This window comes from Papaver somniferum, chromosome 1 (assembly GCF_003573695.1).
Source record: "Papaver somniferum cultivar HN1 chromosome 1, ASM357369v1, whole genome shotgun sequence".
Lineage (NCBI taxonomy): Eukaryota > Viridiplantae > Streptophyta > Magnoliopsida > Ranunculales > Papaveraceae > Papaver > Papaver somniferum.
The window spans coordinates 122,295,315-122,439,493 of record NC_039358.1 but is presented as its reverse complement, the minus strand read 5'-3'; the positions used below and the strand labels follow the sequence as shown (position 1 = coordinate 122,439,493).

General features: G+C 37.5%; 4 protein-coding genes, 1 non-coding gene and 1 pseudogene across 5 annotated transcripts; all 6 read right to left on the bottom strand.

Annotated features, from left to right (window-relative positions):
* Positions 1 to 43,016: 43,016 nt before the first annotated feature.
* LOC113299016 (RING-H2 finger protein ATL8-like) lies at positions 43,017 to 44,558 on the bottom strand. The gene has a single exon (XM_026547942.1). The coding sequence runs from the start codon at positions 44,100 to 44,102 to the stop codon at positions 43,527 to 43,529; it is 576 nt and encodes a 191-aa protein (XP_026403727.1). The 5' UTR covers positions 44,103 to 44,558; the 3' UTR covers positions 43,017 to 43,526.
* A 1,964-nt stretch (positions 44,559 to 46,522) lies between these two features.
* LOC113332436 (outer envelope pore protein 21, chloroplastic-like) lies at positions 46,523 to 48,850 on the bottom strand. The gene is made up of 5 exons (XM_026578979.1): positions 48,663 to 48,850; positions 48,022 to 48,096; positions 47,740 to 47,892; positions 46,975 to 47,073; positions 46,523 to 46,771 (listed from the first exon to the last, which is right to left on the bottom strand). Exons 1-5 carry the CDS (start codon positions 48,753 to 48,755, stop codon positions 46,688 to 46,690), a joined length of 504 nt encoding a protein of 167 aa, XP_026434764.1. The 5' UTR covers positions 48,756 to 48,850; the 3' UTR covers positions 46,523 to 46,687.
* Positions 48,851 to 60,288: 11,438 nt separating this feature from the next.
* On the bottom strand, positions 60,289 to 64,128 carry LOC113299009 (annotated as a pseudogene).
* A 626-nt stretch (positions 64,129 to 64,754) lies between these two features.
* On the bottom strand, positions 64,755 to 69,560 carry LOC113299003 (MLO-like protein 5). The gene is made up of 15 exons (XM_026547931.1): positions 69,150 to 69,560; positions 68,734 to 68,791; positions 68,073 to 68,593; positions 67,823 to 67,939; positions 67,386 to 67,446; positions 67,174 to 67,262; positions 66,831 to 66,905; positions 66,665 to 66,753; positions 66,494 to 66,543; positions 66,348 to 66,388; positions 66,092 to 66,265; positions 65,848 to 65,883; positions 65,696 to 65,763; positions 65,556 to 65,616; positions 64,755 to 65,427 (listed from the first exon to the last, which is right to left on the bottom strand). Exons 1-15 carry the CDS (start codon positions 69,288 to 69,290, stop codon positions 65,134 to 65,136), a joined length of 1,875 nt encoding a protein of 624 aa, XP_026403716.1. The 5' UTR covers positions 69,291 to 69,560; the 3' UTR covers positions 64,755 to 65,133.
* Positions 69,561 to 70,583: 1,023 nt separating this feature from the next.
* On the bottom strand, positions 70,584 to 74,540 carry LOC113298998 (protein S-acyltransferase 21-like). The gene is made up of 10 exons (XM_026547919.1): positions 74,119 to 74,540; positions 73,692 to 73,805; positions 73,489 to 73,609; positions 72,860 to 73,065; positions 72,653 to 72,721; positions 72,491 to 72,562; positions 72,239 to 72,367; positions 72,044 to 72,124; positions 71,758 to 71,967; positions 70,584 to 71,659 (listed from the first exon to the last, which is right to left on the bottom strand). The coding sequence occupies exons 1-10, from the start codon at positions 74,161 to 74,163 to the stop codon at positions 70,718 to 70,720; spliced, it is 1,989 nt and encodes a 662-aa protein (XP_026403704.1). The 5' UTR covers positions 74,164 to 74,540; the 3' UTR covers positions 70,584 to 70,717.
* A 9,095-nt stretch (positions 74,541 to 83,635) lies between these two features.
* On the bottom strand, positions 83,636 to 83,709 carry TRNAM-CAU. The gene has a single exon. It is a non-coding gene; the product is annotated as a tRNA-Met (tRNA).
* Between the last annotated feature and the right edge of the window lie 60,470 nt (positions 83,710 to 144,179).

Sequence of the window (144,179 nt, the reverse complement as noted above, 5' to 3'; positions counted from 1 at the left end):
AATGTTCAATTTCGTGCATCAACATGAAAGTGTTGCCGCTAAATGTTGGGTCATTGTTTAACTAGCCAACATTTGGTTTTTTCCTTTTTTTGCGTTACACCTGTGGTCCAACCGGCCGGGCCACCCCAACCGACCTAGGTAATTAAATTAAAAATAAAATTAGATAAATATGAAAATATTCATTCCATATATATCATGAGATCATAATTTATTTTAGTTTGTTATGTTCGTTATGTATATTAGATTAAAAAGGAAATTAGATAAACATGAAAATATTCATTCCATATCTCCTTATATTGATAGAATATTCGATATAAATACCAAAGAATAGGTGATTTAAGATAATGATGGAAAACCTAAGAAATTAGGGTTTTCCTTAGAAATATATATAAATTACACCAAGCATAGAAAAAATTAACATAGAGTATTAAGAGGAAAAAATGAGTTCTGCTAAGAGGGACTGTAGAGATGAAACTGAAGAGAGGATCCAAAAATGTCTTCGACTGATGGCTGGTCCTCGTAAATTGAGGATTATCATTATTGTGGACGGAATAACTATTGTTCCTGGTGTTCCTCTCGACGATGTAATTAGTTCTGTTGTCAGTAGTGTTGACAATGATGATGTTCCTATTTATGCTGATGTTATTCCTGGTGTTCCTCTGGACGCTGTAATCAGTAGCGTTGAGGATGTTGATATTCCTGCTTATGCTGATGTTCTTATTGTAAATGATGATGCTCCTGCTTCTATTATTGAAATTATTGATGAAGATCGTCTCGATGTTCCGGATATGGCAGATAATCCAAAAGTTAACAAGCATGATCTTAACAAGCATGTGGAGCCTGATGAAGCAGAAAATGACAAATCTGAGGATGACAAGGCATCCAAGCCTACTGGTTGGAGTGATCAGGTTCACCTCAGCATTGCAAGAAGAATTGTTTGAAAACGGGGGATGGTTCATTTGATTTGTTTTTTTTTTTTTGATGATATGGTTTGATTTATCGATTTCATTTTGTGGACGCTTTGAAAGTTGTTTTCGTTTCTTGTTTCGTTTGCTAATTTTGTCATTTAGAAGAAGGTGATGTTTATGAATTCTTTTATTATTTAGGTATTGGAATCATGAAATAAATCAGATAATTATTTACAAGTTCATAGAGTTTACAGAATGCAATATACTCTTGCAAATTTATTTATTTATGAGGTGTGCATTTTTTTGGAAAAATAAATATAATTAGCTGAAAGAACGGAGGAACTGTATAAAAATACAGTCCCCCCCCCTGTAAACAATAAGAATCAATTTATCACTTTAGGTCTGATCTTATTATCTCCTTGCCAATATTTTTAACAAAAATACGGGTTTGAACAAGTAAAGTGCTATTGAAAGTAAAGTACTGCTATACGACGATGTTAATGATAATGATCTTTGCATGGAATTGGATGAGAATGAGGAACTAGACTAATCTGACAAAGAACCAGACTCATCTAACAAGTTCTTTGCTTTTTAAACAGGGTTTTTGATGACCATTTGTTTTCAGTGGTGGTTTTATTTATTTTTTAAGTACTGCACTAGATGGAGGCTTTTTACGCTGATAGATAGGTTGACATTTATGTGATGAATGATTCACGTTGAACTTTATGTTTTCTGGAAACGATGAACATGAAAATGGATGGGTTTAGTTTATTTATCTTTTTTTTTTTGGTAGAATAGTTTATTTATCTTTATTAGCTTACTGTATGATTAGAATAATACGTTTCCTATATTAGTGCCACTAATAATTCATATGTTTCCTCCCTAAACCAAGAATAATACAGGAGACAACCCAGCTTAAAATTATTAAGGTAAATATTATTCGAAATAGGAAAGTACTTTTTATAGCCTCTTCTCGAGTTGGTTAGAGATAGGAAACCAAATTTCGAAAATTTTGGGAAACAATTTTATCATAACTGTCTATGATATATTCTCTCATAAAATAAGGAAACTAACCATATTGGTTACACATCAAAAATTTGAAAAGAAAAAAAGAAAAACACCACAAATCTTTTGTTTGGCGGGTGATGAAAATGGATTTTACTGGGCGGGATGATTTCAAAAGGAAAATCAATTCCCGCCTGATGGTTTGGTGAAATTTCAAAAAGAAAAAGAAAGATGAGTTCGATCTACTTTTTCAGTTTTTATTACTCGATTCATTCTCTTTATGAAATCATAATTCTACTACTATTGTCTCTAATCTTTACAAGGAACATACCTCTTCAGACTCGATCTTTGTTGTTGGTATTATTTCTACAACCCATTATCGAATGAATATTAAATTGATGTTAGATTTTTTGTTCGATCTCATGGAATCAGATGTTAGATCTTATAGGTTTACTAGTTAAAGCATGATTAGGGTTTTTATTCTATCACTTCTTATAGGTTTACTAGTTAAAGCATGAGTAGGGTTTTTATTCTATTACTATCTCTAGTCTTTACAAGGAATCTACCTCTTTAAACTCGATCTTTGTTGCTAGTAATATTTCTACAACCCATTATCGAATGAATATTAAATTTATGTTAGATTTTTTGTTTGATCTCATGGAATCAGATGTTAGATCTTATAGGTTTACTTGTTAAAGCATGATTAGGGTTTTTATTCGGCTGTATCAAAGAACAAGTTAATGACAATCACGGGTTCTACGATGAGATGTGATTTCATTTTGTTACAACAATAATATTTTAGGCTTAAGTTACATGCATGAACTATTATAAGATTTAGGTAAGGATGTTTCTTTTATGTTACTTAGTGCTTTACTAGTTAGTTAGGTTTTACAAAATAAAAATAAAAATAAAAAACTTAACGATGCTAATTTTTTTCTAGGGTTTTTGCTATTGTTTGGGTTGGATTTTGATTGAGAGTTAATAACTCTACTTTGATCGACGATGTTGTGTCAATCATATTTATATACAAGGCTTCTCAAGATTTAATCATTTGAGTCTCTGTTACTTGGCGAGCCTGTAACGTCTGTATTTTAAGTTGCCACTTTTAATAATACCATGTTGTTGGTTGGCCAATTTGAATATATCTTCAAGATAAAAATGGATAATCATTATCTAGTGCTTTAGTGCTCTTGGCTTTTGTAACAAAAAGTTATATAAGACCGTTTAACCGGTACCTTTCGCTTTGTGGATAACACAATAATCATGAGGAGATTTTATGTGTTGCAGTGATGTTTTAGCCTCAAGTTACATGCATCACTGAGTTCATGTTTGTTTTCGTTTCATATAACAGAAAATAGGTGTAACACATGTTGCCTATCCTGTTAGGTTTAGCTAATATTTTCCAAAATAAGCTCAAATTCCTAACTGAGATGCACGTACCTACACAGCTTTTGTCATGGCAGAAGATGATGATTACGACCAATGGAGGGAATCAGATGTCGAGGGGGATTCTGATGAAGAAACGGTGGATTTAGATGAAAGTCATGATGACATTGTACAATCAGATGACGATGATGGTGGAGATATGCTCCACACTGCTAGATTTGAAGACTTAACAGGTAATGTGCGAAACCTTGTACTTACTTGTTTCTACTTAAACATCACATGGTTTCATATGTTGCATCGGTTATTTCCAGATTCAGAAGATTCTGAAAATGATGATTTGGAGGTGTTAGAAGAAAAAGAATTGGAAAATGCTCTAGAAGCAGAAAAGCAGCCACAACAAGAAGACTCTACAGAAGTGATCATAAAAGAGAGGGGAATGACAAGAATGTTGAAGCTGCATAGAGACTTCTCGATAAAAGATGCCAAAAGAAGGGATATTGAATTTGAATGTTCCGGCCTATTGGTAACCATAAAATTGAATTCAGTAGTTACCTAGGCTATTTGGTCCGTGATATGGTTGGCATAAAATATTTATGTTGGAAGGAAGTCCCTTCAATTACAAAAGAAAATATGTGGGAGAAAATTCTGGTATGCATATGTGGTTACCAATTCGTCGTTTTTGTTGTCTAACTGTGAGTCTGTGATTAACATACATTAGATGTTATTGCAGCTTCATTATGAGGTGCCCCATGAGCTGAAGCGAGTGGTCATGAAGCGTCTACCTGTTCAGCTGCGGGACTTCAGAAGGAAATTGTACAACAATCATGTAAAACCCTTCCTGGAAATGTCGCACAAACTAAGAACTTTCCCCAAAAAGTACGAAACGGTAACGGACCAAGAGAACTGGGACAATTACCTTAATCATATACTAAAATCGGTTATATTTAAGTTATGGAATACACATTGATTTTTCTGATTTTGTGTTTCGTTCTTATTGTCTATCCCAGCATACTAATGAAATTATTTTTATTTCCTCTGCAAAAAAAATTCGGAGAGGGGAAAAAAGACAATATCACAATCCAAGTTCCCACATCGGACGGGACGAGTAGGATACTCGGGATTAAAACTAAAATTAGTAAGTCTGTTGTCTTATTTATTATACACTGCACAGTAAAACCTTCCATATCAGATACTTCTATTTTTTATGTCGTGTTGTGTGTCTCATATATGCAGAAACTTAAAACGGTATAGGGATGTGTCCTCTTACACCAATATGTAATTTTGTCACATTATACGCTTTGGAATAGGTTTTCTGTTTTACACAGTTAATATATGTGCGGATGTAAATCCTTACTTGTTTCTGGTAACTACTAGGTCCAAAGCGGAAATGTTGCCGAAGAAGATCTTGAAGACTGGTGCTTCATGTGGGCAAGAGCACGCGAAAACAAATGCGGAATTGTTCCAAACGAGTTTGTCAGGAAGAAGACATCTGAAGTTGTGAGAAAACAGAAACTTTACAGTCCTCATGTTTTTAACCAAAGTAAGTGCACAGTAATTGCGCAAGGTTTAAATCAGAATTAACACATTATTTGAACAGGAAGAGAAGCGGAAGATGATTCGAGAGGGAACTCTAACGGTTGGTCATAACGAGGATTCCCTAACAGTTGCGATCGGCCCGGATAAGGGTGGACGTGTCAAGGGGGTGGATTTGGAGTGACGACAACCCTTTACCTTCCAAATGGAAGAAAACCAAGACACTCGAAAGAGAACGATGAACTGCGTGAAAAGATGAAAGCTAAGGAGAAATAATTAGAGTCTACTAAAAATGTGTATCAGAGATTGACAGATAACTTGTTATCTCAAGGAGTCGACATTGCGAAAATTGTGGGCAACAGTATCAGCAAGACTGGAGGAGAGGTAAGTGAACCGAGTTTTTATTAGATTGTGTAATTTTTTGAAAAAATTGGCAGACAGTATCTGATTTTTTCAAAAAATGTGTTCAATTACAGTCACAGGATGCAGGACCTATCAACGCCTCCAATCGATCTAAGAATAACATAGGTCCAGAATAAGTTAAGCAACTTCAAAAAAAACATGGGAAATCCGGTCCGCAGAAGTCATCTGAAAGCACCAAAGGATCCGCGAAGCAGGTCTCTCCTTGTACTAAAACGCCGACCGTTTCTACTGAATCCCAGCCGTCTTTAGTATCAAAAAGAAGTCCTCGTCTCCTTCATCCACTGGGGAATCTCAGAATGTGCCATCTGAAAAAGTTACCATTGATGTATGGTTTTCCAACGCGTTTAAATTTTGAATCTTCCATTTACTATCTCTCATGCGCCTTGTGTTTCTGCAGGGCATAGGATGCAAACTTTGGTTTGGAGAAAAGGACAACATTGTTTCCATTGGTAGAGCTTACTCTTCAAAGAAGGTATCTTATAAAATGAATTCAGGAATAACGGGTGAGGTTACATGCTATAGCGTCATGGTTAGTGAAGTATTAAATGAAACCATCAAATTACCCTTTGGCACATCTTCTGGGATAAAAACTTTAAAACATGTTGGTGATGCTGGAATTTGTTGGCCATCAAATCAAACCATCTTTGATCAAAAGGTTGGTTGCTATGCTTGTTTGCTTTATTAACTCATTGGATATGTTTTTACAGGAACCAGTTTTATATATATTTATATATATCTTGTTTGATATAAGAGACAAATATGTTATCAGCTATATGAATCACGGACGTTAGTGTATATTTTAGAGAACCTTATAGAACGAGATATGTGGTTAGCTATTTGATTGTGAGTCAGTTGTGCATTTTGCTTAAATGGTTTCACTGCAAAAACAAGGTACAACTTTCATTTCAATTTTCTGATGCAGGTAAGTCAACCAAAACATTCTGAGGCTGTAAAATCACCGGATCTACTCAACGGAAGCCAATCTTGTATCGTAATATCTGAAAAAGTTCTGAAGGTATGTGTTTTAAACCAGTTACATGATCTTAAGACCATATGAGTCTGAAATATGCTATCAACTACTATATGAATCACGGATGCTAGGGTGTATTTTGTAGAACCTTGTATATTTGTTACCTATTCATCCGTGTCTTCGCATTCACGGTGGAATTTGGCATATTTGTCACCCGAATATGGAATATTACTCTACTGCTGTAGGTAAGTCAACAAAATTCGGGGAAACATACTCTGGATGTGACATCAAAAGATCCACCTAGTCGAAGCCAATCTGAGATCACGACAACTAAAGCAGTTTCTACGGTATCTGTTTTATTTTTACATGCATTTTAAATCTCAATTTGTTTTGAAGTTTTCGCTTGAAGATGTTCATATGCCATATATTTTTGCAGGGTAGAAGGTGCAACCTTTTTGACGAGCTGTCTAAGGAAAACGTCCTTGCTAGAGGTAGAGCTTTTCTGTTAACACGAAAACAACAATTACATGGAAAGGATGGGTTGGAGGTTAATTGCCACAAAATACTGATTTATGAAGTAATAAAACCAAATTTCTGTCTACCCGTACGATTTGATGGTATGGAAACATTAGGGCAAACTTTTGGAAAAGTGATTCCTTGGCCAAAGTATGGTGTTCAGTTTACCGAGCCTGCTAAGAAGGTTAGTTGCTTGGCTTGTTTGATTTGTAAGTCGTCTTGCTGCAGGAAACTCCACAGCATGGAAAACCTCATGAGCAACCAGAACCAGTTTTAGATTCTGAGAAGAAATTGGACAGTGAAAAACTGAATGAAGAGCACCTAGCAGTCAATCCACATTCGGGAAGTCATGCAGCCTCTGAAAAGATTTCTCAGAAGTCTAAAAAGGCGCAGAGAAGGTTATATGTACCAACTGTGCAAAAGGCATTGCAACTTTCAGCTGCGCACCAGAGGAAGACAAGGTTTGGCACGTCGAGAATGTCACAACCTGATCCATTGCATGCAGAGACACCACCATCAAAAAAGTTGAAGAAAAACTTATGATTTTTGGATAAATGCTCATCTAACAAGTTCTTTGCTTTTTTAAACAGGTTTTTTGATGTGTGAACTTTTAATTTACGTATTTTTTAAGTACTGCACTAGATGCATGCTTTTTACGCTAATAGATAGGTTGACATTTATGTGATGAATGATTCACGCTGAATTTTTATGTTTTCTGGAAATGATGAACATGAAAATGGATGGGTTTAGTTCATTTATCTTTAGTAGCTTACTGTATGATTGATTACCAATCCAGATGAACCATGGGCTGTTATTATGAAGGAAAAATATTTTCATGTAGTTAATCCTTTAACTGATATTGTGAACAAACATGGGTCTTGGATTTGGCAAGGCATATGCACAGGTTTGAATATAATTATAAGACACTACATATGGGAGATAGGTGATGGTACTTCTGTGCAAATTTGGAAAGATACTTGGATTCAAAATATGCACAGACCTCCAAATAGTCATTTTAGCTCTTTTAGTATGAAAACTGTGAATCAGCTCATTGACCAAGACTCTAAGTCTTGGAATTCTGATATTTTGAATGCTTTGTTTGATGAAGATACTGTTAAAAGGATTACTGACATAAGAATTCCTATTGCAGGTAAAGATAAGCTGAGATGGGAGCCTTCCAGCAATGGAATGTTTACTATAAAATCTGCTTACAATGCCATCTTGAATGAAAACTTAGCTACTAAGCCAACTAAGAACAACTTAGACATCTGTTGGAAATCCTTTTGGAGATATAAGTGTAGATGGTGGATTTTCAACAAGGGCTAAAATTGTAAACTCATAATTATACGAAGCTCTGATCCAGCAATCAGATGTGAGTATTGAGACACGGGTCTCTCATCGAATTCTCAACGGAGAGTATTTTCTCTCAGAGTACATGTAGATATGTAGTCTCACGACTAGAAAACGGCATATCTCATGAATACTGAACACTTTCAGTGATTATTTCTATATAGTATCACGAGATGGACGGCTCCTAGCCAGCTTGCTCTGCTAGTATAGAGCGATAACGTCTTCAGGAACAAACAACGAGTTTACCCTGACTATATAAAGGATATTACTTACCGACAAGCTCACATCGGGATAATTAATGCTCCTAGACAGCTTGCTCTGCTAGTATAGAGCCACAAAGTTAATTATTCCTAATTACAATTGCTCTTATTCCATGGTAGAATCCACGACTGGTCCCATGGAATGGCAATAACAATTGCTCCTATTCCATGGTCGAATCCACGACTGGTCCCATGGAATGGCAATAACAATTGCTCTCATTCCATGGTAGAATCCACGACTGGTCCCATGGAATGGCAATAACAATTGCTCATATTCCATGGTCGAATCCACGACTGGTCCCATGGAATGGAAATAACAATTGCTCCTATTCCATGGTCGAATCTGCGACTGGTCCCACGGAATGGCAATAAACAATTGTTCTGATTCTATGATCGAATCCACGGCTTGATCTCATAGAATAGCAATAACTATATTATCTCATTACTCCGATTTCATGATCGAATCCACAACTGGTCTCATAAATGGTAATAGATAAATCTTAATTACTCTGATTCTATGGTCGAATCTACGATCCCATGGAATGGTAATGCTCACTTTATTATTCTGAATTCGTAGTCGAATCCTCAGCTAATCCTATGAATTAATAATAAACATCTTATTACTCAGTTTTGTGAATTATTCTCCACTGCATTCCACAATTAGTAATAAATAATCAACAACCGGGCATCTGAGCTACCTCTAAGTAAGCCCCGATTCAAATGGTGAAAGTGTATTCAACGACGATACACTAACAATCACCGCACGAACGAGTATTTCAAAATACAACGAAACGATGAACCTATGCAAAATAGGGAAGAAAATAATAAATAATTAAAAATATTGACCAAGGTGCTGGGAACACGAACACACGACCTACCGACCGTGTCGTGGTCAGTTCCACGCCAGTTTTATATTTTTAATACATTTTTATTATTTTCCATGATTTGATGAAAATTCTCTCATCTGATCAAATCTCCTTCGTCTCGAGAAAGCTCCTCGGTTTCATGGTACTTTTATAAATCCATAACAAATAATATAAAATTAAGGAAAGGAGTGTGGGGCGTGACCATTGGCCAACCAGCCATGCCTTGGTCCCAGCCGGCCCCACACCCCACGGTTCCTTATTATTTTATTATTATTATTATTATTATTATTATTATTATTATTTCTCTAATTTCATGAAAAAACTCCTTGATTTCATGGTATTTTTTGCAAAAATCATCATATAATAATAAAATAAAATTATGAAAACTTGTGGGACCGGGCCACTAGCCGGCCGGCCATGCCCTAGCCGGTCCCACACGCCCTTTGATTTATTATTTATCCTATTTTTCCTTGAATTCATCAAATTCCTTGATTTTATGGTATTTCTCTCAAATTAGGAAAAATTCCCTCAAATCATCAAAACTACCTAAAAATATTAAAAAATTATGAAAAACTCGTGGGACCGGGCCATAGCTGGCCGGCTATGCCTCCATGGTCCCACAAGCCCGTGTTTTTATTATTTTAATATTTTGCTTCCATGAACTCATGAAAACTCCTTCAATTCATGGAAACTCCCTAAATTCATCAAATTTCTCAAAATTCATTAATTTTTCATAAAATCATCAAAATATTATAAAATTAAGGAAAAGGCACCACGGGACCGTGGTCACGACCGACCAACCATGCCTTGACCACGACGGTCCCACGCCTCCTTATTCCTTATTTTATAATTATTTTTCATCATCTCATGGTGTTTTCCTCAGTTTCGTCGAAACCCTAATTTGGCATATTTTCTCGAATGGATGCTCAATTGCACGCCAGAAAATATCAAAATTCTCAGGACTGAGACATGGATGCCTTGGGGACACGAGCACGCTATATTGACCGACCAAGATTGGCTCTTTGGCTCCCGGAAGCCGGTCCCATCAATTTTCACAGTTTTGACCTAATTTGCACAATTGCTCGTATTAGGTCCAAGACTCTTCCAAACACTTTAGATTTTCATGAAGTGATCGTCAGGCGGTCATATGACAACCCAGGGCCGGTTTCATGACTCCATGGTCGGCCCTCGCCTCTTCATAATTAATTAGGTTTTCTCACCTGAGGCTCAGACGAGCATTTTTGAATAAATGATTAAGCCAGCATTTAATCATTCTTCCACCAACAAATTGTCAACTGTTCAGGAGTTCTTCGTATTTGCTCACGTGAGCATATGGACACTGCATGGTTGATCCACGGTCCATGTAGTCGCTCCCTCCTTCATCCCATGGTTAAACTTCTGACGGACCATGAATTGATCATCAATTGATCAAATTAGGGTTTCTGAATCCAAGGATCATCATTCCAGATTCCAACCTTAATAATTTTACGACGGCCTCGTGGTCATTAATTTTATTAATTATGCTCGGTTCAACGACCAGTATTCTAATTAATATTTTTGGTGCGCTGCCAATAATCCATCAGATGAGCAACACATGCTCAGACGATCAAATATTCAACAATTCATCACATGAGCAATATTTTCTCAGATGATAAATATTTTCTCAAACCAAGGAATATTGGTTCAACAATCAATATTCAAAGATCCATCAAATGAGCAATACTTGCTCACTTCATCGTAAGAATTATACCTCTGTCTCATAACATGTTCAATTCACGAGTTTCAGAACATCATGTTCAACTCAGCAACTACATGGACTCATCGTCCCATCAAACCACGAAGTCATCAATTGACTAACATACCACGAGACGTCAATCGTGTCACTTTGAGGGGATATCACTTAGGGTTTTGGTCTGGCGATCTACGGCACGTGTGTTCAAACATACGATGAAATGTGAGCAAGTCGTGCAATCAGTTGAAGGAATTCACGAGGTAGTGGGTGGAAAATCGACCAAGTCTCCACACGTTGAGCAACTGGTTTCAAACACGATCTCCATTTCCCCACTTCTTGATTCCATCAACTGTCACACTTCATGGGATCATGGTGTCTAAAATTCCAGCAATATAAATAAGTCTCTGAATCATGATTGAATCATCAGCATCAACGGTATCATCAATCTCACGTCTCATCGACAACACGAGATCATAAACTCATCAATTGAGTAACTATTCTCAATTGAGCAATTTCAATAATTCAGAGCTTATCATATTCAGAATTCACACACCCACAATATCGATCACCATTGATCTCACACATTTCTCAGCTTTCCTCCTACAGATCAACCCATCCTCTCTTGTGACCGAATTTACTCTGGAACGGTCATTGTCTTGATTTAGGCCGGAGTACTACAGATTGATCTCTCGAATCTAAAGCAACCTATTTGCAGCGGTGCATATGTGTGAGGTTTAACATTTCGATCGGTTCTAGGAGTCTCCTCCGTACGGTCGTCTCCTCAATTCCTTAAAAAACCAGCAAATCGTTTTTCCCCATCCACATATTGGCGACCACAATGGGAGATCATTCTCTCGGTTGCAATCTCACAATTTCACAAGATGGTTGATCTCAGGTAGGGTTCAGTTATGAATCCTAACACAAACCGTGCTAGCACTAGCAACAACAACAATCAGAATATCCCGGAGACAATTCCGACCTCCAACACTGATGGTGGTGACATTACTCCTCCTCACACCGAAGGTCATCCACTGTCCGGACGACACCCTGAATAAGTCAGAGGATATCCACCACCTACCATTGATGATCTTATCAAAGCGCAGGAGACACTTGCAAAGAATCAGACTGACATGGCTGCTACATAGAAGGAGATGTGTAATTATCTCAAAACTCTTACTGACAAGATGTCAGAGAAGACTCAAGATAAGGGAAAGGAGAAGGAGAAATCCTCAGACGATGATCCTGAAGTAATTCCAATCCATACAGTAGAAGACGATGAAGTCCACAAAACTGCTGCAGACAACTCATCGGCGAAGGGATCATCGAATTTCATCACTCGCGAGGATCTGGAGCACCTTTTGGAGAACCGTGGAAAAGACAAAACATCTCATGTCCATCGTCATCAACCTCCTTATCCTGCCGCTACGCAGAGGATTCCACTCCCCAAAGGTTACGTTTCTCCAACTTTCACCTTATCTGATGGAACTGGCAATGCTCGGGAACATGTCTCTCGTTTTCTCGAAGCCCTGGGAGAACATAAACATAATCATGTCGCACCAGGGACTATCAACAATTGGGGAGAAATGGTTAACGCATTCTACAGGAAATACTTCTTCGTGTCAGAACAACTCACCCTCTCCGACCTTGGAAGGATGTTTAAGAGGGTCAGTGAAAATCCCAATGATTATGTGAAAAGGTTCAGAGTCCAAGCCCTGGATTGTCATGACCCAAACGTCATGGAGAAACAACTGGTGGACTTTTGCATCAATGGCATGCTCCCGGTCTACAGGGTCTTGCTGGAAGAGGTCGGCAACCACTGCATCCGCTCTTTTGGAAAGAGCAAAGTCTACAAAGACTGAGGATTCAAAAGACACTCGAGGAAGCAGGTGTTTGATCAACAAGCAGTACGACCTGCAACCTTCAACAAATGTTATCGCGGAAGGGAGTAAGCGAAAAGCAGAACTACAGCACAAGCAGACTTCCTCCACCCCTTCAAAGGCACACAGGAAGGAGAATTCGAAAATCCCTCCTCTGCATACGGAAGATCCAGAAGCACCTGATTTTCCCTGTTCAATGGAAGAAGTTAATGAACTACTCGATGCCTGGATTCAAGATGGTGCAATCAAATTTCCTTATGTCAAGAAGGAACCAACTGAAGAGGCCATGGAAAATCCTCGGTATTTCCGCTTCCATAGATACGTCAGCCATCCCACAAGTGATTGCAAAATTTTGAAGCACATATTCAAAGAAAAGGTCGAATCAGGAGAGCTCAACCTGGGGACTGAGGGAGTGCACAAAAAACCCCTCCCATTCAGAACTTTTACCATCTCTGAACCTCCTGTCAAGGAAGAGGTCCAATCTCTGATCGAACATGTCTACGAGTATCTTTCGAAAGCTCAAAGGAAAGACATGTTTGCTGCACTGAACCACATCGTGTCTGGAAAACGTCTGCTGATCCAAGAAACCACCAGCGAACCTTCAGCCACCGACAAAGAAATGTATGACTGGGGACTGCTCACCATAGTGCACATTAAAGGAAATGAGTTCAAAAGGGCGTTCGTCGATGTTGGTACCGCTGTCAACATCATCCCTTTGAAAACTCTCAGAGCTGCCGGTATTACTCGACAGGAAGCCATCCACGCTCCCATAGCAATTAGGGGCCACGAAGGAATCTCCAGAGACGCATACGGCTTCATCACTCTCAAAGTTACGGAAAGATTGATCTGCACTGAGGCCAAGTTTTTCATAATCTGGGAAGACCCTGGATACGACATGGTCCTTGGAAGAACTTGGATTCATGCCGGAAGGATAACGATGCCTTCAACACATCATGTCATCGAAAAGGATTCCGAGTCGGAAGACGAAGCAGAGGACGCACCACCGTTTGAGCATCTGGAAGAAGTAAAAACTCTGATGGGACTTACGCAGGAACTTGGAGAAAATCCGCACACCATTGTCAGAAGGTTTCGAGCTCAGGCAAGTCTTATTCCTCCTCATGCTCCAATATTACCAACAAATACGCTACTATGGTCCAGGGACTTCTCCCCATGAACAATTTAGTAGTCATCAAAAGCTATGAGTGGGTAACTTCACCTCAGCAATATTACACTCAATGGTTGGGTTCAGAACTTCTTCAAATCGATCACTACATCGAGAGGTTTATTGTTGAAGACCTGGCTAAGCATGATCAACACTATGTTGGATACTCTCTTCCGCGCGAGTGTTTATATGTGCCACAATCGTGGAATTCCGTCAAACAGTGAATTCTGAATCAGCGGAAGATAGTCAAGGCACGATCGACCAAGCCTAACAAGTTTCATGAAGGGGACCTGGTTCTCAAAACAGTTCACCGCGGTCTTCATTATACAAGGAACTCCAATTGGGAAGGACCATTCATGGTCGCTAAGTCCGTGGCCGGAGGATACTACAAATTGATCAACACAGATGGCAGAACCCTACCAGTAATTCACGAAAATTGGCTCAAGGCGTTTATCTGAAATTATTGGACATTTAAGGTATTGGGCGTTTGAAGCATTCATGGCGTTTGGATTTAACATTTAGGATTTTTTTTCATTTGTATTTCAATTCCTCCAAAACATTTGCAATACTTGCAATCAGTATTTGAATTCAGCAATTTATCAAAATTCAGTCCATATTTCGTAAGACAAAATCTCTATCAAATCTACAAGAAAATCCTTAACCATCAGTCAATCAAAAACCATATAAATATCAAAACCCAAGTATAAACCTCACATCTCTCAGAAGTTCAGAAGTTCAAGAGATCAGCAAGAAAAGGCTTTCGCTCATCAGCATCCTTCAAGATTTGCAAAGCCGCCCTCTCCTTGTTCAACTCCTCGATCATCTTGGAAATCTTGTCCTCCTTCTCCTTCACAGCATCATTGGGAAAGGGTATGTTCTTCTCACATACCAGACGCGCTTCCCAGACGCGCTACCATGTAGTTGGCTTCCAAACGGAAGGTAGCCACGATCAACGGCTACCCTTCCTCATGAGATGCAGATCTCAGCCGTACAAATTTACCGCCAACGACTTGTGGCAATCTCTTGGCTACGGTGCCAAAACCCTAATTTGGCCACGCCAAAGCCATGTCGGCCATGCCTCCATGCCGCTGGCTGCCAAACGGAGGGTTGCAACAATCAACGGCTACCCTTCCTTCTGAGATGCAAATCTCAGCCGTACAAGTTCGTCACCGAAACGGCAAGCCTATCAATTTTAACTTGCCAAAAAATAGCAACATGCTACACGTTTTCAACGAAAACACCCGAGACGTCAAAACATGTCACAAACTGGGGGATGCTCATCAGGGTATTGGTCTGGCAGTTTACAGCGAGCGGTGTGCAATACGCCCGTTACAGGAAAGTGTCATAAGAGTGAGGCGGATAGTAAATAGAAGAAGTAATGGTGAAACGTTTCCTTCATTATGGAAACATCAATTCCAGGCGTTACCCGTTACCACTTTTCCACCACTCAACCGCTTCCACTTCTTACGAGGCCAAGGTACGTTTTATTACGACTTGTATAAATAGGTTTCACCTATTTCCACCAAACAACAAGTTTTTGGTCAGGAGAACAATACACATCCAGAAATCATCTGGTAGCTTTCTATTCAACTCGCCAGTTCAACTTTCGGATACAAGTCGCAAAATACCCACACTTCTAGAATCACCTATTCTGGCCTCAACACTTTCTTCGCTTCCCTCCCTAAAACCAACCCTTCTCCTTCACTTTGTGACCGAAGCAAGTCTGGAATGACCATTTCTTGGTTTAGGCCGGATTTGTACAGATTGATCTCTCGAATCAAAGTACTCCCTTGCAGTACATTGTTTAGGGTTTAGACTCGTTTCTCACCCACACACTCGAAATTACCAAAATCAGCAGAAATCGTTTTCACCCACAAACAATTGGCGACCATAGTGGGAGATTAATATCTCGGTTACAATATTAATTTCCAATTCCCGATTTCATTTTTTCAACCCCGATCTCAAGATGGTAGAACTCAGGTCAGGATCAGCAACAAACCCCGAGAACACTGGCATCAAAATTATTCTCGATGTTAACATTTCTCCCAGTGGTGCTAATACGCCATATGTCAACACCAGCAACATGTAGAATGTTCCTTCAGGTGTTACACCTCCAATCACAAGAGCCAGAGCCTCTGCCGTGGAAAATGCTCCTTCAGGTGTTACACCTCCAATCACCAGAGCCAGAGCTGCTGCCGCCGCTCCCAATGTTTCATCAAGTATGACACCTCCAACTGTTACCAAAACTGCAGTTACTCCACCGTCAGGACGAGAAACTGGAGGAGCCAGAGGGAGCCGACCCTACATTACTATTGCTGATTTGATGGAAAGGCAGGAGGTTCTCTCCAGGGCCCAAACATACATGGCCTCAACCCAGAAGGAGGTACTTGCTTTTCTCAAGACACTGACAGAGCGGCTACAACAAGAATCACGCCAGCCAGAGCCAATGAGGAACACATCCAATACCCATGGCGCTAGCACCTCAACATGGCATACTTTTGTAGACGAAGAGACTCTCCCGGGAACTTCAACTGAAAGAAATCAACCTCCCAATTTTGTCACGAGAGAAGATTTGGAACTACTTCTCCGAAACCGAGACAAAAGCGACTTCATGGACATGCATCAGCATCAGCCCCCGTATCCTCCTGAAGTACAAAGAATTCCTCTTCCAAGGGGGTACTCTTCCCCTCAATTCTCTCTATACGACGGTACCGGCAATGCGCGTGAACATGTCTCTCGATTCTTGGAGTCCCTAGGGGAACACGAATATAATCACGTTCTCCATTTGAGGGAATTTTCGAAATCACTTACTGGAAGAGCATACACATGGTACAACAGCATTACTCCAGGCAGCATCTCCAACTGGTCTTACATGGTTGCATCTTTCTACAAGAAATACTTCTTTGTGTTTGAGCAAATTACCTTTTCAGATCTTGGAAGGATGTTTCAACGAAACAACGAACATCTGAATGATTTTGTCAAAAGATTCAGAATTCAAGCGCTCGATTGTCATGACCAAACAACAATTGGTGGACTCCTGTATCAATGGCATGATTCCCATCTACCGCATCTTACTAGAGAATTTGTGATTACAGACATTCTCTAAGCTTCATGAAGCCGCAAAACGGTCAGCCACAACAAAACCCCAAACTCTCCCAGGAAGCGGTGCTGGAAAATACAACTGGGGACTGCTGACCACGGTTCATCTAAGGAACGCCAAGCTCGATAACACATTCATCGACGTGGCTTCTGACTTCAATGCGGGAGTTTTGAAGCAGGAGGCTACCCATTCCCCAACCATGGTCAAAAACTTGGAAGGAGAGGGGATAGACGCGTATGGCTACATAAATCTTGAAATTAAGGTGGGAGACACTCTAACACATGGAAAATTCTACATTGTCAAAGAACTCTCAAGCTACGACATGATTCTGGGGCGCACGTGGGTACACGGTAATAAAGCGAAGTTAGGGGTATCCCCTCTGCCGATGTCGATACCCAAAAGAATTTCCAACAAGCCATCCAACTTTGAAGATTACATGTTTCCATATCAACAACTTACCAATGTAACTCAATTGCTTGGAGAAATCTCGTCGACGTTCATCCGCAGATTCCGAACACAAGTAAGTCTGGTTAAACAACCCTTTCTGCACTCAGTCACCTCTCCTCTCGGCCAAGCATGGGGACTAGGTCCGATTACCAACCCAAGTGTCATTAAGAGATGTGAATGGGATGTTGGTCCTTTCAAGTACTTTGTCAAAAATTTGGAAGCTGTCACAGCCAAACATGACGAGTTCAATCAAGTGGTTGTGCAACGCTCCAACCCATTTCAAATTGGAGATGTAGTAGTCAAGATGACCTTGTTTCAAGTTGGGAACATAACAGTAAAGATGGCCACTAGACCCGGTCCGCCTAAAGAAAAGGAAGACGAGCCATATCCGGTGGCAGATGTTATCTTGGGTGGTTACTTCAAGCTCATCAATACCGACAAATTGGAAGGTGTCACGATTCACTCGCGATGGCTCAAACCCTTCAATACCTAAAACGCTGTGCTACCTTCACCTCCAGCGTTCTCCTTCAACATTTCTTTCAGCATTTTCCTTTTCATGCAATGTTTCTAACTCCTCAAAAATGATTGCACTGCTTGCATTCATGAGTAGAATTTTCAATTCCAATTAAAGAACATCTTTCCTTGAAAATTTTTCCCCTTAAAGGAAAAATACCAAGTAAACCTAAAACTCTCACAGAGTCATTATCCGTCAATTGGAAACCAGATAAATCAAACCACCACAAAAATACCTATTCAAAAATACTCAAGAAGGAAATATGCAAGGAAGACCATCATCAGGCGGAAGAACAAATATCTTCTTCAAGAATATTCGGCTCCAAATCTCAGAAACAGTATGAAGTTTTTATTAATTCATTCAAAGATGTGAAACCATAAAGGCTGAATGACGGAATGTTACTTGACGGAACCCTAACTCCACCATGAAAGCAAGAAAGTAAAAGCAAACTTCTAGAAAGTCAAAAGAGGCTACACGTTAAGAAGAAATAGCAAAAGTGGAAAATTGGTCGTTAACGGCAGACGCCGGGATCAATAGCGCCTTCATCAGAGCTTCTTCAAGCACTCTCCCCAGCACGCTTTCTGACAGCAAACGTTCCATCCAAACGCCGCATCAGCAGCAGCAACCGCAACGTCCCATCCAGAAGCTACCACATCAGCAGCTTCCACTTCCTGTCCGGCGTTTGCTTCAACAGTAGTCCCAGTGTATGTTTTCGTAGATTCTCCAGTTGCTCCGACATACATTGCCTCTGTCTCCTCGTCCGCCTTGACGGCATCCTCAGCGTTTGCATCAACACCCCTGACAGCAGTTTCGGTGTCCACTCCAGAAGTTGTTTCAATTTTGTAAATCGTGTCGACGTCTTCCCCATGAGCCTTTCCAGCTACTTCTTGAGGATGTCCCGGTTCGTCCGCATCAAAGTCAAGGATTACGATACCATCATGGACAGGGTAATTAAACTGGTCCTCACCTAAAAGTTTCATGGACTTAGTCTTCCGCCGCTTCAACCGAGAGGAGAATCGTTCAGCCCTAGCACTGGGTTGTAGAAAAGCTTCGTTGCTCTAAGATCTCCCGACAAGTGATGTGATTTTCAATTGAGTTGTAGTAAAAAGGTTCGTTGAGACTTGTAAAAGCAAAATAATTTAGACTTAAGAATTAAAGAAAACTTAACTCAAAATTTGGTTTCAAGATATTGGGAATAACCAAGACACTAGAATCCACTATTACACATGAATGAATGATGTCAAATATTTCATAACTCTAATTAGCCTTTTAATCCTTTATTTCTTAATTCACAAATAATCAAACATATTCTCAAATATTAATTGTATCCCCTAAGCATAGATTATCTAAACAAAGCATAACATATCTAATTGAATCACAACTAATGAAGAAAATTATGTAAACTTTTAAGAATTCTGCAAAAGCAGCGATTGAGTGAATTATAATTAAATATTAGAGAAAATGAAATAGTTACCCATTATTCATGTGTGAATAGCTTCATCCATTGCCTTGGTTACGCGAGAATTTAGCCTCTCATCATGTTGTTGGAAACACGCTCAAAAATCATTATTATTGCTCAAAGGGTGTTTACAAATGATGAAAATGGAGAAATAATTCAAAACAGGGTTTGTAACAATTATATTTGTTACAAACCAAAAAAACGATACAGAGGATGTGTCACTGTTACTGTTGCTCTAAGACCCACGACTCTGTGTCGCAAACGCTGTAGCAAATAAGTCTGTCTTCCTTGTGTCGTTGTCACTGTAGCATGAACGACAGTGCCTGTTTCAATGTTCTTCGTGTAGCAGCAGCAATGGAGGTTTCTGCAGCTTGATTTTTCGACTCTGTGGTGCTTTATACCTCTCCCAAACTCTCCATCTTCTCCTCTGCTACCCCAAGACGCTATTTATACACAACATGCGATGAAAATATCTTGTAATAACTCGTAATAATTCTCCTTAACTCAACCAGCCTCGGAGATACTTTTATTTCCTTTTTCTTCTTCTTCACGTGTCTGTTACTATAAACTATCCTTATTTGATTTCTACACGTTTCTGCTCCAGTTTGGCACAATCCAAGCACAAGCATTACACGTCTAAATCTTGCGTAATCCCGTGATATTCTCCTGCAAAACTCGTGCTTCTCTGTTTCCTTCTAACTCGAGTTCTAACCAATTTGGGTTCAATCAAATGACTGTACCAGGCCTTTTTAGGCCTAATAAGTAAACCTAATCAATTTCAGCCTTTTAGTCTCTCTAAAACTCGATCAAAAACTCAACCCTAATTCTGCAGGTGAGATGATTTGTTTCCCGCCAAAAACATCGTTCAAATGAGGAAGAAAGGGTTCCCCCTATCCATCTGTGGAGTGTAAATAGCAGCTGTCCAGTTAGGGTGGCCCTTATAAACTGAGGTGCCCCTTATCAAGGCAGGGGAGTCCGAATAACACGTGTCCACCGGGTGTCAAAATCAACTTTCGAGGCGAATTTTCCAAAAATGTTTATTTCCCAAAAATGCCTACAAACACACAAAGCACCATAATAAGGACGAAAACGAGTACTAACAATACGAAACATTGAGGACAAATTAGACACATAAATGCGTCTATCAACAAGCCGGGATTCTTCATCGTGCCTCCACCTTTCCTCCATGTCCACTGAAGCCAAGAGATTCTGAACACACATCCGCATTCTGCATAAATGGGCGAGAGACATGTCTCGTATAAGCTCGTCAGCCTCACGGAACAGAGAATCAATTCTGTCTAATACGTCCTCATGAGAAGAAAATTGGGTTTCGTCGGGTTCAGAATTTCTTTCCGAAGAGGTACGATCATCACTGGAAGATCTCATTATACGCTACAAAAAAAAATTTACCACGTTTGTACCAGCAATCTACATCATGAGGAAGACAAAATGGAACTAGGGGAAGAAACACGATATAATACATGTGGGTAAGATGGACGCGATTTTTATGATGATTTGTATGGGCGAAGGATTCAGGGTCACCTCTTATATTCAGCAGAAAATATTTTACCAGCCGTGAATTAAGGCTTCACACGCGTGATACCAGCTGGATTGGATATTTCTTTATACATAACAATTAGGGTTTGGTGTCCGAGTCATTCTGAATTAGCCCGCGCCATCCTCATATCCCAAGCGCGCGTCTCAAGACAACACCATCGTTTCTGCGCCTAGCCAGCGTCATCTCCGCGCCAAGCCTTCCACGCTCAAGCCAAGCCGCGTACAAGCCAAGTCGTGCCAAGCCAAGCCGCGTCCAAACCGCGCCAAGCCAAGTCGCGCCCAAACCAAGCCAAGTCGCGTCCAAGTCAAGCTAGCACCGGTGCCAACGCCAAGACGAATCTATGCAAATCCGCCAGCACAAGGATTACAGATTTCATATGCCTTCCACTAAAGGTTAGTTGAATTTCCTTGGCGATCTCTTCAGGTATTGCTCTCTCGATTTTACTCTCGCCTGTCACCATCTCATGCTTACCTCGCAACAATGTCACTGTTACGTGCTAAGCAGGGGACTTAATGTTGATGGTGGTTTTAGCTTAGGGTTTAAATTGTAAAACCTTGCATCAGATGTGACGTCACTATGCAAGGAAATGGTGCTGCGAGTACTAACCTCTCCACCGACACATTTATTGAGTCGCTCAATACACTTTTATCCATAACACTCTGTAAATTTTGGCACCTCGCCAATACGAGACTCACTGAGTACTTTCCTGTGCTATGTTCCCCAGCAGAACCCTTAATCGGTATGGCATGATGGATTTATGTTCACTCGCAGCGGAGTAGCATGAACCTCCAAGTACCAAATTTAAGGCCATTGCACGAAATGCTCAGACAGAAAGAACACTGCATTCTGTAAATAAAGATTTTTGTATGGCAGCATACAAAATCCAACTAATTATTATGATAACTCGCAAAGAACTCATAAACCCAACTAATTTGCAAATTAGGGTTTCGCTCCCCGTGCAGTATACTGGACCCCGTTGGTCGAAACCATACTTAAACAAGCTAGGCAACCGAATCCGCCAAAGCGCGCTAAAAGTGCGGTCGCGCCCTATCATGCCGGCCCTCTTTCCGTCGACAAATCAGGTCGCTTCAAGTCCGCCACCGCGCGTTGGAAGTATGGCCACGCCCTAGCATGTTGGCCCCACTTCCCGTCAACCAATCGGGTTGCTCCAAAACTTGCCACGACCTCAAAAAGGTCTCCATACTAAGAGCTTCTCCAATGGAAAGTATGTGAGGGAAAAAGTCTTAATCCACGTAGGATACACAACCATATTCATAAAAAATAATCTTCAACCCATGGATGTGGGGATGAGGTGGAAAAAAAAAGTTAGACATCCTCTAGGTGAACCTCTAGTTTTAGACATTCACTTAGAGGTGTAGATGGGGAAAAATGATTTGCTGGTTTTTAAGGAATTGAGGAGACGACCGTACGGAGGAGACTCCTCGAACCGAGCGAAATGTTAAACCTCACACATATGCACCGCTTCAAAGGGGGTGCTTTAGATTCGAGAGATCAATCTGTAGTACTCCGGCCTAAATCAAGACAATGACCGTTCCAGAGTAAATTCGGTCACAAGAGAGGATGGGTTGATCTGTAGGAGGGAAGCTGAGAAATGTGTGGAATCAATGATAATCAAAGATTATGGGTGTGTGAATTCTAATATGATAAGTTCTGAGTGATTGAAATTGCTCAATTGAGAGTAGTTGCTCAATTGATGAGTTGATGATCTCGTGTTGTCAGTTTGACGTGAGATTGATGATACTGATGATTCCGATGATTCAATCATGATTCAGAGACTTATTTATATTGCTGGAATTTTAGACACCATGACCCCATGAAGTGTGACATTTGATAGAATCAAGGAGTGGGGAAGTGGAGATCGTGTTTGAAACTAGTTGCTCAACGTGTGGAGACTTGGTCGATTTTCCACCCACTACCTCGTGAATTCCTTCAACTAATTGCACGACTTGCTCACATTCCATCATGTGTTTGAACACACAAGTCGTGGACCGCCAGACCAAAACCCTAAGTGATATCCCCCCAAAGTGACACGATTGACGTCTCGTGGTATGTTAGTCAATTGATGACTTCGTGGTTTGATGGGACGATGAGTCCATGTAGTTGCTGAGTTGAAAATGATGTTCTGAAACTCATGAGTTGAACATGTCATGAGACAGAGGTATAGTTCTTACGATGAAGTGAGCAAGTATTGCTCATTCGATAGATCGTTGAATATTGATTGTTGAACCAATATCCCTTGGTTTGAGCAAATATTTATCATCTGAGCAAGTGTTTCTCATGTGATGAATTGTCGAATATTTGATCGTCTGAGCATGTGTTGCTCATCTGATGGATTATTGGCAGCGTATCAAAAATATTAATTAGAATACTGGTCATTGAACCGAGAATAATTAATAAAATTAATGACCATGAGGTCGTTGTAAAATTATTAAGGTTGGAATCTGGAATGATGATCCTTGGATTCAGAAACCCTAATTTGATCAATTGATGATCAATTCATGGTTCGTCAGAATTTCAACCATGGGACGAAGGAGGGAGCGACTACATGAGACCGTGGATCAACCATGTAGTGTCCCTATGCTCACGTGAGAAAATACAAAGAACTCCTGAAGAGTTGACGATTTGTTGGTGAAAGAATGATCAAATGCGATTTAATCATTTATTCGAAAATGCTCGTCTGCGCCTTAGGTGAGAAAACCTAATTAATTATGACGGAGTGAGGGACCGACCATGGGTCATGAAACCGGCCCTGGGTGGTCACGTGACCGCCTGATGATCACTTCATGAAAATCCAAAGTGTTTGGAAGATTCTTGGACCTAATACGTGCAATTGTGCAAATTAGGTCAAAACTGTGAAAATTGATGGGACCGGCTTCTGTAAGCCAAAGATTCAATCTTGATCGGTCAAGATAGCGTGCTCGTGTCCCCAAGACGTCCGCGTGAATATTGGTGTAAAATATAGTATTTATGTGCTTATCAGTTTTCATCTAACGGTGAATATTGAACGCTTTGTTACCAAGCTAACATTGATTGCAAACCCTGATTTGAAAGACTATATAAGGGAGAGCTCTAGCAACTGGGAAACCTAATCCCCATACCTTCTGTGTGATACTAGTTGTGCTAAGCTAGAGTCGATTCTCCTTTAACCTTTGGTTTCTTCTTCTAAACCAGGTTAACGACTTAAAGACTTCATTGGGATTGTGAAGCCAGACCGATACTACTTTCTTGTAGTTGTGTGATCTGATCTTGTTGTTTCTATCGTACGAGTACAATTGTAATAATTGGCTTGAGATTGATATATCCGATAGGCAAGATATAAAAGAAATCACAAATACTTCGTCTCATCGTTTGTGATTCCGCAATATCTTTTTCGCTGCGTCGATTAAGATTATTGTGAGGTGATTGATAATACTAGGTTGTTCATCGGGAATATAAGTCTGGTTTATCAATTGGTTCCTGTTCACCTTGATTTATAAAAATACGGAACAAAACTCGTAGGTATATTCGTGGGAGACGAATTTATCTATTACCGTAGACTTTTCTGTGTGATACAAATTTGTTTATTAACGTCTTCGACTTTGGGCCGTAGAAACTCTTAGTTGTGAGTGAGATCAGCTAAGGGAATCAAGTACGTAGCATCCTGCTGGGATCAGAGACGTAGGAGCATAACTGTACCTTAGATCAGTGTGAGATTGATTGGGGTTCAACTACAGTCCATACCGAAGTTAATTTGGAGTAGGCTAGTGTTTGTAGCGGCTTAATACAGTGTGTGTTTAATCTGGACTAGCTCCCATGGTTTTTCTGTATTTGCGGTTTCCTCGTTAACAAAATTCTGGTGTCTGTGTTATTTATTTTCCGCATTATATTTTGTTATATAATTGAAATATCACAGGTTGTGCGTTGTTCAATCAATTAGAATATCCGACCTTTTGGTTGTTGATTTGAATTGATTGACACTTGGATATTGGTATTTGGTACCATCCAAGTTATTTGATAAAGACTCGCAGATTTCTATTTTGCTTGAGTATATATCAAATCGAGAGATTGAGATATAAACTCTTTGATATACTTTTTATCTAGATTGGGTCTGACTGTCTAGTTGATTCTCTAGAAAGCATACAGATTGCCAAGCGAAATATTGGGTGTGGTTGTTGTACCCCCACTTTTGCACTATCCTCTAACAATCATGTATCTACTTTTCTGTAAAAGGTTAGCCTCATTTTCTTATTAAAAAAAACAATAATACACAATCAGCTAAATTTCCAGAGAGGATATGAAACTAGCCGGGAAGGATGCAATAATACACATGTTCGTGAGTAAAATATTGCACTTCCAAGTATTAAACTAAAAACTGAATAATACACTTTTGACATATAAAGGGTTAAAGTCAAAAGTATCTAACTAATTAAGAAACATTTCTTCTAATCAATCAAGGCAGAAACCTATGTTCCTGATTTTGAGTAACAGTGGTAGTACTACTACTCTTGAGTCCAACTTCCAATTCGACACCGGTTTAATCTGATTTTTCCAGGACTCCACCACACTTTTGACACCTCAGAGTGGGGAAATAAATATCTGACGGCAGGACGGACACGAAGAGTTAGAACCAAGCCACGTTTCGATACCCCCGACATGAAATCCATGCCCACACTGAGGCAGCACTCTAATTTCGTCTTGTTAGAGCACTGCTCGGTCGAACTCGCAAGTGTTGCTATCTCAAGCTTGTTTTTCAAGTTTAGTTTCCAAAACTATAAGTCTTGATTTCATGTCTACTTATAGCTAAGTCTCGGATTAGGATAGAAAGTGTAGTTGAGCATTAGACTTCACGGCGTTCATCGATTGAAGACGAAGAACTACTAAGGGGAGCTTGTGGAACTTCATCAACAAAAGGTATGTGGAGACTTGAACTCATCAATCACTCAAAAGTTTATCTACTATATCTCCTATTTGAGACAAAAGTCATATAGCTATATAGACTTCAATTATGCACATTTGATATTTTGAGTTGAGGTTAACTCGCTTACATATTCTCGAAATATCTGTTGATAAGCTTTCACTTTAACCAAGTTCATCTTATATTCTTGACGAAAGTCAAAAGATGATCATGTGAAAATCGCCTGGTAACATCTTACATGATTTCTATGAGACAGTCATTTGATGTAGACTCGGAATGTTTTGTATTGATCATTCGATCACTTGAAAATTGCCTTGAAGCTAATAGTTTGTGTGAGACAGCTATTGTCGTCTTCCGAGAATGTTTCAATGGTTGAAATGAGAGTTAGAATAATTGTATATAAGCATAGTATGTGTACTTGCATATATATAATCCAAGTCCGAGAACCATAGTATGGATACCCGTATGCGTACTGATTGGTTTAGTAGAGGTCCGAGAACTAAGTACGCATACCGGTACGCTTACTGGCGTGAGGTTCAAGTTCCGGGACGTACTGAGTTTGGTGGTATGCGTACCCGTTCGCATACTGGCGAACCCAAACTTAGTCCGGCCACTAAGGTATGCGTACCCGCTTGCATACTTGAGTGGGTTATTGGTAGGGTTTTTAAGAAAGCCTACAACTACACCTGCAAGTATACAGGGTCGAATGTAGCTAGTGATGGGAAGAAAGGGAAAGTCCTCAAGGACTCGGGGGTGCAATAGTTATTTTTCCTAATTCTCTTTACTAATTCCTAAGCTAAACAGAGCATGAAAGAAATAATAAGTTGTGGATTAAGATGGACAGTGAAATAAGGGGTTTGATTTCACCCTAGTTCATGCTATGCATTCTCTTATTGAAATGTTAAACACAACTATAGTTCTTTCCAAAGTAATAGTTGTCTTTTTAAGGTACAACTAGTCAAAGGCATGTGAATTCAGCATGAAGTTGCAGCTTAAACTAAGTTCAAGTGTTCCTAAACTTGTTTAACATTCTAAGGCTTTTGTCAAAGTATTACACAGCAGGGCTAGGGCAAATGAAACTATCCTAAGAACAAATCATAAGAACAAAACATAACATAACATAAACATGAGCTTAATGTAAATTGTAACAATCACACAATCAAATTCAATACATGTTGGAGTTCTGAACAGCTAATATTAACAATGCATTTGAATTGAGAATCATGGAATTGAAAAGATTGATAAACCCTCAAAGCTAACAGTTCATGGAAATAACAAAACTAAACTATTCTACTGATGCTCTGGTTAATCCAGGCATGACTTCTAACACACACCCATCATCCCTATTTATACAACAATCCAAAATTAGGGTTAACACCCTTTTCCCCAAAACAGTGAAATTAGGGTTTCCTGTTGAGAAATAGGAATCGAAATTACTCACCTAACAGCTCTGATTTCTTCCCAATAGTCTCGACCCATGCTTCCTTATCGTCTTCTGCTCCTTCCCATGCTTCAATTACATCCATCTCATCAACTTATTTCACCAACTCCACGGCTAGGGATTAGAGGTGTGAAAATGGGTGAAATTAGTCATTGAGAGGGATATAGGACGTGATTTAGGGGATGGGTTTAGTTGGTAGGAGCCATGATGGCTTTGGTGGTGGATGTGGTGGTGGCAGACGGAGCAGGTGGTGGTGATGGCGACAGCGTCGCTGTGCAGAGAAGGGAGGAGAAGAAGATGGGTTCGATATTTTTGGAGTAGGGGGTGTTTGGTTGGGTTAATAGATTTGGGTTCTTGGGTGTTGAGAAGGCTCATCAAGTCTTGATGTTTGGATGGTAAAAGGCGTAGGATGAAAATATGAAAGAATGATCCAACGGCTCGATGGAAATGTATATGAAGCGACCTTTGGATCTGGGATACATCAAAACTGACGGTCTGAGATGGAGTTAGGTGCTAAACTGTTAGACAGGAACATCAAAACTCGATGAACTCTGATGGAGCGACCGTTGGATGATGGAATGGATTCAATCTGACGGTGAAGGAGAGAAACGGGTTTGGGTATTGATTTTAGGCTTAGAAAATGGGTTTGGGCTTAAACAATCTTGAGCCCACTTCTTCTTTAAGAACAATTTCTTCCTTTGTGAGCCCATTTTCATCCTTGAGTCTTCCATACCGCATTCTGCACTTCTTTTCCTCTAGAGTTTCCGCCGGATTTCTCCGTGTCTTTGCACTTTTCGCTCCGCAACTCATATAGTCTTTATTTATTACCTAAAAATGCAAAATTAATTAATAAAAATATTTATTCTTGAAAACAAAGAAAATACAGAATACAGGATAAAATGTAGAATTAATGCACAAAAGATGAGTTAAATGCCAAGAAAAATACATAGAAATATGCACTTTTTAGCACTCATCAGTTATGTTCTAAAATCGGTTTGTTCATGAACGAATACATTTATATATAATAAGGAATGCAATCTTTTGCAAACCGTGGCTATAACGTTCATGACTTGATTCGAGTGAATCAAAATCGATTTTGCTTCAATTGTGTCTTGTATACTTCTACGAGAATATAAACAATTAAACAACTCTAAAACTAGTTTCGTTTGAGTCATTTGAACTAGTTATGGTTAAGATGAATAAGGTTGATATGAAAGTGTTCATATGGCTAACTTAGGTTAACTTCGATTAAGATTATTGTGAGGTGATTGAGATTTATAGGCTATTCTTCGGGAATATAAGTCTGGTATATCAATTGGTTCCTGTTCACCTTGATATATCAAAAGGCGGAACAAAACTCATAGGTTTATATGTTGGATACAAATTTATCTATTCAAAAGACTTTTCTGTGTGAGACAGATTGGTTTATCAAGTCTTCGACTTTGGGTCGTAGCAACTCTTAGTTGTGGGTAAGATCAACTAAGGGAATCAAGTGCATAGGGTCCTGCTGGGATTCAGAGTCGTAAGGAGCACAACTGTACCTTAATCAGTGTGAGATTGGTTAGGGCTCAACTACATTCCAGTCCGAAGTTAACTTGGAGTAGGCTAGTGTCTGTAGCGGCTTAATACAGTGTGGTGTTCAAATCTGGACTAGGTCCCGTGGTTTTTCTGCATTTGCGGTATCCTAGTTAACAAAACTTCTGGTGTTTGTGTTATTTCTTTTCTGCATTATATTTGTTTATATAATTGAATATCACAGTTTGTGCGTAAGTTCAATCAATTTTGAATCCAACCTTTGGTTGTTGATTAAATTGAGTGACACTTGGATATTGGTTTTTGATACCGTCCAAGTTATTTCTTACATTCAATCGGGCTCGTAAATTCCTATTTGTTTGATTGCAGATTGAATAGTGAAATTGAGATATAACTCTTTGATACACTTTTCTTAAGATTGAGTCTGACTGTCTAGTTAATTCTCTTGAAAGTATATTGGAGTTAGTCCATACAGATTTCTAAGAGAAATATTGGGTGTGGTTGTTAGACCCCCGCTTTTTCAATTGGTATCAGAGCAGGAAAACACGTTTAAGACCTTATAAGTCTGTGTTTGTAGCGATATGACTCTATGGACAGAAGTGATATCTCTATAAACGTACCACAAGTCTTCGATGGCTCGAATTACCTATGGTGGAAAATTGTTATGCGTGCTTTTCTTCAAGCGCGTGATTGTCAATCATGGTTTTATGTTGTTAATGGTTATTTTCCTCTGGTTGTTATAGTATGCGATGTAACTGTTTCAAAGGATATCGGTGATTATGATGCTGTCGAGATTCTTGCTGCAAAGCAAAATTCTGACGGATTGAACGCAATCATCCATGCCATTACCCCAGATCTTCAGCACCATGTGACTATGTGCACTCGGTCTAAAGATGTTTGGGATATCTTAGAAACCGTATTTGAAGGGAATTCCTGTTAAAAAGAAGCCATGCTTCAAAACCTAAATTCTGATTGGGAAAACCTTTGTATAGCATATGAAGATTCATTTGATGAGTTTAATCGCAAAGTGTCTGAAATTGTTAATGCATCTTTTGCGTTTGGTAAGACTATTACTGAAAAGGACACTGTGATGAAAATTCTCAGATCATTGCCATCTAGATATGATTCTAAGAAACATGCCATCGTTGAAGGAAATAAGCTTGATGCGCTTTCCAGAAATACTCTCGTTGGGAAGTTAAAGATCTTTGATCATGAGCATGTATCCAAATCTGGAAAGAATATTGCTTTCAAAGCACAAAAGAACACTAAATTACTTGATAAAAGTAAAAGTGTTGGCATCTCTGAAGATGATCCTTCTGAGACTGATTCATCAGATGAAGATCTTGACAACTCAGTCTCTTTGATCATAAAACAGTTTAGTGATTTTCTTCTGAAGAGAAGTAAACGGTTCACTAGTAATAAATCTAAGTCATCAGTTAAACCTCATATTCGTGTTCCTCCAAAAAACAGGGATGCTGACGATATTGATGACGAGGATACTCCACAATGCTTCAAGTGTAAAGGTTTTGGTCATTTTGCAAATGAGTGTCCAAATCGTAGAATATACACTGGAAACAAAGGTCTTGCTGCAACTCTTGATGAAATGTTTGATCACTATGATCCTAATAACGAAAAATCAAGTGTTGCACTCCTCTCTGAAAATATTGATTTTGACAATTGTAGCAATACATACATCAATATCGATATTTTTTCGGGATAAACTTCCACCACCTTGGAGGATAAAATGGATTTCTCTTTGTCTACTGGAAATCCTGTTTCTAATTTTTCAGGTTCTACCATCTGTCTAGCAGCCTGCAAAGACATGACGTCTGAACCATCCTCCATATTGACATGTTCTTATTGTACTCTCAAGGGTCATGAACTCTCCAAATGTTTCAAGTAAAAACATAAGATAAGATATGTCAACAAACTTCAACGAAGAGCAAATCGATTAACAAACAAGCTCAAACTTGTTCAGAAGTTCTCTGAGGTATGTAATCTCATCTCTTCCCCGAAGAAGTTAATTTCCAAAGAAAAATTTAGACCACTAGAGAAAAGAATACGGTCTAAACAGTCTGTGAAACAGGGTCCTAAGAATTCCATTCAAGAAGGTTATGGTGGACAAATTATTGTTCACCCCAGCACAACTTAAATGTGTTGGTTATGTATCTTGTCTCATGTGCCTGGTTCAAAAGAGACAATGGTTTGCACACTTCAGGCTGTAGGAAAAGAGAAAAAGAATTTTCCATGTTTTAATTTCTTTTTTTTGGTCTTGTTTTCACCGATTTGGAATTCTTCCATCTTTTCATATCTAATTGATATTGAAAAGGGTTTTCCTGTTTGATTCATAAAAGAGGGTTAATATCAAAAATTTTGCCCTCTCCAGGGTTGTGAGTTGTGTGCACGTAAACTTTTTAATTGTTTAAAGGTTCCGTAACCCTACATTCCTTTTTTCCTTCTCTAGAAACTCTTTTTATCATAAGATTTCTTGTTGAGATTGATTTGTGATTTCCTCCCACAATCTCATACTTGTATGGAGACTCCAAGCATTATGTCTTCTGATGGAAAAGATGTTAATATGATTGTTAAGCCATCAATCATGAAGGAAAAAGATAAATCTCTTTTACCTCAAATTTTGAAAAGAAAAAGAAGGAATGTGAGGAAGCCAAAAGATGTTCCTTCAAATTCTCAGAAGTTTTCTGGTGTTCTTGAAGAGTTGAAGGAAGCAAGAAAGGAGATTCTGCAAATAAAGGCTATGGTTTTTAGAACTATAGAAATTCAGAAGGCCCTGGTTCGGCATCAGTCAAGAAGGTTTGTTGGAATTGACTCCTATCTTCATGAACCTTATGTTCCAATGGATGTTGACGACAAGGAGTTCAGAGACGATAAAGAATTTTTCACAGGTCTCAATGTCTAGGAAACTTCTTATGAGAATTTATTCTTGTGTTTTAAGAAGGATAACTAAGGTTTGGAATATAAATTATTGTGAGTACACATAGCTATTTCCAATGATTTTCATCTTGCAACGTTTTTAGATTTATTTATGTAAATTCTAAAGTTTATTTGGAAGATGATTTTGCAGTATTAATCTTTATGGTTTTATATATTGCAACTTATTACGGGATATGTGCGTTTGCGTCAGAGAACTATGATTGTCCCATATTTGCTCAAAAGTTAAGTCTACCATATGTCTTTATGCAAATATTGATAAAAGATAGAATGAACTTTTGACAACAAAAGTTAAGCCTATTATGTCATTATGCAAATAGTGATGGAAGATAGGATGAACTTTTGTTTACAAATATTAAGTCTGTTACACGTTTCTATGCAAATATTGATGAAAAATAGAATGTATCTTTGAATATTCTGCAGTATTGGTCTTTTCCTGATCCACATCTTTGTGTAAGTACTGTGCGGATCCATAAGTTCTCTTATGTGAGAATTCCAATTAAATTAATCATGGGTTCTCTTGTGGTTAATTTAATTGAGTATTTTGGATACAAATTCATGTTTCATGTGATTTGTTAAAGTACAAAGAAATCCTTCTTTTCTTGTCAAAATAAGGTCGCTCTTGTTGTTCTTTCGGGAATGACATTTTATGGGGGAGAGTTCTTAATTGAACTTGTGTTTAATTGCCAAATCTTTGTGGGGAGTACGGCTGTGGAATATTGTAGGAGTTTTCGTGTATCTTTATAAACTCCTTAATGAATACACTAGTTTCGGCTATGTGAAATCATAGAAACAAAGTTGATATGTTTCTTTTGGTCATGAAGTATCTCTGTGGAAATTTCATTAAGATCCCACTAATTTTCGTACCTTTGCCAATTTATATTGACAAAAAGCGGGAGAATTAATGTGTAGTTCATACTACAAATACATATGGTTTACAGATCATTATGTAAGGGGGAGTGGTTTTCATGTGAGATGAAATATTGACTAAGGGGGAGTGATACATATCACCATAGTATTGTTGTCAAAGTTGTGATACAGTTGGACTTAGATGTTGAGTAATAATACTATGACACTGTATAACAATGATTGAGAGCTACTGTCTTCTCATTGTTATAGTTATGGATCTTCAACAACTATGATGCTGAGTTGAATACATTCAGAATCACCGGACTACTTGGAACTGACGAAGATTTCGAGTAATGTTGAAGAACCAAGGAAATCAAGCATTTGGATTGAGAGCTACAAAGTTTATTTATTTTGTATTCCATATGTATTGATAATTTTGACACTAAAATTGACAAAGGGGGAGATTGTTAGAGCACTGCTCGGTCGAACTCGCAAGCGTTGCTATCTCAAGCTTGTTTGTCAAGTTTAGTTTCCAAAACTATAAGTTTTGATTTCTAGTCTACTTATAGCTAAGTCTCGGATTAGGATAGAAAGTGTAGTTGAGCATTAGACTTCACGGCGTTCATCGATTGAAGACGAAGAACTACTAAGGGGAGCTTGTGGAACTTCATCAACAAAAGGTATGTGGGGATTTGAATTCATCTATCACTCAAAAGTTTATATACTCTATCTCCTATTTGAGATAAAAGTCGTATAGCTATATAGACTTCAATTATGCACATTTGATATTTCGAGCTGAGTTTAACTCGCTTACATATTCTCGAAATATGTGTTGGTAAGCTTTTGATTTAACCAAGTTCATCTTATATTCTTGACGAAAGTCAAAAGATGATCATGTGAAAATCGCTTGGTAACATCTTATATGATTTGTGTGAGACAGTCATTTGATGTAGACTCAGAATATTTCGTATTGATCATTTGATCACTTGAAAATTGCTTTGAAGCTAATAGTTTGTGTGAGACAGCTATTGTCGTCTTCCGAGAATGTTTCAATGGTTGGAATGAGAGTTTAGAACAATTGGATATAAGCACAGTATGCGTACTTGCATATGTATAATCCAAGTCCGGGAACCATGGTATGCATACCCGTATGCGTACTGATTGGTTTAGTAGAGGTCCGGGAACTAAGTACGCATACCGGTACGCGTACTTGCGTGAGGTTCAGATTTCGGGACGTACTAGGTTTGGTGGTATGCGTACCCGTTCGCATACTGGCGAACCCAAACTTAGTTCGTCCACTAAGGTATGCATACCCGTTTTCATACTTGAGTGGGTTATCTTCTAAAATCGGTTTGTTCATGAACTAATACATTTATATATAATAAGGAATGCAATCTTGTGTAAACCGTGGCTATAACGTTCATGACTTGATTCCAGTGAATCAAAATCGATTTTGCTTCAATTGTGTCTTGTATACTTCTATGAGAATATAAATAATTAAACAACTCTAGAACTAGTTTCATTTGAGTCATTTGAACTAGTTATAGTTAAGATGAATAAGGTTGAAATGAAAGTGTTCATATGGCTAACTTCGGTTAATTATTGTTGATCCAACAAAGGTGTACACGTTTATGTACGGTTACTCATATCTAAATTAAGTCACTTTTCATTTGTGTGTAACAAGCGAAGTTCGATCTAACGGTTGAAAGATATTAGCTTGAGTCTAATCAGGTTTTCTTCTGACGGTGAACATTGAATGCTTTGTTACCAAGGTAACACTGATGGAAAACCCTGATTTGAAGACTATATTGAAAAGGCGGGGGGTCTAACAACCACACCCAATATTTCGCTTAGCAATCTGTATGGACAACTCCAATATAATTCCAAGAGAATCAACTAGACAGTCAGACTCAATCAATGGAAATATATCCAAGAGTTTGTATCTCGATTTCTCAATTCAATCTGCAATCAAACAAATAGGAATTTGCGAACCCGATTGAATAAGAGAAATAACTTGGACGGTATCACAAACCAATATCCAAGTGTCAATCAATTCAATAAACAACCCAAAGGTCAGATTCAAGAACTGATTGAACTTAACGCACAATTTGTGATATTTCTATTATATAACAAAATATAATGCGGAAAAGAAATAACACAGACACCAGAAGTTTTGTTAACGAGGAAACTGCAAATGCAGAAAAACCCCGGGACTTAGTCCAGATTTGAACACCATATTGTATTAAGCCGCTACAGACACTAGCATACTCCAAGTTAACTTCAGACTGGAATGAAGTTGAGCCCTAATCAATCTCACACTGATCAAGGTACAGTCGCGTTCCTTATGCCTCTAGAACCACGTCGGATTCTACGCACTTGATTCCCTTAGCTGATCTCACCCACAACTAAGAATTGCTACGACCCAAAGTCGAAGACTTGATAAACCTACCCGCCTCACACATGAAAGTCTATAGAATAGATAAATCTATCTCCTACAGATAAACCTATGAGTTTTCTTCCGTCTTTTGATAAATCAAGGTGAACAGGAACCAATTGATATAACGGACTTATATTCCCGAAGAACAACCTAGAAATATCAATCACCTCACAATAATATGGTAGCGAAACAAGATATTGTGGAATCACAAACGATGAGACGAAGATGTTCGTGGCTACTTTTTATCTTGCCTATCGGAGATTAAATCTCGAGCAAATCTTAGAGAAGATAGTACTCAATCACGATAGAAAACAGCAAGATCATAACACGCAACTACAGAGAAAATAGTTGGGTCTGGCTTCACAATCCCAATGAAGTCTTCAAGTCGTTAACCTACAGAGTTTCGTGAAAAACCTAAGGTTAAAGGAGAATCGACTCTAGTCGCAACTAGTATTACACAGGAGGTGTGGGGATTAGGTTTCTCAGTTGCTAGAGTTCTCCTTTATATAGTCTTCAAAATCAGGGTTTGCAATCGATGCTACCTTGGTAACAAAGCATTAAATATTCACCGTTAGATGAAAACCTGATTAGACTCAAGCTAATATCTTTCAACCGTTAGATCGAACTTAGATTGTTACACACAAATGAAAAGTGACTTCATTTAGATATGAGTAACCGTACCTAAACGTGTGCACCTTGTTGGCTCAACAATAGTTAACCGAAGTTAGCCATATCAACCTTATTCATCTTAACCACAACTAGTTCAAATGACTCAAATGAAACTAGTTATAAAGTTGTTCAATTGTTTATATTCTCATAGAAGTATACAAGACACAATTGAAGCAAAATTTATTTTGATTCACTCGAATCAAGTCATGAATATTATAGCCACAGTTTGCAAAAGATTGCATTCCTTATTATATAAATGTATTAGTTCATGAACAAACCGATTCTACAACTTAATGTTGATACATGGAAATAATTAATCTTAAAAGAGGTGGTCCTTTAGCCTACTAAGGTTCCGCTCAAGTAGAAAGGAACTTGGGGACTAGGCCTAACCCATTAGGATGGGGTAGTTCTAGTCCATCCAAGACCATGTTGGGTTGGATAGGCTTTAGCCCAAGAGGAAAGCCTCTTAGGGTTTTGTATTAACTTAAGGAAAGGGAAATGGTAGTTTAGTAATATACTAATCTTATGAGCACTTATTCATAAGATAATCATTATAAAAGGGGAAAGGGGGCACACTTATTGATATCATTAATCCACCATTATCTCTTCTAAACCTCTCTACATCTTGGGAGTACTTTCTGTGATTAGGGATAGTTCCTCCTTCCCACATTTTACCCCATCAACACTTAACACACTCAAGTATGCAAAAGGGTACGCATACTTAAGTAGTTAAACTTGGACTATGTCCGACCGTATGCGAACGGGTGCGCATACTATCACACATCCAAAACAACAGTTGAATTAGTACGCGTACGGGTACGCATTCAAAAGTTCTCGGACTTCAACTGAGTTCGCCAGTACGCGTACGTGTACGCATACCAAGGCTCTCGGACTTTACCTGACCTTCCCAGTACGCATACAAGTATGCATACTATACCGGTCTTGTATCAACATATATGCAAGTACGCTATTTCAATCATTGGAACTTTCTTAGAGGATGACAATAGTTGTTTTCACTAACTATTAGCATCAAAGCAATTTTTAAGATATTGAAATAATCAATATGAAACATTCTGAGTCTACATCAAATGACTGTATCACACAACTCATGTAAGATGTTACCAGGTAATTTTCATGATCATCTTTTGACTTTCATCAAGAATATAAGATGAAATTGGTTAAAGATAAAGCTTACCAACACATATTTCGAGAAATATGTAAGCGAGTTAAACTCAGCTCGAAATATCAAATGTGTATAATCGAATACTATATAGTAATACGACTTTTGTCTCAAGAAGGGAGATAGAGTATAAATAGACTTTATGAGTGATAGATGAGTTTCAATCTCCACATACCTTTTGTTGATGAAGTTCCACAAGCTCTCCTTAGTAGTTCTTCGTCTTAATCGATGAACGTCGTGAAGTCTAAAGATCAACTACACAATCTATCCTAGTCCGAGACATTACTATAAGTAGACTATAAATCAAGACTTATAGTTTTGATCACTAAACTTGACAAACAATCTTGAGATAACAACGCTTGCGAGTTCGACCGAGCAGTACTCTAATATATATAAAGGAGAAATCTAACAACTGGGAAACCTAATCCCCACACCTCATGTGTGATACTGGTTGTGACTAGAGTCGATTCTCCTTTAACCTTAGGTTTTTCCCAAAACCCTGTAGGTTAACGACTTGAAGACTTCATTGGGATTGTGAAGCCAGACCCAACTATTTTCTCTGTAGTTGCGTGTTCTGATCTTTCCCGTTTCTATCGTATTGAGTACTAAATTCTCTAAGATTTTTTCGAGATTTAATCTCCGATAGGCAAGATAAAATGTAGTCACAAACATCTTCGTCTCATCGTTTGTGATTCCACGATATCTTGTTTCGCTACCATACGATTAAGATTCTTGTGAGGTGATTTATATTTCTAGGTTGTTCTTCGGGAATATAAGTCTGGTATATCAATTGGTTCCTGTTCACCTTGATTTATCAAAAGACGGAAGAAAACTCATAGGTTTATCTGTGGGAGACATATTTATCAATTCAATAGACTTTTCTGTGTGAGACATACTGGTTTATCAAGTCTTCGACTTTGGGTCGTAGCAACTTTTAGTTGTGGGTGAGAGATCAGCTAAGGGAATCAAGTGCGTAGAGTCCCGCTGGGATTCAGAAACGTAAGGAGCGCAACTGTACCTTGATCAGTGTGAGATTGGTTAGGGCTCAACTATATTCCAGTCCGAATTTAACTTGGAGTAGGCTAGTGTCTGTAGCGGCTTAATACAGTGTCGTGTTCAAATATGGACTAGGTCCTGGGGTTTTTCTGCATTTGCGGTTTTCTCGTTAACAAAACTTCTGGTGTTTGTGTTATTTCTTTTCTGCATTATATTTGTTTATATAATTGAAATATCACAGATTGTGCGTAAGTTCAATCAATTGTGAATCCTACCTTTGGTTGTTTATTAAATTAATTGACACTTCGATATTGGTTTTTGATACCGTCCAATTTATTTATTATATTCAATCTGTCTCACAAATTCCTATTTGTTTGATTGCAAATTGAATAGAGAAATTGAGATATAACTCTTTGATACACTTTTCTTAAGATTGAGTCTGACTGTCTAGTTGATTCTCTTTAAAGTATATTGAAGTTAGTTCATACATATTTCTAAGCGAAATATTGGGTGTGGTTGTTAGAGCGCCGCTTTTTCACATCCCCATCAACGAATTCAGTTAAACAGATAGCACAATCGGACTAAATTTCCCATTTAGAACAGACATAAGCGATATAATTACTAGTTATGCCATTCCTGCATCTGAAACCTATGGGAAATTCCTATGGCAATGGTCAAATTGAAATCTTTGTTGAGCCATGTGGATGGCCAAACATGTTTCTCCACTATGAGAAATGAAGTGAGCGGTTGATCATCAAATTTCAGGTCAAAGAACAGTCGCCAGCGTGTGTAGCACAAACTCGGCGTTGGAACCACAACCGCGGGCGTTTGAGGCTTAAACGCGGAGTGCTCTCTACGCATGCTGGAGTTTGAAGCAAAAACGCCAACAGATAGTGTTTTGAAAATTCAAAATTCAATTTTTTAATTTATTGTTGGTGAAATGGCTGAAAAGGCGATCACACTTTTTTGCGATGCAAAACTTGAAGCTGTTGTTTCTAAGGTATATGGGAGTTTTAAAAAGATTGAAAATTATAAGAGGGAAGTGTGCCCGGTTTTGGGAAAAACGCGACGATTTGGACAGAGAGGCTGGCGTGTGATGGAATAACGGGAGGTTGTGAGACACACGCCAACATTTTTGGAACAAACGCCAGCGAGTGTGCCACGGTCGCCCGGCCTTCCATTGCGCGCGCTCCTGTTCTTCCATCTCACTAAACAAACCAATAAATTTGTTGGTTTGTTCATCCGTTTTTCATGTTTATCGAATCCATAATGGGATCAAAATGAATAAATCTTTGTTTTGATGAGTCCATGGAAATTGCTCTAACAGCTCACCAATTTGGTCCACAAAAAGGAATTTAAGCTCTGGAACCCCGCTTTGTGAGTCATCCTCACCTTACTCGCGTTTTCCAATAATGAAGTTTTTACATCGAATAACGCGTTACCGGTTATCAACTTATTAAACACGAGAAACATGTAAAAACAATGGGTTGCTTTTGACATGTACTTTCAATAATAAAATAAAATTAAGAATAACGGTGATTGCTATGCCCACTATATAAAAACCTCAAAATAGAAAATTTCCATCATTCAATAGGCATTTGGGTTAGTTGGTTTCAGTGGATATGGATCCTTTCTAAAGTAGATATCTTGGTAGCAGTCTCAGACTCTCAGGTTTACCAAAATTTTCGTCCCAGTGATTCTCTATGCGCAAGAGGGATCCGGCGAGATGTGAAGCAACAAACACATTCATTACGACTTACGAGCGAGTATCTGCTAGCAATAAATTTTCCACTCAGCAGACATGATAAGAAACTAGTCGGTTAGAGCATCCACAGTGGGCGAGTATAACCAAAAATTTGGGATGAGATCGTAACGCAGTGGGACGGAGTAAAAATTAAATCCCAGCCAAAGATCAAATCCCAGATCATATTTGGTCGCGACCAAATACCAAATCCTAATATAGTCGGGCGTAAATTTAAAGTACGCTTGTTGCTGGGCGGACACCCAACCATCCGCCCGTTCACTTACTCATCAGGCGGGCACCAAACCATCCGCCTTATTCAAAATGAAATTCATCAGGCGGACACCCAATCATCCGTCCGTTCACATTTCGTCAGGCGGACACCAAACCATCCGCCCCATTCAAAATGAAATTCATCAGGCGGACACCCAACCATCCGCCCGTTCACTTACTCATCAGGCGGACACCAAACCATCCGCCCCATTCAAATTTCGGGCGTAAACCAATTTTACGCCCCATTCAAGCGTACACCAAATTTACGCCCGTTTTCGTGCGGTGATTAATTTTACGCGCGACCAAATTTGGTCTTCTCCCCATAACGTCACAGTACAGATTAAACTCATATTTAGTCTTTTTTTTTGGTCTTTGATCTTTGAGTTTAGTCGTACCATTGCAGTCGCTCTTAGGATGCAATAATACACATGTTTGTGAATAAAATATTGCACTGCCAAGTATTAAACTAAAAACAAAATAATACACTTTTTGACCTTTCTCTCTCTAAAGAAAAACCAGTGATAAAAAACCCAACCCTAAACTTGACCGCCGCTCTGCTTAGATCGGCTCCTTAGGAGCAGATCTGGGCATATCAATCAATACCCTTTCCTCCTCCGTCCTTCCTGCTTCTGTTTCTGTAATTTTTCCCAATTTATTTAGTTTTGCTTTTGAGTTGATAGAGTTTTGATTCCAGCGTTTTCAAGATTTAAATTGGTGGATGTTTGTCTGATTTAGAGTAGGTATGATTCTCCTTATGATGAAGAGAAGAGATCAAGGCAAATCATCATTACCAGTTTGAACCTCCATTCAAGTCGCAGCTGCAACAATAGTTCCGACTCCGATAACTCTTATTAGCAGATCGGTTTTTCAATCTTTTTGCAGTTATACTAGGTTTACAGGATTAGTGTTTAGATCTACTTCAACAGCAGCAACAACAGAAGAGACAATATCAGCAGCAACAACATAAGAGACAATATCAGCAGCAACAGAAACAACAAAATCAACAGGAACACCCAGTAAAGCAACACCTCCGATAACAACTCAGACACATATGCAGACCGATTCATTCCACTTCCGACGGATTCATACCGAGCTTGCTACCAAATTTTATTTTAGTTTAGTATTATTAGTATGTTACATTAGCTACTTTGTTAGGAAAAATCTTGAAAAATGGATGGATCATTTGTTGATCCTAACATCTTTGCCTAGTGCAGAGATGTTAAATTGTTTGATGTTGCCTTCAACAACCCAAACATGGTCGTTTAACTTAAATCTGAAAAACCTAGAGAAATGGATGGATCAATTGTTGATCCTAATAGTGCTGCCTAGTGCAGCCATGTTAATCTATTGGGTTTTGTTTATAACAACCAGATATGTCCATTTAACCTTGATTTATGTACCTGTAAGGTTGATTTGGTTGTAATGGTTGGATACCCTGAATTGAGGAGAGACCTAAGTGTCATTGGTGATAGCTTAAGACTATGGTGTGATCTTAGAAACCTATCCTGTAACAATCATGTATCTACTTTTCTGTAAGAGGTTAGCCTCATTTTCTTATATATATAAAAATAAAACACAATCGGTTAAATTTCCAGAGCGGATATGAAACTAGCCGGGAAGGATGCAATAATACACATGTTTGTGAATAAAATATTGCACTGCCAAGTATTAAACTAAAAACGGAATAATATACTTTTGAATCTTTGATATATAAAGGGTTAAAGCCAAAAATATCTAACTAATTAAGAAATATTTCTTCTAATCAATCAAGGCAGAAACCTGTGTTTCTGAGTTTGAGTAACAGTGGTAGTACTACTACTCTTGAGCCCAACTTCCAAGTTAGCACCGGTTTCATCCGATCTTTCCGAGACTCCACCGCACTTTTGACACCTCGGAGTGGGGAAATAAATATCTGACGGCAGGACGGACACGAAGAGTGAGAACCAAGCCACGTGTTGATACACCCGACATGAAATCCATGCCCACACTGAGGCAGAACTCTAATTTCATCCCCATCAAAGAACTCAGTTAAACAGGTTGCACAATCGGCTAAATTTCCCATTTAGAACAGACAAGCGATATAACTACTAGTTGTGCCATTCGTGCATCTGAAACCTATGGGCAATTCCTATGTCAATGGTAAAATTGAAAACTTTGTTGAGCCAGGTGGGATGGCCAAACACGTTTCTCCATTATGGGAAAAGAAGTGGGTGGTTGATCATCAAACGTCAGGTCAAAGAACATGCGCCAGCATATGTAGCACAAACTCGGCGTTGGAACCACAACCGCGGGCGTTTGATGCTTAAACGCGGCGTTCTCTCTACGCACGCTGCCAGACAGTGTTTTGAAAATTCAAAATTCATTTTTTACCTCTATAAATTACCATCATCTTCAAACAATTCACTCACACAAAATTCACTTTTCTTGAATTTTCTCTTCTAAATCTATTTCAATTTTTTAGTTTATTGTTGGTGAAATGGCTGAAAACGTGATCACATATTTTTGCGATGCAAAACTTGAAGCTGTTGTTTCTGATATATGTGGGAATTTTAAAAAGATTGAAAATTGTAAGAGGGAAGTGTGCCCAGTTTCGGGAAAAACTCGGCGCTTTGAACAGAGAGGCTGGCGTGTGATGGAATAACGGGCGGTTGTGAGACACGAGCCAGCATTTTTGGAACAAACGCCATCGAGTCTGCCACGGTCGTCCGGCCTTCCATCGAGCGTACGCCTGTTCTTCCATATCACTCAAAAAACCAATAAATTTGTTGATTTGTTTATCCGTTTTTCAGATTTATCGAATCCATAATGGGATCAAAATGAACAAATCTTGGTTTTGTTAAGTCCATGAGAATTGCTCTAACAGCTCACCAATTTGGTCCACAAAAAGGAATTTAAGCTCTGGAACCCCGCTTTGCGAGTCCTCCTCACCTTACTCGCGTTTTCCAATAATGAAGTTTTTACATCGAATAATGCGTTACCGGTTATCAACTTATTAAACACGAGAAACATGTAAAAACAGTGGGTTACTTTTGACATGTACTTTTAAAAATAAAATTCAAAATTCAAAATAATGGTGATTTCTGTGTCCACTATATAAAAAGCTCAAAATGGAAAATTTCCATCATTCCATAGGCATTTGGGTTAGTTGGTTTCAGTGGATGCAGATCCTTTCTAAAGTAGATATCTTGGTTGCAGTCTCAGGTTCACCATAACTTTTCGTTCCGGTGATTCTCAATCCCCAAGAGGGATCCGACATGATGTGAAGCAACAAACACATTCACTACGAGCGAGTATCTGCAAGCAATAACTTCTTTCACTCAGCAGAGAGGATATGAAACTAGCCGGGAAGGATGCATGTTCGTGAGTAAAATATTGCACTGCCAAGTATTAAACTAAAAACGGAATAATATACTTTTGATATATAAAGGGTTAAAGCCAAAAATATCTAACTACTTAAGAAATATTTCTTCTAATCAATCAAGGCAGAAATCTATGTTCCTGAGTTTGAGTAACAGTTGTAGTACTACTACTCTTGAGTCCAACTTCCAAGTCGGCACCGGTTTCATCCGATCTTGCCGAGACTCCACCGCACTTTTGACACCTCGGAGTAGGGGAAATAAATATCTGACGGCAGGACGGACACGAAGAGTGAGAACCAAGCCACGTGTCGATACAGCCGACATGAAATCCATGCCCACACTGAGGCAGAACTCTAATTTCATCCCCATCAACGAATTCAGTCAAACAGATGGCACAATCAGCTAAATTTCCACTGATAGCACTCCCTGTACTAAAAATGATTTTAGGAAGTTGCTGAATGATCTTCTTTTTCAAGCCTTTGTTAGCAGCTGGGAGTAGCTGAGGAACTAGCGTAGTAGAATGATTCCTCCGTGACCAAGCGCAACGAGCCACAGCGAATAAACCAACTACACAAATCAGGGCACATAGTAGAGCAGCTAGTATGATTACTAAATCAGAATCAGTTGCAAGAGGTTCTGGTGGCGGTGCCGCCGCTGCCACGCCGGAAAGCAATCTTCTTGTTGATGTAGACATTAAGCAAATGAATTAACTCTATTTCTTTCAAATACAGAGATTTTCTTTGAACGTGCAGGAGAAAGAAGGGGTTCTGAGTGAGTTGTAAGGTATCGAAGGAAACTGTAGTTGGAATCGAGAGAAATGGAGAGATGGACGAGGAAGAATTTAGAGAGTGCTCGAGGAATTTGAAGGTATAAATAGTTGATGAGTTTGAGCTTGGATTTCTAAAAGTAGTATGGAAAGTAGAGTGTATTTTACTTTCTTATATAAAGTTTAGACATATTCACACAAACTTTGACGGGTATATTTTGATAAACAACAATCCAAAGAAGAGAAAACGAACAAACTAGATAAGAAGTAACCAGGGTCTGAATTTTGATCATTGGGTTATAGTCAAATCAAAAGGAAATAGTAGTACTGCTGAGAATTTAGGGACCACTCACTCACTACTACTACAACTAGCTACTCCCTGTCCGTACCCTGCTTTAAGGAAAGGAACTAGAATGCTTTTGATAATGTGTTTTTGGTAAATGTGTTCATCGCTAGTTCTCTGGTTAATTATTGCTCCGCAATTTTGGAATTTTACCTTCTCTCTTTAGTATTGCGTAGGAAATTGATAACAATATTCAGATAGGTTTATGTTATGAAATAGAAACCAAAACCAAATAATTGAATATATCCTCAGCGTTAAGGGCATTGATGTTGATATGTAACAGCACAAGCACACTGTCACTGGTAGACAAAGTTGCCACGTTTTGGATCTTCCCAGAATAATCCCCTGCTTCGGTGTAAAGTTTATTACACGAAACTCCAACCCAAGATAAACATGTGATTGTTCGGTGACTAAAAACAGTCCACTAATCATAGTAACATAACAGCTGTTGCAGCGGTATGGCAATTGGCATTCTAATACCGTGGGCACAAAGGTTAAAAAGACTCTTGACTTGGGTAGAGAAATTTTCAGTTTCTCTTTCAGGATGAAAACTACCCCATCAATTGGGAGTAGTACTACTGCTACTACATGTGAGGGTGTTTGGTATGTAGGTCCTCATACTACCGTACATTCTTTAAATTCTTTAAACAGAGTACTGTAGAGAATCAAAACACATTTATAATAGTGTAGGCAGGTTTGACCCTTTTCAATTTCATATTCGAGTTTCTTTTGATTACAACTCTGATTGATAAATATCTAACTTATTTCCCACCATATTATCAGAATCATGAAAAGGCCAAGTTTATATATAAAGTAGACAGATGAGCGTTAAAAAAGTTATAATCAAATAGTAAAAAGGGAAACTGATGAGTGAAACTGCATCTTTTTGTTCGTTTTCTTTCCTTGGAGATATATTCAAAGGTTGGAGAAGTACGTGTCCAGTTTTATTCCTGTACACATTATTAGGGTAAGGGATGTTCTTCTTAAACTTTGACAGGGTTGAGGGTGCTTTTAAGGGTATCTTTAGTCAAAGAAAATGAGAAAGTGATCAAAACGATTTATCTACAACTTGCAAGCCAGATATTATCTCCTTTTTGGAGATAAGAAGTCACCGAACCCCATCCTTAACTTATCCTAACTCGCAATTATACTTTTCGTTTCCAAATGGATAAGGTAGCAGCAACAATAGTTCAAAAACAAGTCAGAACTGCTTCAGAACGTTGCACAATGTTGAGATAATCACAATTTCATCCGAATCCTCAGTATTCCACTATCAATATCCTCATTTTTATCCCTTTTTCTCCGCATGTAGGACTCTTGCTTTACTCTCTGGTACTTAAAATCACAATTCAGTGAATGTGATACAAAACCAAAAATAGAAAAGTTTTTGTATCTAAAAGTATTCCCTTTTGTGTGAGATGCATCAATCTGATCTATATTGGTACACATCTAACATTACCCATAAGACAGTGGGATTGTACATCTAAAATAACCCTCATAGAACATCCATCACTTCTGGGTAAACCCAACTGAGGCCTAAGCAATATACCAAAAGCAATTTGCACAGATTCAAGGTCTTCATCCTAATCCTATGACATAGTTTTCGCACAATCTGGAGAAGTTTCATGCATTTTCACAACTTAACTGAATCCTTGGTAGTATTGGGTGGGCACACCACTAACCTATTACAAACACTTGTCCTTTAGAAGGATGAGGGCACTGTGGTGGGGTTGTTGAAGTTTGACACCATCACATGCACCTCACTTTCTGGCTTTGGTGGGGGAATCCACAACAGAAAAGAGAGATGAACAACTTGGTGGCCACTTAGATGGTGTGTTTGTGTTTTATATCTGAAACAAAAGCCTAAATATGATTGAATCTGTTGAATATGAAATCTGAACTAGAGCTCCAAAATTCCACCATCTGGACCATTGAACCAATAAAGCCGGACATCTATGTTCATCTACACTAGTTCTATTCTCATCAAAAGAAAAAAAATTCAAGATGCAATGTAGAAAAGGAAATTTTAGAAAACTAGATGTACCACAAATCAAATCCAGTAGGAAACCTACATCATGGTAAGGCGGACAAAGAATAATGTAAAAGAAGTTTAGCTTCTATTATTATACTACTAACAGATGATAAATATAGTAAACCTAGTCCTGCCACTTCATAGATCAAATCGAATATTCCATTTGCCGTCAATGTTGGCATTGAGTGTCCAGTTGTTTTCCCTTATCTGAAAGTATGGCACCTGGAATAAAATCATGGCAGGGTTGAATTGAAGTAACCAAAGAAAACATTAAAGAACCAATGCATCAAAATCCGGATTAAGCTTGTGCATTCTATAAAACCGAGAGAGTTCACCCCTTTTGTGTGAAATGATGGTACGAAGTTCAGGCTAAATATTGGATTCCACATAATCATGTTACACACATAAAAGATAATGATATATACCTTTTCAAGCATCTCATAGCCTATTTTGAATCTTACATCTTGGTCCTTTTGAAAATTGAGCACGGCCAAAGTAAATTCAGCCGCTCCTCTTCCCTTTCTCTGTTATTAAAAATATTGAACACGAGGTAGATATGAGAGACAAACCCGATTAGTGTTTCTACAAGGAAATCAAACTTCATGATAGAGTAAACAAGTATGAGAAGTGAACTTTACAATAAAGTGCAAGAGTGCCTGATTCTCCTGTGAAAATTGGCAATAAGGTTTTGTTTAACATACAAGGAAAAGATGCATAGATACTTCCGAGTACCAGAGGCAATATACTTATACAGTTCAAGTCATGAATTTGGAAAACCAACTACAGATGTAGGTAGTTTGTCCTAAAACAGTGCTGGGGTGGCAACCAGGGTATGGTTAGATACAAATGAAACGGCAAATCACTATCACAACTGAGCCCATCTTCCTTTTCTAACTAAAATCTAGAAGTGGGAATTCAGCCACAATCGAATTCAAGACATCAAAGTTCAAACTAATTTACACTTTGAATCACAGCTCTGTAGAAACTGATGCACTACGCCAGTGCATAAACTTATATCAGAACTAAAAGGGAATTATTCAGCTGGTGTCTTTGTTTCGCTATACATCTAGATGAAAAGAATCAAGAATATCATACACACTAGACTGCACGAGTATCATTATCCAATCTCCACACACACAACATTAAAATCCCTTCTCAGCCTATATTGATTCCTGATTAGAAATACAGACCTCTTTAAATTCTTTATCTGCATCACATCTTCCCTTGACGACAAAATTTAGTAACCCACTGGATGTAAGAGGAAACGCCTTCTTTCCACGCACAGTATATCTAAGCTTTTCATGTTGATTATACTGCAGACCTACTCCAAGGCTTGCTGATAGCTAAAGACATTTGATTTTACAAGATAGAATTTTAGACAACTTTGGAATATAAACATTTACTTGAAGTAGATTTTAGACAACATCAATTTGAATCTGTAACTGCAAGCTCAGGGAATACAATGTGTATACCTCAGGGTAAAAATGTCTAATGATTGCACTACAATAAGTAGGACCTCCAACATTTGTATCCAACTCCCCATTAACCTGTCATAAGAAGACAATAGTTCTATTCAGAAAATTTTGCACCTTGGTTAATCTATAGCAACAGTGTGTGAAGGATATCATGTTCAAAGATGATGCCCAAGATAGATTTGTGAAGGTAAATTCTTTTGTTTAAGCACACATATTATCCAATCAATATCAAAGAATCCGAGTTCCATATAATTTCAACTGATACTGTATCCTAAGTTTTATGAATCGAATAAACGAATCATTGGTGTAAACTAATAATAGCACAACATGTTAACTTATAATGCATCTTCGTTATCTCATCATCAATTTAACAACTATGTCTGCCCCAAGCTACATATGGCATAAAGGTAATACAAGCTCAACGACAGAAATTTATGTACAGTGTTTGGTTAGGTAAAATCAACAGAGAAATTCAAAGACGAATATTAACATATTAAGTTCATATCTACAAAGAAACTAATAAACAATAATACAATTATGAGCAAAAAATTAAATGGTTTCCAAGTACAAGTTTAAAGCAATTAGAGTAACTACAACAGAGAACGAGAAAAGAAAACCTAAATGCAAGAGAAAATAACCTGCAAATAAGTTTTGCTGTCAATAGGGAACTTCTCCTTGGCGTGAAATCTCACAGATTTTGAGTCTCCTCCATATCTCAGAGAAGTCTCCATTTTTTCTTTTTTCTTTTGGTCAAGGATTTAAAACCCTAGATAAAGCACGGCGTGACTGCGGAGGGGGCAACTGTCAAGCGGGAAAGAAATAAGAACTAAATTTGATCCTTGCTATCTCTTAGGATTTTGCTGTCTCAAAAGAATTCAAGTTCTGATGAACCCACCTAGAAATTATCCACGTGTCATATGACTAACTTTATCTTATGAACGACGAGATTCCATCTTGGTGAACTAGGGTTATACAAATGTTTGCAATCAGATTGAATTCCAGCGGCGAAGCTATCGGCAGATAAGGCGCAGGTCGTAGACGGTGAGAGATGCTGATAAAGGCTTGTTTTTTTCTCTGCCGTCTGGATCTGACTAGGCCCCTACCAAGTCAGATGTATAGTTTGATTTCAGATTTGATTCGCGACTTGACTTATATCTAACTCGAACCTGTTTGAGTTAGGAAATAAATGTCCCTAGGTCCAAATTAGGAAATATGATATAGGCTATCTATCTTATAAAAATAAATGGTTTTTGTAAAATCGGATGGTTATGAATGAATTTTTTAGTGTGATCCACGACCATCATTTGCTCTCAAAATTCAGAAAGTTGAGAGACAAATCACGGCTAAGAATTAACCCATGTTTAACGTCCCATCCAACCATCCAGAATCACTCATTCATTATTATCTCTCCGTCCGTTATCAAAACCATTAATCCGTCTGTTATCAAAACCATGAATACCAGCACCAACTTAGGGCATCAATCTGCCTGATAATAGAGTGGTTTCCATTAATATTCTCCCCCTCCTACGATTTTCTTCAGTTACGAATCGTACATTGATCTCCTATTCAGTTACGAAATTTCTTTACAAATCATGATATTCACGTTTACAAAAAAATAATTCTTTAAAGACCCAATAATAACTTCAAACGTTACATGCAACAGGATCCTTTCAAAAATGTTCCACCATATAAACCCTGGGCGAGGTGATCATCTTGCACAGTTTCAGTCCCACTCTCTTTCAGCTCTACTAGGTAATGTCCAGTTAGTTTTTAGTCGATTCTTTGGGTTATAGTTTGATTTGCTTTGAGTTTTAATAAGATTATTATTGTTCTGATGTAGGTTTTGATTGTTGGATTCAGAAAATCATCAGAGATCCAAATATCTTAGGTAATTGATTTTTCATTCAATTGATTACTTTGTTCATTCAATTGATTTTTATTTTATTTTTGGTTTCTGGACTTTGTTGATTCCTGTCTAGATTATGAAATCTGTATATGAGTGATTATGAACTTCTCTCTTTCTCACTTGGGTATCTGAAATTAGATTTGATTTGATTGCTACAATTTTTATTATGTGTATATGGGTTTAATTTGAGAATTTTTTATGCATTAAGAGATGGATAATTTTTGTCTTAAAAAAATTCAGGAGAATCAGTTCTTGAAGAAGTTGTTGGGGTTTCTGTGTAATCCATTATCGGGGCCTATGGAAGCCATTGATAATCTATCCATATTGCTCTTTCTAATGAGGGAGTAAGTGTTTCTACTGTTTATTTCTAATGTGGGAGTAAGTATTTCTACTGTTTTTTTGTGTGTTTTGTTTTTATGCTACATGTTTGTTTTGTTCTTATTATACCTAAAGTCATTAGATAGGCATGACAATTATGGAATCATCCTTCTTCATGATATATGATTAACTCAACGGTCAGTTTATCAAAGAAAATTACTCGTTATTTGTTATCACACAATTATTCTTGGACATAAGAAATTAAGCAGTGATCTAGGATATGACCCGTGCTAGGATAACAAACAATTATAATTTTTATAATGAAAGCATTTTAGTCAGTATATACTAGATGTTTTTCCTTTTCTGCAATTTACTAATTTCGGTGTCCAGATATAGTGTAAACACACACACAAATATCGGTTAATTCCTTTTCAGAAATGGATTATTCCATTTGTTTTAGTTATGATGTTAAATTTGTCTTTTTTTTTCTCTCTTACGCATTTACCTACCTTGGTTTCCAGTTATGATGTAACAACAAGGATTCCCGTTGTTTCGGTTTACTAATAAGTGTATGAATTCATTTCTGTAAATTTTAATATCCTAAAGTTTTTCTTGCCCAGTATGTCAGAATCATTAAGGTTTCTTAAATTTTTGACCCATTGTTGGTGGCTGCCTAAGAGTCTGATCTATGACGTTTCTGTTGTTCCCTTCGTTTTCTTTTCTTTTGGTCTTTGAACACATTCTTTTCATTTGGTACCTTGGTCTTTGAAATAGGAAGTGACCCAGTGAAGGTAGATATCAAAATTGGTGCAGGGACTTGGTCTACGAAAACTACTCTTCCTTGAGGAAACAAAATCTTATAAACAGGACAATGGTATTCAAGGTTCTACTGTGATCTCTTCAGGATGCAGTAAGAATTAAGAATGCTTTAGCAGTAGCATTTAGCAACATCTAAATCATCTTCTAGTTTTGTGCAGAAACGCGAATATTTTAAGAAGTACTCCAAATGACTGTACACAGTGGTGTTGAACCAACAACAACCCTTATGTTTACTTGGTTCATATTTGCAGGTTTTTTGTTTAAGTTGATTAATGAGCTTTTTCATGTTTTATCGATGTCACTACTATTGCGGGACCACATTTTATAGCTTTGGGTATTCAATGGTTTTTATACATTTTTCACAGTGATACCCGAGGATATGATCTTTTTAAGTTTTAGTAATTGCAATCGCAATTGCTTATGTATCACTTTTATTATATTTCATACATATATTTCAATGTTTTTTGAAAAGTTTATCTTTGGAATCGTACTTAGGCATGACTCATTTCCAAACCCATGATGGTTTTTGGAGGGCTAATTGTTACGTGGTTATCTATGTTCGTTGATATTGTGACCCAATTATACTTCTTATGCCGGAGTATTTGGCCTATGCCGGACTATATGTCCCAAGAGAAAAATATAGTTAACCCTTCCAGTAAATTGATTATGGGTTAATTATAAGCATAACTAAAACTATAGTGGTAATTTTTCCAAACAAATACTAAAAGTCGAAGGTTAAATAAAATTACTAACCCAGAAGAATTCTTCTGACAATCCCATCATAAACTATGATTCAACAACCAGGAGGGATTGGAATTACTCCCCACGCGTGTGAAAATTCCCAGGGGAGGCTTCAAACAAACCATTTCCGACACCCGGGACGTCCGAGTCAGGAAATATGATATGGGCTATCTATCTTACAAAAAAAAAATGGTTTTTGTAAAATCGGATGGTTGTGGATGAGTTTTTTAGTGCATCCACGGCCATCATTTGCTCTCAAAATTCAGAAAGTTGAGAGACAAATCACGGCTAAGAACTAACCCATGTTTAACGCCCCATCCAACCGTCCAGAATCACTCATTCATTATTATCTCTCCGTCCGCAAAACCATGAATACGAGCACCAACTTAGGGCATCAATCTGCCTGATAATCAAGTGGTTTCCATTAATATTCTCCCCCTCCTATGATTTTCTTCAGTTACGAATCGTACATTGATCTCCTATTCAGTTATAAAATTTCTTTACAAGCCATGATATTCACGTTTACAAAACAAATAATTCTTTAAAGACCTAATAATAACTTCAAACGTTACATGCAACAGGATCCTTTCAAAAATGTTCCACTATATAAACCCTGGGCGAGGTGATCATCTTGCCCAGTTTCAGTCCCACTCTCTTTCAGCTCTACTAGGTAATGTGCGGTTAGTTTTTAGTCGATTCTTTGGGTTATAGTTTGATTTGCTTTGAGTTTTAATAGGATTATTATTGTTCTAATGTAGGTTTTGATTGTTGGATTCAGAAAATCATCAGAGTTCCAAACATCTTAGGTAATTCATTTTTCATTCAATTGATTACTTTGTTCATTCAATTGATTTTTTTTTTTTGGTTTCTGGACTTTGTTGATTCCTGTGTAGATTATGAAATCTGTAAATGAGTGATTATGAACTTTTCTCTTTCTCACTTGGGTATCTGAAATTAGGTTTGATTTGATTGCTACAATTTTTATTCTGTGTATATGAGTTTAATTTGAGAATTTTTTATGCATTAAGAGATAGATAATTTTTGTCTTTAAAATTCAGGAAAATCAGTTCTTGAAGAAGTTGTTGGGGTTTCTGTGTAATCCATTACCGGGGCTTCTGGAAGCCATTGATAATTGATCCCCATTGTTCTTTCTAATGAGGGAGTAAGTGTTTCTACTGTTTATTTCTACTGTGTGAGTAAGTATTTCTAATGTTTTTTTGTGTGTTTTGTTTTTATGCTACCTGTTTGTTTTGTTCTTATTATACCTAAAGTCATTAGATAGGCATGACAATTATGGAATCATCAATATTCATGATATATGATTAACGGTCATTTTATCAAAGAAAATTACTCGTTGTTCCTCTTACGGCTTCCTTTGCACCAAAAGCAAAGGAATCATATTGAAGTATTTAACCCATTTGCTAAAAAGCTCAAGTGATTTTGATTTATTGATAATGATTGTGTTTGTGCATAGGATGAAAAAATCATGGATGCTAATACTAATGATAGTGTCATCCTGAATGTAACTATAGTGGATTATGTTTCGATAAAAACTCACGACTTTAAATTTCATTTTTTCCTGCATAGTAAATTAAAATGATAGTTTTTGTGCACATGTGAGCCGTTTTTTTTGTTGGTATCCCATGAAAGTTTTTGTAATTCTTTTTCATCATGAATTGTAAAGAAACGGTAAAATTATCACTCATTGTTGTCGTCATGAAAGTTACATACCGTTATATACCCATTTCCATTCTCATGCAGGTGGTTATAACATTCACATGCAGGTGGTTATAATGGGTTTACATATTCGATGCAGTCACCCCAAAAGTATTCCAAAGTAAAAACCACAGAAGACCTTCAATCAAGTTCCTCGAATGGATTAAGTGTAGGTACGACTCTTGAGTCTGGATATCAAAAAAGGATAATGGGAAGTGAAGTAACCAGCTTGGATATGTTGCTGATGGATGATAAAGTGAGTTTTCATAATCTTTTGAGTTTTGAGTTTAGGCCCTGTTGGGACATTGGTACAGGATTTGAGTTTAGGCCATGTTGTGCATAAATGATCTTGAGGCTGTAGTATCACTAATCTACAAACCATATATTTGTTTTCCATTGTAGGTTTTTTAGGTGTGGAAGGATCTCTCTAGGAGTATCTTAATGTGATGTGTGTTGCGTGATAATAATAGACTTAATTAATATGCTTTGTTGCTTGACTAGAACCTGCTAATGGGGTCAAGAGTAGAACAATCCATGTAATCATATATAGGAAGTTGAACTAAAATGAGCAGTAATTTTCTTTATGTAAGGTGTTAGGATTTGTGCAGTATGCCGGGCATAGAAAGTCTATCTTTCAAGTCTATTGACGATCAATTGATATACTTTTTTTCTTATGTTTGGTTCTTCTATGTATATATTGCTATAAAGAAGAACTTACTTTTACGATCAATATTGATGGCATTTTTAAGTTACTTTTAACCAACTTTACCACCAATCCCCTTACCAAATGTCTTTGAAACCATAAGTATGTCTGCATAAATTATGGATACAATGATAGATCAGGATGTTTAATGAGATATATGTACGAATGTTACTTAGGTTTGGAATTGAAAATTCAAGTTTCTGCAACACTGATATCTTTTTTAACGAGTTGACTCGAGTATTCTGTTGATAGGCACCGTGACCTACTAGGTGAAAAATTGTTTTTAACTATTTCAACCTTCCTTGGTCGATCAACCTCCACTTTATTTAATTAGCATTTTTTTTTGCATTTGATCAAATATTGTGCTGTATTTGATCTTTGGGTAATTGTACTGGATAAATATCCGTTGGGGCTTTTCTTTTCGCGTAGCCAGAAAAAGATTAACTATACATACTCAAGCATTATCAGGAGTTAACTCAAGAATTTTGTTGGATAAAAATTGATTTGGTCTTTTCTTTTCAGTTGGGTCGTGGATAAATCGCTTCTATATGGTGTATTTTTTTTGGGCATTTACCGTGTATCACTTTTATCTGGTGTTTTTGTGTTGTTATCCAGTGGAAAAAAGTCGTCTGAAAACCTCATTATAGGTTATGATATTGTGCTTTATTTTATTGCAAAATCTAAGTCATAGGGAAGTGGTTTATTGTGAGCTACACTTTGATTGTTGCGCAACTGCCACAACATGATAACGGGAGTATACTTTGAAATTAATAGAGACAAGTCTTCTTTTGGTGCAGATCCAACTCTCTCTTTTAACATATTGATATATGCACATGGTAATGTGCCTCACCCTTTCTCTCAGACTTTTCAAAAATGTTTTGAGAACCATTACGTGATTTGTGAGCATCCACACATTCATTTTTCTCCTAAAAAGAGTTTCCAAAATATATTCACATATATATGTATCCGTTCAACGTCTTTGATTTTCGCGAGAGGATATGCAGGACGTGCAATATAATTTCTATTGTATGTCGAGATTTTATTTTTATTTTTTGTTGGTAAAATAAAACAATAATTCTTTGGTAGAGTTTTAATTTTAAAAATAAAAGCGGCAAGTTGCAAGTAAGAAACATAAGCCAGTCCTTCTAACAAAAATATTGCAGCAAATACTTGAGTTACCAAGTGTTTATGTCTATAATAATACTTCATTAAGACTAATGCTAGATTGTTATTGCATTTGATCTAACATGTTTCCTTGATTGAGCAAAATATATGGATAAGATTGCATTACAGTAGCATTTGATCTAATATTTTTCTTTGTATTTGATACCTATGATTTAGGTATTTACGTTTTTGAATGATAATAGCGAATAAAATGTAATACAACGTTTGGCGGATGGATCGTTAGGTGTTAAATTCAGTTATTTTTGTTTTGGTCATTCAGTTATTTTTGTTTTGGTCACTAAGTTGGCTAGGTGGCTGTATAAAACGAATCTTGAGATAATTGGATGTCATAACAGGAGGTACTGAATAAATATTGATCGTAGCCTATAAACTAGCCACCATCTCCAAGCAGCCGAAAATTGCATTTTCTCACCGCCATACATGTAGTCCCTGAGTAAGTGGTACTCATTTTTGGGGTTTCTTGGTTTCAAAAGACATTTCAGGATGACTTCATTTTGTACCTCGGGAGTGACAAACTGATGGATATTGTACTATGTTTAGTCTTGTAGGAGAAGTGAGTCAAATGACGTCAGAAATTAATTTTGGAGGCAACATCTAGGGCTCAAAAAAGCCCGTATGCCTTTGTTAGTGAACCGATGGTATGTTTGTTAGTCATGATTATTTGGGCTGCAAGAGTAGCTCTTATGGATGTTCACATTGTCCTAAGTGGCAAAAGAAAAACATCTATTGTTAGTGAATCGATTCTCCAATGCATGATCATCAAGCGCAAGAAAAATTAAAAGGACGCATAAAGGTTGTCCATTTTCAAGGTAAAAGCAGGGTCCACCTTATTATTGTATGCAAATTAAAAATTTGCAAATCTACAAAACCATAATAGTTATACGTTCCACATAAAAAATGTAGAATCTCTACACAAGAATTTGTCCACGTGGGTGGAAAATGTGGAAGACCTTTGCGTCTCAATAAATCGAAATCCGGGCCGTTACGGCACGGGCCATATTCTAGTAGTGGAAACATGTTTACATGGACCAGCAACAATCATGGTACAGGTAAAATAAAATCTAGACTTGACAGATCACTAGTGAACAGTGAATGGCTGCTCAATTATCCAGATGCTAAGCTTCTTCATCTGCCTATTAAAGGCTCAGACCATGCCCCTATTTTGTTATCTTTATATAACAAGTCTAGAATCTCATGTAAGTGTCGGAATTTTTTTGAACATTGGTTGAAAAATGATACTTGCTTAAATGAAATCGTCTGCTTGGAAAACTAATCTTACAGGCTCTGCAGCATATCTCTTAACTGACAAGCTTTCTAATACAAGATGTATTCTCTAAAAATGGAGCAAAGCAATATTTGGTCACATTCAAGCTAGAATTACTCAACTTCAAGAAGATCTGGCTCAACTTCAATCTACAGACTTTCATGGTAGTAATACTGAAGAAGTTAATTAAGCAACTTGAGATTGAGATGGACAGTTTTACTGAGATCCAAGCTAGTTCAAATATGCAGAAATCCAAAGATCATTTTTATAATGATATGGATAGGAATTCTAAATACTTCCATATTAGGGTGAATCAAAGAAGAGCTAGAAATAAAATTGATTGATTGCAAGCTTCTGATGGAACTTGGTGCCAAGATAGGAATTCTATGGAAGATGTACTTGTCTCTCATTTCAAGAAGATTAGTTCTACTTCTCACCCAGCAGATCCCTTCAATTTTCTCCAGCATATACCTTCTTGCATTACTGAGCAAGAAAATGATACTCTCATAAATATTCCAAATAATACTGAAATTTATGATACTCTCATGACAATGCAACCTTGGACAAGCCCAGAACATGATGGTTTCCCACTAGGATTTTATCAAAAACACAATGGCAAACAATGAGTAAGGATGTTTGCAATATAGTTAAAGCTTTTTTCAACTCAGGTTATATGTTCAAGAAAATCAACAATACCAGGATTTCTCTCATCCCTAAAGTCAGTGGAGCTTATAAACCAAAAGATTTCAGGACCATAACACTTTGCAACACCATTTACAAATTAATATCCAAGACTATTGCTCTTAGACTCAAGAAACACATGTGGATATCATATCTCCAATGCAGTCAGCATATGTCCCTGGCAGACTCATCTCAGAAAGTATTTGCTTAGTTCAAGAACTTGTGAAAGCTATGAAAAATAAAGGAGGTAGAACTGGCCATTTAGCTCTCAAAATGGACATGTCGAAGGATTTTGGTTTCTGTGAAAAATTCTTCCATCTCATCCATCAATGCATCAGTACAACATCAATTGAGATAATGATTAATGGGCCACCTTCTTCTTCCTTCAAGCCATCAAGGGGAATTAGACAAGGGGATCCCCTTTCCCCTTACTTATTTATCATTGCAATGGAATCTTTTTCAAGACAATTATATCATCTTGAAAATACTAGACAACTTACAGGTATGAAAATTTCAAGATCTGCTCCCAAGATTAATCACCTATTGTTTGCTGATGTCTGCCTTCTGTTTTGTAAGGCTAATCTCTCTCAAACCAACAAGCTACTTCAAGTTATTGAAAATTTTAGTGCTTGCTCTGGCCAACTAATTAATTTTCATAAGTCATCTGTTTATTTCAGCAAAAATACATCCCCTTCATGTGGTCAAATTATCAGTGGAATTCTTCAACTCAGGCAGTTAAGTATTTCAAATGAAAAGTACTTGGGTTTATCTTTCTTCATTGGTAGAAACAAGAAGATCCCTTTCTCTAATTTGATAGATAAAATGGATACAAGAATCTCAAGATGGATTTCTATAAACATCTCTGAAGCAGGAAGATCTGTCATGGTTAGAAATGTTACAAATGCACTTCCATTTCATCATATGATAAGCTTTAAGCTGCCAGATCCAACTATTAATAGTCTAAACTCAACACAACAGAAATTTTGGAGAAAGAAGAAGACTAACAAGGGTAAGCCTGCCATCTCCTGGAAACATGTTGGTAAACCCAAGGAAGAATCTGGGATTTAGAGATCTCAAACTTTTTAATAGAGCTCTTCTTGCAAAATCTGCTTGGAAATTATGCATAGATAATACTTCTGTATGTGCATTATCTCTTAAAGCCAAGTATTTTCCAGACGGGTAATTTTTAATATACAAGATAATCCAAACTCAACTTGGTCTTGGAGGAGTATAAACTCAGATTTTCATAAAGAAATGTAGCTGTTGGAGCATAGGTAGTGGTCATAAAATACAAATATGGAGTTACAGATGGATCCCAGATTTGTTAGTTCCTCCTTCACCTAAATCTAGTGCCACTGACTATCAAAACTATATTTATGTTCATCAACTCTTCTCAGACTCAGGAGGATGAAATTATGATCTCATTTTCTCCCTTTTTGAAACTTCAGTAGCAAGACTTATTCTCAATATCTCTATTCATCCACAACATGAAGACAGGTTGGTTTGGACTCTAGAAAGAAATGGCATCTTTACTGTGAAATCTGCTTACAAAAAGATGTTTGAAGAGAAAAATATTGGTCAGTCAGTTGGTCATAAGATGCAAACAATCTATAAAAAGCTGTGAAAACTTCCTCTTCTACCAAGAATTGCACAATTTCTTTGGAAGTGTGTCAAAGATATCTTGCAAACCAGAGACAAGCTTGTGTATGTTATTCAAAATGGAGACTATGGTTGTCCTTTATGTGCTCAAACTCTGGAAATTTCCTCTCATAGTATACTGCACTGCAGTATTTCTAGAGCAGTCTGGTTTGCTGTTCTTGGAATTCATATTCAGCCAGATGTGAATATTGTAGATTGGTTTTGTAGTTGGTTTGATAAGCTGATAAGTCATCAAGTTCAACAGGAGGAAATCTGCAAGATAGCAATAGTTGCCTGGTGCATTTGGACAACTAGATGTGACACTGTTTTCAAGGGTCTGAAGATTGCAGTTGATGCAATTGTTCACAGATGCAAGATAAAAATAGAGCTCCTTAAGAGAAAACATCCTAGTTTGATTCCCCAAACTCCTAGACAGTGTAGAGTTAATCTGCAATGGTCTCCACCACCAGTGGATACTTATCAAATTAATATTGATGGCTCTTTTCATTATGATCAAAAAATAGGTGGCATTGGTCTGATAATGCGTGATTTTGCAGGTAACCACAGGGGCTCAAAATGCATCTATCTAGTAGCAGCTGGGAGCCCCGAGCAAGTAGAATGCACAGGTCTATGGGAAGCACTAAAGTGGGCGCGTGAGAAGAATCTAGAGAAGGTAGAATTCGATCCGGATTCGCAACTAGTAGCTGATGCAATAAACAAATAAAGATGCAATATAGACCGGAGGATTCGTAATATGCTCTAAGACATTAAAAATATTTTTGTTAATAATAGTTCCTGACATTGTAGATTTGTGCCTAAGGAGAAAAATAAAGTAGCACATATATTGGCAAACTTTGCTGGAGTGTCTTGTATTAGCAGTGTTTGGTTATTATCATCTCGTCTTGTATTAACAGTGTTTGGTTATTATCATCTCCTGACAACATTCAGTACCAACTTCAGGAAGATGCAAAATTTGTAACCTCTGAAATCTAATCAATACATCTCTTTGTTTCAAAAAAAAAAAAAATCCCTAATGGGACCAAGCCACTAACTCTTGAGCTGGTTGAGTTAGATTTCAAAACACAAACATATCGAGTTAGATTTGAGCTGGTTGAGTTAGATTTCAAAACACAAACATATTGAGTTAGATTCAAGTGATTTTATTGAGTTAGATTCAAGTGATTTCAGGTAGATTCGGAGGAGTCGGATCCCAAGAAAAGAAAGAAGGATATCCGATCAAAGATTCATAGGTGTAGTTTATCAAATTTACTTGAAGATCAAAACAAAACAGAATTAGACATAAATTACAATTTCAGCTATTAGTAGATCAAAATACGAGTCGGCATCACCGAAATGGACGAATCATACAAGTGGGTACTGATACCGCCCCGATTCCTGATACAGCCGGCATTAGAGACTGTAATTCATAAAGTTCTTTCTTCTACTGTATTGCACATTTTGCACTCATGTTCTCACATATGATTCATTAGAAAAACGAGTGTTGAAATAAAAAGCACAACAAAAAGAATCTGAACCCAACAACCCAACAGCATAATGAATCTAATAAAATTTTCTTCACTCAGTGAAGAAAATTTTGCAACTCTAATAACTTACACTATCTATTTTAACTATCTAACAGAACTCGTCGATGGTTTCAAGAAGATCATCAACCTCTTGCCTGAGGGAAGTTAGCTTCTGCTGATGTGGAGCAACACGGTTCTCTATATCCCGTCCCCCAGACTTCTTCTCATAACCTTCCACCACAATCGAGTGTTTCAACATCAGTTTCTCTTCCATCTCTTTCTCCTTCCCAACCAAGTCCTCAACCTAAATAAATACATTAGGGAAAATTGCAGGTAATTACAGTAACATTGAAGACAACAAATTTAGGTCAAGGAAATTAGATTAAACCTTAGTCCAAATCTGAGCTGCTTGTGGGGACGACTGCAAGAAAATTAGTAAAGGCTTCATGTCTTTTGATAAATCCTTCAACAGACTGATGGCAAGTTTACGGACTGCTTTGCAAGCTTGAACATCTCCTGTCCTGGAAATATCGCGTAATGATGCGTCCAGCTTATCATGCACTGCTAAACAGCGGTTCATTATGTTCTGGAACTGCTGAATAGTTGCTTGTACCTGAAATGAAAGACGAATAGTGAGTTCGGAGAAATTAAACTCTTAACCACATTTTTTATTATGTACAATATTCATTAGAATTGGTACTTGAAATTTAATACTTACCTCATCCAACTGCAATTTTGCCAAATAAGAAGCAGAAGATTTTGAGATTGAAAAATCAGCATGCATATAAGCGATGCAAGTGATGAAAAGAAAGAGAAATCCACATATCAACATTAACGGCTCCATAAGTAATGATAAGCTGTTGAATCTGTAATACACCTGAACCCAAAGAAATGAAAAGTTTTTCATCAATATAAGAACTGAAGAAAAAAAACATCACAAAAATACACCTCGCCAAAGAAGTGGCATCAGAACTGAAAAAATTTGTGCCAACCATGAGATGCACCCAAAAACAACTCTAAAACAAGAATATAAGAAAATCACACCATGTTAAAGAGGACGCAAGTTAAAGGTGCACCTGAAAATACTGATTATGCTCTGGCACAACATTAGTCTTCTCTAGCAAAACCACAGGGCGCCCGAGAATATCCAGGTTGGAATATTTTACCTGCATTAGGAATTAAATACTGTACCTTTAATAGTGGGAACTTTCAAATCTAATAGTAGCGAACAGAAAAAAGAAGTTCAAACGAAGAAACCAATAACAACAAAAAAAAAGACGAAGAAAAACAGAAAAAATCAAGGAACAAGTTGAGCGGTGTTCACTTCTTCCTGTTGTTTCACTCCAAATGGAACCGAAACAGAAATATCTTTTGACCCTTCAGGCAAAACAACCTGTGTACAGAGTGACACCATTTTAGGAAACAAACAGACTAGACTAGTTTACGACTGATGAACTACATAAATAAGCACTGTGGTATGATGAATTCCTGAGAAATACAACCTGATAGTTTACTAAGCATTCTAACTGTAACTTAAAAAGAACTTAAATGATTCCAAGAGAAAAGCAGCATAGAAGCAAATACACTTGCCTTCATGATAAGATTATCAACCACCAAATCTTCCATTGGACTACCATAAGAAAAATTTAAGAAACGCTTGCCCTCTGACGCAAATAAAAAGTCTTCGAGTGGCAAACCATAGCCAATGGTAAAAGCTGTTCTTCAGCCGCCAAAAATAGGGAACCTAGGTTCAATTTCCAGTACTGTCTGCATATGCAAACCAACTAAAGTGAAAATTACAAACATAAAGAAAAACCTATTCCTCTTTGAAATATATTTCCATATCATGAATTATTCCTCATATCGCAGCTTTCAGCATTTCCACTCATAGTTCACCTTTCTAGAATCCCCCCATACATGTGAGGTTGAGATATTGCCAATTTCATCCCTGTAATAAATTGAATGAGCTCCTCGTGGCAATTTAGCAATAAGGCGCTGAAATGACGATACTCCTCTTACTTGTGGTCTAGCTTGGTAATCAAGTCTGTTGTTGCATCCAAGATGACATGCAAGGGTCAGAATGCCAGAATTAACAACAGGCGTAAAATAATTTAACAAGAATGAAATAAGAACAATAAACCAACCTTGAGAATCCCCCCTTGTTTAGAGCACCTCCATGTGCAACTTTGTAATGCTCTGTCACCTGTACATTACCCCAATGAGAAATTTCTATCTCTCGCACCAGCTCTTGAGCAACAGCAAAGGGTCGATTGTTTTCATAATGAACTACAACAGGGGAGTATGAAAATGGAGGAAGACCCTCATATGGACCATATTTAAGTTCTGATTCCACGAGCTTCGAATTTTCAAGTTTTGTAAATGATTCAACTCTGGAACTAGGCAGTTTAACATTGAGTGATTGGAACTTGACTTTGTAAGGTGAGAGAAAGTAGGCACTATCCTGATATACAACAAGCTGAATATCAGCCTGAGTAATCTCCTCTGGGAATGGCTGCAAAGAATGAGTGTACACAGCGAAGACTTCCAGAGTTAAGCTTTCCCCTTTACTCAAACCCTTAGGCAAAGACACTGAATAAAGCGTCAAAGCTGGAGACATTCCATCAGGGTGGATAACTTGAGCTGGTAAATTGATAGAAGAGCCTTTCGATTTTCCTTTGCCTTCAATTAATGATACTACCATATGTGCCATTTTCTTAACTTGGAAACCAGGAAATGACAATAAAACCTCTGACACCACGTTTGGACCTTCATTCTCTACCTATAAAGAGTGTATTAAAGAAATTTCAGAAATAACATAACAATATATCAACAATCAATTATGCCTGTAAAGCAAGTCCATCAGATTGTACTCGGTTTACCGTGCAAATGTGTAATATGCCTCAACCCTATCGACATTATAGTTAGGTTTTGATAGTAGTTCGTGGTTTGAACCCTAATAACAAGTAGTATCCACAACTTTATTACCTTTTAGTTCTACATATAAATCTAGAATTAGTTTTTACATTTTCATCATGCAAATTTAACCAAATAGCAAGCACAACCCAACCTCAAAATTTTCGCATAATCTGGAAAATTCACATGCAGAAAAGCATCATTCCTACTTAAAAAAAACTCAAAAGAAAAAGAAAAATCACCTTTAGAGACGAACTGATCCGTAGAATCTGTGAAGTCAAATCAATCTGCAAAAGAATCACAACGAAGACCATACAAAAATTTAGCAAGAACTCGAACCAGCTAAACAATTTTCCATTAACAATCTCTTTCATGAAACAAAATCACAAATTATACAACATTGCTTAGATTTGTAAGAAATAAGAAAAAGCTCCTCCTAATTATACTTGGATCAAGCTTAATCAAATAAGATCAGTCAAAATAACTTAAAATCCCAATTTTGTTATCAAAATTAGGTCACTCATACTTACTTTTCGTTCAACTTTCGAGAGGATAAAGTCTGAAACTACGGGTGTTGAGAGAAAAGACATCGCAAGAACAAATACTATAAATCGAAACCCCATTTTTTCCATTCTGTCTGTGGCGTTCGATCCCTAGAACCTCGCAGCCTCTCGGAAGAAGAAAGTGGTGACTGGTGTGGTGAGCGTCACTCTAGCTTATGCAGTGTGCCCATTAATAAAGACGCCTTATCTTTCTTACTTGGGGCGTCCTGGTTCTTCATTGACCGTTGACCGCATTTACCAGATTCCAAAATCTGACACAACTCAGCTTTCATGATGGACAGTGAGCTGCATTATTACCTCCTCTCGCTTGATGAACTTGAATTTGATATCAGGCATACTCTTTCAAGTATTGTAAAATCTCTCATGTAAAGAGAGACTTAAATAAAATTGCAGACTGTGTTGCAAAAAAAGTTAGGAAAGACAAACTCTTACTAGAAGAGTACAAGGCTTGCAGTGCCTAGAACTGCCTAATTAATAAACTCTCCGTGTTATCAAAAAAAAATATCAGGCATACTCTTTGCAGAGACGTTTTAACTTCCAGAATCCTATCTATGACTTTCCAAGGGATCTCTTCTGACATTTCAGCAACGATACTCATGATCGCTTGGCAGTCTCCTTTTATGATACATTTGTAGAACCCCCATCCGCAGTCGCAGTGTATAGACATGATTTTTATCTTACCAATACATCACAACACCATTTTTGTTACACGATCTTACTTTAGCAACAACTTCATTAATATGTTGCAATGCAGGTAAAATACAATAATGATTCAATGAATGAAACAATTTTATGTATTAACAGAATTCTCATCTGGCTAAAAAGGCTCAGTTTCTTGGATACATAAACATTATCCCTACACCAGATTTGCAGCTTCTACTGCTTTTTAAAAGCAATACAAACAACAAATGATCCATCTAAGCGTATCGTATAATTTTTCATTACAAGAGAAGAAAAAAATTGTGCCCTCAACTCAATAATCACAAGGTTGGAGGGTAAACAATGAAACTAAGGTGTACTAGCCATTTCTTTTTGGTATGCCTGTGCAAATGTTCTTCCCCTTGAATCACAGTACAGGATAATGCCAATTACTGCCGCTGGACAGTACAATATCACAACAACTTTAACAACAAACAAAATCATGGTCCGCTTAGTAAGTCAGTTGGACCTCGTTGGGTTATTAACTCTACTTCATGTTGATCGTGATCAACGTTGGCAATAAGAGTAGCTGCTGAAGACGATTGAGGATCTGAAGGTCGTCTAGGAGAATTAGATGGGGATCCACCTGGGCTCCCACCCAGTGTTCTAGTTGGAGTTTTTGGTTTCTTCCCTGTCCCCCCTTCAGCTTTCTTGTGAACTGCATTCTTATGCCACTGCTTCAGTGCTTTCGACGTTTGCTCGTCAAATATTGACTTCTTCATGGTTGACCCCATCTGCAAATATCCCGCCAAATTATTGTTAGCAATCACTTACAAGGTTCAGACCAAAAAATCTTCTTTTTCATTTCTACATATGGTCTTCGCTTTACATTTAAGTTGTATAAGTAGTGTGACAAAAGTACCTGAGTTACGAGGGCATAAAGGGGAAGTGTAATGTAGCTGCACATAAACTGAACTAAAACCCTGCAACATATGAGATGAAACTCAGCCATTTTGATCTTTGCCATAAAGCATCTATCAACTCACTGGATTAAACTCTTACCCCAGAATGACTCTGAGAATTATCAAATTGAAATTTTGATGGAAGCAAGATCTTAACCCGAACTCATACTGCACAAGAATATGCATCTGTTATGTTAATATCGTATGGCAGAAAACCATAAAAAAAGAATAAGGAGAACTGCTATTCATTACCCATATCCACAAGAAATATGTTATCTGGAACGCGTTCTGCAACATAAATAAAAACGATTGTCATTCTTGACAGTTATCCAAGAACAGTTCAGGAGTGGCCACAACCCCCATAATATGAAATAAGACATACGATACCACTCCCATAATACAAAAGGTTACTGGATAGTGCAAGAATTTTAAATAAACTCAAATGATGACTTTGTATATTCAGTCTAACAGTGAAAGAAAAGAAGCATGAATTTACCTGAAACAGGGTGAAATGTATTAGATAAAGAATCAGTGGAGGCCAAGCAAACCAAAAATGCCTGTCACTGACTTGAACAAGAGGAATCCCTTGAACAACTGCATGTCTCTGTTGGATTTCAAGAGCCATTTGTGTTATGATAGCTTGAAGCTTCGTTCCGACAGCCAATATTACCTGTGTGCATTCGTCCATCAGAACTCATGTATACAAAAGAAGCATCCTAACTTCTTTAGTTTGAGATATGAATTTTACTTACAAATAGAGGCGTTACGGATACCCAAAACATTGCCTGCCATCCTGAAATGGAATACAACGGCATAATGAACACAAGCCTTTCATTCTACTTAAATATGATTGCGACTTTTATTTTTACTAGGAACAAGTGCTGAGAAGTTAACTGACCACTAACATTAAGAAGCAAGTAGAGAACCACGGAAGCCCATAACAAAGGACTGCAGAAATCAAAAGGAGGAATAAAAACGTAAGATCGTAAAAACTATGACTAATATAGAACAGTAAAAATTTGACTCTATTGTTTTGGCTTCTGAGAGAATACAAAAAATGGAAATTTACCTGATACCGACAACTACTTTGAAGTCATCTTCTAATGACCTTTTAATATATTTCTGAAAATTGAACTTACTTCCAGGTGCTAAATGAACCTATCAGAGGAAAATAATCAGCATATATAACAACACATATCAAAAATATGATTCCTAGTCTAGTTAGAATAACTCACGGTTACAAATCCATTACGCATGGTATGGTAATCGGCCCTACGGACAGACCGGAAAAATTGCCGCAAGAAAGAACCCTGCAAAAGTGGAACATAATGGAGAAAAATCAAAATTTGAAGGCTGTAGAAGATACAATGAGCACAAAAATTGGTGATTTGCTAAATATGGCTGGATGAAATGAACTATCTATTGTTGGTGTTTCCTTATAGTGCTTACTATTGGAAATACACATGCCATGCTGTCAATCAGGACTCGTGGAAAAACAAGCAATCTTTGAAACATTTTAATTCAACAACAAAAAAAAAACATACACTATGTCTTAGAAAGATTGAGAGATGGTCTTACAACATAGAAGAAGAACCGAGTTCTAGTCCAGAAAGTTGCATGAGATTTCACAAAAGATGTCTCGTGAGTAAGCCTAAATCGTGCAGGATCTGCGTGAATGTTGTCATCAGAAGAAATGTGGTGATGGTAGATGACCAGGAATTCATGTTTGAGAGACTATGTAAACTGCTAATACGAGTATAAGATGAAAAAAATCCCGTGCAACAAAGTACCGTTTGAATCTTCGTAGTCATTGGATGAAATCTCTGACTCCCATTCCTTCCACCCACGAATCTGCATGGCATAGCACCGAGAGTAAACAGCAACCCAATATAAAGTCTGATTTAATAATTAATATAAGCAGGCCAGCTCCGAAAGTACAGCATAGTCTGATTTAATATAACCAGGCTAACTCCAAAAGTACAGCATAGTCTGATTTAATATAAGCAGCCTAGCTCTGAACTGAGCTTTTACAAAGCCATGTCAGCCCCATCATTATCAGGAAACATGAGGTGACCTGAGTAGGTTCCTTCTCCCAATTCGATTTTATGGCAGGTCATTCTTTTGATTGACACTGAAGACTGATCCTACATCTAGATGCTTATATCTGATAAACCAGAAATGCATTTGTTACAAGAAAATGGTGAGGATAGTCTATATTTATACACACCTTAAGTCTTCCAAGCATCATTGTTGATGCACTAAATATGACATGAAAGATGGCCAAAAAGAATATGAAGATGTGTAGCTGATGTAATCCATGTAAGGATATAAGTGGCTCAAAACCCTGTTGACAGAAATCAAGTTAGGAATGGAATGAGGGACAAGATTGTGAGTAAATAAAAATGGACTAGAGAAGACTAGAAAAAGTTTTATTATTTAAAAAATTCAAGGATGGAATTCACAAAACATTTACTTACATCCTTGCATTGAAAATTCTCTGAATCAGCAGACAAAACTCTACGATTATCCCACAAAAGCCTCCGATGATGGTCACCAGGCCCATGTTCTGATTCACCAGCTTCATGGCCACTATCAGTGGTGGGAGGCGAATGTTCACCAGTCTCGTGTTCTGATTCACCAGCTTCATGGCCACTATCAGTGGTGGGAGGCGAATGTTCACCACTCTCATGTTCTGACTCACCAGCTTCATGGCCACTATCAGGCGAATGTTCACCAGTCTCATGTTCTGACTCACCAGCTTCATGGCCACTATCAGGCGAATGTTCACCAGTCCCGTGTTCTAATTCACCATCACCATGGCCACTATCTGGAGAATGAGGCGACAGTGGTGGCACATGACTAGTGTCCACATCATGGTGGTTGCCTCCATAAGCACATGGCAGCATTGTATCTGCAATCCTCAGGGGAACACAGATTTTGGCAATGTAGTTCTGGCCGAAAGTCAAGAGTAAGGAGATAAATCCTAGAACCATCAACTCTGCAAACAAGAAAAGAAACGACCGGTTAGCCATACATAAAAGAATGCATCAGACTAGAAAAACCAATACGAATGGGGAACAATTTTCTTTTTTTTTTGGGTGTGTAGTGCATATGAATAAACACGGGATGCGTTCATACCTCCTTTAACCTTCTCAAGAGCTTCATATAGAGCTAATTTTTTTCTTTCTGTAAACCACTGAAATGGAAGTATCGTATGACAATTAGCTAATAGCAAAGACAGTATTGAAATCAACAAAACGAAACCAAATAAAATTAAAAAGAAAATGACAAATCAAAATTTTCCATGTTAGTCACCTCAAAACTATGATCCATTCAATTAATTATGACCCAAGATGGATAGATGAAATCAAATACAGCTAGAACCCATTTCAAAAATCAATGTGGGCAAACCTAGTTAGAGAAAAATCTATAATTTTACGCCGTGGATAACACGTGATAAAGATGTTCTTACGAGAATCGATCCTAGCTCAAGAATTTCATGCGACATTGCTAAAAGATAAATCCAATTTATTACATGATCTGCAAAATCATACCTCTCCAACACGATGAAGAACCTTTTCAAGTATAATGGATAACACAATAATAACAGCAACAACAATTGCAACTGCCCATGTTGGTGTTTGATCAAGCTCTCTTGAATGTGATGTTGCACCTCTGTTCATTTCTTCTCCCATGATTTACCAATTATATCTGCCACAATACCTTGCGCATATATATGTCCTTCAGATGGGTGAATTTTCAATGCACACATTCAAGAAATCCTGCATAGATTCTGATCAAATAAAAATCTATCAGACAAACAGGGGGAGACAGAGAGGGGGAGAGGAGAGAGATTTTTTTTTTTCTTCCTTCTTTGAATCTCTGAAACTTACAAAACTACGGTGGTGGTAGCGCGAAAGGAGTGCAAAATCAATTTATTTTTATTTTTTGGTCGGTGGCAATTTCCTTTGCCATTTGTTTTCTCGTACATATAGAGAGAAAAAAAAATACCAAAAACTAAACAAATTCATTTTTTATTTAATTACACCTTCTGCCACTCCAAACCAAGTATTTGGGCAACCTGCTCTGTCTTCTATCACCATGTTTTACTGGTAAGTGGTATTAGGACGGTGCTAATAACTTCCTGCCATTGCCATTAATCATATCACGTGAGAAATTCGTGAACCGATCCGAATCTCCGGCATGAGGTTTCACCCATATCACTTGTAGTTCAATGAGCTACCTTGAAAGTTTGTTGGATCAGCGTTTTAAGTGTAGTCCGTACTATTTGTGTCAATGGATTAGTGCGATCCAAAAAAAAAAAGAGATAAAAGGGTGTAGGCCGAAGAATTATAATCAAAGGGGTATGGATAGTTTATTTAGCAATTAGGCCAAGTCCTATGATCTTCTAATCTAGCATATAATCAAAGGTGATAGATATTCCGTCAAAGTTAGCAAGAGTATACAGATTAAGTAGTGTTTGGTTATTATCTCCTCTTAGTTGTATCATTGATCAACTTCAAGAAGATGCAACTATTGTAAACACTGTATTTTAATCAATACATTCTTCTGGTTTAAAAATCAAAATAAGAACACAAGAACTAAAGCTTACATGACTAGATATCTGGACGATTGGGAAGACAAATCCAGGAAGTTCATTTCACATGGAAGTTCTCCAATGGAAGTTTAGTCCAGATAGTATTAATATTGGTCATGTTATTTTATTTTATTTTTTGTCAACTGCATAAACAGTGGATTGCGTTTGGTTGTCAGGAAATGTTATAAATACAGAATTTTGTTTTCCTAGTTTCATTTGAAACTTTAACTGTCCTTTATTCCTCGAATTTGTCCTTACGTTGTTCATTTCCCTAACTGATGCCCAAAAAGGGATAAGGTAGCAGCGGACTCTTAAGTTCTTTTGGAGCTTCTCAATTATGATAACAGAAAAGAAAATAGCAAAAGAAATTCCTGATGATACAGTTAGATTAGTTAAATTTTTGAAGTTTCTTTATATAATGTTAGTAATGCCCAAAAGGGAAATGATGAAACATCCAAGGAAAAGAAACAAAACAACGGAATTGCATACCTAAATGATTGAACCTTTTCATATTCATGAAGACCTTTAAGGCAGTCTAGAAGTTGATAGCTGGTTTGTATGAGAATCAGTGGGAACAAACACAGGAAGCTGACCTCCTCTCTCTGATCTACCTTGCTGTTGATAGTGGCTTGAAGTTGAGCCTCTTTCCAAACCACTGGCCCCTGACAAACCGACACCATGTCTAGGACCCCTCTTTAACCCTTCATTGACAAGAGGACCACCAAAGAATATAGACTGACCCGTGTAAAGTAACTCTGCTCCAGCAACTTGAGAAGCAGAAGAAGTCCCTGTATTTCTAGAAGCTGTTGACATAAATCGTCCAGCTTCTTGATCCCAAAACACTGAGTTTCTCGTGTTCTCTCCAACGCCCACATTGTTTTTCTTAATTGGGTTCATTTCTACAGTTTCACGTGGGATGATATCTGTCCCTCCTTCACTGGCTTTTGCCGACCATGGAGATTGATCAGCCGAAGATTGATACATTGGATTGAACTGTGCTCTATCATGAGGAACTCTTTGTTCCATTGGAGGAGTAAGCATGTTAGTGCGGTGAGGACTGTTAAAACTACTAACGCTATTAGCACAAGTGTCAAGATCCTCTACACTGGCACGACTAGGAGGGTAAGAACTCTTACGAGATATCCCTACAATCCCAGATCCAGCCTCTCTGGTATTAAAACCATGATCCGTGTTGTTCATAGGGCTGCTTCTAACGCTAGCGCTACCACTTGATAAATGACCTGCATCGGATGGGTGATGACGCGAATTTACAGGTCGTAATACAGATGATGATGCCCTAGCTTTTGCAGCTGCTTTTATTGCTTCGTTTGAATCCAACTTTGCTAGCTTCCAGGCACTGATACGAACTGGTTGTCGGGGTAAGCCTTTTTCCTTGTTGGATAACTCAAGATCTGGATCTACTGTTGATGGTACACGTCCAGGTCCCAGATGTGGAATTATTTCGTCCTATCAGGTATGCAGCGGAACGATCAAATATTACCAAGTAGACACAAGCATGATACAGCAAATCTGGACATGCAGAGTGGAGAAATAAAAATTAGTACCTGATGGTCCATGAATATTCTAGGGGGTGTGCACCAAGCACCTTTGTATTGTAAGCCCATCCCAAGAGAGCTTCTTCCACTTATAGCAGTTACTGCTGAGCTGGTTGGTGAAGAGGGTAGACTTTGCTGCTCCATTCCCCCATCAACAGATGGCCCCGGAGGTTCACTTTGTGTCCTCATGGCCACCACATATTCGTAGGTGGTAATTCCCTGTAATAAAGTTCAGGTGGTTATGTATTTGGACACTCCAGTGAATGTGCAAAACACTACAGGTTTTGTAATGTACCTTTCGTATCAAAATCATGTGGAAAAAGAATAGTTCTCCTAAAGGCACAGTAGCCAAAAGAGAAACAGCTGTACATATGGCCTGAAACAAAAGAGATAACTCAGATAAGTGATAAGCCTATTTACAATAAGTACATTGAGGTATCTTGTAAAATGCAAACAATGAAATGCCAAAGCAAGGTCTAGCGGAACATACAACCAAAGATGCCAATATCGGTCGGGAGAAACCAACTCCAAGCCTCTCTTCTATTCGATTTGCTGTACCCTTTTTATCAACAAAACACAGGACCAGGACAGCAATACCAACCCCACATTCAACAGCGAGCTGATACGGAAGAAGAGAGATAAGTAAATATAAAATAATTCAAATTAAGAAAACTTAAAAGCTTGATCAGATTTTGAATAAAGAAAACGAAGGCTATCATCAGCCCAATTAGTGTTGACGTACCCATAGAAGACTGAATGCCATGAGAGACACAAACGTGACGTAGTTTTTCCTCCCCACACAATTGTTTAGCCACTGCATCACATGTGCAGTAAAGATAGAGTAAGTTTACAAGGGACATGTCAAAGATTCAGAGAGTTTGACCATACACTAGTTGGTACATACCCGACAATGATGGTCAAATCCATCAACACATTTATCACAACTTCTGCAATGTTTGCTGAACTTCCGCACCTACAACAAGAGTAAAGTTACCATGGGCAAATATTAGAAACCAGAGTCTTCAAAGACTTACTGAACGCGTTGAAGAATTCACTGTATACACATAGTCAATTTTATTTAGAATGAAAGAACTGCAGTTCCAATAGTTACCTCAGCATTACACAATGTGCAAAATAAGGCATCTTCTTCACCAGCTTGTTGCTGCATATATTCCTCATCGTTGCGGCAGTCTTCTTTCACCATACAGCCGCAAAAGACACCTCCAAGTGTTGAACAGAAACTAGAATCATGCCGAGTTGATCTTTCTCCGTTCTTCAATCCTATCTTGCCAGGCTCTCCAGTTGAAGATGCATTACCTGAATCCCCGAATGTGAAGTTCATTAAATAGTGACAATTGAGCTCATTGAGATAATTTTTAACCGGTATAGGATTATTCATATCATATTTAGACATTAATTGGGACCTAATGTCTTAGTATGACCCTAAACCTGATTCTGGAAGTTAGGTACTTGCACAGCAGCATAGTGCTAGGGATTACTCATAAAAGACAGTAAGCTTTATCCACCTATTGATTGGGACATAAAGTTTGAATAGCTTTCCAAATATTTAGAGAGCAAAAGATGAATGTAACAGTTGGACCATAATCATTTTCCTGTGACAAATATTTCCTACTCAAGTAACTCAAAAGAACATGAATGGTATAACCAGTTACCAGTCGATAGCATGGTTAGCACCATTGTCAGTATACAACACCAATCAGAAAATAAACTGCAGCTAACCTGGCAATTCATTGGTATGCTGTGACCCATATGCTGATCTCTCATCACCCGCAATAAGAATTCCAGGATCAGCAGGGTCAATTGCTGTACATCTAACATAAAGAACAAATACGGAAAGCGCCTGAAAACAAACACATTTGGAACATGAAAAACAATACTAGATAAGTGCAATTGAAAATGCAAAGGGGGATAACTCAACGTACCAAGAAAGAATAAACACCCATTGCCACATATTCATAGATGTCTTTCCCAAGGAATGGAGCAAAAAAAGCAAAGAATGCAACAGATAGCAATGAAAAAACAGTTATGGCCACAACCTGCAATATAGAGATTACGGCATAGTTAGACGTCCAACAGCTCTAGTGAATAGTCCAAGTCTAATCTAACTAATGGATCCAGCAATGCAGAATTTAGAACTTCATACCAATTTAACACATTCAAGGAATTTATCTATTTTTATCTACAAATAGAAACTAAATCATCAAAAACAAACAAAATCCCAAAACCAAAACTAAGACAAAGACAGAAAATCTGTTAAAAACGTGATAAAACCCATCGATTGAGAAAACCCTTCCTTGAATTAGCATAAGAAATAAACCCCATTTCTTCAAAATTGAATCAAGAATGTACCTGAAAAGTATGAGCAGGAAGTTGCCAACCATGGCGTCTAGCCATGACTCTAAAGAAAAATCAGAGTCAAAATGTAGAAATTAACAGCATTCAGAGTTGATGAAAGGCCAAACCAAGAATCGAAATCTAAAAAAGAAAAAGAAAAAAAGAATACTAAAAATGAGGAAAAGGAATGATTTGTTTTATCTTGAGATCGAATAAGATAAAAACCAAAGTTTGAAACCTAGGGAATGTATATCTTTGAGTTCTAGGGTTTGTAAAGTTAAAATCATCGATTTTGGAGCCATGGAAGAAGAAGAAAGAAGAAGAAGGTCTGGTTTGGTTTGGAGTTACTAACATACTACTGCTACTTATTGATAGAATGATAAAAATAAATTAAAGCGTGGTTTTCACTGCAGCGTTTTTATCCAACACACATTGCTTTTCTGTTAGTATTCAATACTTTCTCTCTCTAGTATTTGACTGGTAGTGAATGAAAGTGAAGTAGAACTGTTGCTGCCGGCACAACAATAACAATATTTTGGTGTCTCACAATAATACTTGTTTTCCCAACTTTGCAATGACACGCCTTCTTTTCGAACTTTCGATGCTAAAACAAGACAGAAGAGCAAGGTGATATATTTCGTCTGAAAATTGAGGACCTCGTATCTTGATTCTCTGTATATGGATACCTTCTGTATATATGTGTTGTAGTACGTATATTTTCGGCTGGTATTGATTATATTAGGAAAGATACCAGTTAAAGTTGGTAGGAGATTATTTCAGAGATTTTGCTAGCCAAATTTGTGTTCCAGTATCACATCTATTTAACTCCTCTTGTAAAACCTCGTAACACAGCTTGTGATAACGAGCGTTCCTTTTCACAAACTCATCGTATCATGGCATCTGAACCAGAATTGAAATAATCTAAAGAATTAAAAATTAGAAGTCGATATCTTTTTTATCAGTTTCTGAAAGCTCTGGTGCATAAGAGTCTCATCTTCCAAAGTAGTCTCTGAAACTGTGGAGTGTGCCCAATGAACCAAGACTTGATCATTTGAAGTAGGTAATGAAAGTCTGGACAAAGAGATTCAAGTCCTAACTTTGGCTTAAGTTGAGAGACACGAAAGAACGGATGAATTCCTAGATTCAGGAGGTAGTTGAAGCTTATAAGCCATTGTTCTTATCTTAGCAACCACCTGATATGGGCCAAAAAAATTTGGTGTCAGCTTCAAATTCTTTCTTAACTGCACTGAAGTTTGTCTATAAGGTTGTAATCTCAGATAAACCCAGTCACCTACTTCAAATGATCTTTCAACTCTCTTCTTATCTATTTGCTGCTCAATTTTGTGTTGTGCTTCCTCTAGTGTAGACTTAAGTATGACTCCCATAACTTGTCTCTTTTGTCTATAATCTTCAGCAGCAGGGTTGGTGGTTGTTTGATGAGAAAAAGGGCCAAACTGAGGGGGAGAATAACCATACATAACTTGGAATGGGGTGAGCTGAATGCTTGTGTGGTAATTAGTATTGAACCACCATTCTGCAAGAAATAGCCAGCTGACCCATTTTGTTGGCCTATAGCTAGTCATCATCTAAGATAAGATTCTAAACAAGAGTTTACTTTTTCAGTCTGTCCATCAGACTGGGGATAATAAGTTGTATTCATGTGCAAGGAAGTACCCAATCTGCGGAATAACTCCAGCCAGAAAATACTGGGAAAAATGTTGTCCCTATAAGATATTATGGACTTTGGTAGTCCATGTAGATTGAAAATATGGTTCATGAACATCTTAGCCACATAAGAAGTAGTGAAAGGATTCTAGGAGCTATAAAGTGGTTGAACTTAGTGAATGGTTGCAAAAGGTCACCTTGTAGAGAATTTGTTCCTTTGTACTGTTGACAAATGTCACATTCATGTTCCTTTCATCATGCCCACCCAATAATTTATAACTTAGCAATCTGATAATTGGCTTGAGAACTAGAGTGACCTCCAATAGAACATGAATGGATTGCAGTCATAACTTGGTGTCTGAAGTCACTAGTTAAACCAATGCAGATCTTGTTTTTGTACGTGAGAATGCTTTGAGAATAAGAATAAGGTAGATGGGCTGTAGAGAATACCATCAACTTGGTAATCAAGGAATTTGGTAGTGAATTGTGGTGTAACTCTTAAAAACTTCCTCTAGCCAAACAGGTTGCACTTGATAAATAATTTTGCAGCTAGGTGAAGGTGCCTGAGGAATTCTAGACAAGGCATTAGCAACCTTGTTTTCAGATCCTTTCTTGTAAACCAACTTATAGTCATAACCCAACATCTCAGAAAGCCACTTCTGTTGCAACATAGAGTGAAGTCTTTATTACATAAAAAGCTTAAGGCTTTGATGATCTGTAAAAATAGTGAAGTGGTTATCCAGCAAATATGGTCTCTTCTTGTTAATAATAACTAAAATAATAGCCATTGGTTCTTTTCATAAGTAGATTTAGCTGAAAATCTAAGACCCGTTCCTTTAGTAAAAAGAATGTTATGGGTTTCTTTTCTTGCATAAGCACTGCTCCCATTCCCACATCACAAGCATCAGTTTATAGTTCAAAAGGTTTAGAAAAATCTGGTAAAATTAAGACTGAAGTGGTGGTTTCTGCTACCTTGAGTTGATCAAAAGCAAATTGACCAGCTGAATTCCATCCAAAACAGTTCTTATTGAGCAACTCAATAAGTGATTTGCAAATAACACCATAATTTCGAACAAACATTATATAATACCCAGTTAGACCAAAAAATCCTCTTACTCTTTCAATGAAGATGGAGTGGGCCATTTAAGCATGCATTCAATTTTTGTTGGGTCAACAGTTACTCCATATCCGCTGATAATGTATCCAAGGTACTCAATCTGTGATTGACCAAAAGTACATTTGTTGATCTTAACAAATAGTGTATGTTGTTGCAGAAAAGACAGAGCAATCTCCAAATGTTCAGATGAGAAGTAATGTCAAGGGTGTATATCAAAATATCATCAAAGAAGACTAAGATGGATTTTTTAAGTAGAGCGTAAACACATGAGCCTGAAAAGAAGATGTAGCATTAGTTAGGCCAAAAGGTGTAACTAGGAACTCGTAGTGCCCTTGATGAGTTCTAAAAGCTATGTTGTGAGTGTCTGGAGGATGTACTAGTATTTGGTGGTATCCATCTCTCAAGTCTATCTTTGAAAAAAAAATAGACCCCTTAAGTTCATCAAATAGTTCCTCTACGACATGGGTTGGACATTTGTCTTTGATGGTGATATCATTGAGCTTTCTGTAGTCTACACAAAATCTTCAACTACCATCTTTGTTCTTGACAAGTAATATTGGTGAAGAGAATGGAGAGTGACTTGGTTGGATAACACCAGTTGGTAGCTTTTATTGAACTAACTTCTCCACCACTTCCTTTTGGACATAAGGAATCATGTATGGTCTTTCTTAGGAGGTAATAAAGATGGATTGAGAGCAATGTGGTAATTATGTAATATAGCAGGAGGTATGGAAGTGGGTTCTTGAAATATGGAAACAAAAGTTTTAAGGAGTTTTTGAATGGGTAGTGGTGTTTCATATGGTTTAGGATTTGCAGAGATAAAACATAAATAACCTATTAGTCCATGTTTGTTCTTTTGAAGATATTTTTTGACTCCAGTGTCAGACATCACAGAGAGTTTTTCTGAACCAGATTGACCCTGTAGTACAATGTTGGTTTTAATTATTCATGGTTTATTATGAGTTTGTTGAAATCAGAAATAACATGACTGACCTCTTTCATCCAATCACAACCATCCACTTTCAATAATCTCATATCAACTCATGTCCCTACATCTCCCACTTGAGTGCACTTAGCATCACTGCTTAATTTGTTACCATCAGCTACATCTACTTGCATGTCAATAAGGATCTATAGTAGCTCCACATAACTTAGCAGCATCTGGGTCTAGGAAACTGTGTACTACCACTGTCAATGAGGATGCTTAACCCATGTTTCTTAACCAGACCATGAATTTTAATTGTGGTGTGAGAAACATTATCATAGAGAGCATGAATTGAAATCTCCACTTCTTCTTATGTTTCTTGGTCCAAATGTATAGTGTCAGCTAGTGATGTGGCTTCAGATGTAGCTCCTTCATTTTCATCAGCTGCTAACATGAATAGTTGTTGTTTGACACATTTATGGCCATCTAAGAACACATCATCACAGTTGTAGCAAAGTATATTTTCTCTTCTAGCCCCCATTTCAGCATAAGAGAGTTTTTCAATAGGAGGTGTTGAAGAATTTGGCTTGTAGCACTTGATGAAACTGGATTAAGTTGAACTCTTGGACTGGTGCTATGAGATGTAAAATTCCTGTTAGGAGTAGAGTGAGGAGGAACATACATTTGTGAGGGTTTATGAACTCCTTTGTTCTTCTTAGTCATACTTTTTAACAAGGCTTCTTGCTTTTTGCCAAATAAATAGCATGGTCTAGAGTTTTTGGAGAGAACATGCATTCTTAACTCTTCCTTGAGTCCACTAATGAAACTAGAGGTAAAGTATTCTTCACCGAGATGACGATTCTTAACTAGCTTAAGAGCCTTTAATTCTTCAAATATTTCTTGGTAGTCAAGAACATAGCCGATTTGACTCAGTTTATTAAAATCACCCACAATATCATCAAGGCCAAGCTTTTGAAAACGAGTACAAATATATGTAAGAAAATATTCCCATACAACTACTCCCTCCGTCCCCATTATATAGGCGGAGAAGCAGTATTTTATAAGAATAAGAAAATATTTTCTTCATAAATTTCTCTTACTTTCCAAATTAACCCTCAACTTATCCCAATAAAAATATTATATATTAATATATCTATAAAATCTTCATCTCACATTTAACAACATTATAGAATAACCATGCATCATAAATAAGGGTATTTGAGAAAAAAAATTGCCTTGAAAATAAAACTCGGCCTATCTAATAGGACTACAAAATTTACAAACTCCGCCTTTATAATAGGGACAGAGGGAGTACTTGTTTACACACCTGATAATCTTGAAACCAAACATCATCCTTACCATTTCGATAAAGAGAAGCTAGGTTTACCTTCTGCTCATCATCCATAGGATGGATTTGAAAATATTTTTTGCACTTTCTTATCCATGACCTTGGTCTTTGTTCATCAAATCTATGAAAATATACCTTCAGTTTTATCTGATGGAAGCTTCTTTCGCTGAAATCTGCTAAAGTTCGATTTATGTGACTTCTTTCATCGGAGTAGTTAGATCTCTGATTTATGTTGTTAACTGGAGGTGTACCAAGTATACTCTCTGGAATATCTTGCTGAAACTCTCTGTGAATATAAGATCTGTTATTATTTTCGAGAATTTGGGAAAACATTTCTATGATAACTCTCATGTGTTCATCAGAAGGTTTTTATAGTTTCTGTGACAGTTTAAAGGAGATTATCGTGTTTTAGAAGAAGGGTATCATGTTTTTGAGATAATTTTTCTTGGTTCTGAGAATATTCAATCTATTTACAAGTGAGTTTTTCTATCTTCCTAGAGATTTCATCTACCGTAGATCGATTTGCCATTGAGAATGAGGATTGTACAGCTCCGGTACTAATTTGTAGTGGTATACACGTACAAAGGCTTCATTCAACACTAACACGTGATAAAACAGAGAAGGACTGGAGTGAAAGAGAAATTATCAGCGGTGATTAACAATGAGATGAGGAGAATGAAGATTAAGATGGAATAAATAAGATTAACCAGAAAGGAAAAGAGATAAAGTTAACAAAAAAGAGTTCATTTACTAATAATTCATGAGAATCCAAGGTAAACTAGGCAGAGGAGGAAATACATCATCATTCATGTGAAAGGGATAAAAGTTATTAAGGCACCTGACCAGTAACTAACATTAGCTCAATAGGTGGACCATAAGAGAGTATGTCATGGCTAGGGACATGACAGTTGAACGCATGACAAATGTTGAGAAACATTTTCTCTCAAAAGAATCTTTCTGCTTTGGTGGAAAATGACGATTAGATATCTGAAACATCCAATAAAATCGTATAATCAGAATACTCACATGATGTTTGTCATCTTGTGTAGTACAAGGAAAATGACATTGCAACCAGCAAGAAGATTTCCACCACCTCGACCAGAAGTAACATTACCAGGTCGAATATGTACACCAACTACCCAAGAAGTAACAACTCAAATCATGAAAAATTCTCCTCCGGGTCGTGTAAACTCTCCAGATCGAACTCGACCTAAGAGAACAACTCCAAGTGGTGACACACCAACCACACCATCCATTGTTCTAGGCTCAGATGGCCAGCCAGTAGTTTTCTTGGTAGATACAACTGTCACACCATAAAAGAGAAGGAGCCTGAAAAAGCGGGGGTCTAACATCCACACCCAATAATTCGTTTGGCAATCTGTATGGATTAACTCTAATATACTTTCAAGAGAATCAACTAGACAGTCAGACTCAATCTTAAGAAAAGTATATCAAAGAGTTATATCTCAATTTCTCAATTCAATCCGTAATCAAACAAATAGGGATTTGTGATCCCGATTGAAGATAAGAAATAACTTGGACGGTATCAAAAACCAATATCCAAGTATCAATCAATTTAATCAACAACCCAAAGGTCGGATTCACAATTGATTGAACTTATGTACAACCTGTGATATTTCAATTATATAAACAAATATAATGCGGAAAAGAAATAACACAGACACCAGAAATTTTGTTAACGAGGAAATCGTAAATGCAGAAAAACCCCGGGACCTAGTCCAGAATAAACACACACTGATTATAAGTTGTTACACCAATTTCCTACTACCTATTCGGACTAGATGTAATACATGCTTCAGCAAAAACTCCTAACACAACACCGATTGTCTTTAGGAATTCTTCTCGTAAATCTTTTAGCAGAACCAAAGGCTCCCTTTATAAGATACAACAACACGATTGATACGATTCGATATTTTGTTTGCATAAAACACCGGTTTGATTTCCCTTTAGATGTGAATCAAGGTTTTGGAAATCTTGTGTTTGTTTTGAACAACTCCCAAATAAAAAGTAGTGAAATAAAAACAAACTTGTAAAATAGGGTTTTAATTACAATCAGTATACGTACACACAAGGAGTCCGTGAACCTGATTTTCGTAAGTAAACTTGGTCGATTCCAAAGATCAATTTCCAAGTTAAGAAAGCTCTAACAATTCTACAACAAGAACTACTAGAATAAATCTAGAGATTTCTTGTTTAAAACTTCTTAAGGATTTTTATGAGATACCTTAATCGAAGTTTTCTTTCTAGCTTCCGATTTAGACTAACAAGTATTGGTATATGATCGGAAACTGAAATCTATCAAAACCTAGGGTTTATGATCAACAACTCTTGAATGGTTTTATATCAGAAGAGAAAACCTTATAATAGACAAGAGGTGAAAAACCTAGATTACAAGTTGTATAATCAATCACGAAGATTAATCCAACTCGGCTTTGTGATCCTCAATACAAAGACTTTTATCTCACTCTTGTTCACGAAGATCAGAAGACATGGAAAACAACCTGAAGAGCTTACACCAATTTTCCAAAGGGGGTGAAAACGTGTAGCACTCATGAACCCTTTATTTATAGTGAAAGGTAGCTTGAAAGCTAAGCATAGCTATTTTCCCTTTTCAAGACTCTCCTAATTTTGGGAGTCTTTCCTAAGTTACAACTCTTGCCAAAATAATTAAATAAATAATTAATTAGGAAAATATTGTATTTATGTGAATAAATCACAAAATAAATTAGGAAGGAATCACAAACACTTTAATAAGGTAATCAAAGATGTTTGGAGTAATAGCTAACTTGCCTAGATAAGAAAACATCACCAATTTGACCAAAAATGCCTTTTAGTCACGTAATTGGGCCCAAGTCCGTGAACCGTTACAAGCAGTCCATGGATTGTTTCCTACTAACGAACTGTAACAATTACATCAACACTTATAATTGTTACTTTAATAAATCACTCATAACTTCATCGTTATAACTCGGAATCGAGTGATTCTTGGCTCGTTGAATTCGTAAGCTCATTCACTATAACATGAGAACCTTTCCAAGGATAAAGGTTATTGTAACCAAGGTCATGAATCAAATAACCTCAAGTATATATACATAAATGTACATTTACCGTGATAGGAATTGTTCCATAGAGTGAGCATTTATCTCGATAGATTATAAAGGTAGAATTGAACAAGAATCCAAATGAAATCAATCACATACCTTTGTTGATGAAGTACTTGTTTATGTCTTCTTGTAGTCTTCAATCTTCATCCTTTGAGGATAGCTTCGATTCAACTTCTAAGACCTAATCTAGTCTGAAACTATCTTTAGTATGCTAAATAAAGAATGCATTTTGGCAACTAAAATTGACAACTAACTTGACATACCAACGCCAGTGGGTTCAACCGAGCAATGCTCTAACAGAGCCTACCTCGATCTCCCCCAATCTCAACTATACCAGTAGTACAAATACCTCATGGTATGTTCCAGAAGTTACTGAAGTCGATCTCGACCTTGACTGAGAGAGTCAATCATATGATCCCACCAGCACCAACAAAAACAACCCCAATAGTGACAACAACTCAACCTTTTTCAACGAAGTACAATTGATTAGCCATTAGGAGCACCTGAGGCAACATCTCAAAATTTACATCTTAATGGCTTACCAGATCTCATCTACGCCAGAGTCACGTAACTCTGAGTCAAACCAAGTTATTTATAGAGGTGACATCCCAGAGACAGTAGACTCAAAAATACAAAGAATATTCAAAAGCAAGAAAACAGGCTCAAGTTATTGATCAACAAGCCCAGAAAGGACCCCACGTATTCCTTTCAAGATGATCCATTGTACAAAGAAGTGAGAAAGTGTATACTACCGTAGAAATTCCACCTACCTAATTTCAGAAGCTTTAAAGGAGATACGGATCCAAATGAACATGTGTTCCATTATGAACAACAAATGACCTTGTATCTCGAGAATACTATGATACTAGCACGATTCTTCACAAGTAGTTTGGAAGACAATGCATTGACGTGGTTCCGGTCTTTACCAAAAAAATCAGTAAAATCATTTTAAGACATCAAAGAGTTGTTTATAAAAAACTAATCGTGCAACATCAAACATGCTGATGTTCTATAAGGAGTCTTTATATTAACCCAACATGAGGATGAGAGATTTACAGACTTTTTTCAGAAGGTTTAAAGCTGCAGAAACACCAGTTGAGAAGACTCAAGAGAGATTCCTCTGTGTTCTTTCAGAAATGCTATGTTATAAGGTAAGATCAAGGTCACTGGCTCAGAGTTGACTTCTCTAAAATATGGAGTCAACAAGCAACGACTCCTACCTATAAAGTCGTTGCGCGTTAGCGCGCGCATCCGTTTTCTTGGACCCTTGTAGAAAAAGAAAGAAAGTGGGTAAATGACCTTACTCTAGCAAGTCAGTCAGCGTAGAACACTACCTTAATTTCCTTTCAATAAGGCAGGGACAGGATTCGAACCTGTAGCCTTCAGGTCATGAGCCTGATGAGTTGACCAATTCCTCTACCCCGCTAAAGCACCGGATGGAGAAGAACTGTATGACAAAGATGGAAAGTGGGTCATGAGATAGCAGTACAATCTTACTAGCCTACAACCGCGATCTCAGAACACAAGGTATACTCAGCTGGTCCCTTATCCGGGGATAAGAGACAATTTTCTCCAAGATCACCTAATAAAGCTTCAAATAAGCCAAACTTCAAAGATGAATCACAAGCGAAATAGCTGAGAAAATTAAAAGGCTTCACAAAACTGAGCGCGTCACCTGAAACTATTATACATTTCATCATGAACAAACTATACTTTGTGACACCTTGAAAGATAAGAAATGAATCCAAAATCAAGAATTATTGTTTGTACCACGAAGCTCATGGTCACCACAAAAATGACTGCATAAATTTGATCGGGTTCATTAACGACCTGGTCAAGGAAGGTCATCTAAAAGAGTTCATCTCCAAGGGTCAAACTCTGACTCAAACTAAAGAAGTTAAGGGTTGTGTAAATATGATACACTTTGTAGCTCGAGTTGGGAGTGACTCACAACTCGACCTTCCTAACATAAATAGAAAACTCCGCGAGATCAATGTCACATCTATCTACCCAAGCTATGAAGGTCTCCTGCTACCTCCGGGCGACATCAGATTCACTGCTAGAGACCTGGCGGACTAACGTTTTCATATTCTGATGCTCTGGTAGTAAAACTGATAATAAATGGATGTGACTGCAGAAAGATATTAATCGACCAATGCTCTACATGTGATTGTAGATGGTGGATTTTCAACAAAGGGAAAAACCGTAAAATCATGAGGCATGTTTTTGACACGGCTTTCAGGAATGCAACGATTCATATTTTACGAAGCCATGATGAATATGTTTTTGAAAATCCTCCACTAGCTGAGCGCTCGATCCCTGGCACTTCGTCGTACCCTCTATGCAGAATAATGTATTTGGGCTGTTCTCCGTAGATTGAGAGCTTAACGCCTTCAGGACGTCGGTGACACTCACTGTTCCCTGACTGCAGGAGAGAGACCCACCTCCACATAGAAGAATAGTTGGGCGGCGGAAACCTTCAGGACGTCGGTGACACTCACCGTTCCCTGATTATGTGGAGAGAGTGCATAGATTCAGGAGGTTCTCCGTAGATTGAGAACACTAACGCCTCCAGGTCGTAAACAACATCGTGACTCCCTGACCGTGCACCATTCAGAATGGATGTGACGCTTTAACTGGATAATATCTTTTCTGAAATAGATTACTTATGCCGTGACATTCATTACTGAATTCCCAGAATAATCTATCATTGCTCCTATTCCATGGTCGAATCCACGGCCTGATCCCATGGACTGGCAATAACAATTACTCATATTTCATGGCCGAATCCACGGCCTGATCCCATTGAAAGGCAATAACAATTGCTCCTATTCCATGGTCGATTCCGATCCCATGGAATGGTAATAACTAATTGCTCTGATTTTATGATCGAATCCACAGCTTGATCTCATAGAATAACAATAAAACACTATGTTATCTCATTATCCCGATTTCATGATCGAATCCACTGATCTCATGAAATGGTAATAGATAATCTTAGTTACTCCGATTCTATGGTCGAATCCGCGATCCCATAGGGTGGTAATGCTTGTTTTATTATTTTGAATTCGTATTCGAATCCACAGCTGATCCTATGAATTAATAATGAACAACTATTCACTTTATTTACTTAGTTTCATGAATTATTCTTCACTGAATTTCATAAATTAGTAATAAATACTCAACAACCGGGCATCTGGACCATCACTGAGTAAGCCCCACAAAAATGGTGCAAGTGTACTCGATAATGATGCACGACTGAGCACCCGGATGCACGAACGAGCATCCAAAAATATGAAACAATGAGGAATTCTGCACAAAACAGGAGAGAGAAAATAATAATAAAATAATGGAGAAGCGCCCATGGGCTTGGCCCACCGGCCGGCCGGCTATGCCCTATCCGTGGCCGGTCCCATGCTTCCTCCATTATTTTTCCTTATTTTTGTGGTTTGTATAAACTCATGAAGACTCCTCCATCTTAGCAAAATTCCTTATTTGTGCAAAACTCGTGAATTCTCCATGACTTCGTGGATTCACCAAATAATATTATAAAATAAGGAAAGGTGTGCGGGACAGGGCAACCCAGCTGGCCGGCCATGCCCGGGCCGTGGTCGGTCCCACACCTCGCAATCCTTAGCTTTTTATAATTATTCCCTAATCTCATGAAACTCCTTGTTTCAACAAAAACTCAAGGATTCTCCATATCTTCAAGGATTCTCCATAACTTCAAGAATTCACAAAATAATACTATAAAATAGGGAAAGGTGTGCGGGATCAGGAAATATGGCCGGCCGGCCATGCCCTAGCTGTGGCCGGTCCCATACCTTGCAATCCCTAGTCTTTCATAATTATTATTTTTCTCAACTTGTGAAACTCCTGGGGTTTGAGCAAAATTCATGATTTCTTCATATTTTCTCAAATGTTGCTCGAATCACGAAAAACCAAAAGCCAACATGGTCACACGATCGGCTAGCCTCTCACGGCAATTTTAAATATTAAAATATTTTAATTTTAATATTTTCAAAATATTGATGAATTGAGCATACATGCTCACTCCAACAAAAAATCGAGAATTCTCAGTCAAGATGAAACTCTTCTGAAAATTCACGATATTGCTCAAAAGCGCATCAGAAAATACTGAAACTCTCAGTATGGAGAGACGGACATCATGGAAACACGTGCATGCCTTCATGACCGACCAGGGTCATTCCTAGGGCTTGCACAAAGCCGGTCCCACACGTTTTCGTAATTCTGACCTAATTTTCTCAATTGCTCATACTGGGCCCGAACTTTCTCCAACCAATGGAGAACTCTCCAAACGACCAACAAATGGTCACGTGACCCCCAAGAGACGGTCCCATGCTCTCTTGGTTGGTCCCCCATCTCTCATACCTAGGTTTTATCACCTAATGTTGAATCCAGCAATATTTTCAGTAGATGGTGAATCCACCATTTAATCATTATTTTCACCAACTATCAAACTGAGAACCCTGGTGCGTGCTCACTCGAGCACTGAGCACCACATGGACGCTCATCATCCCATGTGGTCGGTCCCTCTTCATTCATGACCAATCCTCAGCAATTTTCCAATTGATGGAGGATTGATCGAAAATTAGGGTTTTGAATAAACGCTCTGTGAAACCATCATTCTGAGCAATTCCAAACACTAATAAATTTATGTTGATCCATCAACCAGCATCTAAATTAATTATACAATATTCGGTAATCTACCAATATTTTAATTAATATTTTACTGGGTCACGTCACTAGTAAATAATTTGCTGAAACGAGCAATACTTGCTCAATTGCTCGAATATTGATCAATATTCAGCAATTCATCATAATTTGTGGAATTGAGCAATACTTGCTCAGTTGCACGTTAGGTTATCAAAAATCATTAATTTGGTGAACTGAGCAGTATTCGCTCAGTTGCTCATCAAATTCTCGTAATTCGCAGAATTGAGCAATACTTGCTCAGTTGCTCATCAAATTCTCAATACTCAGTAATTTGCAGGATTGAGCAATACTTGCTCAGTCGCTCGTCAGTAATTCATCATACTGACATATCTTCAGAATGAGCATTCATCATTCATGCTCGATTCAACGAAACTCAGAATCATTGTCAATAATTGACTAATCAAAACACGTCTTCCCTGCAGACTCCACGATTTGTGAGACATCAATCACGTCACAAATAGGGGGATATCACGTAGGGTTTTGGTCTGGCGGTCTACGGCACGTGGATTCATCCACAACAAGAAATGTGTGTAAGTCGTGCAAACAGTTGAAGGAGTTAACAAAGTAGTGGGTGCACGATCAGTCAAGTATCCACACGACATGGAACTGACTTTACCACGATCTCCCACTTTCCCACTCTTTCACTCAAGAAACTATCACACTTACAGGGATCAATGTGTTCACGACTCTGACAATATAAATAAGTCTCCGAAACCATGATTGAACAAGACAAGCTCTCGTCTACGTAGAATTTCTCGAGCTATCACTCTCAGGAATTCATCAATCCATCAGAACTTATTAGAACTTATCAGTTCACCATTATTGTAGAAACCTTCAACACACCCACAATCCTCGATCATCACTGATCCCACACAATTCTCAGCTTCCCTCCTACAGATCAACCCATCTCCCCCTTTGCGACCGAATTGACTCTGGAACGGCCATTGTCTTGGTTTAGGACGGAGTCATACAGATGGATTTCCCGAATCTAAGCACCCCCTTTGCAGCGCTGCATCTGTGTGAGTATTAACATTTTTCCCGGCTGAGGAGTCTCGACAGCACGCTCGACTCTCCACTTTCCCGGAAAACCGACGACCCGTTTTTCCCCATCCACGGATTAGCGACCACAGTGGGAGATTAATCTCTCGGTTGCAATCTCTCATTTCGCAAGATGGTTGATCTTAGGTCAGGTTCAGTTACAAATCCTAACGCAAATCGCGCTAACACTAGCAACAATAACAATGATGGCATTCCTGAAACCATTCCGGCTTCCAACAGTAGTGGCGACACTACTCCTCCTCACAACAATGTCGAGAATCATCCTCTCTTTGGTCGACATCCTGAGGAAATCAGAGAAAATCCTCCTACTATCGCTGATCTCATGAAGGTTCAGGAAGTTCTCGCTAAGAATCAAACTGATATGGTTGCTACTCAGAAGGAGCTATGTAACTACCTCAAAACTCTCACTGACAAGATGTCAGATAAAACTCAGGACAAAGGAAAAGACAAGGAAACATATCCAATGGATCCCGAAGTTATCCCAGTCCCTGACGACGATGAAACTCGCAAAGCTGCAGAACCTCAACCCGCCGGTTTCATCACCCGTGAAGACTTGGAGAGTTTTATGGAGAATCGAGGAAGGGGTCACACAACGACTGTGCACCGTCATCATCCCCCGTACCCTGCAGCTACACAAAGGATTTCTCTCCCAAAGGGCTACACTTCTCAAACGTTCACACTCTACAATGGAACGGAGAATGCTTGAGAACACGTTTCTCGGTTCCTGGAAGCGTTAGGAGAACATGAACACAACCATGTCGTCCGTTTGAAGGAGTTTTCAAAATCCCTGACGGGTCGAGCGTATACTTGGTACAACAACATTGCACCAAGAAGCATAGCTAATTGGGGAGAAATGATTAATGCTTTCTACAGGAAGTGCTTCTTTGTTTCTGAGCAAATTACTCTTTCTGACTTGGGAAGGATGGCTCAGAAAACTGCCGAAAATCTGAATGATTATGTGAAGAGGTTCAGAGTTCAAGCTTTGGATTGTCATGATCCAAACATTACTGAACAACAACTGGTGGACTTGTGCATCAATGGGATGATCCCAGTTTACAGAGATTTGCTGGAAAACCTTCGCTTTCAGACCTTTTCAAAACTTCATGAAGAGTCCAAGCGATCAGCAACTACTGCTCCCGCATTGCTAGAAAGAACGAAAACTGTCAAAGTAGAGGAATCGAAAGACAATCGAAGCAGCACTGCCCTGCGTATGATCAACAAGCAATACAACGTTGAAACTTCCATGAATGTTTCTCAAGGGAGCAAGAGAAAAGCCGAGGCACATCAACATAAGAATACTTATACGACATCTCACCCTCCGAAAGCTCCAAGGAAGGACAACCAGACTAGAAATGCACAACCTCTGCAGAATGATCAAGAAGTTCCTGACTTCCCTTTTCCATTGAAGAAGTGATCGAACTACTAGAAGTCTGGATCCAAGATGGTGCAATTAAACTACCTCCTGTCAAAAAGGAACCAACTGCAGAACAAATGGAAAATGCACGTTACTGCCATTTTCATAGGTATGTCAGTCATCCAACAAGTGATTGCAGAAATTTGAAGCGCATTTTCAAAGAAAAGGCCGACTCAGGAGAATTGGTGATTGAAGGAGTGCACATAAATCCTCTCCCAATCAGAACATTCGCACTCTCCGAGTAGACAGTCAAGAAAGCAGTCCAATCCTTAATTGAGCACGTCTGCGAGTTGCTGTACTTGTAAAAGGCTCAAAGAGATGATATGTTTGCTGCACTGAACCATATTGTGTCAGGCAAACGACTGACAATTCAGGAGACACTCCCTGAACCGCCAGTGACGGACAAAGAAATGTACAACTGGGACTTCTCACTATGGTGCATCTCAAGGGAAATGAATTCAAATGAGCATTGGTCGACATTGGAACTGCTGTCAACATCATCCCGTTGAAAATCCTCAGAGCTGCTGGCATCACTCGACAAGAAGCAACTCATGCTCCCGTCTCAGTCAGAGACCATAAGGGAATCTCCAGGGATGCTTACGGTGTAGATGGGGCAAAACGATTTGCTGGTTTTTAAGGAATTGAGGAGACGACCGTACGGAGGAGACTCCTCGAACCTAGTGAAATGTTAAACCTCACACAGATGCACCGCTGCAAAGGAGGTGCTTTAGATTCGAGAGATCAATCTGTAGTACTCCGGCCTAAATCAAGACAATGACCGTTCCGGAGTAAATTCGGTCACAAGAGAGGATGGGTTGATCTGTAGGAGGGAAGTTGAGAAATGTGTGGAATCAATGGTAATCAAAGATTGTGGGTGTGTGAATTCCGAATACGATAAGCTCTGAGTGATTGAAATTGCTCAATTTAGAGTAGTTGCTCAATTGATGAGTTGATGATCTCGTGTTATCGATGAGACGTGAGATTGATGATACTGTTGATGCTGATTCAATCATGATAGAGACTTATTTATATTGCTGGAATTTTAGACAGCATGATTCCATGAAGTGTGACAGTTGATGAAATCAAGGAGTGGGGAAGTGGAGATCATGTTTGAAACCAGTTGATCAACGTGTGGAGACTTGGTCGATTTTCCACCCACTACCTCGTGAATTCCTTCAAATGATTGCACGACTTGCTCACATTCCATCATGTGTTTGAACACACGTGCCGTAGACCTCCATACCAAAACCCTAAGTGATATCCCCCAAAAGTGACACAATTGACGTCTCGTGGTATGTTAGTCAATTGATGACTTCGTGGTTTGATGGGACGATGAGTCCATGTAGTTTCTGAGTTGAGCATGATGTTCTGAAACTCATGAATTGAACATGTCATGAGATAGAGGTATAATTCATACGATGAAGTGAGCAAGTATTGCTCACTCGATGTATCGTTGAATATTGATTGTTGAACCAATAGAGCAAATATTTATCATCTAAGCAAGTGTTGCTCATATGATAAATTGTGGAATATTTGATCGTCTGAGCATGTGTTGCTCATCTGATGGATTATTGGCAGTGTACCATGAGGTCATAGTAAAATTATTAAGTTTGGAATCTGGAATGATGATCCTTGGATTCAGAAACCCTAATTTGATCAATTGATGATCAATTCATGGTTCGTCAGAAGTTTAACCATGGGATGAAGGAGGGAGCGACTACATGGGACCGTGGATCAACCATGTAGTGTCCATATTCTCACGTGAGCAAATACAAAGAACTCCTGAAGAGTTGACGATTTGTTGGTGGAAGAATGATTAAATGCTGGCATAATCATTTATTCAAAAATGCTCGTCTGAGCCTTAGGCGAGAAAACCTAATTAATTATGACGAGGCGAGAGACCGAACATGGAGTCATGAAACCGGCCTTGGGTTGTCATGTGACCGCCTGACGATCACTTCATGAAAATCCAAAGTGTTTGGAAGAGTTTTGGACCTAATATGAGCAATTGTGCAAATTAGGTCAAAACTGTGAAAATTGATGGGACCGGCTTCCGTGAGCCAAAGAGCCAATATTGGTCGGCCAAGATAGCATGCTCGTGTCCCCAAGGCGTCCGCGTCTCAGTCCTGAGAATTTTGATATTTTCTGGCGTGCAATTGAGCATCCATTCGAGAAAATATGCCAAAATTAGGGTTTCGACGAAACTGAGGAAAACACCATGAGATGATGAAAAATAATTATAAAATAAGGAATGAGGAGGCGTGGGACCGCCGTGGTCAAGGCATGGTCGGCCGGTCGTGACCACGGTCCCGTGGTTCCTTTTCCTTAATTTTATAATATTTTGATGATTTTATGAAAAATTCACGAATTTTGAGAAATTTGATGAATTTAGGGAGTTTCCATGAATTGAAGGAGTTTTCATGAGTTCATGGAAGCAAAAAATATTAAAATAATAAAAACAAGGGCGTGTGGGACCGTGGAAGGCATGGCCGGCCGGCTTGGGCCCAGTCCTACGAGTTTCCCTAATTTTTGTGTATTTTTTATGTATTTTTGATGAATTGAGGGAATTTTTCCTAATTTGAGAGAAATACCATGAAATCAAGGAATTTGATGAATTTAAGGAAAACTAATAATAAAATAATAAAACAAAGGGGCGTATGGGATCGGCTAGGGCATGGCCGGCCGGCCAAGGCCCGGTCCCACAAGTTTTCATAATTTATTTTATTTTATTATTATTTGATGATTTGTGCAAAAATACCATGAAATCAAGAATTTTTTTCATGAAATTAGACAAATAATAATAATAATAATAAAATAATAAGGAACCGTGGGGTGTGGGGCCGGTTGGGACCAACGCATGGGCGGTTGGCAAATGGTCACGCCCTACACTCCTTTCCTTAATTTTATATTATTTTTATGGATTTATGCAAGTACCATGAAACTGAGAAGGTTCCTCGAGACGAAGGAGATTTGATAAAATGAGAGAATTTTCATCAAATCATGGAAAATAATAAAAATGCATTAAAATATAAAACTGGCGTGGGATTGACCACGACACGGTTGGTTGGTCGTGTGTCCATGCTCCCAGCACCCTGGTCAATATTTTTAATTATTTATTATTTTCTTCTCTATTTTGCATAGGTTCATCGTTTCGTTGTATTTTTGAAATACTCGTTCGTGCGGTGACTGTTAGTGTATCGTCGTTGAATACACCTTCACCATTTGAATCGGGGCTTACTTAGAGTAGCTCAGACGCCCGGTTGTTGATTATTTATTACTAATTGTGGAATCCAGTGGAGAATAATTCACAAAACTGAGTAATAAGATGTTTATTATTAATTCATAGGATCAGCTGAGGATTCGACTACGACTTCAGAATAATAAAGTGAGCATTACCATTCCTTGGGATCGTAGATTCGACCATAGAGTCGGAGTAATTAAGATTTATCTATTACCGATTATGAGACCAGTTGTGGATTCGATCATGAAATCGGAGTAATGAGATAATATAGTTATTGCTATTCTATGAGATCAAGCCGTGGATTCGATCATAAAATCAGAATAATTGTTATTGAAATTCCATGGGACCAGTCGTGGATTCGAGCATGGAATATGAGCGATTGTAATTAGGAATAATTAACTTTGTGGCTCTATACTAGCAAAGCAAGCTGTCTAGGAGCATTAATTATCCTGATACGAGCTTGTCGGTAAGTCATATCCTTTATATAGTCAGGGTAAACTCGTTGTTTGTTCCTGAAGACGTTATCACTCTATACTAACAGAGCAAGCTTTCTAGGAGCCGTCCATCACGTGATGCTATATAGAAATAATCACTGAAAGTATTCAGTATTCATGAGATATGTCGTTGTCCAGTCGTGAGACTACATATCTACATGCACTCTGAGAGAAAGTACTCTCCGTTGAGAATTCGATGAGAGACCCTTGTCTCGATACTCACGTCTGATTGATGAATCAGAGCTTCGTATAATTATGAGTTTACGAATTTAGCCTTTGTCGAAAATCCACCATCTACATTAAGTCCCCTGCTTACTGAGGAAAGTTGTATTCCTCAGTCAGCATTAAATGGTGATTTTCCGGCCATAAATAATAATACCAGTAATTGAACTTAGTCGTAAGTTGAGATATTACCGGATTTAGAGAGCATGAGAAAACCACGACTTGATGAAGGCTTCAATGTCATGATTGGAGCGTCGTTTGATGAGCATAAATTGGAGTTGAACTGCTGGTTTAGACGACGAGTCCATGGTCGGTTAGGATTCGCGGGTCGGGCCCAGTAAGGAAATCCTTAGAAAATTAGGTTTTGGAAATAAAATTGATATAAAAGGGATTAATCCTTTTTTTTTTCCCACGACCAGCTCTCCATCAGCATCTTCACGCCAACAGCAGGAGAAGACCGCCAGGATCCAGCGCCGCTGCCAGTCGCCGTCCGTTGTCGCCGGCCAAATTCCGGCCGACCAAGTACGTTTTTTTTTTTTTGATGTTGATGTTTATGATCCTCATGAGTTGTTCATGCTTTGACCATGATGAAGTTATATACATGTGTGTATATTAGTGTGAGTTTTATGAAAAAACCCTCGTTTTTGAAAACGTATGTTCGTTCGATCTTTAGTTTTGAAAACTAACTATAATCCCTGATTTTTGAGAGAGATTTTTTTTTTTAAAATATGAACCTAGGTCCAGTGATAAAACTTAGTGTATGAGATTTCATGTATACCAAGGTTTCATCATAAAAGAAGTGAATTTTCATGAAATCAGAATAATCCTTCGTTTTAAAGACAAATAACGACAACACGAAGGAAAATATGTATGATGAACTTGTGTCCAGTGATAAAATTTTGCTTACGATATTTCATGTAAATACAAAACTTTATCATATGTATGAGATGTGAGATTTCATAATATTTTTGAAATAAACCTTCGTTTTAAAGACAAATAACGACGATACGAAGGAAAAATAATTTAATTTTTTTTATATATATGCAGTCGTGACATATATTGTGCAAAATATGATGATATATTTTATTTTCATGAGTTTATTTTCATTAAATAAAATTCTTGAGAGTTTATGTATGCAAGTTGCATTAATTGCTGTTTTTTTCGAAAAATCAAAACGTGGGTTTTGAGGAACCTTCGAAGATAGACAATTTATTTATGATGAAATATTTTATTGTTTTAAACTTCATAGGTCAGTTGTGTGAATGTTCAAATTATGAAAATTGTGTTCGCGATTTCATGAAAATCAGTCTCGGAAATTAATAAAGTCTCGTTCATTATCGCAGGTTTCGAAGAGACGAACGATTTTGAGGTGTTAACTCTAGCATTACTATCACTATTGTTAGTGGAATTATAAAAGGTAAGAGTTACCATTTTTGCTTGTATTTCCTTGATTTATACCTGGACGGCATACTGAAGTAGAATTTTCAGCTACTCAGCAAAGATGACCAATTCCCAAGCTGACGACGCCTCGAGGGAAGAGATGTGCGTTGATGATATCTCCAGAGATGAGATATGCATAGATGAAACTTACTTTGGGGGAGACGAAGAAGAAATCCCTGGTATTAAGAATGTCCCGAACATAGATGGTGCATTCTTTGAAAAAGATATTCCAGGAGCTGAGCAACATTTGAAATCCCCAGTGTATTGTCTTTTGATAAATCCCAGAACTGTTACTCAGAAGAAATTGGTGACTCCTAAGACAGTGATTCGATTTTGTCTTGAACGAGGGGTCTTCACCTCATCAATCATAGAGTTTAAGCTTTCTCGACGACCTTTGGAGAAATTTGCCGGCTGGGCGAGGCATATGCTGGGTTTTCCTCATGTGAGGACTATGCTCGACCAGGCGCAGGTGACGAGAGTTATTCCAGCTTCTGGAGAGTTGTTCATTTATCATGACGCAAGTGGTATTCTGACTCTGTTTGCTCGCTGGTGCATTCCCACTCACACTTCCATTTGTAGATGGGGAGAGTTTACCATTACCTTGGAAGACGTGGCGGCTCTGATGCATCTCCCGATCACGGGCAATCTTCCTGGGGATCTTTCAGATGAGGAGACCGCTGTTTCTCATGTCTTGACAACTGCAATGGAGAAAGCGAATAAGGCTGGTAGTAAAGGATGCTATGCTTCCTGGTTGACACATTGGTGGCCAAAGACGAGGTTTCTGATAAACCCATCGTCGGTATGTTATCCATTGCTGCTTTCTTATGTTTATGGTTGTCCAGAGACGTTTTTGAAGACAGTGGAAACTTGTTGAAGCCTTTTGTGATTCCATTTGCTATTAAGATGGCTCAAGGTGAGCAACTTCCGATAGGTAGTTTATTCTTAGGCTCATTGTATTACAACCTGTACTCCTTGATTATAGACTCCAGTGTGTCGAACGGCTCTATGAAGATTGAGTGTTATGACAACACGATGTTTCTTCAATCTTTGATGTGAGAGAACTTTAAGAATTATGCACCTACTCCACGTAATGTTCTGCAAGGGCCGAATACTGATGCGCTCCATACTTTCCCTGAGAAAGATAACGCTAGGATCATGCGTTGGTCCACAAAACAACCTCGTTCTAAAATACGCTTCATTGATGTGTTAGATGAAGAATCTGAGTTCAATTTTCGCCCGTGGGTGTCAGTCCCTGATTATGTTTCTCAGCCGATGGCTTTCAATACTGGAGAAAGTACGAGTTTGACGTCTGGTGCGCATCTGAGTGATGGCGAAAGATCTTTCATGTTGAGTTGCACCCCTGGTCATTTGTTATCAGCCAAGTATGGAGAGCTTTCAGTGGAGGAGTATAATATTGATAGAGCAGCTCTACAAATGGGCATGGATCAGTGTGTTCCAACCATACGGAGAAGGAAGCCATCAGTTGAGCAACTTAGGACTCATTTGGATCATACTCACGTGGAGGGGAGTAGCTACTGGTTTCCTGGTTCTGATAGATTCGCCTATGTAACCCCAGGTTATGTAGAATTTTGGGATCAGCAACTTGGGCGTTTGCGTGGCTTTGTAAGATTTCCCAGACCTCCATTCAAGGATCTTCCTTCGGTTGAGATGATTTCCAGTCGACCAAGATTGAAGTATCTTTCTGGTGATAAACGAAAGTCGTCTCCAGGATGCTCTCAGGTATGTTTCTTCATATAATATTCACGAAATTATAAGAACTGTATTCTGATTATATTACTGGATTTCACCACAGGACGGTCGTAACGTACGACCTCGAATCGGTGTAGACTTCTCAGAGACTGAGGCGGTTATTCATGGCGGAGAAGGCAGGCATAAAGGTTATAAGCTGTTACCTAATACCGTAAAGTCCCCAGTTGGTGCTTTGGTGAGTTCCCAATATTTCTCACCGTGACTTTCATTGCTATTAGCATTAGAATCATGAAGCCAACGTTGTTAATTTTGTTGCAGAATTTTACTCCATCAAGTCTTGAAGGTCTTCAATTTTCTGCTACTGAAAAAGCAATCGAGGAGGATGTCGTCATGGAGATGGAGAATTCTGGAACTCAATCATCCTCTGGGAATGGGAATGGAGGTAATTCCCAAGATTCGGAGCCGGATGGAAGTGATGTTCCTCTTGTCGTTGATGTGGACAATTCCAACCCCTTGGACACTTTGGAGACTCCTCAAGTAAGTATATATCTTGTATATTCTTCATAGAAGTATAAAAGTGCTTGTAAATGAATGAATAAGAACCCATGTGAATATGTGAAAACTTAGTCGAATTTTGTCGTCAGAAAATTCAGAACCCAGCTTTTTAGTAGAAACGCTGTAGAATCTTCGTCCGGAGTCGGATTTTGATGATATGCATGTGCAAATTCAAGCCCGGAAAATTTCCAAGCTTTAGCCAAGAAACTTTTTAAGTTTTGAGCACGTTCAGAGCCTGAAAAAAGGCGAAATAGTAAACTTCCAGGAGACTTCCAGAACTTTTACAGATTGCGCGTCACTTGATATTTTGGCCACATATACTTGCTCGTTCATTGGATTGTCATGTAATTTTGACATGTCATAGAGGACATCCATACGAAGAGAATGGAATATGACCCATCCTCAGATTCCTTGTAGATTTCTACCAGTTCGTCTCTTAGCACAGGGCAGAGTTCAGTTTCTTCAGACGGACTCATCGTAAAATGTGTTTTCATGACTTTCATGTTATTTGATCGTGATTTGAATGTAGTATGATGAACTTTGATGATATTGCCTTGAGGGTATACTGTGTTTTATAATATCCTTTGGCTTCGTGACTCTAACCTCATGTAATCTTCGTATTAGGTGCTAAATACCGAAGTTGAGGATACTAGAGCGAATGATGACAACTGTAACCCTTCCAAAGTTATTGATGAATAGACAACCATCCCTGCACTTCGAGGCCATGAGATGGTCGCTGATGATGTTATATAAAACTAGATGGTTGTTGCCTCAGTGGTAGAAGAATTCGAGATAGCAACGGAAAATACCGAAGGAATTGTTGCTTTGGTCGTGGAAGCTGCTCCAGGGACTGAGAATCGTATAATAGTGTATGAATATCCAACTGCAGGGGTTACTTTCGATCCTCCCTTTAACACTTCACTCCCGTATCATGAACTGGTCGGTGGATTCAGCGTTCCCATTGGATATGCACGCTTGTACGAGACGATATGGAAGAAGTTTGGCCACATGATCGTTGACAGGAACTCTGGGCGTGCTTATGCTTTAACCATGCAAGTATGCGTTATCTTGCGTGTCGTGAGTGATATGCATACGAGACCCAGGAATACCGTGACTCCAGATATACTCTTTGATTGGGAGTTTAACTTGGAGAATTCAGAAAGACTTAGCCTCAACGTGAAATGGCTTCGTAAGCAAATAAACGTTATCAAGGATTCATGTGAGAAGAACATACCCTTTCCCAATGATGCTGTGAAGGAGAAGGAGGACAAGATTGCCAAGATGACCGAGGAGTTGAATAAGGAGAGGGCGGCTTTCCAAATCTTGAAGGATGCTGATGAGAAAAAACCTTTTCTTGCTGATCTCTTGAACTTCTGAACTTCTGAGAGATGTGAGGTTTATACTTGGGTTTTGATATTTATATGGTTTTGGATTGACTGATGGTTACGGATTTTCTTGTGGATTTGATAGAGATTTTCTTTTACGAAATATGAACTGAATTTTGATAAATTGCTGAATTCAAATACTGATTGCAAGTATTGCAAATGTTTTGGAGGAATTGAAATACAAATGAAAGAAAATCCTAAATGTTAAATCCCAACGCCATGAATGCTTCAAACGCCCAATACCTTAAATGTCCAATAATTTCAGATAAACGCCTTGAGCCAATTTTCGTGAATTACTGGTAGGGTTCTGCCATCTGTGTTGATCAATTTGTAGTATCCTCCGGCCACGGACTCAGCGACCATGAATGGTCCTTCCCAATTGGAGTTCCTTGTAGAATGAAGACCGCGCTGAACTGCTTTGAGAACCAGGTCCCCTTCATGAAACTTGTTAGGCTTGGTCGATGGTGCCTTGAATATCTTTCGCTGACTCGGAATTCCCTGTTTGATAGAATTCCACGATTGTGGCTCATATGGACACTCGCGCAGAAGAGAGTATCCAGCATAGTGTTGATCATGCTTAGCCAAGTCTTCGGCAATAAACCTCTCGATGGAGCGACCGATTTGAAGAAGTTATGAACCCAACCATTGAGTGTAATATTGCTGAGGTGAAGCTACCCACTCGTAGCTTTTGATGACTGCTAAATTGTTCATGGAGAGAAGTCCCTAGACCATAGTAGCGTATTTGATCATTGGTAATATTGGAGCAAGAGGAGGAATAAGACTTGCCTGAGCTCGAAACCTTCTGACAAAGGTGTGCGGATTTTCTCCAAGTTCCTCCGTAAGTCCCATCAGAGTTTTTACTTCTTCCAGATGCTCAAACGGTGGTGCGTCCTCTGCTTCGTCTTCCGTCTCGGAATCCTTATCAATGACAGGATGTGTTGAAGGCATCGTTATCCTTACGGCATGAATCCAAGTTCTTCCAAGGACCATGTCGTATCCAGGGTCTTCCCGGATTATGAAAAACTTGGCCTCAGTGCAGATCAATCTTTCCGTAACTTTGAGAGTGATGAAGCCGTATGCGTCTCTGGAGATTCCTTCGTGGTCCCTAATTGCTATGGGAGCGGGGGTGGCTTTCTGTCGAGTAATACCAGCAGCTCTGAGAGTTTTCAAAGGGATGATGTTGACAGCGGTACCAACATCGATAAACGCCCTTTTGAACTCATTTCCTTTAATGTGCACTATGGTGAGCAGTCCCCAGTCATACATTTATTTGTCGGTGGTTGAAGATTCAGCGGTGATTTCTTGGATCAGCAGACGTTTTCCGGACACGATGTGGTTCAGTGCAGCAAACATGTCTTTCCTTTGAGCTTTCGAAAGATATAACAACTCGCAGACATGCTCGATCAGAGATTGAACCGCTTCCTTGACGGGAGGTTCAGAGATGGTAAAATTTCTGACTGGGAGGGGTTTTTTGTGCACTCCCTCAGTCCCCAGGTTAAGCTCTCCTGATTCGACCTTTTCCTTGAATATGCGCTTCAAAATTTTGCAATCACTTGTGGGATGGCTGACGTATCTATGGAAACGACAATACCGAGGATTTTCCATGGCCTCTTCAGTTGGTTCCTTCTTGACATAAGGTAATTTGATTGCACCATCTTGAATCCAGGCATCGAGTAGTTCATTAACTTCTTCAATTGAACAGGGAAAATCAGGTGCTTCTGGATCTCCGTATGCTGAGGAGGGATTTTCGAATTCTCCTTCTTGTGTGCCTTTGAAGGGGTGGAGGAAGTCTGCTTGTGCTGTCGTTCTGCTTTTCGCTTACTCCCTTCCGCGACAGCATTTGTTGAAGGTTGCAGGTTGTACTGCTTGTTGATCAAACGACTGCTTCTTCGAGTGTCTTTTGAATCCTCAGTCTTTGTAGACTTTGTTCTTTCCAAAAGAGCGGGTGCAGTGGTTGCCGACCTCTTCGCAGCTTCGTGAAGCTCTGAGAAAGTCTGGAATCGAAGGTTCTCTAGCAAGGACATGTAGACCGGGAGCATGCCATTGATGCACAAGTCCACCAGTTGTTGCTCCGTGACGTTTGGGTCATGACAATCCAGAGCTTAGACTCTGAACCTTTTCACATAATCATTGGGATTTTCACTGACCCTCTGAAACATCCTTCCAAGATCGGAGAGGGTGACTTGTTCTGACACGAAGAAGTATTTCCTGTAAAATGCGTTGACCATCTCCCCAATTTTTGATAGTCCCTGGTGCGATGTTTTTATACCAGGTGTATGCTCTGCCTTTCAGATATTTTGAGAATTCCTTGAGACGGACGATATGATTGTGTTCATGTTCTCCCAGGGATTCGAGAAAACGAGAGACATGTTCCCTAGCATTGCCAGTTCCATCATATAAGGTGAAGGTTGGAGAAACGTAACCTTTGGGGAGTGGAATCCTCTGCGTAGCGGCAGGATAAGGAGGTTGATGACGATGGACATGCGATGTTTTGTCTTTTCCACGGTTCTCCAAAAGGTGCTCAAGATCCTCGGGAGTGATGAAATTCGTTGATCCCTTCGCTGATGAGTTGTCTGCAGAAGTTTTGTGGACTTCGTCTTCTTCTACTGTATGGATTGGAATTACTTCAGGATCGTCGTCTGAGGATTTATCCTTTCCCTTCTCTTGAGTTTTCTCTGACATCTTGTCAGTAAGAGTTTTGAGATAATTACACAGCTCCTTCTGTGTAGCAGCCATGTCAGTCTGATTCTTTGCAAGAGTCTCCTGCGCTTTGATAAGATCGGAAACGGTAGGTGGTGGATCTCCCCTGACTTCTTCAGGGTGTCGTCCGGACAGTGGATGACCTTCGGCGTGAGGAGGAGTAATGTCACCACCATCACTGTTGGAGGTCGGAATTGTCTCTGGGATATTCTGATTGTTGTTGTTGCTAGTGCTAGCACGATTTGTGTTAGGATTCGTAACTAAACCCGACCTGAGATCAACCATCTTGTGAAATTGTGAGATTGCAACCGAGAGAATGATCTTCCACTGTGGTCGCCAATATGTAGATGGGGAAAAACGATTTTCTGGTTTTTAAGGAATTGAGGAGACGACCGTACGGAGGAGACTCCTCGAACCTAGTGAAATGTTAAACCTCACACAGATGCACCGCTGCAAAGGGGGTGCTTTAGATTCGAGAGATCAATCTGTAGTACTCCGGCCTAAATCAAGACAATGACCGTTCCGGAGTAAATTCGGTCACAAGAGAGGATGGGTTGATATGTAGGAGGGAAGTTGAGAAATGTGTGGAATCAATGGTAATCAAAGATTGTGGGTGTGTGAATTCCGAATACGATAAGCTCTGAGTGATTGAAATTGCTCAATTGAGAGTAGTTGCTCAATTGATGAGTTGATGATCTCGTGTTGTCGATGAGACGTGAGATTGATGATACTGTTGATGCTGATTCAATCATGATTCAGAGACTTATTTATATTGCTGGAATTTTAGACACCATGATTCCATGAAGTGTGACAGTTGATGGAATCAAGGAGTGGGGAAGTGGAGATCGTGTTTGAAACCAGTTGCTCAACGTGTGGAGACTTGGTCGATTTTCCACCCACTACCTCGTGAATTCCTTCAACTGATTGCATGACTTGCTCACATTCCATCGTGTGTTTGAACACACGTTCCGTAGAACGCCAGACCAAAACCCTAAGTGATATACCCCCAAAGTGACACGATCGACGTCTCGTGGTATGTTAGTCAATTGATGACTTCGTGGTTTGATGGGAAGATGAGTCCATGTAGTTGCTAAGTTGAACATGATGTTCTGAAACTCATGAATTGAACATGTCATGAGACAGAGGTATAGTTCTTACGATGAAGTGAGCAAGTATTGCTCATTCGATGGATCGTTGAATATTGATTGTTGAACCAATAGAGCAAATATTTATCATCTGAGCAAGTGTTGCTCATGTGATGAATTGTGGAATATTTGATCGTCTGAGCATGTGTTGCTCATCTGATGGATTATTGGAAGCGTACCAAAAATATTAATTAGAATATAGGTCGTTGAACCGAGCATAATTAATAAAATTAATGACCATGAGGTCATCGTAAAATTATTAAGGTTGGAATCTGGAATGATGATCCTTGGATTCAGAAACCCTATTTTGATCAATTGATAATCAATTCATGGTTCGTCAGAAGTTTAACCATGGGACGAAGGAGGGAGCGACTACATGGGACCGTGGATCAACCATGTAGTGTCCATATGCTCACATGAGCAAATACAAAGAACTCCTGAATAGTTGACGATTTGTTGGTGGAAGAATGATTAAATGCTGGCTTAATCATTTATTCAAAAATGCTCGTCTGAGCCTTAGGCGAGAAAACCTAATTAATTATGACGAGGCAAGGGACCGACCATGGAGTCATGAAACCGGCCTTGGTTTGGAAGAGTTTTGGACCTAATACGAGCAATTGTGCAAATTAGGTCAAAACTGTGAAAATTGATGGGACCGGCTTCCGTGAGCCAAAGAGCCAATCTTGGTCGGTCAAGATAGCGTGCTCGTGTCCCTAAGGCGTCCGAGTCTCAGTCCTGAGAATTTTGATATTTTCTGGCGTGCAATTGAGCATCCATTTGAGAAAATATGCCAAAATTAGGGTTTCGACGAAACTGAGGAAAACACCATGAGATGATGAAAAATAATTATAAAATAAGGAATGAGGAGGCATGGGACCGCCGTGGTCAAGGCATGGTCGGTCGATCGTGACCACAGTCACGTGGTGCCTTTTCCTTAATTTTATAATATTTTGATGATTTTATGAAAAATTCATGAATTTTGAGAAATTTGATGAATTTAGGGAGTTTCCATGAATTGAAGGAGTTTTCATGAGTTCATGGAAGAAAAAATATTAAAATAATAAAAACAAGGGCGTGTGGGACCGTGGAAGGCATGGCCGGCCGGCTTGGGCCCGGTCCCACGACTTTTCCTAGTTTTTGTGTATTTTTGATGTATTTTTGATGAATTGAGGGATTTTTTCCTAATTTGAGAGAAATACCATGAAATCAAGGAATTTGATGAATTCAAGGAAAACTAATAATAAAATAATAAAACAAAGGGGCATGTGGGACCGGTTAGGGCATGGCCGGCCGGCCAAGGCCCGCTCCCACAAGTTTTCATAATTTATTTTATTTTATTATTATTTGTTGATTTGTGCAAAAATACCATGAAATCAAGGAGTTTTTTCATGAAATTAGAGAAATAATAATAATAATAATAATAAAATAATAAGGAACCGTGGGGTGTGGGGCCGGTTGGGACCAAGGCATTGCCGGTTGGCCAATGGTCACGCCCCACACTCCTTTCCTTAATTTTATATTATTTTTTATGGATTTATGGAAGTACCATGAAACCGAGGAGTTTCCTCGAGACGAAGGAGATTTGATAAAATGAGAGAATTTTCATCAAATCATGGAAAATAATAAAAATGCATTAAAATATAAAACTGGCGTGGGATTGACCACGACACAGTCGGTTGGTCGTGTGTCTGTGCTCCCAGCACCCTGGTCAATATTTTTAATTATTTATTATTTTCTTCTCTATTTTGCATAGGTTCATCGTTTCGTTGTATTTTTGAAATACTCGTTCGTGCGGTGACTGTTAGTGTATCGTCGTTGAATACACCTTCACCATTTGAATCGGGGCTTACTTAGAGGTAGCTCATACGCCCGGTTGTTGATTATTTATTACTAATTGTGGATCCAGTGGATAATAATTCACAAAACTGAGTAATAAGATGTTTATTATTAATTCATAGGATCAGCTGAGGATTCGACTACAAATTCAGAATAATAAAATGAGCATTACCATTCCATGGGATCGTAGACTCGACCATAGAATCAGAGTAATTAAGATTTATATATTACCATTTATGAGACCAGTTGTGGATTCGATCATGAAATCGGAGTAATGAGATAATATAGTTATTGCTATTCTATGAGATCAAGCCGTGGATTTGAATAGAATCAGAATAATTGTTATTGCCATTCCATGGGACCAGTCGTGGATTCGACCATGGAATAGGAGCGATTGTAATTAGGAATAATTAACTTTGTGGATCTATACTAGAAAAGCAAGCTGTCTAGGAGCATTAATTATCCTGATACGAGCTTGTCGGTAAGTCATATCCTTTATATAGTCAGGGTAAACTCGTTGTTTGTTCCTGAAGACGTTATCACTCTATACTAGCAGAGCAAGCTGTCTAGGAGCCGTCCATCACGTGATTCTATATAGAAATAATCACTGAAAGTATTCAGTATTCATGAGATATGTCGTTGTCCAGTCGTGAGACTACATATCTACATGCACTCTGAGAGAAAGTACTCTCCGTTGAGAATTCGATGAGAGACCCGTGTCTTGATACTCACGTCTGATTGCTGAATCAGAGCTTCATATAATTATGAGTTTACGAATTTAGCCTTTGTCGAAAATCCACCATCTACATACGGTTACATCATTCTCAACATAAGAAACGATGCAACCTGGACAGAAACTAAATTCTTCATAATTAAAGAGGATCTGGGATATGACATGATTCTTGGGAGAGCATGGATTCACGATGGAAGAGTTGTTGCAGTATCTTCATCTTCAGTTGCCCAATTCTCCGTCGAAGAAAGTTCTGATTCGGAAGATGATCAACCTTTCGAGCATTTGGAGAAAGTCCAAGCCTTAATAGGACTCACACAAAAGCCTGAAGAAAGCGCACATGAATTTATCAGAAGATTCCGCACGCAGGCAAGTCTTATTCCCTCTCATAATTCCATATTAGCAACTTTCAAATATGCTACCTTTATCCGGGGACTCAATCATACTCATGACCAAGCTATCATCAAATGCTATGAGTGGGTAGTCTCGCCTCAGTAGTACTACACTAAATGGTTGGAATCTCTCGGAACTGAGGACCCCATTGGAAGGTTCATCGCTGAAGACCTAGCTCAGTTCCACAAGCATTATCCAGCGTACTCTCCTCCACGTGAAAGTCCACATGTGCCGCAAAATTGGAAGGCTCCGCCAACGTGGAATCCACGAGGAATTCCAAACCAGCAAAAAATATTTGAGGCACGGGCAACCAAGCCTAACAAGTTTCATGAGGAGATTTGGTTCTTAAGGCAATCGGACGCAATTTGCATTCCACAAAGAGTTCTAACTGGGAAGGAAATTTTATGATTGCTAAGTCAGTTACTGGAGGATACTACAAATTGGCTGACATCAAGGGCAGGGCGAGTGTACCAGTGATTCATGAGAATTTGCTCAAGATTTTCGACGCATGAAGCATTCAACGTTGGGTGTTTTATATCCAAGGCAAACCTCAAAACATCTGAAGTTTACACCTTAGGATTTTCTTTTACTTGTATTTTTCAATTCCTCCAAAACGTGTACATACTTGCACTCAATATTTGAAAATTCAGCAATTTATCAAAGTTTTTTATTTAAGAAAAAAAAAATCTCTATCAAATCCAAAATCCAAAAGAAAATCCTCAGTCACTCAAAACCTGTCAAAAAATCAAAACCCAAATAAAACCTCACATCTCTCGGAATTTCAATGTTCATGAGATTATGGAAAGGAAATTAAAGAAAGCCATCAAAGAATGATTTTTGCTTCTCAGCATTCTCCAAGACTTGCAAAGCCGCTTTCTCCAACTCCAACTTTTCGGTCAGCTCAGCAATCTCAGTCATTTTCTTTGTCACGGCACTACTGGTAAAAGGGATGTTCTTCACTACTGCATCCTTGATGATGTTAATCTTCTGACGAAGCCACTTCAAGTTAAGGCCAAGTCTCTCACAACTCTCCAAGTTGTACCCCCAATCAAATAGTACATCTCGAGTCATAGTACTTCCGACCCTAGTACGAATATCATCTATTACACGCAATATGTTCTCTACTTGCCTTGTCAAAAAATAGCTATGCTCTGGATCTTCCTTAACAACAATATGGCCATACATCTTCCACAATTTCTCGTACATAGCAACATGCCCAGTGGGAACGCTGAATCCACCAACTAATGTGTGATTTGGGAGTATCTCACCGAATGGAAGAGAAAAATCAATCCCTGCATTGGGTTATTCATGCACTATCATACGTTTCTCAATTACTGGAGCAGCGTCAACAATCATAGAGGCAACTTCAGACGAAGCAGCTTCTGCTATTCTTGGTTCGGGTTCCACCATCTCAGGCACAATTGGAGTTTCCACCACCTCCGCGGCATCAACAATCAGAAATTCATGACCCTGAGGTGCAGGTATGGGAGTTTCATCGCCGAAAGCTCCAGGATTGCCCAAACCGTCATTATCGTGATCCCCAACTTCGACATTTGACACCTAATGTGAAGATTACATGGGATTAGAATGATTCAAGCGTGGAAACTCAATACAACCATAAAATTTCAGAAATTAAGTGAACTAACATCATCTAAGTTCCTTATTATGCATATAAGACATACACAAACGACGCAAAGGTTATGAAACACGTTTTCAAACAAGCTCAGCTGAAGAAAATTTACACTGCCATGTGTTCAATGACGAACTGGGAGAAATTGGTGGGGAATATAAATCTGGGTTATATACCATTCTCTTATTATGGAAATTATCTACAACATGTCAAAATTTCACAGCAATTGGATGAACAATCTAGGAGATGTGGTCAAAACATCGGACAACATGCAATCTGAAAAAGTTCTGAAAGTCTCCTGGAAGTTCACTATTTCACCCTTTTCAGGACCTAAACATGCTCAAAATTCGAAAAGATTCTTTGAAAAACCTTGAAAATTTCCTGGGCTCGAAAATGCATATGCATATTACGAAAATCCCACTTCATACGAGAATTCTACAGCCTTTCTAGTAGAGCTTGAAGTCTGAAATTTTCTGGCGGCGTATTTCGGCAAAGTTACTCATGTATTCATGTGAGTTCACATTCATCCATTCACGAATCAACAATTTCATACTTCTATGAAGAGGCTACAGGAGGTATACTTACTAGTTGGGTCTCTAAGCTATTCGAAGGATCCGCAACACCGGAATCTCCATTAGCAACTTCGTCATTTTCATTCGGTTCGGGATTTCGAGAATTCTCCGTATTTCCATGTTCCAAAGAAGAGTGTGCTTCATCAACATGCTGCTTATCCCCAATGATTTCCTCCTGGATACATCAGCAATAATCATCACTAATTCATTCAAGAGCATATCACAATGATTAATGCAAAAAGAGGATACTTACGTCGACTTCCACGTCAGTGCTGGATCCCTGAATTATTCGACCAGGAGCAAAACGAAGACCATCAATAACCGATGGAGCAAAATTCTGGAACGAATTAACAATATTCTTTCAAGATCCTAATTATATGGATGAGAAAGTCACTACGGCAAAGAAAAGTGCTAACAACTCACCAAGGAAGCGGCAGGGGATTGTATATTGTTTGGTATCATCCTATGAGATGTTTTGCTCCTGCCTTCTCCTCCCTGAGGACTTTCTTGAAAGTTTGGAGAGTTTACATTAATTCGAGGCCTCACAGCACGGCCATCCTATCACAGGGTCAACAACACAATTAAAGTGTGATCGGTATACTTTGGCTAAAATCATAATAAAGGCACTTACTTGTGTCACATTTGGAGACGTCTTCCTCTTGTCGCCACTGGAAAGGTATCTCATCCTGGGTCGACCGGAAATCATGTCAGAGGAAGGGAACTCTCGAACTGGGGACTGAACCTCCATTGCAAACTTATACACGCGCTCGAGTTGCTGACGCCAGAAATCTATATAACCAGGGGTGACGAAGGTGTCTCGGTCAGAACATGGGAATAAATAATTATTTCCTTCCACATGTGTACAGTCTAAGTGAGCCTTCAGGTACTCAATCTATGGCTTATTTGTTTGATTTCCCGGAATACATTGATCAAGACCCATCTGTCTAGCTGCTCTATTAATGTTATATTCTTCTACCTGGAATTCTCCATGCATCACTGATACTAGGTGGCCAGGAGTGCAACTCAATATGAAAGATCTCTCTCCATCATTCAAATCAGTACCAGTCTTCAGCGTGACATTTTCTTAGGAAGTATTGAAAGTGATCAATTGCGAGAAGAGATCAGGAACCGACACCCAGGGACGAAAGTTGAATTCAGATTCAATGTTCAAAACGTCAGTAATGCATATCTTATATTGTGGTTGCTTTCTAGACCAGCACATAATCCTGGCATTATTCTTCTCGAGGAAGGAGTGACGACTGTCAACCTTGGGTCCTTGCAAAATGCTACGGGGAATTGGGCCGTAACTCTCGAGATGCTCCCACATCAAGGCTTGGAGAAACATAGTATTGGCATATGTCTCTACTTTCATGAAGCCATCAGAAATACTGGAGTCTATAACTAAAGAGTCTAAATTGGCGAACAATGAACCCCAAGAATAGACTGCTAGTGGGAATTTTCTCACCTTTTGTCATCTTTATGGCAAAGCGAATCACAAACGGCTTCAACAAGTGTCCACAATCTTCAAGGATATCCCTGGAGAGCCACAAGCATAAGAAAGCAGCAATTGTTAAAGTGCCATCAACCGGTTCTTCAGTAATTCTATCTCTTGGCCACCAATACGATAACCACTGAGCATAGCAGGATTTGGGCGACTCATTGAATTCGTTCATCTTGGCCTCTAATATGTTGGATATCTCCTTTTCCTATGACGAAAGCTCTTCAGGGAAATTACCAGTAATTGGAAGATGCAACAAAACAACTACATCTTCTAGAGTAATGGTGAATTCTCCCCATCTGCATATAAATGTGTGAGTAGGAACACACCAACGGGCGAACAAGGCTACCATACCTGGTATATCATGGTTGATGATTAAATCTCCAGCAGCTTGGATGGCTCGTGTCACCTATGCACTATCCAATGTGATCCTCACACGGGCTATGGCCCTGCATGTGTCTTGCCCATCCAGAGAAATGCATCAGAGGTTTTCGTGAAAGCTTGAACTCCACATGAGAAGCCGAAAAATGTTTCCCTTGCAAACAAAACCGAATTACTGCTTGAGGAGACACCAACTTATTATGAGTAGTGCTCCTGGGATTTATTAGCAACTGAAATGAGGAGCCTAAAGGACGCTTTTTAGGTCTATACAGATACACGAAGAGTTTTTCCTCAGTAGTTGGAATGTTCTTAGTCTTGGGACTTCCCTCTTTCTCCTTACAAATCCCAGAATCATCATTTCGGGAAGAGTTGTCATCTCTGGAAGAGGCGTCTTTGGAAACATCTTCTCTCGAAGAAACATCATCTTCAGAAGCGCTACGGGACTCAGTCATTTTGCAAAGTTGCTGCAACATCCATACATGAATTTCATCAACACAATGGAATTAAAGCAACAAGGCAATCAACGTCTGCAAAAATGGTAACCCTCAACTCTTACCTATTTACGATTTCACAAACTTAGTGATAACAACGTAAAAAAAACCCAAAACTTGCTCGTTCTTTCAAACCTGCAAAATCGAGCATAAAACATATTATTCAAGAGTCAACACTGACTTTTCGAGAAACTATGAGTAATTCACATAACCCTCTATGTGAACACTCGCTGATTTTTACGTGTACATATGCTATAAAATCACTGAATTCACACATACCCTTTGAATTCATCGAATTCATAAATTGTGTATTTTCAAAACTCAATTTCTATCTAATAAAGCGTGATTAAGTCACGCATAACTCACTTGAATATATAAATTTTTTTTTGCCCAATCGAGCATTCACCTATGAAACGAGGGTCTCTCATATTTTTGTAAAATCCAAATAAAATTTCGAGAGTTCTCAAACAAATTTTCATCATGAACTCCAGGCCTTTTCAAAATTCCTTTAACTCTAAGGATTATTATCTATTACTTTTACGAACAAACCTACGTTCTCAAAAGTATTTGCAAGGTTCATACGTTCAAAAACAAACTTGGGTTTTCATGAAATCTAATGAACAAAACTTTTTCTACTGCAACTAGACCATGTCTATTCAAAATTTTATGTGTTTCTTCCATATTAGGGATTTTTGCTCGTTCCTTCAATTAACGAACAAACGGGCATATACATACGTTTTCTAAAAATCCTTCATAAATCCTACGCATGCATGCAACCATGGTATTTTTGGTTTTGTGAACAACACATCAATTATAAAACCTATAAAAAAAAGGCGAACTTACCTGTCGGCGCCGGCCGGCCGGACGGTGGTCGGGCGGGCGGCGACGCTGGTGCTCCGGCAAAATTTCTTCCTGCGGCTGCTGAACTCGTGAGGCGATGAAGAGTGGTCGGTTAATCAAAGCACAAAAAGAATTTTAGAGCTTCTTCCCTTTTATATCAAATTTATTTCCAAAACCTAATAAAACATGGGTTTCCTTTTTTGGGCTCGGGCCCGCAAATCCTAAATCGACCATAACTAAGCTTCCAAACACCCAAATCAGCAGTGCTTCATCTTTCCACGCTCATGAGATTACACTCTACCTTACTATCAGAGTCCTCATCTGTGCATTTGCTCGTACATGACATCATTGGAGTAAATCGAGGATTCTGAAACTACCTTTGTAGATTGAGTTCAACTATTGATCTCGTCGACTGAAAATCACCATTTAATGCATACTGCGGAACATGACTGTTCCCCACTAAGCAGGGGACTTAATGTAGATGGTGGATTTTCAACAAAGGGAAAAACCGTAAAATCATGAGGCATGTTTTTGACACGACTTTCAGGCATGAAACGATTCATATTTTACGAAGCCATGATGAATATGTTTTCGAAAATCCTCCACTAGCTGAGCGTTCGATCCCTGGCATTTCGTCGTGCCCTCTATGCAGAATAATGTATTTGGGCGGTTCTCCGTAGATTGAGAGCTTAAAGCCTTCAGGACGTCGGTGACACTCACTGTTCCCTGACTGCAGGAGAGAGACCCACCTCCACATAGAAGAATAGTTGGGCGACGGACGCCTTCAGAACGTCGGTGACACTCACTGTTCCTTGATTATATGGAGAGAGTGCATAGATTCAAGCGGTTCTCATAGATTGAGAACACTAACGCCTTCAGGTCATAAACAACATCGTGACTCCCTGACCGTGCACCATTCAGAATGGATGTGACGCTTTAACTGGCTAATATCTTTTCTGAAATAGATTACTTCTGCCGTGACATTCATTACTGAATTCCCAGAATAATCTATCATTGCTCCTATTCCATGGTCGAATCCACGTCCTGATCCCATGGAATGGCAATAACAATTGCTCCTATTCCATGGTCGAATCCACGACCTGATCCCATGGAATGGCAATAACAATTGCTCTGATTTTATGATCGAATCCACGGCTTGATCTCATAGAATAACAATAAAACACTATGTTATCTCATTATCCCGATTTCATGATAGAATCCACTGATCTCATGAAATGGTAATAGATAATCTTAGTTACTCTGATTCTATGGTCGAATCCGCGATCCCATAGGGTGGTAATGCTTGTTTTATTATTCTGAATTCGTAGTCGAATCCACAAATGATCCTATGAATTAATAATGAACAACTATTCACTTTATTTACTCAGTTTCATGAATTATTCTTCACTGAATTTCATAAATTAGTAATAAATACTCAACGACCGGGCATCTGGACCATCACTGAGTAAGCCCCACAAAAATGGTGCAAGTGTACTCGATAATTATGCACGACTGAGCACCCGGATGCACGAACGAGCATCCAAAAATATGAAACAATGAGGAATTCTGCACAAAACAGGAGAGAGAAAATAATAATAAGATAATGGAGAAACGCCCATGGGTCAGGCCCACCGGCCATGCCCTAGCCGTGTGCGGTCCCATGCTTCCTCCATTATTTTTCCTTATTTTTGTGGTTTTTATAAACTCATGAAGACTTCTCCATCTTAGCAAAATTCCTTATTTGTGCAAAACTCGTGAATTCTCTATGACTTCGTGGATTCACCAAATAATATTATAAAATAAGAAAAGGTGTGCGGGATCGGGTAACCCAGCCGGCCGGCCATTCCCGGGCCGTGGTCGGTACCACACCTCACAATTCTTAGTTTTTTATAATTATTCCATAATCTCATGAAACTCCTTGTTTCAACAAAAACTCATGGATTCTCCATATCTTCAAGGATTCTCCATAACTTCAAGAATTCACAAAATGATAATATAAAATAGGAAAAGGTGTGCGGGACCGGGCAATATGGCCGGCCGGCCATGCCCTAGCTGTGGCCGGTCCCATACCTTGCAATTCCTAGTCTTTCATAATTATTATTTTTCTCAACTCGTGAAATTCCTGGGGTTTGAGGAAAATTCATGATTTCTTCATATTTTCTCAAATATTGCTCGAATCACGAAAAACCAAAAGCCAACATGGTCACACGACCGGCTAGCCTCTCACAATAATTTTAAATATTAAGATAATTTAATTTTAATATTTTCAAAATATTGATGAATTGAGCATACATGCTCACTCCAACAAAAAATCGAGAATTCTCAGTCAAGATGAAACTCTTCTGAAAATTCACGATATTGCTCAAAAGTGCATCAGAAAATACTGAAACTCTCAGTATGGAGAGACGGACATCATGAAAACACGTGCATGCCTTCATGACCGACCAGGGTCATTCCTAGGGCTTGCAAGAAGCCGGTCCCACACGTTTTCGTAATTCTGACCTAATTTTCTCAATTGCTCATACTGGGCCCGAACTTTCTCCAACCAATGGAGAACTCTCCAAACGACCAACAAATGGTCAGGTGACCACCAAGAGCCGGTCCCATGCTCTCTTGGTCGGTCCCCCATCTCTCATACCTAGGTTTTATCACCTAATGCTGAATCCAGCAATATTTTCAGTAAATGGTGAAGCCACCATTTAAACATTATTTTCACCAACTCTCAAACTGAGAACCCTGGTGCGTGCTCACTCGAGAACTGGGAACCACATGGACGCTCATCATCCCATGTGGTCGGTCCCTCTTCATTCATGACCAATCCTCAGCAATTTTCCAATTGATCGAGGATTGATCGAAAATTAGGGTTTTGAATAAACGCTCTGTAAAACCATCATTCTGAGCAATTTCAAACACTAATAAATTTATGTTGATCCATCAACCAATATCTAAATTAATTATACAATATTCGGTAATCTACCAATATTTTAATTAATATTTTACTGGGTCACATCATTAGTAAATAATTTGTTGAAACGAGCAATACTTGCTCAATTGCTCGAATATTGATCAATGTTCAACAATTCATCATAATTTGTCGAATTGAGTAATACTTGCTCAGTTGCACGCTAGGTTATCAAAAATCATTAATTTGGTGAATTGAGCAATATTTGCTCATCAAATTCTCGTAATTCACAGAATTGAGCAATACTTGCTCACTTGCTCATCAAATTCTCAATACTTAGTAATTTGCAGGATTGAGCAATACTTGCTCAGTCGCTCGTCAGTAACTCATCATACTGACATCTCTTCAGAGTGAGCATTCATCATTCATGATCGATTCAAAGAAACTCAGACTCATTGTCAACAATTGACTAATCAAAACACGTCTGCCCTGCAGACTCCACGATTTGTGAGACATCAATCACGTCACAAATGGGGGGATATCACGTAGGGTTTTGGTCTGGCGGTCTACGGCACGTGGATTCATACACAACAAGAAATGTGCGTAAGTCTTGCAAACGGTTGAAGGAGTTAGCAAAGTAGTGGGTGCACGATCAGTCAAGTCTCCACACGACATGGAACTGACTTTACCACGATCTCCCACTTTCCCACTCTTTCACTCAAGAAACCGTCACACTTACAGGGATCAAGGTGTTCACGACTCTGACAATATAAATAAGTCTCTGAAACCATGATTGAACAAGACAAACTCTCGTCTACTTAGAATTTCTCGAGATATCACTCTCAGGAATTCATCAATCCATCAGAACTTATTAGAACTTATCAATTCACCATTATTGCAGAAACTTTCAACACACCCACAATCCTCGATCATCACTGATCCCACACAATTCTCAGCTTCCCTCCTACAGATTAACCCATCTCCCCCTTTGCGACCGAATTGACTCTGGAACGACCATTGTCTTGTTTTAGGCCGGAGTCATACAAATTGATTTCCCGAATCTAAGCACCCCCTTTGCAGCGGTGCATCTGTGTGAGGATTAACATTTTGCCCGGTTGAGAAGTCTCGACAGCACGCTCGACTCTCCACTTTCCCGGAAAATCGGGGACTCGTTTTTCCCCATCCACAGTGATATAATCTACCTGCAAGCTACCGAGAAGATGAATCTCACAAAGGAAGGATTTCTAAGAGCAAACAGCTGAGTTATAGTTAGATTTAACGGGTTAAAGGCTTACCCAATGAGTGGGGTAGCATTAACTGTTGAAGCTGGCCCGATCAGAAGTAATGTGGTTTTTATGGTCCTCAACACCCGATCACCCTACAAAGTGATCCTTGGAAGGTATTGGTTACACGCAATACACGCAGTTCCCTTTACATATCATCAGAAGCAATAATTCATGACTAGCTCTAGAGAATATGTGATCCAAGGGAAGTAAGTAGTATCAAAAGAATTAACAATATTATTCTTGGCTCAGCAGGAAGATTCACATGGTGGACAAAGAGGATAGCAGTTAAAGCTGTCAGGTATAAGAGTTAAGATGGAGAGACAACTAGCTGAGCTAAGCTACTTGGCAGACAATCTAGTTGCAAAAAATGGACCACAATTCTAGTTTATTGACCTGGAGATATTATGCAGGAAGATGAATATACAACAAAAGTATATCTCGAAACTTACCTAAAATTTTTATCTTACATGATATCTTATATCTAAGGTGCTAGCTCGAAAACTCGTAGATTAATGAAAGCTTCAGAGTTTGGGAAGTTCATCTTTTTCCTCAAAAATAGGAAAATTACCTGATTAAGACAATTTAATGTCTGAAATGAGCAGGTTCAACATGCCATATTACCCACATGGTAATGGTCAAATGTAAATCTTCAACAAAACTATGCTATCAAATATTAAAAAGATGATGGATACAGCTAAGGGCATGTGGGCTGACATCGTACATGAAATATTATGGATTCGAATATGAGAAAAAACTAGCAGACTGTGAAACCAAGATAGTTTTATCATGGCAACCTTGTACTCAGAGAAGTACTACCTAGCAACTCGAATACAAACTCAGAAAGCTTGCAAAAACTTGGGAAGGACCATATGTCATCTCTGACAAGATAGGTCTAAGATCCTATAGTTTGAAAAACCTTTTGGGGGAAGAATTGGGGTACCCATAAAATGTACCCCACCTCAAAAAGTATTAATACTAGAATTGGAACTGATCTGTCAAAGTGCAGGAAAATAAAAAGATAGAGAAAAACTCAGCTTTATAATGTCTGACTCAAGCTATTTGAAATGGAAATATTACATTCGCAAGCTTTATCTGTTTATACAGCTCGAACCAGTAAAAACAACAAATATGTTAAAGTGATTAAACACTCACTACCATTTTAAAAGGCTTATAAATTTCGTGTTAGAGCATAGCTCGGTTGAACCCACCAAGCATTGGTATATCAAGTTTGGTTGTCATATTTTAGTGAATCAAAACTCATCTAAGAGTCGCTTGATTATATACTAGAGACAAATTCATATAGGTTAGGCTAGAAAGTCTAGGAATATTAAGACATACAAGTATTACTCGAAGACCTGAAGAACGTGAAGAAGTAACGAGCTACAACGACGACATCAACCTTCCTCTTAAGGTTAGTAATATTGACTTGAACTGTTTCATTCCTAACGTATCTTTCAAGTCGTGTTATATTGAAAACATAACTGTGAAGCTGTGAATGAATATTTTACTCTAGTAATGAGATATGATCATATGATCATAATATTAAGGAATTAGACTACGAAGTATAACACTTATCTTTTTAACTTCGTAGATATGATATCGACATAATCTTATGAATGTTGTTGTGATTATGTGAATGGGTAAAGGTGAAGATTTCATCCTAGGAAACAGTTTTTTACATTTTTTAAAAGGAAGTACATTCATGAACTTGTTTTATGAACCGAAAGGGAAATCACTAGGCTTATTGGTATGGCTATTCATTGCAAATCTTTGGATACCAATATGTGTGAGATGGTAGAACCGTTCGCAACTTTGTTATGTATCTTGGTACAACTAATCACAATGCATGACTTATGATTTGGTATGAATAGTTTTGATTAATTAGTGTAACCGATCCTAAGTAATCACCTAATATAGTATGATATATATTTGTAATTAGTGGGACCGATCCTAGTAATTGGTGTGACCGATCACAAAAGAGTTGTGTAATCGATCCTTGTAATTGGTATAACCGGTCCTAGTAATTGGTGTAACTGATCCTAGTAACCGGTGTGACCGATCACAATCAATTCCATGTGTATATGGTAACCTATCCTCGTAACCGATGTAACCGGTCCTGGTAACTTGTGTGACCGATCACAAGTGTTCCATATTAAGGTATAACCGATCCCTGTGATTGGTAGAACCGTGAACCCATAGTTGTCTTGGAATACAAATGAACCAATTTTAAACTTGTTTGGAAGTGTGGTATAATCGATTCCAAGATTGTAAATATGAAAGAGGATTTACAGAGAAAAGATGTCAACATACTTTGAACACGTACATTAACTCTTATCTTTTATTGTTCAAAGATATTCCTTAGTACTCAAGGAGATCTTGTGCCGAAATAAATTGAGAATTTTTTAGTTATGGTTTTTAGTTTTATATACTTTAATTACCAGCAATTAAAAGCATATCTCTAGATAATAAAAAATAGTAATGTGCATTTACTAATTGGAGATTTTCTATTGAGAGATTTCGGAAATTTTGGACAAACATTTATAGGAATTAGGAAAACCGAATTTTGCTATCCATTGCATATCTTGAGAATATTTTCGCTTTTGGAAATTCCTTGGTTTCCGAACAACCTTGGTCTATAAATACCCAAGTTTGCATTTCTAGTAAAGGATCCTAAGATCCAGGCAAACTTCATATTTTTGTTGTTTCTGATGGAGCCGTCTATCTGGAGAGGAAAGTACCCTATTTAGACGAAATCTCTTACGACCACTCGTTTAAAGACTTCTGTGCGATCAATAAACTCTACAAGTACCGTTGGTGGGAAACTAGGTAATTACAATGTTATTAGTTTTCGACTTGATTAAACGGAAGAGCCTTTGCATATGACTTGAGATATCTTATCTTAAAGAATCAATAGAGTTGTTACCAAACAGATTTGTTGTTCCTTTACTATTTGGAATACGATCCAAAGGAATCGTTCCAGTGCGTGTACTCATTGAAAGTCGGAAGCGCGGGGATACTGAAGAAACTAAGTGAACTAGGGGTAGTTGCGTGGTCTCAACTATACGAAGTTGGTTTAGATTTTGTATAGCGGCTTAATTCTGAGAGTATTTAATTCTGGACTAGGTCCCGGGGTTTTTCTGCGTTTGCGGTTTGATCGTTAAAAAAATCTTGTTGTGTCATTTACTTTTCTTTTCCGCAATTATAATTGTTGTTATTATAATTTAAAGTAAATTACACAAACGTTAACTCCGCTTTACTTGATAGTGATCCTGTAGAGTTTGGTTAAGTCTGAACCTATTATCAAGTAGTCATACTTTGGTAGTCGTATTATCTCAATCTCGTATCCATAGACAATCACACAAAGTGTGATTACCGATTTGTAGTATTGTCTCGATTTTGTCCATAGATAATCACTTTCGGTAAGAGGACTTATAGGTGGATCAATTAAAGATTATGGTGTATTTGGGTACCCTCGTTTTTTCAATTGGTATCAGAGGAGGCAAACACGAAAAGATCTAACAATCTGTGTTCGGTGCAATCCAACCTATAATAAATTGAATCTATGTCTTATTTAGTTAACGTAATTACAGAATTTGATTACTTCAAAGACTCGTGGTGGAAGACACGAATGAAGTATATAATACTCTTGTTCCCAAATGTATTAGGAACTGGGATTAAGACTATGTATGTCTTGGATGACTTACATACTTCCTTGGTTATCATAAAATTGTATCTCATGGTAATGATTACTAATAAGGTTAGTAACAATGATACAATTCTCTATGTGACATGTTGTGTCTTGAAAATACATAAGATTCCTCATAAGATTTTTCATTATATAAACCATGACTATTGTGCTCTTGAAAAATCTGAGATCTTAAATATATTTTGAATTTGCTATCAAAGTATACCTATGTACATTTTCAGATCTAAGACTCTCAATGTATCGCTGATTAGGATGTGATTTTGGAATCTTTGTAATTTTACAAAGAATGATTTTTCAGTTAATAATTCTATTAACAATGAATTGCTTCATACACCCCACATCTGTTTTAATGAAGCATGTGATCTTTTGAAACATTTCAGGATTTATGATTCTAAAGATATTTTTAACAAATATCTTGTTATGTTCAAAATTGTTCTTGTATACTCTATTGGAAAATTCTTGAGTGAATTTCATATGATATTATCAAGTTTTGGTAATTATAGAGTAAACAAACTTTTGGACACGAATATAGGATTCATCCGTAATATAGATCCAGTCCATGAAAAATCGGTTTTCCAAAAGAAAGACCTAGTTGCAAAATCGGATTTGTTTCCCCACAAATCAAGGTTTCCGATTTTGGAAGGATTTCCTAAAACCAATTATTTCCGAAAATCGTCATCTTCACTCCCTATAAAACCAGATTATTTTGTGGTGTTTTCACAAACATCTTGGGAGAAGTTATTTGGAACCATAACTAAGGTTTATCATATATCTAACAATATGAGAAAGAGGAAATCAAGAACTGACAAAATTCATAATAATCGTGTTAGATACGATGAGATTGGCAAGATTAGATTCCCTTACATAATAGATGATTAGCATGAACTCACTTCTTTTTGTTGACAAATCATGTTTTGAGAAATACAAAACTCTCAAAAGAATGGAGTTTACTGCTGAAAAGAGATTTGATCCAGAGGTTCAAGATAATGATTATGTGAAATTTGTTCAAAATCGAAACAGGGGAAAACTTTTTAATTTTGAAAAATATTCACCTGATTTGGTGAGAATTTTCTATGTTAATATTCACAACATTGATCGCGAAAAACTTACTTTTGTTACTCTTGTTGGTTGTGGTATCTACTATGTCAATCGTAAGACGATTTCGAACATCATCAAGTATAATGTGGAATGTAATCACATGATTACCGGATTTGAAATTGAACACGATACCATTTCAACACGTTTCATTGGGAAAAAGATTGGCTGGGAAGACGGTAGATTACCAGCCAAAGAAATACCTTTTTACTTAAGGGTTTTCGGAAAACTTGCTATAGCAATCTCTTTGCAAGTACAAGAGATAAGTCGGTTTGGAATAAGGATTTCGCAAAATTTGTTTACCTTATGATGAAAGAAGATTCTCAAATCGATCTTTGTGGAATCATTATCAGTCAAATGATCAAGATATCAGATTCTATTTCATCTTCAGGAATCAAGAGACATCTCGGTTTTCCATGTATAATTACCAAAATCTGTGAAGTAATCATGAAAGATGACTTGACGACATGAGAGGCACTAATAATATCTCTAAAAAGACCATAAGTCAAATGGTTGGAAGTCAAACCAGAAATCAAATCGTTGAAAGAAAATCACAGATTTTTAACAACAAGCCTAAATATCTTCTGGTTCATCTTAAAAAACTTGGTAGACAGTTAGACTGTATTCAGAAACAGTTAGCCTTTGTTGTACGAAAGGATCCAGAAACTCTGAAAGAAATTCTAAACATTGAGTCAGAGTTTTGGAAGGGCAAAGGTAAGCAAGAATCAGAAATAGAAAAAGGCGGTCAAAAAGAACTTGAAGACAAGGAGTACTCCACTTCTTAAAATATTTAGAGAAAAATAAACATCAGTTTTTTGATTTATTTCGATTATTGTATAAGGTCTATTTTTGAATAAAACTATCAATATTTATGAATAAAATTATTATTTTATAATTTTTCTTGTGATAGTTTCCTATTACATAGCATGTGCTTGAATGTCTATATTTTGCTATGTGTTTTCGGTTTATGGGACGTTTGATTTTGATTTTCTTAACCTTAATATTCGATCTCATATGTTGTGAACCCTTATGGTTTGCGTGGATTTTTGATTTAGAGGGATTAAGTTCTAGCCCATGTTGGTAGGCTTTATCAAAGGATCATAAGGTGTTCCGGTTGAAACTCATATGTAAAAAGTCACAATATGTTGAATCAATTTGTGTTTACATGAGTTGTGTTTATCATAAAACATATGTATTTTGGGTTTTAACTTTTGCTATTGGCACACATTGGTTAAAACCGATTCAACATTTCTCTGGTAAAGGTTGTTTTTGTTGTTGTTCTTTTGTTCTTGCGAGAGGATGACAACATACTGGGGGAGAGTTCTAACTTGAACTTGCGCTTAATGATATATCTTTCTGGGGAGAAGAGGATGTAGAATCTGAGGTAACAAATTTGTTAGTTAATCGTTTTCCTGTTTAAGAAAAGCCTGCTTATATTGCATATATCTTGCTTTTGCTTAACAAAATTTCGGTAAATTGATATATTCCATTGTCATGTGTATGGATGTGTGTGTGTGATTCAATTGCTTTCGGTTAAGAAAAACTGTGTCAATTTGTTTGGCTTATTGTTTGGTATCTTCTTTATTGTTGGGTATCAAGTGTTTTTGCTTAACGAAATTCGGTGCAATTGCGGTGCTATAATGTCTATGTTTGTTTTAATTACTTCCGGTTAAGAAAATAATTATGCAAGTCAATTTATTTTGGTTTGTATGTATTTTTTATGGCTTAACAAAATACGGGATCATTTGTTTAATCCAATTCGATTCCGAATAAGAGAAACTAAGTTAGTTCTGATCTTAGTTAGACTTATCAAATTGGAGGATTCGGTTATTCAAGTCTAATTGAATTCCTTGACAAGAAATACTAGTTAACTAACCTAGTACTTGTCATGTCTAAAGAGAAAGGTCTAAGTTACTGTCTGATTAATTAAAACCTGATGAGAGAAATAAAGTTAAATCTGATCTTTATATTGGTCTTATCGAAACAAGCGGTTGTACATACGCAACCGGTTTAACAAGGGAATTAAGTTTCTTAGTCGATTTGTTAAACTATTAGGGAAAATTGCTTTGGGCAATTATTTCCTTGATAACATATTAAAACTAAATTACTTGTAGTTTCGGTTTTAATATTGGTTATCTAAAGTGGTATGTGAAACCTTCGTGCTTAACTCTTATAGGTTGTGTACAAGTCTTTTAGATTTGTAAGATCCTTTTGGTTTGACCTGTATTTGCTCGAACCTTTGTCATTTTGTGAAAAAAAGGGAGAAATATATGGAGTAAACAAGTGATTTGCAATCACTAAGGAAAGGACAATTGTGCTTAAATGTTATTTGGACTACAAAAAGGGGAATAACAAATATGTATGGATTGAAAATCTACCTATCTTACCTTTAGAGGGAGTATTAGCTTTGTTATTCAAATGTCAACAACGACATTTATTGATTGAATATATGCAGGTTATTGTGCTCTTGAAACTTGGAATCAAGTGTATATAAAATGAATTCTTGTAATTTGTTTATCCATATGTATTAAGAGTTTTCTCACTAAAATTGACAAAGGGGGAGATTGTTAGAACATAGCTCGGTTGAACCCACCAAGCGTTGGTATGTCAAGTTTGGTTGTCATATTTTAGTGAATCAAAACTCATCTAAGAGTCGCTTGATTATATACTAGAGACAACTTCGTATAGGTTAGAATATAAATTTTAGGAATATTGAGACATACAAGTATTACTTGAAGACCTGAAGAACGTGAAGAAGTAACGAGCTACTACGAAGACATCATCCTTCCTCTTGAGGTTAGTAATATTGACTTAAATTGTTTCATTCCTAACATATTTTTTTCAAGTGGTGCTATATTGAAAACATAACTGTGAAGCTGTGAATGAATATTTTACTCTAGTAGTGAGACATGATCATATGATCATATTATTAAGGAATTAGACTACGAAGTATAACGCTTATCTTTTGAACTTCGTAGATATGACATCGACATAATCTTATGAATGCAGTTGTGATTATGTGAATGTGTAAAGGTGAAAATTTCATCCTAGGAAAAAGTGTTTTACATTTGTTTAAAGGAAGTACATCCATGAACTTGTTTTATGAATCAAAAGGGAAATCGCTAGACTTATTGGTATGGCTATTCATTGGAAATCTTTGGATTACCAATATGTGTGAGATGGTATAACTGATCGTAACTTTGTTATGTATCTTGGTACAACTAATCACAATGCCCGACTTATGATTTGGTATGACTAGTTTTGATTAATTAGTGTAACTGATCCTAAGTAATCACCTGAGATGGTATGATCGATATTTGTAATTGGCATGACCGATCCTAGTAATTGGTGTGACCGATCACAAAATATTTTTGTAATCGATCCTTGTAATTGGTATAACCGGTCCTAGTAATTGGTATAACCGATCCTATTGACTGGTGTGATCGATCATAAGCAATACCATGTGTATATGGTAACCGGTCCTGGTAACTGATGTAACCGGTCCTGAACTTGTGTGACCGATCACAAGTGTTCCATATTAAGGTATAACCGATCCCTGTGATAGGTAGAACCGTGAACCCATAGTTGTCTTGGATTACAGATGAACCAATTCTAAACCTGTTTGGAAGTATGGTATAATCTTATCTTTTATTGGTCAAAGATTTTCCTTAGTACTCAAGGAGATCCTGTGCCGAAATAAATTGGGAATCTTTTAATTAAGGTTTTTAGTTTTATATGCTTTAATAACCAGCAATTAAAAGCATGTCTCTAAAGAATAAAAATTAGTAATGTGCATTTACTAATTGGAGATTTTCCTATTGAGAGATTTCGGAAATTTTGGACAAACACATATGGGAATTAGGAAAACCGAATTATGCTATTCATTGCATATCTTGAGAATATTTTCGGTTTTGTAAATTTCTTGGAATCCAATAACCTTGGTCTATAAATACCCAAGTTTGCAATTCTGACGAACGATCCTAAGAGCCAGGCAAACTTCATTTTTTTGTTGTTTCTGGTGGAGCCTTATTTTTGGAGAGGAAAGTACACTAATTAGGTGAAATCTCTTACGACCGCTCGTTTAAAGACTTATGTGGGATCAAGAAGCTCTACGAGTACCGTCGGTGGGAAACTAGATAATTGCAGTGTTATTAGTTTTCGATTTTATTTGATTGACTAACGGTTGTTGAACTTTGATTGCACCTAGTTTGTTTATTCTTGAGAATCTTCTCTTCTGATATAAGATTGACTCAAACTAGATCGAAGTGTCGACGGGATCTTTAGAACTGTTTGTAGATCTAAAGACATCTTGTGATAATCCATTGTTAACAGACTCCGTTCTGTGCGTGATTGATCACAGGAGATTCAAGTGGTGTTTTGCAGGTTTAATTTAAGATTAAAGAAGATTTGAAGACGGAGAAGATTCCTTATTTGTTATTCATATCTTTGTGTTGCACAAACCTTGATCGGCTGGGATCCAACTAATATCTTCTGGTTCATCTTAAAAAAACTTGGTAGACAATTAGACTGTATTCAGAAACAGCTATCCTTTGCTGTACGAAAGGATCCAGAAACTCTGAAAGAAATTCTAAACATTGAGTCAGAGTTTTGGAAGGGCAAAGGTAACCAAGAATCAGAAATAGAAAAAGGCGGTCAAAAAGAACTTGAAGACAAGGAGTACTCCACTTCTTAAAATCTTTAGAGAAAAATAAACATCAGTTTTTTGATTTATTTCGATTATTGTATAAGGTCTATTTTTGAATAAAACTATCAATATTTATGAATAAAATTATTATTTTATAATTTTTCTTGTGATAGTTTCCTATCACATAACCCGTGCTTGAATGTCTATATTTTGCTATGTGTTTTCGGTTTATGGGACGTCTGATTTTGGTTTTCTTAACCTTAATATTCGATCTCATATGTTGTGAACCCTGATGGTTTGCGTGGATTTTTGATTTAGCGGGATTAAGTTCTATCCCATGTTGGTAGGCTTTATCAAAGGATCATAAGGTGTTACGGTTGAAACTCATATGTAAAAAGTCACAATATGTTGAATCAATTTGTGTTTACATGAGTTGTGTTTAGCATAAAACATATGTATTTTGGGTTTTAACTTTTGCTATTGGCACGCATTGGTTAAAACCGATTCAACATTTCTCTAGTAAAGGTTGCTTTTGTTGTTGTTCTTTTGTTCTTGCGAGAGGATGACAACATACTGGGGGAGAATTCTAAGTTGAACTTGCGCTTAATGATATATCTTTCTGGGGAGAAGAGGATGCAGAATCTGAGGTAACGAATTTGTTAGTTAATCGTTTTCCTGTTTAAGAAAAGCCTGCTTATATTGCATATATCTTGCTTTTGCTTAACAAAATTTCGGTACAATTGATATATTCCATTGTCATGTGTATGGATGTGTGTGTGTGATTCAATTGCTTTCGGTTAAGAAAAACTGTGTCAATTTATTTGGCTTATTGTTTGGTATCTTCTTTATTGTTGGGTATCAAGTGTGTTTTGCTTAACGAAATTCGGTGCAATTGCGGTGCTATAATGTCTATGTTTGTTTTAATTACTTCCGGTTAAGAAAATAATTGTGCAAGTCAATTTATTTTGGTTTGTAGGTATTTTTATGGCTTAACAAAATACGGGATCATTTGTTTAGTCCAATTCGACCAAATAAGAGAAACTAAGTTAATTCTGATCTTAGTTAGACTTATCAAATTGGAGGATTCGGTTATTCAAGTCTAATTGAATTCCTTGACAAGAAATACTAGTTAACTAACCTAGTACTTGTCATGTCTAAAGAGAAAGGTCCAAGTTACTGTCTGATTAATTAAAACCTGATGAGAGAAATAAAGTTAAATCTGATCTTTATATTGGTCTTATCGAAACAAGCGGTTGTACATACGCAACCGGTTTAACAAGGGAATTAAGTTTCTTAGTCGATTTGTTAAACTATTAGGGAAAATTGCTTTCGGCAATTGTTTCCTTGATAACATATTAAAACTAAATTACTTGTAGTTTCGGTTTTAATATTGGTTATCTAAAGTGGTATGTGAAACCTTCGTGCTTAACTCTTATAGGTTGTGTACAAGTCTTTTAGATTTGTAAGATCCTTTTGGTTTGACCTGTATTTGCTCGAACCTTTGTCATTTTGTGAAAAAAGGGAGAAATATATGGAGTAAACAAGTGATTTGCAATCACTAAGGAAAGGACAATTGTGCTTAAATGTTATTTGGACTACAAAAAGGGGAATAACAAATATGTATGGATTGAAAATCTACCTATCTTACCTTTAGAGGGAGTATTAGCTTTGTTATTCAAATGTCAACAACGACATTTATTGATTGAATATATGCAGGTTATTGTGCTCTTGAAACTTGGAATCAAGTGTATATAAAATGAATTTTGTATATTAAGAATTTTCTCACTAAAATTGACAAAGGGGGAGATTGTTAGAACATAGCTCGGTTGAACCCACCAAGCGTTGGTATGTCAAGTTTGGTTGTCATATTTTAGTGAATCAAAACTCATCTAAGAGTCGCTTGATTATATACTAGAGACAACTTCGTATAGGTTAGACTAGAAATTTTAGGAATATTGAGACATACAAGTATTACTTGAAGACCTGAAGAACGTGAAGAAGTAACGAGCTACAACGAAGTCATCATCCTTCCTCTTGAGGTTAGTAATATTGACTTAAATTGTTTCATTCCTAACGTATTTTTTCAAGTGGTGCTATATTGAAAACATAACTGTGAAGCTGTGAATGAATATTTTACTCTAGTAGTGAGACATGATCATATGATCATATTATTAAGGAATTAGACTACGAAGTATAACGCTTATCTTTTGAACTTCGTAGATATGACATCGACATAATCTTATGAATGCAGTTGTGATTATGTGAATGGGTAAAGGTGAAAATTTCATCCTAGGAAAAATGTTTTACATTTGTTTAAAGGAAGTACATCCATGAACTTGTTTTATGAATCAAAAGGGAAATCGCTAGACTTATTGGTATGGCTATTCATTGGAAATCTTTGGATTACCAATATGTGTGAGATGGTATAACTGATCGTAACTTTGTTATGTATCTTGGTACAACTAATCACAATGCCCGACTTATGATTTGGTATGACTAGTTTTGATTAATTAGTGTAACTGATCCTAAGTAATCACCTGAGATGGTATGATCGATATTTGTAATTGGCATGACCGATCCTAGTAATTGGTGTGACCGATCACAAAAGATTTTTGTAATCGATCCTTGTAATTGGTATAACCGGTCCTAGTAATTGGTATAACCGATCTTATTGACTGGTGTGATCGATCATAAGCAATACCATGTGTATATGGTAACCGGTCCTGGTAACTGATGTAACCGGTCCTGAACTTGTGTGACCGATCACAAGTGTTCCATATTAAGGTATAACCGATCCCTGTGATAGGTAGAACCGTGAACCCATAGTTGTCTTGGATTACAGATGAACCAATTCTAAACCTGTTTGGAAGTATGGTATAATCTTATCTTTTATTGGTCAAAGATTTTCCTTAGTACTCAAGGAGATCCTGTGCCGAAATAAATTGGGAATCTTTTAATTAAGGTTTTTAGTTTTATATGCTTTAATAACCAGCAATTAAAAGCATGTCTCTAAAGAATAAAAATTAGTAATGTGCATTTACTAATTGGAGATTTTCCTATTGAGAGATTTCGGAAATTTTGGACAAACACATATGGGAATTAGGAAAACCGAATTATGCTATTCATTGCATATCTTGAGAATATTTTCGGTTTTGTAAATTTCTTGGAATCCAATAACCTTGGTCTATAAATACCCAAGTTTGCAATTCTGACGAACGATCCTAAGAGCCAGGCAAACTTCATTTTTTTGTTGTTTCTGGTGGAGCCTTATTTTTGGAGAGGAAAGTACACTAATTAGGTGAAATCTCTTACGACCGCTCGTTTAAAGACTTATGTGGGATCAAGAAGCTCTACGAGTACCGTCGGTGGGAAACTAGATAATTGCAGTGTTATTAGTTTTCGATTTTATTTGATTGACTAACGGTTGTTGAACTTTGATTGCACCTAGTTTGTTTATTCTTGAGAATCTTCTCTTCTGATATAAGATTGACTCAAACTAGATCGAAGTGTCGACGGGATCTTTAGAACTGTTTGTAGATCTAAAGACATCTTGTGATAATCCATTGTTAACAGACTCCGTTCTGTGCGTGATTGATCACAGGAGATTCAAGTGGTGTTTTGCAGGTTTAATTTAAGATTAAAGAAGATTTGAAGACGGAGAAGATTCCTTATTTGTTATTCATATCTTTGTGTTGCACAAACCTTGATCGGCTGGGATCCAACTAATATCTTCTGGTTCATCTTAAAAAAACTTGGTAGACAATTAGACTGTATTCAGAAACAGCTATCCTTTGCTGTACGACAGGATCCAGAAACTCTGAAAGAAATTCTAAACATTGAGTCAGAGTTTTGGAAGGGCAAAGGTAACCAAGAATCAGAAATAGAAAAAGGCGGTCAAAAAGAACTTGAAGACAAGGAGTACTCCACTTCTTAAAATCTTTAGAGAAAAATAAACATCAGTTTTTTGATTTATTTCGATTATTGTATAAGGTCTATTTTTGAATAAAACTATCAATATTTATGAATAAAATTATTATTTTATAATTTTTCTTGTGATAGTTTCCTATCACATAACCCGTGCTTGAATGTCTATATTTTGCTATGTGTTTTTCGGTTTATGGGACGTCTGATTTTGGTTTTCTTAACCTTAATATTCGATCTCATATGTTGTGAACCCTGATGGTTTGCGTGGATTTTTGATTTAGCGGGATTAAGTTTCTATCCCATGTTGGTAGGCTTTATCAAAGGATCATAAGGTGTTACGGTTGAAACTCATATGTAAAAAGTCACAATATGTTGAATCAATTTGTGTTTACATGAGTTGTGTTTAGCATAAAACATATGTATTTTGGGTTTTAACTTTTGTTATTGGCACGCATTGGTTAAAACCGATTCAACATTTCTCTAGTAAAGGTTGCTTTTGTTGTTGTTCTTTTGTTCTTGCGAGAGGATGACAACATACTGGGGGAGAATTCTAAGTTGAACTTGCGCTTAATGATATATCTTTCTGGGGAGAAGAGGATGCAGAATCTGAGGTAACGAATTTGTTAGTTAATCGTTTTCCTGTTTAAGAAAAGCCTGCTTATATTGCATATATCTTGCTTTTGCTTAACAAAATTTCGGTACAATTGATATATTCCATTGTCATGTGTATGGATGTGTGTGTGTGATTCAATTGCTTTCGGTTAAGAAAAACTGTGTCAATTTATTTGGCTTATTGTTTGGTATCTTCTTTATTGTTGGGTATCAAGTGTTTTTGCTTAACGAAATTCGGTGCAATTGCGGTGCTATAATGTCTATGTTTGTTTTAATTACTTCCGGTTAAGAAAATAATTGTGCAAGTCAATTTATTTTGGTTTGTAGGTATTTTTATGGCTTAACAAAATACGGGATCATTTGTTTAGTCCAATTCGATTCCAAATAAGAGAAACTAAGTTAATTCTGATCTTAGTTAGACTTATCAAATTGGAGGATTCGGTTATTCAAGTCTAATTGAATTCCTTGACAAGAAATACTAGTTAACTAACCTAGTACTTGTCATGTCTAAAGAGAAAGGTCCAAGTTACTGTCTGATTAATTAAAACCTGATGAGAGAAATAAAGTTAAATCTGATCTTTATATTGGTCTTATCGAAACAAGCGGTTGTACATACGCAACCGGTTTAACAAGGGAATTAAGTTTCTTAGTCGATTTGTTAAACTATTAGGGAAAATTGCTTTCGGCAATTGTTTCCTTGATAACATATTAAAACTAAATTACTTGTAGTTTCGGTTTTAATATTGGTTATCTAAAGTGGTATGTGAAACCTTCGTGCTTAACTCTTATAGGTTGTGTACAAGTCTTTTAGATTTGTAAGATCCTTTTGGTTTGACCTGTATTTGCTCGAACCTTTGTCATTTTGTGAAAAAAGGGAGAAATATATGGAGTAAACAAGTGATTTGCAATCACTAAGGAAAGGACAATTGTGCTTAAATGTTATTTGGACTACAAAAAGGGGAATAACAAATATGTATGGATTGAAAATCTACCTATCTTACCTTTAGAGGGAGTATTAGCTTTGTTATTCAAATGTCAACAACGACATTTATTGATTGAATATATGCAGGTTATTGTGCTCTTGAAACTTGGAATCAAGTGTATATAAAATGAATTATTGTAATTTGTTTATCCATATGTATTAAGAATTTTCTCACTAAAATTGACAAAGGGGGAGATTGTTAGAACATAGCTCGGTTGAACCCACCAAGCGTTGGTATGTCAAGTTTGGTTGTCATATTTTAGTGAATCAAAACTCATCTAAGAGTCGCTTGATTATATACTAGAGACAACTTCGTATAGGTTAGACTAGAAATTTTAGGAATATTGAGACATACAAGTATTACTTGAAGACCTGAAGAACGTGAAGAAGTAACGAGCTACAACGAAGTCATCGTCCTTCCTCTTGAGGTTAGTAATATTGACTTAAATTGTTTCATTCCTAACGTATTTTTTCAAGTGGTGCTATATTGAAAACATAACTGTGAAGCTGTGAATGAATATTTTACTCTAGTAGTGAGACATGATCATATGATCATATTATTAAGGAATTAGACTACGAAGTATAACGCTTATCTTTTGAACTTCGTAGATATGACATCGACATAATCTTATGAATGCAGTTGTGATTATGTGAATGGGTAAAGGTGAAAATTTCATCCTAGGAAAAAATGTTTTACATTTGTTTAAAGGAAGTACATCCATGAACTTGTTTTATGAATCAAAAGGGAAATCGCTAGACTTATTGGTATGGCTATTCATTGGAAATCTTTGGATTACCAATATGTGTGAGATGGTATAACTGATCGTAACTTTGTTATGTATCTTGGTACAACTAATCACAATGCCCGACTTATGATTTGGTATGACTAGTTTTGATTAATTAGTGTAACTGATCCTAAGTAATCACCTGAGATGGTATGATCGATATTTGTAATTGGCATGACCGATCCTAGTAATTGGTGTGACCGATCACAAAAGATTTTTGTAATCGATCCTTGTAATTGGTATAACCGGTCCTAGTAATTGGTATAACCGATCCTATTGACTGGTGTGATCGATCATAAGCAATACCATGTGTATATGGTAACCGGTCCTGGTAACTGATGTAACCGGTCCTGAACTTGTGTGACCGATCACAAGTGTTCCATATTAAGGTATAACCGATCCCTGTGATAGGTAGAACCGTGAACCCATAGTTGTCTTGGATTACAGATGAACCAATTCTAAACCTGTTTGGAAGTATGGTATAATCTTATCTTTTATTGGTCAAAGATTTTCCTTAGTACTCAAGGAGATCCTGTGCCGAAATAAATTGGGAATCTTTTAATTAAGGTTTTTAGTTTTATATGCTTTAATAACCAGCAATTAAAACATGTCTCTAAAGAATAAAAATTAGTAATGTGCATTTACTAATTGGAGATTTTCCTATTGAGAGATTTCGGAAATTTTGGACAAACACATATGGGAATTAGGAAAACCGAATTATGCTATTCATTGCATATCTTGAGAATATTTTCGGTTTTGGAAATTTCTTGGAATCCAATAACCTTGGTCTATAAATACCCAAGTTTGCAATTCTGACGAACGATCCTAAGAGCCAGGCAAACTTCATTTTTTTGTTGTTTCTGGTGGAGCCTTCTTTTTGGAGAGGAAAGTACACTAATTAGGTGAAATCTCTTACGACCGCTCGTTTAAAGACTTATGTGGGATCAAGAAGCTCTACGAGTACCGTCGGTGGGAAACTAGATAATTCCAGTGTTATTAGTTTTCGATTTTATTTGATTGACTAACGGTTGTTGAACTTTGATTGCACCTAGTTTGTTTATTCTTGAGAATCATCTCTTCTGATATAAGATTGACTCAAACTAGATCGAAGTGTCGACGGGATCTTTAGAACTGTTTGTAGATCTAAAGACATCTTGTGATAATCCATTGTTAACAGACTCCGTTCTGTGCGTGATTGATCACAGGAGATTCAAGTTGTGTTTTGCAGGTTTAATTTAAGATTAAAGAAGATTTGAAGACGGAGAAGATTCCTTATTTGTTTCTCATATCTTTGTGTTGCACAAACCTTGATCGGCTGGGATCCAACTAATATCTTCTGGTTCATCTTAAAAAAACTTGGTAGACAATTAGACTGTATTCAGAAACAGCTATCCTTTGCTGTACGAAAGGATCCAGAAACTCTGAAAGAAATTCTAAACATTGAGTCAGAGTTTTGGAAGGGCAAAGGTAACCAAGAATCAGAAATAGAAAAAGGCGGTCAAAAAGAACTTGAAGACAAGGAGTACTCCACTTCTTAAAATCTTTAGAGAAAAATAAACATCAGTTTTTTGATTTATTTCGATTATTGTATAAGGTCTATTTTTGAATAAAACTATCAATATTTATGAATAAAATTATTATTTTATAATTTTTCTTGTGATAGTTTCCTATCACATAACCCGTGCTTGAATGTCTATATTTTGCTATGTGTTTTTCGGTTTATGGGACGTCTGATTTTGGTTTTCTTAACCTTAATATTCGATCTCATATGTTGTGAACCCTGATGGTTTGCGTGGATTTTTGATTTAGCGGGATTAAGTTTCTATCCCATGTTGGTAGGCTTTATCAAAGGATCATAAGGTGTTACGGTTGAAACTCATATGTAAAAAGTCACAATATGTTGAATCAATTTGTGTTTACATGAGTTGTGTTTAGCATAAAACATATGTATTTTGGGTTTTAACTTTTGTTATTGGCACGCATTGGTTAAAACCGATTCAACATTTCTCTAGTAAAGGTTGCTTTTGTTGTTGTTCTTTTGTTCTTGCGAGAGGATGACAACATACTGGGGGAGAATTCTAAGTTGAACTTGCGCTTAATGATATATCTTTCTGGGGAGAAGAGGATGCAGAATCTGAGGTAACGAATTTGTTAGTTAATCGTTTTCCTGTTTAAGAAAAGCCTGCTTATATTGCATATATCTTGCTTTTGCTTAACAAAATTTCGGTACAATTGATATATTCCATTGTCATGTGTATGGATGTGTGTGTGTGATTCAATTGCTTTCGGTTAAGAAAAACTGTGTCAATTTATTTGGCTTATTGTTTGGTATCTTCTTTATTGTTGGGTATCAAGTGTTTTTGCTTAACGAAATTCGGTGCAATTGCGGTGCTATAATGTCTATGTTTGTTTTAATTACTTCCGGTTAAGAAAATAATTGTGCAAGTCAATTTATTTTGGTTTGTAGGTATTTTTATGGCTTAACAAAATACGGGATCATTTGTTTAGTCCAATTCGATTCCAAATAAGAGAAACTAAGTTAATTCTGATCTTAGTTAGACTTATCAAATTGGAGGATTCGGTTATTCAAGTCTAATTGAATTCCTTGACAAGAAATACTAGTTAACTAACCTAGTACTTGTCATGTCTAAAGAGAAAGGTCCAAGTTACTGTCTGATTAATTAAAACCTGATGAGAGAAATAAAGTTAAATCTGATCTTTATATTGGTCTTATCGAAACAAGCGGTTGTACATACGCAACCGGTTTAACAAGGGAATTAAGTTTCTTAGTCGATTTGTTAAACTATTAGGGAAAATTGCTTTCGGCAATTGTTTCCTTGATAACATATTAAAACTAAATTACTTGTAGTTTCGGTTTTAATATTGGTTATCTAAAGTGGTATGTGAAACCTTCGTGCTTAACTCTTATAGGTTGTGTACAAGTCTTTTAGATTTGTAAGATCCTTTTGGTTTGACCTGTATTTGCTCGAACCTTTGTCATTTTGTGAAAAAAGGGAGAAATATATGGAGTAAACAAGTGATTTGCAATCACTAAGGAAAGGACAATTGTGCTTAAATGTTATTTGGACTACAAAAAGGGGAATAACAAATATGTATGGATTGAAAATCTACCTATCTTACCTTTAGAGGGAGTATTAGCTTTGTTATTCAAATGTCAACAACGACATTTATTGATTGAATATATGCAGGTTATTGTGCTCTTGAAACTTGGAATCAAGTGTATATAAAATGAATTATTGTAATTTGTTTATCCATATGTATTAAGAATTTTCTCACTAAAATTGACAAAGGGGGAGATTGTTAGAACATAGCTCGGTTGAACCCACCAAGCGTTGGTATGTCAAGTTTGGTTGTCATATTTTAGTGAATCAAAACTCATCTAAGAGTCGCTTGATTATATACTAGAGACAACTTCGTATAGGTTAGACTAGAAATTTTAGGAATATTGAGACATACAAGTATTACTTGAAGACCTGAAGAACGTGAAGAAGTAACGAGCTACAACGAAGTCATCGTCCTTCCTCTTGAGGTTAGTAATATTGACTTAAATTGTTTCATTCCTAACGTATTTTTTCAAGTGGTGCTATATTGAAAACATAACTGTGAAGCTGTGAATGAATATTTTACTCTAGTAGTGAGACATGATCATATGATCATATTATTAAGGAATTAGACTACGAAGTATAACGCTTATCTTTTGAACTTCGTAGATATGACATCGACATAATCTTATGAATGCAGTTGTGATTATGTGAATGGGTAAAGGTGAAAATTTCATCCTAGGAAAAAATGTTTTACATTTGTTTAAAGGAAGTACATCCATGAACTTGTTTTATGAATCAAAAGGGAAATCGCTAGACTTATTGGTATGGCTATTCATTGGAAATCTTTGGATTACCAATATGTGTGAGATGGTATAACTGATCGTAACTTTGTTATGTATCTTGGTACAACTAATCACAATGCCCGACTTATGATTTGGTATGACTAGTTTTGATTAATTAGTGTAACTGATCCTAAGTAATCACCTGAGATGGTATGATCGATATTTGTAATTGGCATGACCGATCCTAGTAATTGGTGTGACCGATCACAAAAGATTTTTGTAATCGATCCTTGTAATTGGTATAACCGGTCCTAGTAATTGGTATAACCGATCCTATTGACTGGTGTGATCGATCATAAGCAATACCATGTGTATATGGTAACCGGTCCTGGTAACTGATGTAACCGGTCCTGAACTTGTGTGACCGATCACAAGTGTTCCATATTAAGGTATAACCGATCCCTGTGATAGGTAGAACCGTGAACCCATAGTTGTCTTGGATTACAGATGAACCAATTCTAAACCTGTTTGGAAGTATGGTATAATCTTATCTTTTATTGGTCAAAGATTTTCCTTAGTACTCAAGGAGATCCTGTGCCGAAATAAATTGGGAATCTTTTAATTAAGGTTTTTAGTTTTATATGCTTTAATAACCAGCAATTAAAACATGTCTCTAAAGAATAAAAATTAGTAATGTGCATTTACTAATTGGAGATTTTCCTATTGAGAGATTTCGGAAATTTTGGACAAACACATATGGGAATTAGGAAAACCGAATTATGCTATTCATTGCATATCTTGAGAATATTTTCGGTTTTGGAAATTTCTTGGAATCCAATAACCTTGGTCTATAAATACCCAAGTTTGCAATTCTGACGAACGATCCTAAGAGCCAGGCAAACTTCATTTTTTTGTTGTTTCTGGTGGAGCCTTCTTTTTGGAGAGGAAAGTACACTAATTAGGTGAAATCTCTTACGACCGCTCGTTTAAAGACTTATGTGGGATCAAGAAGCTCTACGAGTACCGTCGGTGGGAAACTAGATAATTCCAGTGTTATTAGTTTTCGATTTTATTTGATTGACTAACGGTTGTTGAACTTTGATTGCACCTAGTTTGTTTATTCTTGAGAATCATCTCTTCTGATATAAGATTGACTCAAACTAGATCGAAGTGTCGACGGGATCTTTAGAACTGTTTGTAGATCTAAAGACATCTTGTGATAATCCATTGTTAACAGACTCCGTTCTGTGCGTGATTGATCACAGGAGATTCAAGTTGTGTTTTGCAGGTTTAATTTAAGATTAAAGAAGATTTGAAGACGGAGAAGATTCCTTATTTGTTTCTCATATCTTTGTGTTGCACAAACCTTGATCGGCTGGGATCCAACTAATATCTTCTGGTTCATCTTAAAAAAACTTGGTAGACAATTAGACTGTATTCAGAAACAGCTATCCTTTGCTGTACGAAAGGATCCAGAAACTCTGAAAGAAATTCTAAACATTGAGTCAGAGTTTTGGAAGGGCAAAGGTAACCAAGAATCAGAAATAGAAAAAGGCGGTCAAAAAGAACTTGAAGACAAGGAGTACTCCACTTCTTAAAATCTTTAGAGAAAAATAAACATCAGTTTTTTGATTTATTTCGATTATTGTATAAGGTCTATTTTTGAATAAAACTATCAATATTTATGAATAAAATTATTATTTTATAATTTTTCTTGTGATAGTTTCCTATCACATAACCCGTGCTTGAATGTCTATATTTTGCTATGTGTTTTTCGGTTTATGGGACGTCTGATTTTGGTTTTCTTAACCTTAATATTCGATCTCATATGTTGTGAACCCTGATGGTTTGCGTGGATTTTTGATTTAGCGGGATTAAGTTTCTATCCCATGTTGGTAGGCTTTATCAAAGGATCATAAGGTGTTACGGTTGAAACTCATATGTAAAAAGTCACAATATGTTGAATCAATTTGTGTTTACATGAGTTGTGTTTAGCATAAAACATATGTATTTTGGGTTTTAACTTTTGTTATTGGCACGCATTGGTTAAAACCGATTCAACATTTCTCTAGTAAAGGTTGCTTTTGTTGTTGTTCTTTTGTTCTTGCGAGAGGATGACAACATACTGGGGGAGAATTCTAAGTTGAACTTGCGCTTAATGATATATCTTTCTGGGGAGAAGAGGATGCAGAATCTGAGGTAACGAATTTGTTAGTTAATCGTTTTCCTGTTTAAGAAAAGCCTGCTTATATTGCATATATCTTGCTTTTGCTTAACAAAATTTCGGTACAATTGATATATTCCATTGTCATGTGTATGGATGTGTGTGTGTGATTCAATTGCTTTCGGTTAAGAAAAACTGTGTCAATTTATTTGGCTTATTGTTTGGTATCTTCTTTATTGTTGGGTATCAAGTGTTTTTGCTTAACGAAATTCGGTGCAATTGCGGTGCTATAATGTCTATGTTTGTTTTAATTACTTCCGGTTAAGAAAATAATTGTGCAAGTCAATTTATTTTGGTTTGTAGGTATTTTTATGGCTTAACAAAATACGGGATCATTTGTTTAGTCCAATTCGATTCCAAATAAGAGAAACTAAGTTAATTCTGATCTTAGTTAGACTTATCAAATTGGAGGATTCGGTTATTCAAGTCTAATTGAATTCCTTGACAAGAAATACTAGTTAACTAACCTAGTACTTGTCATGTCTAAAGAGAAAGGTCCAAGTTACTGTCTGATTAATTAAAACCTGATGAGAGAAATAAAGTTAAATCTGATCTTTATATTGGTCTTATCGAAACAAGCGGTTGTACATACGCAACCGGTTTAACAAGGGAATTAAGTTTCTTAGTCGATTTGTTAAACTATTAGGGAAAATTGCTTTCGGCAATTGTTTCCTTGATAACATATTAAAACTAAATTACTTGTAGTTTCGGTTTTAATATTGGTTATCTAAAGTGGTATGTGAAACCTTCGTGCTTAACTCTTATAGGTTGTGTACAAGTCTTTTAGATTTGTAAGATCCTTTTGGTTTGACCTGTATTTGCTCGAACCTTTGTCATTTTGTGAAAAAAGGGAGAAATATATGGAGTAAACAAGTGATTTGCAATCACTAAGGAAAGGACAATTGTGCTTAAATGTTATTTGGACTACAAAAAGGGGAATAACAAATATGTATGGATTGAAAATCTACCTATCTTACCTTTAGAGGGAGTATTAGCTTTGTTATTCAAATGTCAACAACGACATTTATTGATTGAATATATGCAGGTTATTGTGCTCTTGAAACTTGGAATCAAGTGTATATAAAATGAATTCTTGTAATTTGTTTATCCATATGTATTAAGAATTTTCTCACTAAAATTGACAAAGGGGGAGATTGTTAGAACATAGCTCGGTTGAACCCACCAAGCGTTGGTATGTCAAGTTTGGTTGTCATATTTTAGTGAATCAAAACTCATCTAAGAGTCGCTTGATTATATACTAGAGACAACTTCGTATAGGTTAGACTAGAAATTTTAGGAATATTGAGACATACAAGTATTACTTGAAGACCTGAAGAACGTGAAGAAGTAACGAGCTACAACGAAGTCATCATCCTTCCTCTTGAGGTTAGTAATATTGACTTAAATTGTTTCATTCCTAACGTATTTTTTCAAGTGGTGCTATATTGAAAACATAACTGTGAAGCTGTGAATGAATATTTTACTCTAGTAGTGAGACATGATCATATGATCATATTATTAAGGAATTAGACTACGAAGTATAACGCTTATCTTTTGAACTTCGTAGATATGACATCGACATAATCTTATGAATGCAGTTGTGATTATGTGAATGGGTAAAGGTGAAAATTTCATCCTAGGAAAAAATGTTTTACATTTGTTTAAAGGAAGTACATCCATGAACTTGTTTTATGAATCAAAAGGGAAATCGCTAGACTTATTGGTATGGCGATTCATTGGAAATCTTTGGATTACCAATATGTGCGAGATGGTATAACTGATCGTAACTTTGTTATGTATCTTGGTACAACTAATCACAATGCCCGACTTATGATTTGGTATGACTAGTTTTGATTAATTAGTGTAACTGATCCTAAGTAATCACCTGAGATGGTATGATCGATATTTGTAATTGGCATGACCGATCCTAGTAATTGGTGTGACCGATCACAAAAGATTTTTGTAATCGATCCTTGTAATTGGTATAACCGGTCCTAGTAATTGGTATAACCGATCCTATTGACTGGTGTGATCGATCATAAGCAATACCATGTGTATATGGTAACCGGTCCTGGTAACTGATGTAACCGGTCCTGAACTTGTGTGACCGATCACAAGTGTTCCATATTAAGGTATAACCGATCCCTGTGATAGGTAGAACCGTGAACCCATAGTTGTCTTGGATTACAGATGAACCAATTCTAAACCTGTTTGGAAGTATGGTATAATCTTATCTTTTATTGGTCAAAGATTTTCCTTAGTACTCAAGGAGATCCTGTGCCGAAATAAATTGGGAATCTTTTAATTAAGGTTTTTAGTTTTATATGCTTTAATAACCAGCAATTAAAACATGTCTCTAAAGAATAAAAATTAGTAATGTGCATTTACTAATTGGAGATTTTCCTATTGAGAGATTTCGGAAATTTTGGACAAACACATATGGGAATTAGGAAAACCGAATTATGCTATTCATTGCATATCTTGAGAATATTTTCGGTTTTGGAAATTTCTTGGAATCCAATAACCTTGGTCTATAAATACCCAAGTTTGCAATTCTGACGAACGATCCTAAGAGCCAGGCAAACTTCATTTTTTTGTTGTTTCTGGTGGAGCCTTCTTTTTGGAGAGGAAAGTACACTAATTAGGTGAAATCTCTTACGACCGCTCGTTTAAAGACTTATGTGGGATCAAGAAGCTCTACGAGTACCGTCGGTGGGAAACTAGATAATTCCAGTGTTATTAGTTTTCGATTTTATTTGATTGACTAACGGTTGTTGAACTTTGATTGCACCTAGTTTGTTTATTCTTGAGAATCATCTCTTCTGATATAAGATTGACTCAAACTAGATCGAAGTGTCGACGGGATCTTTAGAACTGTTTGTAGATCTAAAGACATCTTGTGATAATCCATTGTTAACAGACTCCGTTCTGTGCGTGATTGATCACAGGAGATTCAAGTTGTGTTTTGCAGGTTTAATTTAAGATTAAAGAAGATTTGAAGACGGAGAAGATTCCTTATTTGTTTCTCATATCTTTGTGTTGCACAAACCTTGATCGGCTGGGATCCAACTAATATCTTCTGGTTCATCTTAAAAAAACTTGGTAGACAATTAGACTGTATTCAGAAACAGCTATCCTTTGCTGTACGAAAGGATCCAGAAACTCTGAAAGAAATTCTAAACATTGAGTCAGAGTTTTGGAAGGGCAAAGGTAACCAAGAATCAGAAATAGAAAAAGGCGGTCAAAAAGAACTTGAAGACAAGGAGTACTCCACTTCTTAAAATCTTTAGAGAAAAATAAACATCAGTTTTTTGATTTATTTCGATTATTGTATAAGGTCTATTTTTGAATAAAACTATCAATATTTATGAATAAAATTATTATTTTATAATTTTTCTTGTGATAGTTTCCTATCACATAACCCGTGCTTGAATGTCTATATTTTGCTATGTGTTTTTCGGTTTATGGGACGTCTGATTTTGGTTTTCTTAACCTTAATATTCGATCTCATATGTTGTGAACCCTGATGGTTTGCGTGGATTTTTGATTTAGCGGGATTAAGTTTCTATCCCATGTTGGTAGGCTTTATCAAAGGATCATAAGGTGTTACGGTTGAAACTCATATGTAAAAAGTCACAATATGTTGAATCAATTTGTGTTTACATGAGTTGTGTTTAGCATAAAACATATGTATTTTGGGTTTTAACTTTTGCTATTGGCACGCATTGGTTAAAACCGATTCAACATTTCTCTAGTAAAGGTTGCTTTTGTTGTTGTTCTTTTGTTCTTGCGAGAGGATGACAACATACTGGGGGAGAGTTCTAAGTTGAACTTGCGCTTAATGATATATCTTTCTGGGGAGAAGAGGATGCAGAATCTGAGGTAAACAATTTGTTAGTTAATCGTTTTTCTGTTTAAGAAAAGCCTGCTTATATTGCATATATCTTGCTTTTGCTTAACAAAATTTCGGTACAATTGATATATTCCATTGTCATGTGTATGGATGTGTGTGTGTGATTCAATTGCTTTCGGTTAAGAAAAACTGTGTCAATTTATTTGGCTTATTGTTTGGTATCTTCTTTATTGTTGGGTATCAAGTGTTTTTGCTTAACGAAATTCGGTGCAATTGCGGTGCTATAATGTCTATGTTTGTTTTAATTACTTCCGGTTAAGAAAATAATTGTGCAAGTCAATTTATTTTGGTTTGTAGGTATTTTTATGGCTTAACAAAATACGGGATCATTTGTTTAGTCCAATTCGATTCCAAATAAGAGAAACTAAGTTAATTCTGATCTTAGTTAGACTTATCAAATTGGAGGATTCGGTTATTCAAGTCTAATTGAATTCCTTGACAAGAAATACTAGTTAACTAACCTAGTACTTGTCATGTCTAAAGAGAAAGGTCCAAGTTACTGTCTGATTAATTAAAACCTGATGAGAGAAATAAAGTTAAATCTGATCTTTATATTGGTCTTATCGAAACAAGCGGTTGTACATACGCAACCGGTTTAACAAGGGAATTAAGTTTCTTAGTCGATTTGTTAAACTATTAGGGAAAATTGCTTTCGGCAATTGTTTCCTTGATAACATATTAAAACTAAATTACTTGTAGTTTCGGTTTTAATATTGGTTATCTAAAGTGGTATGTGAAACCTTCGTGCTTAACTCTTATAGGTTGTGTACAAGTCTTTTAGATTTGTAAGATCCTTTTGGTTTGACCTGTATTTGCTCGAACCTTTGTCATTTTGTGAAAAAAGGGAGAAATATATGGAGTAAACAAGTGATTTGCAATCACTAAGGAAAGGACAATTGTGCTTAAATGTTATTTGGACTACAAAAAGGGGAATAACAAATATGTATGGATTGAAAATCTACCTATCTTACCTTTAGAGGGAGTATTAGCTTTGTTATTCAAATGTCAACAACGACATTTATTGATTGAATATATGCAGGTTATTGTGCTCTTGAAACTTGGAATCAAGTGTATATAAAATGAATTCTTGTAATTTGTTTATCCATATGTATTAAGAATTTTCTCACTAAAATTGACAAAGGGGGAGATTGTTAGAACATAGCTCGGTTGAACCCACCAAGCGTTGGTATGTCAAGTTTGGTTGTCATATTTTAGTGAATCAAAACTCATCTAAGAGTCGCTTGATTATATACTAGAGACAACTTCGTATAGGTTAGACTAGAAATTTTAGGAATATTGAGACATACAAGTATTACTTGAAGACCTGAAGAACGTGAAGAAGTAACGAGCTACAACGAAGTCATCATCCTTCCTCTTGAGGTTAGTAATATTGACTTAAATTGTTTCATTCCTAACGTATTTTTTCAAGTGGTGCTATATTGAAAACATAACTGTGAAGCTGTGAATGAATATTTTACTCTAGTAGTGAGACATGATCATATGATCATATTATTAAGGAATTAGACTACGAAGTATAACGCTTATCTTTTGAACTTCGTAGATATGACATCGACATAATCTTATGAATGCAGTTGTGATTATGTGAATGGGTAAAGGTGAAAATTTCATCCTAGGAAAAAATGTTTTACATTTGTTTAAAGGAAGTACATCCATGAACTTGTTTTATGAATCAAAAGGGAAATCGCTAGACTTATTGGTATGGCGATTCATTGGAAATCTTTGGATTACCAATATGTGCGAGATGGTATAACTGATCGTAACTTTGTTATGTATCTTGGTACAACTAATCACAATGCCCGACTTATGATTTGGTATGACTAGTTTTGATTAATTAGTGTAACTGATCCTAAGTAATCACCTGAGATGGTATGATCGATATTTGTAATTGGCATGACCGATCCTAGTAATTGGTGTGACCGATCACAAAAGATTTTTGTAATCGATCCTTGTAATTGGTATAACCGGTCCTAGTAATTGGTATAACCGATCCTATTGACTGGTGTGATCGATCATAAGCAATACCATGTGTATATGGTAACCGGTCCTGGTAACTGATGTAACCGGTCCTGAACTTGTGTGACCGATCACAAGTGTTCCATATTAAGGTATAACCGATCCCTGTGATAGGTAGAACCGTGAACCCATAGTTGTCTTGGATTACAGATGAACCAATTCTAAACCTGTTTGGAAGTATGGTATAATCTTATCTTTTATTGGTCAAAGATTTTCCTTAGTACTCAAGGAGATCCTGTGCCGAAATAAATTGGGAATCTTTTAATTAAGGTTTTTAGTTTTATATGCTTTAATAACCAGCAATTAAAAGCATGTCTCTAAAGAATAAAAATTAGTAATGTGCATTTACTAATTGGATATTTTCCTATTGAGAGATTTCGGAAATTTTGGACAAACACATATGGGAATTAGGAAAACCGAATTATGCTATTCATTGCATATCTTGAGAATATTTTCGGTTTTGGAAATTTCTTGGAATCCAATAACCTTGGTCTATAAATACCCAAGTTTGCAATTCTGACGAACGATCCTAAGAGCCAGGCAAACTTCATTTTTCTGTTGTTTCTGGTGGAGCCTTCTTTTTGGAGAGGAAAATACACTAATTAGGTGAAATCTCTTACGACCGCTCGTTTAAAGACTTATGTGGGATCAAGAAGCTCTACGAGTACCGTCGGTGGGAAACTAGATAGTTGCAGTGTTATTAGTTTTCGATTTTATTTGATTGACTAACGGTTGTTGAACTTTGATTGCACCTAGTTTGTTTATTCTTGAGAATCTTCTCTTCTGATATAAGATTGACTCAAACTAGATCGAAGTGTCGACGGGATCTTTAGAACTGTTTGTAGATCTAAAGACATCTTGTGATAATCCATTGTTAACAGACTCCGTTCTGTGCGTGATTGATCACAGGAGATTCAAGTGGTGTTTTGCAGGTTTAATTTAAGATTAAAGAAGATTTGAAGACGGAGAAAATTCCTTATTTGTTTCTCATATCTTTGTGTTGCACAAACCTTGATCGGCTGGGATCCAACTAATATTGGATTTATTCGATTGATTAGTTGTGTGATATCTAACACATAATAGTTCTTTCAAGATCTATTTTGATTGTTACAAATCCGAATCTTATTACTTAGGTAATAGAGATTGGCAAACTAGAAACATCTCTTGGTTTCAAAATCGGAAAGGTACGCGTACCCAGTACGCATACCTACCATTAAAGATCTGTGAACTTCTGAACTTGTTTTTGTGTTAAGGGTACAAATACCCGATACACATGCCATGACAAGAATATTCACGAACAAGTACATTACGCGTACTTACCCTGTCGAATAATTTCAGATGCATCAGAATTATTTCTATGAGGTACTCGGCATTTGAATAACTCTCTAAGAATGCATATAGACATGATTGATCACATTTGTGACTCAAGAAAAGTCTTAAAGTGTTATATGAAAATGGTTAAGCTTAT

Excerpts from the sequence above, each read along its gene's own strand:
- LOC113299016 (XM_026547942.1), bottom strand. The coding sequence starts at position 44,102 with ATGTCTACATCAACAAGAAGATTGCTTTCCGGCGTGGCAGCGGCGGCA.
- LOC113332436 (XM_026578979.1), bottom strand. The coding sequence starts at position 48,755 with ATGGAGACTTCTCTGAGATATGGAGGAGACTCAAAATCTGTGAGATTT. Across the intron at positions 48,097-48,662 it reads ACAGCAAAACTTATTTGCAG|GTTAATGGGGAGTTGGATAC; the intron begins GTTATTTTCTCT and ends TTCTTATGACAG. Across the intron at positions 46,772-46,974 it reads GCTATGAGATGCTTGAAAAG|GTGCCATACTTTCAGATAAG; the intron begins GTATATATCATT and ends ATTTTATTCCAG.
- LOC113299003 (XM_026547931.1), bottom strand. The coding sequence starts at position 69,290 with ATGGGAGAAGAAATGAACAGAGGTGCAACATCACATTCAAGAGAGCTT. Across the intron at positions 68,792-69,149 it reads TTCTTCATCGTGTTGGAGAG|TGGTTTACAGAAAGAAAAAA; the intron begins GTATGATTTTGC and ends CTTCCATTTCAG. Across the intron at positions 65,764-65,847 it reads CATATTTCTTGTGGATATGG|TATGAGTTCGGGTTAAGATC; the intron begins GTAATGAATAGC and ends ATTCTTGTGCAG.
- LOC113298998 (XM_026547919.1), bottom strand. The coding sequence starts at position 74,163 with ATGGCTAGACGCCATGGTTGGCAACTTCCTGCTCATACTTTTCAG. Across the intron at positions 73,066-73,488 it reads GCATACCAATGAATTGCCAG|GTAATGCATCTTCAACTGGA; the intron begins GTTAGCTGCAGT and ends TCGGGGATTCAG. Across the intron at positions 72,368-72,490 it reads TGGCATTCAGTCTTCTATGG|CTCGCTGTTGAATGTGGGGT; the intron begins GTACGTCAACAC and ends CTTCCGTATCAG.